At 40.8% G+C, this 122,840-nt stretch overlaps 1 protein-coding gene across 8 annotated transcripts; it reads right to left on the bottom strand.

The window, feature by feature from the left end:
- Positions 1-15,776: 15,776 nt before the first annotated feature.
- On the bottom strand, positions 15,777-122,022 carry MBNL2 (muscleblind like splicing regulator 2). Of its 8 annotated transcripts, XM_041478244.1 has the most exons (9): positions 121,897-122,022; positions 83,762-84,602; positions 49,416-49,580; positions 46,242-46,442; positions 44,828-45,091; positions 39,207-39,260; positions 38,374-38,527; positions 33,601-33,695; positions 15,777-18,729 (listed from the first exon to the last, which is right to left on the bottom strand). In XM_041478244.1, the coding sequence occupies exons 2-9, from the start codon at positions 83,933-83,935 to the stop codon at positions 18,715-18,717; spliced, it is 1,122 nt and encodes a 373-aa protein (XP_041334178.1). In that variant the 5' UTR covers positions 83,936-84,602; positions 121,897-122,022; the 3' UTR covers positions 15,777-18,714. The 8 variants fall into 8 exon arrangements, with proteins under 8 accessions (XP_041334178.1, XP_041334173.1, XP_041334180.1 ...); XM_041478239.1 differs by lacking the exon at positions 33,601-33,695; XM_041478246.1 differs by lacking the exon at positions 39,207-39,260.
- Positions 122,023-122,840: the final 818 nt, after the last annotated feature.

Below are 122,840 nucleotides of genomic sequence, written 5' to 3'. Positions count from 1 at the left end.
TATTTATTTTCCCTTCTTTTTTTTCTCAGTCATAATTGGCTAGAATTATTTGATACAGGGAGTAAAGACTTTGTTTCCATTGGAGGGTCGAAGGTCAGCCAGAGCCCTTGGTCTGCTGTTCAGATGCTTTCTGAAAATGCTTTCTGGCTGTCGGAAATGAGCCCTGTCCTGGTGCTGTGTTTCTTGTTGTGCTGTTCTTCCCACTGCATTGTCATATCTTCATCTGAAGTATAGTCCAAGGTGTCGGCCTGTTTTCCAGGCGAGGCTGGTTCTGCTTCCTTTTTGGCTTGTTTTCATGTTTCCAAACCAAGCAGTGGCAGACATATTAAGAGCTTTTTGGAGCACATTTGTCCCTATCCAAGTCTTTCAGTTAAATGCTTGCCAACTGCAGCATTTTAAGCTTTGCAGTGTTTTGCTTGGGTATTCTGTTTGGCTGTTCTTCTGTGTGTTCTTGATTCTTTTTTTTTTTAATTGCAAAGCTTCAAAACAATTTTTTCTTAGTAGGATGGCGATAGCTTTGGTGCATCGAGGAGAAAGAAGATTATCTGCCAGCTTCTTGCAGTTCCCATGTCCAAAGCTTTTGAAGTAAACTGGAAACCACACTCAAATGAGTGATTTAAATATATCAGTACCAAAGAGGTAGACAATTTTTTACAGGACTGTCAGAATTCATTTGTAAATAATGCAGAGCCTGGTCATAACTGAGTAATAGTTTCGACAAATGACCTAATTTCTGTTGGTGACTTGAGACCTTCAAGTATTAGAAATGAGCCTACAAGAATGTGTTATATCGCAAAATACAAGACACTGTACAGATTAATAACTATTGTACAGATTAAATAACTGTAACAAATTAACAGTAGCAGAGTAATTAACTGTAACTAATGTACAGATTAATAACTATTTGTAGTGTGAATCCAGGAACCCTCCAGCAGAATAATGGGAGAATACCTGGATTTATTAGTCAACAATGAAAGCAGGCTTCCAGTTTAATGTGGTCGTGAAAAAACTGACTGTGACAGTGGTGTGCACACAGCCAAGCTTCTGGGTGACTGGTGAGACATTACTGTGTCCAGTTCTGATAAATCACATCCAGGAAAGAGGAGTTTGTGCAGAAGTACTTCCGGGAGGGTTACTGGAGATGAAAACAAAGCTTATCTACAAGAGTGCAGTGGGAATATTTGTTTGATTAACCTAGGAAAAGCAAATGCAAGGGAGAGTTATGAGTAACCAGTAAGGCAGGGTGGAGTCAGGCTCAAGCGAAAAGGCATTTAACCTAATGAGCAGCACTGATGGAAGAACACTGATCTAAACTGATTATAGAACACGGATCTAAACTGTCTCAGTGCAGTGAGTGAGGGCTTTGTCTTCTATGAAGAACAGTGAAAATGGACTTACTTAACAGGCTTTAAAATGTGTTGTGCATCAGAATAGGAAGATTATATGTAATTATACAAAACAGATTTAAGTGATCGATGTTGGAGGGAGGAGTTTTGGGCCTCCCTGACTTATCCTGAGACCAGAGCAACCTCCTGATGTTCAGCAGAAAAAAAGCTGTCAACTGCTGGTTCATGATGGGGAGGGTGGGAAGGCCACAGTTGAGAAAGAGGTAATAGAAATGCTCCCACTAAGGACATTTACACCACATGTTCAGTCTCTTAGATTTGATGGGCAGCAAAATGTAATTTTACTTAATAGTGTATGCAGGGGCCTAAGAAATGTAGAAACTGGAAATACAGAAGGATAGTGTATGTAGAGTATGGAGGATGTAGAAGAAAATTATAGGATGGTCAACAGGAGGAGGTGCTGGATGCTGTGACTGTTCCCAGGGATCTCACCGTAGCTGTTTTGAGGCTGAACACCTTGTCATTGTCCAGTGCTGTTTTTCTGAACTTCATTTTTGATTGTAATTCATCTGACAAGAGCAACAACACTGAAAATTCAGCTAATAAGTGCTGGAGGCTCAGCCCTGAAAACAAATATAATATCAGTTATGTGGAGTTATTTATAGTGAGGTGGAGAACATGGGGTCATTTAGGTACTGCCAGTCTGTTTTTATTGCATGTTGCTTATACTTCTGTTCTTCTTTACTGAAGAACGGGAGAAAAAAAAAAAAGGTAGTAAATTGCAGGGAAAGAGAAACTTCCTGCCATAAAAGATTGAATTGGGCAAGGCTTGCCAGGCAAATATCTCAGCCCACAGCATGCTTTCCCAGCGTGACTTCCTTTGTAGCCTCTCACAGGAGACTCGAGATTCATCTAGTCCCCCTGTGCTGTACAGCTGGGCTTTTGCCGGCTTCCTAGGATTTAGAAACTTCAGTTTTATTGCTCACTTCTCAAGTCTTTTTATGTCTTGTATCGAGCTGTCTTATTTCAAGCTTCAGTGGCCTGCGGCTTACCGCACTGTTTTATGGTAGCCTGGAGTTTCTCAATAAATATTGAATTTTTATCTTGCGCAGCAATCAACATACTGGTTTGTGATTTTTTTGCTAGTATTGTAGCCTCTGATTATGCATTAGGGTTTGTATTTAAAAGAGGAAAATGGCACTAATACCTATTTCCATTTTAAAGCCAGGGTTTGCCAATTCTTCACTATTAACAGTATCAGTTGCAAGGTGTACAATGTAGCAGCGTGACAAAGATGGGGGAATCCGTAGTTCCCTTCCTCTGAGAGCTGGTGATGGTCTTCTAACCCTGAAGCACAAGAAAATGTGTGATAAAGCTGTCTGTGCTACAGACTATTCTGGTGTACATTTGTTTTCCATGGTCAGGTGTTCTTTTAAGTGTTTATTAGTAGAAGAACATGATTTCCTGTCCTTGCTTACCATAATGTCTTTACATTCAGGCTGTCAATGCAGTTCCATCATCACATAGATTTCTCCTAATTGTGTGTCATTGCTGTATTTAGGAAGTGTTGAAGATTAAGATTTTGCTTCATCTTTAATATTTCTTCCTAGATAAATTGTCTTGTTAGTAGTGTCCATAAAGTTGTTAGCAAATTGGGGATGCAACTAGTTGCAGTGAAAGGTGGCTGACTTGGCTTACCCTGTCATTAGCATTTTAACACCTTACCAGGTTGTCAGACTAGTAATTTCCCTTTCACACCAGCAGTAAAGTTGTCCCATTCTTTTACCAAGAGCAAAATTATAAATGTTTGACACCTTTGTTCATGCTTTCTAGGTGAGAGCAGGAACTGTCCTTACCTGCAAAGGTGAAGGAGGCTGGACCTCCTCCATCATGTCTGGCAGCAGTTGGGTGGCAGCTCAGGTCACCCAAGAGCCCATCAGTGACAGCCAGATGATCGGAAATGTTCTTTGGGCAACTCTTTTCTGCCCAGTTTTAATTGCTTATAGCCTTCACTTAAACACATTTAGAGTCAGAAAGCTAAAATCTGAAGTGGTCTCTTGTACTTCCCGTAATCCACAGGGGTGAAAGCAGACCCTGGAAGCTGGATCTGTTAGGTCCCCAACTCTGCCCAACCCCACACTGCCTTTCTCCCTCTGACACCTGTGCTGGGCCATTTCAGCTCACTGAATTTGTAGAAAGTGAGCCCTGACTTTAAATAGAAATTGTTTTATAATTCCCAGCTGCTAGAGGCTCAGCCATGAAAGAAGAACAGAGTTAACTCTGTTAAACTCTCACAGTGTTGAGTTAACATCCTCAACTTAAAACAGTTTAACCCCCCCACCTATTGATTCCCAAGAGACTGTTTTGTGTTGTGAGGGAAAACAAATGAGATTACATTCCAGCAGAACGAGATTCAATTAATGTGTTTTCCCTTACAACTAGAGAGGACAACCAGGGTGAACACAATTACTGTGGCTCCACCAATAGATACTCATTAAATTGCTGTACCTGCCACTTTCAATTGTGTGATCCAGTCCCCAGGGTTTGGGTTCTTCTGGTTTTTAACAGTTTGAAAGAGATGGAGACAATAGGAGTAGACATACCAAAGTCTTCTTTCAGTCATAATTTAATTTTCTAACCAGAAAGGAGCATTAAGGTAGTTTCAGTCCCATGGGTTTATTTCAAAATTCGATAGGTCCAGAGATCCCCACAGCTTTCTCATTATTGATCTTTCCTAACACTTCTGGTTAACTGCTAAAAGAAGGGGATCACTTGTTGAGGGGTAGGAATGATGATTTTTAAACTGTTTTATGCAGTCAGTTGGCCATCCCTGTCATGTATTAAGGTCATTGTGTTTAATTGAAGATGGTGGTTAAATTAAAAAAGAGTAATTGCTCCTGGCACCTCTTTTTACTAATAGTGAAAATTTGATAAACCATTCCCCCAAAGTGCCTGGAAATCAAAGTGAAAATAGTATGAATTAGCTTGTGACCTGATTTTTACTGTTTTCAGTGGTTTTGGTGGACTTTTCCTGATGTATTATGGCATTTCACAACAAAGTTTTCCTTGCTTCCCATAAAGCAAATTAGAAATCTGGATGGTGCAATTAACTTGAATTAAAACTTCCACTGCATATTTAAGTTTTGTAAGAAATAGTCATCACTAATGAAGTGAAGTGAAATAAGTGTTGTTCAGATGTAAAACAGGGGAAGTCAGTTTCAAGATATAAAAAACACAGCAAAATAAACAAAAACCAGGTAATTTATTATTCTATTTGACTGTCATTCTTTCTCCTTATGATGTTTAAAAATAAATCAATTTAATCACCAGACTTAAGAGAAAGTTAGAAATGATAGTCTGTTTTTATTAAGATACAAAAGTTTTGCAATATCTGTCATCAGTCAACATATTTTTTCCTGAGTCAGACTTAAAAAAGTCCTTCTTTATAATAATCATTGTATAAGCATCAGGGATATTATACTTGTAGACATCAATAAATATTACAGTCACAATAATATTTGCTTGTTATGTGGTTATTTTTTGCAAAATATTCAGAACTGAAATGATAAGATGTCTTAAATGCTCTGAGTTATACTGTAAATTAAAATAAGATTTCCAATATACTTTTCACAGAAAAGGGGGAAGCATTTAATCTCGATTTCACATAATCCAGTTATAACTTAGATAAGTTCAATTCAGTACATGAACTAAAACCGAGTAGGTCGTTTTGGTGCATATCCAAAGGGATGGGTTTGTTCTGAACGTTCAGATTTACATCATCTGTCCTGGTGGAGTTGGTTGCTGTGCCAAGCATTGCAGTCACAGTGGCAAAGGCCTGGGGAGGGTCCCTGGGGAGAGGCAGGTTTTAAGGGCAGACATGGAGATGTAGGTTTAAAGTGGGACAGCCCCTGGAAAAGAGCCAGCTGCCACTTTGCCAGCAGGTGCTGACCCTGTCTGTGCACACAAGGAGGTGGACAAATGTGCAGTAACTTGTCTCTTTCTACATGAAGGTCTGGAGTTTCTACTTGTAGGAGCTTGTGAAGCCCAACCTCTTAATTAGTGGAACAGGAAATTTTAACTGAGTGCTTCAGGATCATGTGGTTTTTATATGATCTTTATCAACACAGGAGCTTCTAACTGCTGGCCTTCAGAGATAAACATTAAGGGCCTGAAAATAATTGCCTTCCAACACTGACTATTGGGTTTGCCTTTTGGTCTTCAGTTATTGTTGCTTCTTTTTGCTGCTTTGTGATAGATTGTTTGGATTTTTTAACAAAAACCAGGAATCTCATGTTTTTGATGCCAGTAGCTGATGCTTTAAGACAACCCAATATAATATATTTATGATAAAGTCATTCTGAGGCTAAAGAAAAGATTAATGCAAGGAAATACTAAAAGGAGCTGAGTTTGTGAGGTTTACAAAGCTCTCATACTCTTCTTTAGGTCTCCATGCTGTATGTGAATGCAACACTGTGACTACTGTTTTCAAGCAGCCTTTCAGAGGTGTGTTATAGTGGGAGGTCTGTGCAAGCAGGACATCTGCATATCCGACTTTAGGAACCACAGCTCATTTGCTGGAGTTGAAAAATACCAAGAATTAGCTCCAGCCCCTCGTGGCATTTTGTCTTGGGCCTTCAGTGAGAGCTGAGACAATTACAGGTAGATGCTTGCAAAATGATTTGGGAGCAACCCACAAGACACCAAACAAATCCATAAAGTTAGATTTTTCCAGAATTATTTTGGGACTTTCATATAGATCTGGTCCCACTGCACAGAGATGAACTTTCTCAGGATAGCTTTTCTGGGACAGATTCCAACAATATTTCCTTGTGGGTTTGGGATGAACATACTGGGCATATTAGATGACTGAGGAAAATGCTAGAACTACTCTGTGACAAACTTCTCAGGGTGGTTAGTGTCTAGTCATGCCTCCTCTGGAAAAAAAAGCATCATTAGGTGATGTATTTTTATCAGGTAAAATGATGGTTTTCTTTATGTGGAGGGAGACATGAGCAAAATTAGTGGTCGCTGTGGCCCTGTAATGTTCTCTTAAACCATACAAATCAGCCACCACCTGTCTAGTTAAGGACTAGCTTTTCATAAAATACTCTTATAAGCAAAATTTTAAAATTATGAAGAGGGTGCTGGAAAAATTGGTGTCGTGTTTTAAAAAGTGATAATTCAATTTGCATATGTTGTCTAAGTACCTGTGTGTGCGTAGTTAAGAAGACATAAAGGAGATTTAAAAAAAGAATTCTTTGCTGCAGTGTTTTCCATGGACATGAAATCCTTCAGCCAGTGTCTCCGCTACTATAAATTGGCATAAACTCCAATATCTTAAAGCTGTGTTAGTTTATGTGACCCAAAATGACCTCTGGGATTTGTGGGACCACTGTGTAAATACCAGACCTGCCAGGATCAAAATAAATATCCCCTTTGGTACAGTCCTGGCTCCCTGCTTACATCTTACTCCTTGATTTAAGCAACATGGCGTGAAGCAGAGCAGGGGTAAGGGAGCCTTCAGCAGCTCTGCACCTATCCCCAGCAAAACCCCTACCAGGCTGTTGCCATTTTCATCTTGCAGATGGAAACTGATGAAGAGAGAAGCTGTCTCCTTACTGTGGGCTAAAAATGCACTTTGTTTTTGGTGGAGGAAAGAGGCAGTGGCAGAGCTTTCCAGTACTAAGTAAGGGGCAAACCCTTCTGAGGAACATCTGACATGACAAGAAAGCTTTGTTCCTCCCAGCCCCTCACTTTCCTGTGGAGTGACACAGAAGGAGGTGGAGCAATGCTCTTGCAGGGCTGCAGCTCTGCCCTTGTGCCCACACAGATGCTTCCTTTGTGTCGGGACAAAACAAATTAGATGGTCTCCACCTGTGCAACGTGCCCCTCTGCAGGGGTGGGTGGACACTCAGGGATGGAGCTGGGCAGGCTAAATTGCTAGGAATGTAAATGCCTGAAGAACAGGCCTTTAAAATTGTTTTCTTTTCCCTCTGAGACAGAAAAGGCAGTGATTAAAGACATTGGCACTTTTTGCCAATCCGAGCTTTATCCAGTGGAAAAATGCAGCAGTCTGGGAGGTGCCAGGGATGCTCCTGGCAGGAGCAGCAGAGCGCAGAGCCATTCTTCCCTGCAGCGGGTTTGCTGCACTAGCAGGCATAGCTGCAGGCTGCTATCATCATAAACCTCCAGCTATTTTCATTTCACCAAAACAAATGCAAAGTTTGCCTCTAAACAGATATAAAATGCTCTAAAAGAGTCTTGGGCTTTTTCTGACATGGGGAAGATGCAGTGTCCCATGCCTGTGTGGGTACAGGTGTGTGGAAAGACACCAGGAAAGGCTGAGGAGCACTTGCTGGGAGGCTGGGTTGAAGCTGAGAGAACAGCTGCATGTGAGCCTGTGTCACCAGCATTGAACTAGTGGGATGGCTGCAGGGTCGAGGGCCTCAGCACACAGATCCAGCCAGCTCTCCCTTCTGAAGGAGAAGGAGCTTTGGCAGCCCCTTGGCTGAGCAGGGACCATCAGTGGCCAAGGGACGCCCAAGGGCAGAAACAGGCAGGTGTGTTGCAGGCAAGCTTTGTCTCATCTCAGCTGCCTCTGAGATCTGCAGGTGCACTGTGGAGCTAATCAGCCTCCCAAAACCCCAGACTTCTTAATTTTACTGATTTAAAAATAGCCTCAGGCTCTCTAAGGGGCTGCAGCTGAGGAGACTCCCTTGTAACCCAGCTGGCTGAACGGGCCCTGTAAAACTCACCCGCTCCCTCAGGTCCTCCACAGGGATGGTTTTTTCCAAGTGTGGTAGAAAAAGACATTTTTACATTTCTGTCTTTGCATGTGCTCCAGTTCCTCCGTGTTTTGACAGAAGGAAACATGGCGCAAGGGGCTGGCTACAGGGGATGCCAGTGCTGGCCTACAGCAGAGGTTTGGCAGAAGAAATCCCAACAAGGAGAAGCCAACAGGACTTACTGTAGAGGCCACAGACTTTTCTTTCTCATACTTACTAACTTCTCAGAGAGGTCCTGCTACTTCTGATGCCATAGGTTAGGGGACTTTGGGTTTTATTTATTTACATTGATGCCATTTTTCATGTGCAGGAGCAGGATAACTGGTGAGGTTGTTTGGATTCTGACAAAGGATGTGTTGAAGGAATTAAGACACATTCCCCAGGCTGTGCCTCTGAATCCTCTCCTTTGGGCCTTCCCATTCAGCTCTACTAGAAGGCTGTAGGGTGGTCCTGTGGTAAATCTAGTAATCTGCTGGACAAAGCACCAGGCGCCTGAGAAGACCTTCTGTGTCTTGTTGACAGCCAATCTAATTATCCCTGCAGTGATTGCCACAGACAGACACTCATTTTGGGATCCTGAAAGAAAAACATTGTTTAAAAGGATGAGGTACTTCCAGTTCTGTGAGACAGGGTGCTTTTCACTGCTGAGCAGCTACCCACAGCTCCTGCAGAGCATGAGCAGTGTCCATAGATCCACACATTAGCTTCTCCTAACACCCTGCTCAAGTAACCCAGCCTGAGTCTATTCCCTTCAGCTGTGCATCCAGCTCCAGTAATAAGTGTTTAATCCCAGTGAAGCCCAGCTGCTGCAGGTCTTGCTTCTGAGGGACCTCCCCACAAACTCTGGATGTTTCAATGGGTATCAGCCCCTGTGAATGGGAGCTGCTGACACCATGATGCTGCAGCATGCATTTCTAGATAAAACTCACCTTGGGACATTGCTGAGCAAAATAAATCCAAGTTCTACAAATGTCACATCTTATCACGGCCATTTTCTTTATTAGTTTTATTGCAAATTGGCTTCAGTCTATTGACTCCTAGAGCATGAAGCCACATCCAGCTAAGTCTTAGATGCTGAAAACTAAAGGAGATGCAGCTGTTTCTCTCTGGAGCATTCATGAGGTAATAATAGTAACAATAAGGGGAAGGAAAATAGAGCAGTTTCATTGTGATATTTTTTAGAAAGTAAGGATTCCATTGAATATAAAATGGCCATTGATTTTAGGCACTTTGATGGACTAATGTTTGGTTTTCATAGAGTCATTTTCTGAGAAGAGCAGAAAAAGCTGTGTCAAGAGGGAACAACCCTCACTTTGTATAGAGAGGTGCTGCTGAGTAGAAGTGCTGAAGTCCTTTATTTAAATAGGAATAATTATATTGCACAGGAAACTTGGATTTGAAAGCAGTTCCTCTGATACATTCCTCTTCAAGAGTAATTATCTGCTGCATTCACCAAAGCCCAAAGGCTGATCTCATATCACACTGGATCATCCGGATTATGGCTAAAATTAAAACAAAGGGAGAGGAAACTAATAAGAAATGATGTAAAACTCCCAAATGCCCGGTCTAAAAGGAAGTCCTTTCCATCAAGATGGAAGGTGGAATGCCTTTTAGAGTGAACATCTGATGTAGATGGAGCAGATAAGCAAATAAGATAATAATTATGCTGCACTTGGCTTCCACCAACTGATGTCCCCTCACTGCTTTGGACCTTCTGCTTTTCATGGGGTTTCCATCATACCCAAGGAGCTCTCATCAAAACCTTTCCTGTCAACAGCATTCACTGGGAAAGACTGGAAGACTTCTCTGGCCAAATAATAGTAAGCAGAGAGTTGCTTCTGCTGCTGAGGTGGAGACTCATTTGCAATCAGCCTGCTTCATTTGTCTTCTTCCTGACCATAGAATGTTGGGCAGAACAGATGAGACATTGCCTTCATGGAAGTCAGATCCTCTCTAGGAAGGCTTACACCACCTTACCTTCCATGCAAAACAAATCTGTAATTAAATGATGCTTTAAATGCTCAGACTGTTGTGGTTTCCTTCTTTAGTTATGAAAATGAAGTTCATTTGGTCAATTCCACTGGAACTGACTCACAAAGGCTTCCATAATCTTGCAAGGCGCTTTTCTGTATGGTCAAGAACAGCATGGCCCTTAATTTGGATGCAAGGATCTCCTAAGGAAGGCAGCAGAATCAGGTGGGTGGAGATAAAAGTCTCTGTGCATCAATTAAGACAGGATTGGCTAATGCTCCCCCTGAAGTAGGAAAAGGACATTTTCCCCCTGAAGTTTCTCTAAACAGTAAAGGATTCACATTAATGTGCATGTGTAGTGGTGGAAAGTGGTAGAAAGGTGTTTGATTACTGTAGAACAGATCACTTAAATCATCTCCTCATCCTTCAGGCAGTGTGCTCAATCTGTGGGGGCAAGATGAATCAGTTCATTGCACCCATTACAGTCCTGCAGTGGTGCAAGGGCCACAGCGTGCTGCCTGGCCACATGGTGCTGTAAAAGCCTACATCATCTCTAGAGTCTAGAGAAGGAAGAAAAGGGGAACTAGATGGTTTGAAAAAAACAACCACCCTCAGACAAAAATAAAGGCACGGAAGCCAGCAGGTGGCATGGAGTTCCCATGGTGCATGTATGCTTAGAAGACAAGCTCGGGTGAAAGCCAGAGCAAGAAGGAGCTGGAGGCAGGATTTGGAATGAACAGCACCCTGCTGTTTGCCCCATCTTGATGCAGGAGGGGTCACACTAGGCACTTCTGTAGGCAGCAGGGCTGGGAAGGCTTCAGAAGAAGCAATTCTGCCTAGAAGTTCAATGTTGTTACCCTCTGGCAAAGCCTCAGTCACTCTCCATTTGCTTATACAAGAACCCTGGGGCTGAATGCAAAAGGCCTGAATTTTTGTGTGGTAAAAGCACATTTCTGTTCTACCTGCACACAGAAAAGGATGCTCAGGAAGAATCTGTTGCCACTGTTCAGGCAATCCATACTGTGCTACGTCTGGCAAATAGAGTGGCTGTAAGTAAGAAAGTGCCAAGCTGGCTGACAATTGGATTTAATTTGGCTTAATTTGCTTTATAGGCTCTCTGTATAGAGTCATAGAATGGTTTCGGATGGGAGGGACCTTTCAATGTCATCTAGGCCAACCCCCTGCCATGGGCAGCTTGTTATCAACTCAGCCAAGTTGCTCAGAGTGTCATCCAACCTGGCCTTGAATGTTTCCAGGGATAGGGCATCCACAACTTCTCTGGGCAACCTGTTTGAGTTTTTTGTCACCCTCATTGTAAAAACCAGAATTCTGTCTTATATCTAATCTAAATCTACCCTCTTTTAGTTTAAAACCATTATCCCTTGCCCCATCACAACAGGCCCTACTAAAAAGTCTGTCCCCATCTTTCTTACGGGCCTCCCTTAGGTACTGGAAGGTACCTAAGGTCTAAGGTCTCCCTGGTCTCCCTGGAGCTTTCTCTTCTCCAATTAATCACCCCAGCTTTTTCAGCCTGCCTTCATAGGAGAGGTGCCCCAGCCCTCTGACCATCTTCGTGGCCTCCCCTGGACTGACTCCAACACGTCCACATCATCCCAGAACAAGCAATCTAACAAGTTGGTGAGAAAAACACCAAAGTTCCCATACATACCTGCAACTCCAGACAAAACTGGACTTGAAGAAGTCCAGCCTCTCCCATGATCTAATTAAAAGGAAATAAAATGAGAAGTCCCTTGCCATAGCAGGAGTTGCCAGCATGCTTCTATTGCTGCCCAGAAGCACTTACCATGAATTCTGAGATAACAGCAGAAGAACAGGCAGTACCGTCAGCCCAGGGACTTCCTCCAGTGCTCCTGCAAAGTTCACACTCGTGGGGGAGTGCATTGGTTTTCTATTAGAAGAGTTCAACCTCATTTATTTCCTCGGGAATGGGTATAAAGTAGCCACTTTTAAGGTCAACAGAAAAGGAAAACACTTTCTATCCCATTCTGTAGTTAGAAAGTCCACTGAAACTGGCTTAAGGCTCACCACTTTTTTCCATTTGAGTTCTCTTTCACTTGGAGTTGCTTATGTAGCTTTTCTTTTGAGCCCCTCTCACTCGAGGAAGGACACAAAACAGGACTCTTGCCTTTCATAATCATTCATCTTAAACCTAGAAATGAATGTGTGTAGGCTTTACCAGCGCCTGTCCTAAGACAGCTTGTTATCAAGACTTAGAGAAATTAAAGCAACACAACTCATTTGGTTAGAGTGGGGTACAGTCATTTCACATGTTAAACAGAGCAATTTATTTGCATACAGGGACAGTCCGTCCCATTGCAACTGCACTCAGCCTATGTTGTACTGATAACATCACACCTTCATTGGCGTAACTAACTGAATAAAGTCCATGTGGAAGTTAAGCCTGAAGAAATCATATCACATCATAAAGGGTTACTGTGTGTTGTGACTCCTCCCTACAACATGGTAAGACATAAGAACTGCTTGAATTCCTCTTGTAAATTTTCACAAGTTTCTCAAGAATTTTGTGAACTGCTCTAGATTTACATCTGTGAGTGCAGGAACACGTTAGGTGACATGAAAAGAATTTCTAGGTATCATAGTAGGAGAGAAAAAGCTTAAATATGCAAGCTGAACATCCTCCAAATACCTACAGAGAAGATCAGGATTTTTAACTATCAGACAATTTCAGTCAATCTCATGATTTTGTGATTTCTTGTGCATGACCATTGTCCTTTGTGAAAACAGGCAGGATTCATTGACTAAATTCATCTAAGGTGTTGTACAGTATCTGAGACACCTGCATGGGGCTGGCAGACTTAAGTTAACATACTCACCCAGACCTGTGCTGCTCCATAGCAGCAGCTTTAGGCCAAGTGGGTACTCTGCAGTGTCCCATTTGAAACTCCACAGATGCAGACAGAAAGCTGGATCCCACTCCAACAGTTTTCCAAGAGTGAACCAAGAGTGAAAAACTTGCTCACACAGTCCTGAGCTGTGCCGTAAGCTACCAACTTTAGCATCTCTGGATGTGCTCCACTGGCATCCAGTGCAGTGGCTACAACCATAACCCAAGGAAGTAAAAGCACTTTTCCTTCTCGCTCTGTGTGAGAAGGAGAGGCAGTCATGGCAAATACAAACACAGCTCCGGTGTAGCACAGGCAGCACCTGCATGGCCATCCCTGGGGGCTGTTCCTACAAGGTGAACCTCACACCACTGTGGTCACCCTCGCCACCTCCACATCCTGGCATCTCTTTGGTCTGGTGGCCCTCTGAGGAGCCACAAAGGCCACACCTTGACTCTTTTGTGACAATTAAGGCTAAGGAAGACAGTCACCAGAATTTGTTTTCCTTAAAGGTAGTATCCAAATCCAGCCCTTTGAAGATGAGAGGAGCAGGGCGTCTTTCCTGTAGTGATTTTCCTAAGTCATAAAGCCAAGTGTCTTCCTCACATTGCAAGAAGCCTTGATGGAAATAATGCAACTGCAACCCAGCACTGAGTAAGTTGTTCCCACCAATACCTTCCTTTCCCATTTTTTAGTATTGCATTTTTTCCCCTGGTATAGCAGAAGGTATTTTAATGTAATTAAATATGTAATTTATTTTCTACAATTTCTATGGTTTTTATAATTACAGAATTAGAAGAATAACACTTTAGAATGCATTTCCATAATTTATCCATTCACATATAATCAAACTATCTATTGCATACCTTTATGCTCGAATACATTACATACCAGCAATAATGCAACAGCTGAGGTGATTTTGCTCTCACATACATCCACTCCAGCAATAAATATCATCTTGACCCATGTAAAATAGCCTCCAGAACTGTCAATTATACGACATTAAAAAGGCAGGCTACTGGACAAAGGGCTTGGCTAGAGAACTGATTGCAGGCATAAAGAGCATGGTATGCTCAGATGACCGTACGATCAGATGCCAAGGAAGGTGTTCAGCAATTCCAGGTGAGGTATTTTTTTTGGTCCCATGAATTCATTCAATAAATGTCAGTAGCAGGACATGCAATGCCTGCACTGTTGAGAACCTTGCTCATGAGTCCTTTTATCTATTGTCACCCGCAGTACAGAAATGTTGGGTTGTTCCTGGGCTCTCTTCTGGAGTGAAACAACTCTTTCAGAAAGAAAACCCAGTTGCTGTTTCAGTAACTTGCACAAGAGTCACTCTCAAAGTGCATCATGAACAAGGTTCAACCAGTTTTGGCTTCCTTTGCTGTATACAAACATGCAAAACTATCCTAGCAGTCTCTGATCCCTCAAATGTCACATCCCCTTTTGTTTCATGCTTTTAATTCCAGTGGATTGCGAGAACACCCCAGTGCCCAGATTACTTCAGACTTTTGAACTGACAACCAAGCAAAACAGAGAATAAGTCTCTGTTGCTACCTCATGTGGGGCCAGGGGAGGTGCATGGTCAAGCTCAGGGGGGAAAACCAAAGGTTTCTAAAGATTTCTCTTCTTGAGAAATAACTTGCTCCATTTTGGAAAGTCTGATGTTATCTGAAGGGAGGACGCTCTGCATGTGGACACGTACAGACACTGTGGGTGTGCTGTGGCCCCTGAAATCTCACAGCTTCCATGAGCACTTCTCCAATGCCAAGAAAGTGTCAAATTTGACAAGAAACAAAGCAGCTTTTAGACAAGAAAAGTGACACGTGTTGACCCTTCTTGGCAGTTGACAACTGTCCAGGGTGAGGTTTAACATCAGAAAGTGTCAACAGACGGGCTTCCCGCTCCTGAGTCATTAGGAGCTGAATTTTAATAATTTGCTGCTTCTGCTCTACAATGCCCTTGCAGCTCTCTAATGCTCCAGTCCTTCCCTGCCCCTGCAAGTCATCCTATTTCTCCTCTCCATCCCACATACTCATTCTCAGCAGGCTTCTGGCTCAGTACGCCTGTGATACATCCAAATGGATTGGTTGACCTGGTGGTTTTCCACATCACTTGTGACTTTGGGCTCCTTTCAAACCAGCCCTGTGCTGATGAAGTGTAGACAGCTTTATGACACAAACTCTTCTTGATTCTGCAGGAATTGTATTTTCTTTCTTTAGTAGCATTTAAAAAAAATAAAACAGAGAAGGCAGTGTGAAGTAACCACAGAGCTGCCAGCCAGAGTGTTTAATTTAATCCCTCCTCTGTCACTAGTTTGCCATGCAATCCCTGCCTGTGGGCACACAACTCCTCTGTGATAGTGCTCTCTCCAGAGAAACTAGCAGATAACATGGATTATTTGTTGGTGAAACACTCTTCAAGACGCAGGAAAGAAAAGAAGACGCAAAGCATGTGCCACCAAAAATTCCCTCAATGGTCAGGCAATTGTGAGGCACACCCCCGGGATAAGCAGTGCCTGCCTGCACCCTGGCATGCGCGGTGGGCGGGAGGGGCTCGGGATGGCCCTTGGAGGCTGGAGCCCTGTGGCGCAGCATCCTCAGCAGGAGAAGGGCATGGGCTTCCTCACACAGCATCTGCATGTCCTGCACCTGGGGACTGCACTTAAGGATTTGTTGCCTGAATAAGCAATTAAGGAAAAAATAAAATTTAAAAAATACACAGCTTTTAAAGATCCCTATTTTTTGTTACCCCAGGCCCCTCTTTCCCGGAGCGCGCCACAAGAAAGGATCGCCCTGACTCCGCTCTCATTTTAAAATGCTTCTTTTTATTTCAGTGGTTGTACATTGGGTGAATGAATTTAACGTCACAACAGAAATAGAATGGCTATTTAACAGACCACTAGTAATTATATATGCTGGAAAAAGAGTGAATGGAGGGGTTTCTTTTAACTGTTACTGAAATATTCATTGTACTTGTCGTCAATTATGCTGGATGAGAGAGGCAAACAAAAAGGTATTTTGGTGAGGTGCTGTATCCTTTGAAGAAAATAAGCACTGAGACATCTCAAGTCACTTGAAACCATGTCCCAGCTACAGTATTCACTGTCTCCGTGTTGGCCCATCTCATGGTTCTTTTAGGGGGTTACATTTCTTGTTGTATTTTTTTTTTAATTAAACAAAGCATTTAAAATTTAATCATTTTCATTAGACTTTTTTTTAAAATATAAACAAAGTTTTGGCAAATAATATTTATACAGAAAAATAGTTTTAGATCTTCCCAAATTTTGAAATAGTCTATAAAATTACTTTATAAATAAATAAAATGCAGAATCTGTTGTACACGTATTTGCACATCTCTGTAATTGCCTCCTTACTGTTAGCATAGGTTTGTACTTGTACAGTTTCAGGAATATTACAAAGTCATAAAGTCGGAAAGTGGATCTCTTATTAAAAATACATTTTCTCTTTTTGTCTGTCAGTTTATCTGAATGAAAGACCTGATGTATCTGAAGCTTCGTCATCCATGGGCAAAAAATAGTAATATTGGATTAATTGTAAAAAACATAGAATAACAGTAATTTTGAAACATAAAAAGTTCACACAAAATGATGTCTTGAAGAGTTATCTACATAAAATATTTAAACATGGATAATTTACCATTTAGTATTATACAATAAACTACCCAAATGCCTAAATTAACTATTATAAAAAAATAAAAACAACTTTGACAGATATAGGCAAGTTGCAGTGTCAACTACCTAGTTATAATGACTGAGAAAGTCTACAAATATTAGTGTTTTAATAGTATATAATGGTGATACCTTAACTGCTAAAGTAACAAGTTAAGATACATTATTTTCCCACAAATTAAACTAACGCAACGTTACAAGCACTATGTTAATTTTACAACCAAATTGTGATTATTTTTTTTCTTTCGGATGATCAAATCTCCAGCTTTATATATAAATAGATAGTAATTAGACATCGGACAAACAAGATTTAGCCTGGAAAATAATTTCCTAGACAAATAATAATATGGTTAGTGCCTTCAGTCGTTCAGAACAGGCAGTGCTGCCAAAGTTTAAAATAGTTTACAATCAATCTGAAGAGGTTAAGTTAAAATACTGCAATCACTAGTAATGTCCACATAGAAAACTTATGCTGCAAACAATTATACATAATATCCACTTATAACAGCTGTCTTGTTTTTTTAAACAATAATTTAAAAACTATGTCATTTATGTGATACATGTGCAACATATAAAATGTGAAATATGAAATATTTGGTACAATAGTGCTTGAAACAAATCTCAAATCAAACAAATGAAATTTTAATTATACATATATAATTACCTTGTAAATCAACAAAGTATTTAAAAAAGTAAACAACATTAAAATCTGCTTCATCCATATATATGTATGTATGTATATATAACATGTATATAATTGTATTAAAGATATTTTCATACTTTTGTGACATAAAATATGTTTTTAAAGGAAAACAATTAAAAGAACTATTTTTCTCCACTCTAATCTGGTTACAATCTTATAATCCAATTTAAAAAAATGCAAATACAGTAATGATTTATTAAACTGAATCTCATTCTACATTCTTAGTGTTCAGTTAATACACTAGATTAAAGTCACCTATGAAGTCTCAGTGACTCAACTGAATTTTAATTAAATTAGAGTATCATACAATCTCTTCATCTACAGCCTTTCTTTTTTTTTGCCTTTTCTTTTGTTAGTTTGGTCTTGGTTTTTTTGTTCTGTTTGATTTTACACTTCTAGAAATTACTTCTTAACAGCTTGGATCTTTTTGGTAACCTGACTATGAGTTTCAAAGATTATTCACGTCCGATGAGATTTGACTGTTGGCATCAGGCTCACTTTCATCAAGTCTGATGTGACAAAATTTAGGCACTTCTGCAAAGTCTATTTTAAAAACATTATAAATATACTCGTAAAATAATATTCTCAAGACTTTGTTCTTTTGGGGATTGAAAGGGGTATGAAGTTCATACTGTGCAAAATTTTAAAAATTTTCTTCTGCTATTCTGCTATGATTCAAATGCAACTTCTCCATACAAGTCAAACACCAACCATGTGCATCTAAAGACTTTGTGCTTTACTTTGGACTTCTGGCTAGAAATATCAGATTGGCAGGATGATGTGCAGGACACCGGGCTGCGTTTCACCTCCTTTGTCTTGGAATCAACTCACCAAGGGAGCAAAACCAAGATTTTTTTTTAACTGAGAAGAAAACCCCGAATCATAGTTTGGGTGAGAATTAAACCTGCAACTGGGGAAAGTTTTTAGTCAATGCAATTCAATTATTGCTGAGCTCGAAAGATTCATAAACACAAAATCTCACGAGACTAACTGATCTGGACCATTTTCGTTAGGTGTAGTTATGGAGAAACGACAGTATTTGCAATAATTAAACTATGCTTAGAAAATCTTTAAAACTAAATGTTATCCTTTATGTCTTGAAACATCACAGCTGGTATCAGGTAGTTAACTATTTTAGGTTGGAGTATAGTAAGCATACCATATTTAATATTCATATATGACATAGCAGCACTAGCTTTTTTGAGTTTTTGATTTGTCCATAAGAACAAATTCTTGACTTAGCATGCAGTTTGTGGCAACTCTAGAGAGGAGGAGACGGGGTAGTATGTACAGTAGCCGTGCTTGGCCGTCCGCAGGGAGGCTTCGTGACACTCCGTTCCGCTCCTGCCGGCTATTTCAGGATTATCTGTTGAGAGAAAGGGAAAGCGTGATCGCGCTTTTAGGTGACGCGGGGACAGCAGTGCGCCCAGCCGGCCCGCGCTGGCCTAGCTGAGCTCAGGCACAGCTCACACAGGACAGCATCCCGTGGGGGACAGTGCCCCGCGTGGGAAAACGTCCCCTGTGGGACAGCGTCCTGTGTGGGACAGTACCCCAGGTTGGACAATATGGGACAGCATCCTGTGTGGGACAGCGTCCCGTGTCCTCAGGCTGCCTTTTGGCGTTTGTGTCTCACACACCTGGTTGTCACCCCCTGCACACACGTGCATGAGAACACGCAGAGGGGGTACTTTATGTCTCAAAATACTGCAGGGCAGTGCTGAATCCAGGGCCTGGCCATAAGCAGGGTGTGCACCCTCAGCGCCCTGCCTGTCAGTGGAGGTGGAAGCCCTGCACCCCCCGGAGGAGCTCAAAGTGCATCTGTGCCCGGGGCGATTCTCCAGCTCCCACTGTGCTCCCAGAAAGTCAGGAATGACCAGGGGACACAGTGGAGGCAGGGCTCCTTGCCACTAACAAGGAGAAAGATGTACTGGGCTGGGTGTTTTCACTAAGCAAAAGTGTCTTTTCAATGCATTTCTAGCAGCTGCTTATTCCCTAAAAAAATTAACTGCAGATCAGTGAACTTGAGAGGTTTCATCACATTTCCTTATGGCAAGGATTCCAGAGGGATTACCATAGTGGTACCTCTGTGCACCTAACTAGTCACTAACCTTGCTGCTTTACCTTCATGCTGTCTCAAATGGAGGGTGAAACAATCATTTTACAGGTGTATTTTACTTGTGCTTCCAATATTGCGAAGGTTAAATGCACAGTGTGCTCAGCAACCAACTCCACCTGCTCACAGTATTGGAAAATGGTTCAGATTTCCATCACCTGCCTGAAATGGCTGTCAGTGAAAGTAATATCAAAAGGCAGAGGTGTGATATTTACTCATGCCATTGCTATCCTGTGCTCCAGACTTAAGCACGAGTCAAGGAATTAAGTGTATTGCCTGCTCTTCTTGTTTCATTTGGCTCTTGGCATATTTTTAAGCTGTATTTGCAGGTGGTATGCAAGGCAGTCACGACAGTACTTGGACCTACTTGTGTATTATGAAGCTAGACCACTTCTTAATGCAATATTTCTATTAAAAGAGGGGGAAAAAAAGGTGTTTGGAAAGCAACTTAAGCAACATACTACCTCTGACATACACACCACCGAAACAAAACACACTCAGCTCTGCACGGCAGGTGCTCGTCCCCGTCCCCTGCCCATCACCCCCACTGCTCCTCACAGCTGCACTGCCTCACTCTCTGTGCACAAGCACATCTCCCTGACCCCAACGACCTTGCCAGCGAGCCAAAAAGCCATCTTTGATTGCCATCAGCTCTGGAAATCTGGTGACATGTGAGGCCCTGTTGTAATGACACTGTACAAACACCTGCTGCTCCAAAGGACTTAACATCTAAATACATCATGCACACAACAAGGACATATATTTTTAATGAACTTCCACCCATTGTGAGTTTGTTAGCTTATCGCCTATCTTCTGTTTCCTTTTGAAATAACAAAGAAATACCTTTGCTCAAATAATAAAGCCCTGTCTGTGATAACCCTGGTCCAGCTCCAGCACGGTGATTTGACAATACGTATTAAGAACACAGCCATGCTGAAAATAAGAAATGACCAAGATTTTCAGCACTGGTATTTTTAGCATGTTACAACCCAACATTAATGTAATTAATAAAGCAGCTTTAGCTACACTGGGTTAGCCATAATCACACAAGTGTATTTAAAGGATCCTAAAGTCTCACTTAATGGTACATAACCTGAAACTTACTCAGTAAAATCCCATAACTTCAGACACTGCAGCTGACTACATCATCTGCCAACTTTTGAGGGGATAAACTTGCATTTCCTATAGCTTTTTTCCCCTCAAGTACAGAGAGACAGTAACTGCCCCTTGTGCCCCACTTTGGAAAAACAGTCCCACAAGACTGGTGCTCACAGTTCCCCCAAAATGTGTGACAGAGAAGGCAGAGGGCCTAATCTCAGGCTGTTTCTCAGGAAAATGGTCGGACAATTCCTGGCACTGTGATTAACGCAAGTGCCACTCATCCTGCTGTGTGCCAGGCAGGACAGAGGGGTCCTGGGCAATGTGAAAGAGCAGAGACCCCTTCTCTTCCCTGCCCTGGTGAGTGGCAAAGCCCAAGGTAAGGACTTCACTGCTGTGTCCCTATTCCTGCCTTTTCTCTCCTCCTGTTAAAACTCAGGAAAACAGCGAAGACAACGTGAACACTTTCCTTTTCTGTGCAAGCTGTCCTGTTTATGGGTTGCAGGTGCCAGAGGAGCAGCTGGAGCTCTCGCTGCCATGCCTCTCCTGCTGCCAGTGGCTGTGGAGCTGGCTTGCTCCCACCACAGCATCCTCGACGTGCCGCCCCTTGTACAAGGGCCGTAACTAGGGCATGTTGCACCCAGCTATTTCGAGCACACGTAGGAGTCCTCCTAGGAAAAAACCCTCAAGTCTCTCTTTCAGAACAAGCTTCTCCAGTGCAGAGTTGCAGAACTGAGGAGCTACATTTCTTTTTTAACCTTAGCCACAAAGTATAAAACGTCTCCAGTAGTCTTTAATTACATGTTCACACCCTATTTCTCAAAAGATATCACAACTCTGCCACAGCTACATACACAGGCATCAGCTTCTGCACTGTTTTTTTTTTTTTTTTGCTGTGTCTGACAGAGAAACATAAAATGCTAAACTACTTTACATGGAAAACACACTGTGAACCTCTCCTGTTTAATCTACAAATGAAGTAATAAACTGTGATGGAGGCAGAGGTTATCTAAGTCTGCATCGCTGCTAATTGCTCCATCACTTGCATGCTGAAAAAGGAGAAGCTGTACTGCAGAAAGAACATCCCTGCAAACACTTTCTACAGAGTCTGCACTCCCTTGCTACTTGTAAATAGGTCCAGCCACCTTCATGTTCACCACTCTTTGAAGAATTACATCTCAAATGCACATATATATGACTTGTCATATTTTCTCTGATACTATTATAATATTATATTTCACAGCAACAGGATGCAAGGTCATGACACTTTTACCATAGTATATATAAGAAAAAACCCCAAAAAACAAGATTATACAAAGACAGGTCAAGCATGGGAATGCATTTTCTCATGCTCCGAATGGTTAAGATCCACAGGTGTGGATGCAGACATGCCAGAAAACACACCTTCTGCTCCTGCAGTAAAAGATCTAATAAGAAGACTATTTCCAGCATAAGCAAAATGGCCTGGCACTTAAGAGTCTTGAGTAGTTCCTCACAGAAGATTTAATAACAGAAAAGGGCATTTTTTGAGGTAATCACAGACAAAGGTACCCTCTCCGTCATCTTCTTTCTTGGTACCTTTTTGAAGTGGCAGAAAGCTGTCTACCCTTTAGATTAAAATCATTCACACTGTGCCAATGATAGTTAACAGACCTCACTGAAACTAGTAACACAACGAGTGAACATAAATTTCTGCAAACTACTTTCTAAATTCGCTTCTCAAATTTTTCCAGCTCTTTAGAGGTGACATTTTCAGCTCCTAAATGTCAAGACTTTCTTTCCTACCAGAGCATGCCTCTTTTAGACCTTTACCTTTAGGACATCTGAGTGATCATAGCGGTGATTAAGCTCCTTGTGCAACACAGAACATCCTGAATTCAGGGTTGCTCATAAGGTACAATTCTGCAGTGTCATCCAGGGGACTGACAACCAAGAGAGATATTACTGCCAATGGTTTCAGCTTCTCACCAACTACCAGCGCAGATAAATAGATTTGGGAGTTCCACAGACCCAGCAAAGGTGGCTGTGATCAGTCATTGCCTCAAGACTCAAAAAGTAAAATTGAAAGTCTTTTTAAATTAAAGCAGAAATTCAATTTTTGTGAACTCTTTTCTGACACCCAGGTTACTGCTTTAACTTGATACAGTGACCAAATTACAGAGAATCATGACTAAGTTCTAGGAATTACAAGAACACTGTTTGGCTTGAGATTTTCTGTTTTGAAGCTACAATTCACAAAGCTTCTTTATAGTCTTTGACTTGAATTCATTTTCCAGTTCCAGATTTATTATACAATGATGAATACAGAAAATTTACCATTCTGCATGAATTCAGTGTACATGAACTCTTGTTCAACTAAAGACCTGTCACAGTGGATCAGCTGGAAAACATGACTTTGCATCTACCACTGACATGTTCCTTTTTCAGAAGTTTTGAAATTATTACTCCAAAATACAGTGTGCTTTATAAACTCTAAGATATTTTAATAAGATGCTCAGATTTTATTTGATCTCTGCATTGGAAAGCATTTACCCCTCCAAAAATTAACTCAGACATAGCAAACATTCTGGTCTGCTCAGCCTTCCATTTTGAAAGCAATGTAGTAACAGGAGTTTCTTGTAAACAGATTTATCTCAGAGCACTTCAGACACGAATGCCTCAGCCGGTCACCCATTTTACATCTTCTAGGCTACCTCAGGCAACTTATTTTAGCTTGAGACAGATTATCAACTCATGATGCTTTTTTGCCCTCGACCAAATGAAAGTCTGTGGTGAACAGTTTGCACCAAGGTATTTAACTTTTGAACACCTGTGTCAGGATAGATGAACCCTTCCACAGTGACATTTTCTGTTTGCATGTTTTTCACATGAGTAGCAGACTGGTCAGATATATCTGGGGTATACATTAAAAATGACAGATATTTTCAGACAGCCGGCTCATATCAGGCTGTCTCATAACTTCTCCCTCTTTCTAAAAATAAAAGTAACACCAAGTATTTCTTCCTTATGACAAGGAACCCAAGACTATTTATATTTCCCCATGCCTTTGGGAAATGCCTCCATGTCTTTATTTTTCATTTTCTCTTAGAATGTTCTCTTGTGGTATGTGCCTTGTTCCTTTTCTTCAAAATAAACAACTTTTTTTATTTTTCTTTAATTAGTAGTGGAAGAAGATGAGCAAATGTTCACTTACTGAAAGTAATCTCTATTATATCAGTTATGCCTGGTCTTAATTTGATTTTTACATAGCCTTACAGATGGACTTTTTCACCTCCTTTCCCCCACAAATTCTGCAGCAGCACCTCCATGGAGCACCATCCCAAACACTCTACTTGTCTGCACCAGGGCTCCCACCAACTGTCCCGTGGGATAGGTTTTGCCCCTGTCTTGACCACTGACAGCCGAGCCAGCTCCAACTCCTGCTGGCATTAAATGCAGCCTGGACTTTTTCCTTTGCTACTCCTTCTCCCCTGAAACCTCGTTCTCATTTCCAGAATATTATCATTTAGTGGATATGTGCTTTGTTTTATTCACTAACCATGGTCCTCTCTTCAGTCCAGGGCTGAAGGAGGATTTTCTCTTATTGCTTTCCCATTAATCCAGTTCAGCCCCAATATATTTGTCTACTTTGGTCATCAATAAGCTGACCTCTGATTTGACACTGCAAGTGAGATGTCTGGGCCCCAGATGCTGCCTGCCCATACAGGGTCTATTATGGGGGCATCAGGTGTTTCCTGAGGGCTGGAGGTCCTTTTTCCTTGCCTTTCTCATAGCACATTCCCTCACACGGTAATTCTGGTGCCCTGTGCCATCCTCTCTTTTCTCAGTGTGCCCAGTTCTGCCTGTCCCATATGTTGACAGTATGCCTCTGGAAATGGCTGAGGGTCAGATGTCCACGCTGAAGTGAGCACATCTGCTTGCACATTTTCATTCCATCAGACACAAGCTGTTGGAGTGTCTGATCAGAGTGTCATAAAGCTGACAAAGACCTTGTCTGAATCCAGCTCTTCATGATGAGCTAAAAAAAAAGTTCAAGGCAATTATGGGATCCCAAAGGGTTCAAAGGTTCAGCAGCACCATTTTTCTCACTTAATTGTCACAAAGTCTTGAGAAAAGAGACCAAAGCCACTTGTGCTGCCAACTCCTTAGCTTGCTTATGAGCTTCAATAGGTATTTACTCAAGTAATAATGTACAATATTTAAGTTCAACTTAATAAGTATTTACTCACTCTGGAGAACCAGAGGATTAGTTAGTTTAGAAATGAAAGCAATCTGGCTTTATTTATTCTTCTTTAAAGTAATAAATAATGCAGTGCTAAAAATTGATCATAATATACACTAATATATTCTACCAAAATCTATTTTTAACTCATTGCAGAGGCAGCAGATAGACTACACAGAAGTCAGAAAACCACTGCTGTGGTATTTTAGGAGCACCCATACAGTGACTGTTTTGGATAGCCACTCAATTTTACCTCCCAGCAGGTCTGAGCTACTGCAATAATCTGTATTTTTCACTTCCTACTTTTAGGTAACTTTCCTCCTCTTCTTGAATTTTAAAAACTACCAGAATAGGCTTGTACAGAGAAACTGAGAGCACAAATGAGTGAAAGCCAAGCACAAGTTGTGCATTATCCGTGGAAGTGCCCCTATTTCTCTTGCAGGGGTGTTACCTCCCCACCCTGATATCCTTGCTTAGCCTTTTTTTTTTAACAAAACCTGCTTTGCATTTTCCTTTTAGACACCAAGTATGCCCACATCATGCAACTTGAGGCTGCCAATACACATACAGCATCCTTTTTAGGTGAAGGCACCACTGCAAACAGAGCACAGCTGGCACATCTGCAGACTCCTCAGCAGTTACCACCACTCTGAAACCCCTCCTTTCCCAAGACCTGGCACTCCAGTTCAGACTCCCTTCAAAGCAGGAGACAACATCCAGAACTAAACCTGAACACAGAAAAGGACCAAATTTATGTTCATCAAGGTTACTCATAAGACCTTGAGTCAGTTTTATAAAACTCACTATACTCATAACTTCTTTGAGGAAATCTTAACCTTCCTGACTTTTGACTACTTATCACTTCCTTAATTTTCTTCTTATCTGATTACTCTCACATAAACAGTCCTGCATACTAATGTGTGCCATGGCAGGTAATATTGCACCAAAAATGAAGGCAAGTTAGCAAATTTTTGCACCCAGGTGAAAGTCACAACAGATGCAATCAACAAAAGTAAATATATAGATATTTCCAGTGCAGCCTACTGCACACTCAATGCCAAAGACTGGCATTTCTAGTAGGCAATAAATCATACACCAAGATAAAAATATGATCTTTGTTTAATTCAAGGGAAAGTACTTGGAGCACCTAGAGATGTCCAGATGCAATTATTTTAAAGGACAGGATCCCAGACAAGGACATCTGGAGCTCCACAGCGCTCTGTGTTGTTAAAATTTTATGATGGAAAAACCTGGACTCACATGGAGCTGTGTGTATAAACCATGAAACAAACTTATTTTCCCCCAAATGCCTACAAAATTAGAGGACCTCAGAAATAATTTCCTATGTTTAAATATATGCCCCAAAAGACTTTTACTCCACTGTCAAAGCATCAGTTGTTGAATAATTGAAAGCAAGAACATAAAAAGAAGCTATCATATCAAACATCAACACTTCTTTAAATTTCTATAACAGGAAAGGGAAATCTGTTTTGATTTTTGTTATATAAAAGAATGAAGCCTTTGCTTACTGCTGATGTTGTGTGACACTGCCATCTAGCAGGATACCAGAGGAATTCAGGTTTTAGTCCTATACAGGGGAGAGGGGTATGATGGGAGAATTTCTAAAAAAACCCCAAAACAGAGCAGAGATTTTTCCATTTCTTCCCCACTGGCTTCTTGCATGTGAACATGCAATCTAAAGTTCCATATACAAGCCTGCTGGAACTTTTTATCATCTACAAAAAAACAACATGCAATGTTAAGAGGCCAAAAAATTATTAAAACAAAGACTCATTAAAGTCTTCGCATGAAGCTAAAACAGAGTTCCAATATATTTTCCAGGGTAATCTTTTAGTTTTGCTTCTCTGGTGCCTTAGAAAATAGTTTTGCCACTTATTTTGTACCATGAGTTGTTTCAAGGCAGTTCAAAGGATGTTTTCTTGACACTGTTTAAGATTTGTTGTGGGCTTTAATATTGGAAACTCTCACTTCTTGAGTCTGTGAGTCCCAGCTACTTACCTGTGTCAGACATAATAACTTGAGTGAGATGAGGCTTGTGATTCTTGTGTGTCTAGCGTGAAAGAAGCAGCAAGCAGTTTAAGTTTCCCCTTCCTACTGTGACAAGCTACTGCTATTTAAATACCTTCTCTAGAGAAATTATTCTTCATGATCAAGGGTCACTTAGGTTTGATTTTCCAGCCTGGTGCAGGTACAAAGCAAGATGGTCAGTCCTCAGGTGGGCTCGCTAAATGCCCAATGCTGTTCTCCTCTGAGATGGCTCCCTGAAAGTATTCCCTCTGATAATGTGTCTGAGGATGGAACTTGTTCCTCTGTCTCCTTTTCTGGACTTTTCCAAGTCAGATTCAAATCACTCTTTCTGTTGTTGGAATGCAATTTTCTATAGAAGCATTTAACTTGGAACTTTATGGAACTTTCAGTCAGAAAAAAAACCAAAACTAAACTAAAATTATTTAGATACTCATTATTTAGATACTCATTATTCCCAGAAGAAGTGCTTTCCTACCTGTTCCCTCATTCCCTCAGAAACTGCAATTAAAGGTTTTCTATTAATTTCTATGAATTTTGCATAGGCTCTTATTTGTAATGTTCTTGTATGCTGGCACTAAGGATGTAAATAACATTTGTTTCCACTTCCCACCCTCTTTCTCAAAAGCTTACTTTTACACAACAACAAAAAAGTCCATTTCATACTACTTACCAGATTTTTCAATTCATTTTCTCAGCATATTGCTACTTTTCTCCCTGTTTACAAGTACAGCAGGTTTCCATGAGGAAGAAAGGGAACGTGAGACAGTAAAAGCCTTGTCAGCAGCCTTGTCTGCCCTGCCAGACAGCCTCCTGGGGTTACAGAGGAATGGACAGGAAGCCCTGCTGGGGGACACCAAGGAATATTTGCACGAGGGAGCAACTGGCACATCTGCTTTGTGCAGAAGGGGAGATCACCTCGAGTCAGTGCCCCCTCAGATCTTCTGGTCTGAGAAGAATCTGCCTCCCTTGGGAGTGGTGCTGCCTTTGTGGGCACCTGGGAAAGGAGAGGAGCTCTGTTGCTGCATGCCCCAGCTCTGCTCCTTCCTGACAAAGCCATCACACATGATGTCCCAAATCCCAAAAGCTTGGCATGTTTGTATTTTACACTATGTTAACTAGTTTTTGAATTCTGGGGCAAATATTTTAATTGTCCTTTTGTTTGTGATACTCAAACATAACTATTTTTATTTTTGCTTCATTGTATTCTAACAGATTTTGACAGAACTGAAGGCTACTGAATGATTTCATAATTAATATCTGCATAATTGCCACCTAATTCATTGCAAATGCTGATGCATAATTTAAAGCAGCTGTGCCAGATAATCACAAGCCTTAGCATGAGACAGCCTGTTGATCTTATATTTCTTTTTAGACACAGGCTCTAAGTATTTAGTTTTTCTTTTGGATATATTCTTTACTATTTCCTTCTTGATAAAAGGTCATATAACCAGTAGAATAATGTCACGAAATAACATCTTTAAGCAGCATTCTCTATTATGCTATTTTTATACAATCAGTCTCTGCCCATTTTCATTGGTACAAAAAGTAAAGCCATGTACTGTCATGAACTGAGGTGATATGAGCAAGACTCACATAGCTTGGAATTTGGTATCTGTCCTCTGATAACTAGGAACTATGGAAACACATACTGAACCTGAGGACACAGATTAGGACACAGAAATGCTGGTGTCTTAACCCCCTGCCACACTCACTGAGGTGACCCAACCCAGTCAGTAAGCCAACACAGCCTGGAGATCCCTTCACGTGGTCACCAGCTGCAGGCTTGGGTCGTGTGCTCACCAGGGGTTTACTACCACTTGGGCTAAGGGCTAATGTCTCTTGCTTGTCATCCTGCTGCCAGTTCAGAAGCAGGTGTGCAAATTTGTCTGTAGGTCCTGTATTGCATCTGCCAAGCTTGTGAAAATGTCTTGGGTAACGCAGAAGTCCAAGGTTATCTTAGGACAATCTCAAACGTCACCAGACACATGTTTAGGCAACTGAACCGAGCCCTGTGAGACTTCTGAAGGACAAGCCAGGCTACTCTCCAGATTTCACCTGACTGGGCTGATAAACTTCACAGTCTACAATGGCTACTGAAACTTGTATCTTGCATGTAGACACCCATATTTTGACACCAGCACTTAAGTGTCTTAATTTTGGGCTGAGTTCTAACCTTGCAGGACTCACCAAGATAAATATATATATAAATGGAACAGTAATGAGGCTTTCTAATTTAGACATTTAAAGCCCCCACAAGGAGGTGCTTGCCATTATTTAAAACTGAACTTCAGCCCCAAAAGTCAGAATAACATGTCTCTCAAATAATGTCAGGATAAACCATCCTCTATTAAATTACCTTTGGTGAGCAGGGTGGAGGAAGTCACATTTGTCTGCATTTCCATTAACAGGAACATCCTTATCTCCAAATAGGCTCTATCTAATCTTTCTCCAAGTTTCTAATCCTGTATTTTCTCATAAAGTAAACAGCAAAACAAGAAGAGAAAAAAACCTCCCAACATAATTTTCCTTAAGATCTATGACTTTTATATAATCCTGAAATTGTAGCACTGTACATTCTTAGCCTAAAAAACCAGTCAGTAAATATTGCTCTTTCTCTCTACAACCAACTGAAAGGAGGTGGTACCAAGGTGGGGATTGGTCTCTTCTCCCAAGTAACAAGTGATAGGATGAGAGAAAATTGCCTCAAGTTGTATCGGGGAGGTATAGATTGGATATTAGGAAACAATTCTTCATGGAAAGGGTGTCAAGCACTGAAACAGTGCCCAAAGCAGTCACCATCCCCAGAGTTTTTTTTTTTTAATCCTGGCAGTCCTGGGTTAACACTTGGACTCGAAGATCTTAGAGGTTTTTCCAACCTAAATGATTCTGTGATTCTACCAGTGAGTGAAGCTCAGCAGGTAAGAGTTTCTGGGCTTGCTTGAGTATTGCTAGTCCACTGGCTGAAGGAATAACAAGAGCTTTGTTAAAGATCTCTGAAGTATATATTTACACACAAAGACTGTATTAATATTTTAAGCAGGACATCTTGCATACCTCTGTCCACATGCATGCACTAGAGGGAGCTAGGACCAAACTCTCTGTATTCACATCCTAATGCTGCTTCTCACCATCATTTCACATGGTTTCAAACTTTGCTCCGAGAAAATGCTGTCAGCATCCCCAAACAACCGAACTGAAAGTTCATCAAGCATCTGCTGCTGAAGTGGGGTTAAGCAGCTGAGGCTTCAAGCCCCTCCTGGCAGGAATGGCTGGAGCAATTGTGAAGAGCAGAAGAAGAAAAAAGGGAAGAGCTTATAACCTCTGACCAGTCATGCTCCTGGACATGTACCTTTCCAACTACCTTTCACTGGAAAGTTGAAGTCTCCTCCCCTCCATTCCCTCTCACCACAGCCTGGCAGCTACAGTAAGTGGGGCATTTTGCTGCATCCTGCTTACATTACATTGCACCAAAGCAATTCTCTTCCCCTCTGAAGTACACTGCAAGAAAATTATTTTTAAAACCTAAACTTTGTAAGTCAGGAAAAGCAAGAGATGCCAAATTTCCATATATTCTTAACTGGTGTCATCCTGAATAGATGTTCACAGTACAGCCTTTAAATCTACACAATCTTCTCATGTGTCCCGTGCCATACACTGAACACACAATGGCCAGAGGTGCTGGCCAAGCATGACAGTGTGTGCCAATGCAGGTGTATTTTGAGCTCTTACTCATGTTATTTTCTGAAAGAAAGGATATACAGAAGACATGAGACATAGTGACTTTTTTTTTTTTCAAAATAGAAACTGACAGCACATACTAAATAATTTACTGGACCCAGTGGAGTTATCATGTTTTATTAGCCATCAGCTGAGACTCCATAACTATTGGGATGTTGACTTTTCCCTTCCACTTGTGCTTCAAAGACACTGGGATCATCACACATTCCCAGGAAGACCCACAATCTTTCCCCAGGTCAGAATACTAAACCAAATGATATTAAAATAAATTATTAAGCCCTGCTGAAACTTTCTTTTCATGCCCGGAATTGTGAGGAGAAGCCGTAGGAGCTGAAATGGGACAAGCTGAAAGTTGCAGGTTGTAAAAAAAGTATGGTAGAGACACTGGAAAGAGGAAACTGTACCTTACAGAATTGTAAAGCAGCATGGCACAGGCTAGAAAAGGAAATTGTATCTGGTTGGGAATAAAAAAGTCTTTTTCTGAAATACTCAGGAGAGTTTAAACACATACAAGAGGACACAAAGAATGCTATGACTACAAACAAAGTCAGGCTAATTACCATGTTAATAAACCTGCTCCTGCTATGTTTCTTGGGTTATAGAAATACTGAGAATTAGAGCCACAGAGTACCGTGGGGCTTTCCTAGCATTGTAGCTTTGTCTTCAATCTTAGGATGTTGTAAATAAACAGAAAACTTGGAGTTTTGTCTCTTATAAAGAAGAACTAAATACTACTGCTTTCCCTGCTATGAAATACATGTTTTTTTAACAGTAGCTTTTAAAGACTTAAAATGGCTAAAACAAAGACAGGAGAGAGAAAAAAAGAAGACCGTGATGGCACATGCTACAGAAACCAACAAGCTCCTGAGGTGGGACTCATCTCCTCCACGTGCAGTGGTGTAGAGCTTTGGTAGCACACCTACATTCATTCTACAGGCAAGGGACAGCGGCAAGACCCTCCAGGGCAATCTTCCCTGTCCTAACACAGAAAAGCAGATCATCTAGATGCCAAACTATGGCTGAAGTAAAACAAGTGAAAACCCATTCTCCTGTTAAACCATCCATTAATTTCAGCATGGAATTGTATGTACACACACACACACACACATATGCAACTAGATAAATACAGATACTTTCTACAGTTCCTGTTAAATTTAAAATGCTATAATCCTACAATGCAAACAAAATCTGTACTGGGAAAGAAGGGGCTCTGCCTGCCATCCTGATAGATGAGGAAGAGCATTAAGGCACACATTTGCCTTCTCAGTGGCACTAGTTACTTGCATGAAAGTGTTCCCATTAACTTAAAAAAATACTGCTTACTGATCCTTTTGTAGGCATCCATGTATTTATTCTTCCTTCAGCCCCAGTCAGCCCCTCTGACACTCAGGAGTGCAGGTGGTGGAGCTGCCCCAGCTGCATTCCTGTGCTGGAGAGGGTCCCTGGCTCAACTTCTCCCCAAACCATCCCACTTTCTCTTAGGCCCTTAGCATCTTCAAGTCCCTCTGTCACCACTTTGAGATCACAAAACTACACTGGATACCACCAAACAATTTTCTGGTGTAGACACTGTTCTGGGAAGGACTGTGTAATGCACCACTTGCCTGCTGCACTTTCATCCTTAACCCAAGCATTTTTCACAAGCTACCTCTCAGAAAAGTATGCACAAAACAACAATCCTCTTTTGATGAAAATGCCTGAAGCAAAAACATCACCATGTTGGCAAACGAACCTTAAAAAACCCAAAGAAAATGGACTGGTTTGTATTTCTTTAAGAAAGTAGGATGTATTTCAGAGGTAGTATATTTTGCCTAAATTATTAAAAATAAACTCTTGCAGCAAGTTCTATTTTTCCATGAGATACCTCAATAGTTTGGGGAATGCCAGTAAAAAAAATAAACCTGTTAGTATATCATTATTAAGCAAAACATTTTCACAGATTTCTTTCTAAGTCCTTGGCAAGTGGAGGGGAAGGAACCAACAGGACAGCATTTCTACTGGGTCTGCAACAGCTTGTCAATCTGACCAGGAGCAACACAAGGAAAGATTATGGGGACATAGCCCTTTGCTTTCTTCTGGTGAGCAAATCTGCTTGTTTGCTTTTCCATCTGACCTCTAAGAACCTGAGGGGAACACATCTCAGGTGGAAGTGCCTGAGCATGGTTCCAGAGCAAGAGAAAAGCCAGAGTGACCCAACTGCTGTGCAAACTCCTCTCTCGGCACATCTGGGTGGGAACCACCCCAACAGAGGAGTCAAAGCTACACACCCCGGGCTGCAATAGATGTGTCTTCCCTGGGAATTAGGCCCTACAGGAGGAGGGGAAACCCAGCCAAATTGAAAACTACTTAACTAAACTGCAGAAGAAGAGGAGAAAGTATAATCTTACTTAGCCTACCTCAGACAATAATCCTTGGGATTCTTTCTATCAACATTCTTTCTTAGGGAAATATAATTCCCAGGTTAAAGATACACTTTCAAATATAAAGCAGGCATAGTCATAAATATCTTCATTGCTGTTTTGATCACTAGTATTTACAGAAAACATTCAATTTTTTTTCCAGCTGCCTTGTCCTGCTTGTGATTTTTTGACAGCTTCCATGCTTACAAATTAGACTTCATGGAGAAGGTTACATTAACACACCTGAATGTTTGAAACCTGTGATGATCCTCCTTCTGAACTTAGGAGTTAATAATAGACTTTTGTAAGTAGTCCAGTGCTACGGTGATTCTAACTCCAGCTGGGTTAATTACACAATAATTAGGTACAAACATCGCAACACAAAACACAGCTACATCATTATTTGCAACAAATGTTAACTCTAAATAAGTGCAACCTGTCCCACAAACACTTGCTATAAACGACTTAAAAATAAAAGTAAAATTTGATGGGGTAAACACAGAAATAAAAAAAAAAATTCTCTGTGAGAATTTTTTTTGTTAAAAAAAATAAAATAAAAATCTCAGCACTCATTTAGAGTTCAGGATCTTGTGAAAGAAAGCTTTAAAAGGAGCAAACCTGATTTGCTGTGGCTGTTGCGGCGAAGGGAACACTTGTTGCAGGAGTTGTTGCTGCAGAGACAGTGGCGGCCGTAGCGTTGTGCATCATGGGTACTTTCAGGAGGGGAACCATGGAAGCAATGAACAGGAGGGTGCAGCATTATGGTAAGAGAAGTGGTATTTTTGGCATGGTGAATATCAAGAGCGGCAAGCCATCGTCATGGGTTAAACCGGCAGATGGCATGCAATCACAGTGCAAAGCGAGAAAGCGTGGCGGAGAAATAAAAAAAAAGGGAAAATAGCTTATTACAAGTACAATTAAAGGAAGGTTGTCAACACAATCGGCGATTCCCAGAAAAAAAAGAGTAAGGACCACTGAAAATGCAAGTGCTGGCTCTAAGAAGAAGATTACTTGTGCAAATGAGGCCTTTACCAAAACAGCCCGTTACCTGCAGATTGTTACATGCGTGATTTGTTTTACCCCAGTACAGCTATAATGCACTTCAAAATAAAATCCTACTAAAAAAACCCCAGTGGTTTATACTGGGAAGAAAATTGTTAAATGTTCATCTTAATTTTTAAACACAATTAAAAATGAATTATTTTCATGTATCTTCATTTTGAAGTAAGCTAGACACTCGCTGTCTTTCTTTATAATCCAATATATGCGGTTTTTCCTACTAGCACTGCATAACTGTTTGACTTTATCAGAGTTAAATTACCATCTGCTTGAGGCAAAAATCAGGAGAGGGATGATAATAATTATCCTGATATATATTCTACTTTGTTTGATCTAAAAAGGCAAGATCGATTTTGTGAAAGACACTGCTTTTGCTCATTTTAAGAATGAATTTTAATCAGCATCTTCATAGGGGAATTATTAATTTGATGCTTTAAAGGCTTGATATTTTAACTGTTTATGTGAGTAGGCCGAAAACCCAGAAATAAAATCACTGGACAGGGCAATAGAAGAAAGATTACTTTTCTGTCTCAGAGGCTGTGGCATTGGACTTCCACTCTGCATGCCAAAAATGTTAATTTCAGGTTGCAAATATATTTAAAGAAGGAGTGAGATTCTGATCACAAGTTTCAACAGAACCTCTGTGCATCAAAGTAGGCATTTCTGGGAAACGCTGATAAAACTTTCTAACACACAGCAAAGGAGAAATAGGCACACCACTATGAAACTTTAAAACACTGATGAAATTTGCTGGCTTTTTCCAGTATTTTATGATTTTATAGTACTAGACAATATAAAATATAAAGAGAAATAAAACTTTGAAAACTGAAAAGCAGACTGGAATTCATGGTATTATGCTTTTGCAGTGTAGTTGTTATAGCAGGTGATATCATGTCTAAACTGCAGCTTTAATGTACAAATCTAAACACTCTGCAAAGTCAACCAGAAGGACAAGCGAACCTTTAATTCTAGTCAGTGGCTAAATCTCGCCTAGAATTTTTGAAACAAGTGAATATACATCATATACAGTATAAAAAAAAAGAGATCAATAAAGAAATTTGGAACCTACCAATACTGGTAGCGGGTGTCATGCACAAAACTGACCCTGCGTGTCATGCAATGATAGGTGAAAAAAGTGGATAAAGGGAAGAAACAGGTTAGCTGTTTAGAGTTAACATTCAAAGTGAGATTCAAGCATAACCACAGAGAAGTAAGTTAGTTAAATGAAACTGTAAGGTCATTCACAGTTTTGCTTAAACACAAAGAGGTGTTTGTGTTCTTACTAAACTCCTGTATATACTGTGTGGGTTTTGGCATGTTTCTGTACGTATACAAGATACTTCATAAACTTTTTTACTTATTAATGTTATCCTTTCACTTAGTGCTTTTGCAGCAACAGGTTTTTCTTTATAAAAACATCTGTGGTTAAAGACCAGAGTATTTGGGACTTTTAGAACTCATTGCATAATTCAGACAGCTCAATGTTGTGCAATCAACATTCACCAATTTTTTGACACGTGGCAGGAAAAGAAAGTGGAATTAAGACAATATTCTACTGCAGGGGCTTTTCCAAATTCGTGTTTGACATTAACGCACCCATTCTTAACACAAAGAAAACAGTACTTTGACAAGTCCCAAGCTAAGCACCTCAAAGCATGTAACATTCCAGCAGAAGGCTCCCAGCGCACCTCAGAGATGCTGTGGGATGACTGCTCACCTGCCATACAGCCAGTTTACCTTTGGTGCCTAGCCCACCTTTAACCTTTCTGGAAAGGCCAAATGAAAGAAAGAGATCAGCCTATTTCCAGTACAGTGCATACAGCGAGCTGGTGAAGGCAAGCAGGCAAGGAGACTAGTGCAAGGTAGGTGCATATTTGACACAGAGTCGAATATGCTTCCTTTATTCCCGCTGAATTACTACTGCAGCCCCGTACGGGACCGTCGCAGGACTTGTGTCACTATGAATGACCTTACCCAAGAACAGTCCCCAGAGAATACACAAAGTTCCTCCTCTAGAGGCTACAGAAACACTAACAAACAGCAATGAGAAGAGAGAAAAGATCTGCTGTTTTTAAGATCGTTCACCGAACAATAAGGAGGTGACAAAGCAATCAAACTGATGTAAAACAAACAAAGTGCAGAACTTCGGAGGTAAGCCATGCTAAGTCAAGCCCCACACTTTTTATTAGGGGAGCCAGTGGTTAATAAAGCAGAGAAGTTATATAAAACAATTAAGTTTTATATATAATCCAGCAGCAAAACTTGTCTTAAAATTTAACACACACGCACACACACACAAGGAACACATTTGAAAATGATACCAGTTTAGAAAATATCACATAATCATTTAAAATCCAACAGATAATGTCATGCATCGCTCCTCAGACGTGGGTTGCATGACAGTCGTTACACCCACCAAATCCAACCTTCCCAGGAAATGTGGGAATATCACGTGTATCATCTTTAAAGGAAAGCTCATGACAGCCATTCCTATAGAGGGTGTTCCCCTTTCCGGAACTCCTCCCATACCCCACTCCTCTCTTTAATGTCCTTCCTTGGAGCTGATTGTGTTTGAAAAGAGCAGGAGGTTCATCACTTTAAGAAAGGTTAGGGGCTTAGGGGCTTGGGCTCCATCTGGCATTTTATACCTCTGTTTCTTCTTTCTTTTCATGCACTTGTGTTGGGACTTGACAACAACCTGGCCCTTAAGGTTTGGTTTCAAGATCCACCCTTCCTACCACCAGAAATTGGTCAGCTAAAACTAGAATTACAACAATTAGCTGCAAAGAGGGACGGACAATAAAAAGTACAGAAAGTGAGGTACTCAAGGAAGCATGAACATTCCAAAAGTCTGGAAAATATCCAAATGCTTTCTCACTGAAAAAGGTTTACTGTATTTTCCATAATTAATTTGAAGTCCTTGTCAATTGCAAATAAGAGCAGTAAGCCCTGAAGGGGAGTGCTTAAGAAGGAAAAATACCTATCATGCTACAAATTCTCATAGTTTCAATGTAAAATAAATTTGTGGACATTTCTGTATGTTCTTCAAGCACAGGGCAGTCTTCCATTCATGTCCAAATAGGTGGTCTCACCATTTATTTATTTCTTTTCAAACACTCCCACAAATGTCAGTGTGTTTTCTGCCACACATATTCTGGTGCACCAATGTGCTAAAAATAAGGCTATGCTATTACTTGCTATTACAAATACGGGGGCAGGCTCCAAGGTTGTTACTGAGGCCTTATAGAAAAATTCCATGAAGTCAAAGCCATCTGTGTTTGTTTTTTATCTTTAAAAACATATGGGAATGCTGATAGATTGGGAAATCATCATGTGTTGCCTTTCATTCCTTGTTTAACCGACATTATTTCTATAAACTAAAATAACATTGCTGAAATGTCAAGCACATTTGCAAACACATAGTTTTAAACTATTCTGAAGTTCACACTCGAGAACAACCTGACACAAAAATACGTAACTTGTTAATTATGAATGAAATCACAGAATTCCTTAGGAGGGAAATTCTCCTTTGGGAAGTTGGAGTGGGGGTGACTGACACAATTTAGAGGGTAGTGTTTTCGCTGCTTACAAGAGCACCCAGCACACCCCTTCTCTTGCCCTGCTACCAGCCAGGGTGCAGGTCAAGCCATCTCTGAATGCTCTGATTTTCACATAACTCTGAGCACTGAAATGCAAGTTACATTCACTCATCTTCAGATCATGCCTATGAAGAATTGTAACGCCAGCTATGAGCCACACATGCTAGGAAAATTATTTTGCTAGGAAAAGTTCTGGTGGTGCTCCAAAACCACAAAAATGCATCTGATGCCTGAAAACCCTTAAGTGCAGCTGCAGGGAGCGATGTTTTTTGCCAGTGCTTCCACGCAGGTATTGACTGGAAGTTTATGGCTGGTGTTCCCCTTCTCAGGGTGCTTGTGTGGGGCTGGGGAAATCCCCACAGCTGCAAGACAGCAGCTGAGGGAGTAGGAGGATGCTGTGGCATCTCTGAAGCACAATGCTTTTCCCAGTTTTTTTGTTAGTGGAAACAGATACGAGTCACAATCCAGCCAATTCACAGTAGGCAAAAAGGGGCAAACTCTGGAGAATGGTGAACAAGGCTAGGAATGTGCAAAAAAGCAGATTAATGGCATGTTGAAATTTCTGCTTGAATTCTTGTCCTTTGCAAGAGGAATTAAAATAATGTGCAATCATCTGTGCAGGCTTCACCTCAAGTGGGGAAGGGAGCATAATAAAACCTCCTGTTAAGTGCAACTGCCTGACACAGAGGCTACCTCAGGGACACTAAACTGGTTCAATATGGACACAACATACCTGTCGGGATGAACGCTGCATGTTGCTGCAACTGAGCATTGGCAAGAGCCTGTTGATAGTGCAAGACACTGGGATTGAAAACGGCACTGGCACCATTGCTTTTTTCAAGTGCTTGTCTCTTTGGTAAAGGGTGAAGAACACCAGGAGGAAAGGCCTGTAAATAAGAAAGTTAGTTAAAATGGCTCAATTTTTAAGACCTTTTCCGTAAGATATACATAAATACAAAAACTTAGTATTTTTTAAAGCAGCTAAGGATGCCTCGCCATGCATATTAACTCAAAGCACAGCAATGTAAAATGAGTGAAATTTTGTTATTGGTAGCAAAAGCATGGTACTATTCACCTAGAACTGTAGCAGCACAACTACTGAAAAGAAACGTTTGCTTTAAAGCAACGAAAATGGCATTGCCTTTAAGTAGGTTTTCAAATATTACAGGGAGAAAAAACCACTTGTGTTTCATTGCCAAGTATTTTCTTTTATTTTTAAATTTAAATATAATTTCCTATTATTATACAGATTAATGGATTACGTTATGCATTTTCAATTACAAAAGCAGTTTTATCTCAATTCAACTTTTCATGAGATATTTAAAAAAGATGAAACTGTGTTAGGAACCAAACTAAATCATCTGCGGTCTATTACGTATGAGAATGAGATGGATAAATAGAGCTTCCGGTAAATTAATGAGTATGTGAAATCATTTCCGGTTGATGTTTGAAAAGTAAAGCGATACAAATTTCATTAGTTGCTTCTCTGAAGGAAAAAAAAAAAAATTATAATAAAATAAAATAAAAAAAGCTACATGCAAAGCAAAAGGTGAAAGGTCAAAGTACCAGGTCTACAGTTGCTTCGAGAGGTCGCTTCATTGCTTTGGCAGTCGACTGAGTCTTTTAATAACAGGCAGCGAGCACATGATGGCAGTGGGCCAATGGGAGTCAAGCGAATTAACATACAGGTAAACAGCAAGCAGAGGTGCGTCATGGGAACGGCATTGCATTTGTGGATAGGTGAGAAGGAAAAAAATATTCTGAATGCAATATACAACATACAAAACACTAGGCATGCACAACAACAAAAATGTCTTCTAAAGAAATGAATATTACACTTTGAATTAGTACCGAAGCAAAAATGCATCTACTATACCTTAGTTAAAAGCATATAAGAGAGTAAAATATAGATGTTTGAAATTCAGGAAAGTTGAGTAAAACAGCAGCTTGCAGACACTATTAAGCATCATATAAACACTTCACAGAGATGCAGAAAGTTTTAAGGATACACCTATTGGAATTCCTGATAAGTCAGTTCGGTCACATTTTGAAGTGGGAAAATTGATTTTGGAGGTTACATTTTCAAACACAAAACACTAGTGCAAGTTGTAATGCATTACAAATGCTATTAATATCAGTGCTTACAAGGTGATTGTCTTTTAATTTAGAGAAGTGAATCATTCAGTGGTGAAAATGAGAGAGATTCTCATTCACCAATAAAAAACACAGTACATAGGATGTCCAGTTACACTAACTTATCATTAATTCCTTTTCTTTTCTCCTACAGCTGGGTCATTTTTGTAGATTTTTTTTTATCTTGTAACTTACCACATTACATTGAGAGGGAAAAAGGTCTTTCAGAATTGAAAACATACTTTCTAAATTTTGCTATAACCTTTAGTACTAGCTTCAGGAGCAGGGAGTAAAATTGGGCTCCCAGTTCACAAGCCAACATATGAGTTATGGTACTAGTCCAGCATTTATTAATTTTTCAAAAGAAAGTATTTAGGCATAGTACATAGGCATATACATTTATGTATTCTTTCATAGTAAATTCAAACTTATAGCTGATATGACAGCATTCTGTAAAAATGTTCTCGTATAAAATATTACTTTTAAGTTTTATAGTGTAAATAATTCTTCCAAACCTTTAGAAAGGAAATAAAAATTTACTTTGAAATCAAAATTTTTACTTTTGTTTTTTAAACACAGGCTGATACTTAGCTCTTTTTAGAATATGCAGATTATGTCTACCTTGAAATCAGTATGTGGAAATAGGGAACAAAAGTCAAGGTGCAGGAAGAGAACAAGGTACAAAATGCCTGCAAACACCTTGTGGTGTTGATAAGGTGCCAACAGGGTATTCTGCAGGACAGTCCTCATTTTACTTATTCCTTGTAGCTGTCTCTGTAGCATGAGTCTTGTCAATGCCCTCCTCATCTCTTCTTTAGCACTTTTCTGGATTACATACCCTGATCTACAGGATCTGCTCATCTCTCTGGGCCCAAGACCCAGACACAAGAAGAAACACCTAGTCTGAAGTGGGGATCTGGACAGACTTCTGTCTAAGCGGGACACTGTGCAGGTACCACTGCAGAGGACATCACTCCACTGCCTGGGGCACAGCCTCCGAGCTACTCTGCCTCCACCACAGAGGGAAGTCTACACAGAGGTGATGCAGCGCAACTGAATTCAGCATTATGCGGTGATGAAGTCCACAAGTTCCAACCAACATCGCTAAGAGTAAAGTGTTTTCAGTTAATTACCTTTATTATCCAAACACAGATCTTATCTAATCTCACTTGATAACTTATCTCTCTGTTTATTATTGCCTTTCTCCAATTTTTCTCCATGCTCTTCTTAACATCACCTTCCTACTTTGAAGCATTCTTCTGGCTTTCCCCTCATATTCCCCAGCAAGTTCAGTTTTAGTCTTCCCAACCTGAAGGCTTGGTCTGTTCTAAACATACTCATCAACCTTGCTTCCATGTAGTCTCCCTTTCTTTTCAGGCTTTCAGACTGCTCATTTTTCTCTCCAATGTTAATATTTTCTTTTATTTCATCCTGATAGTAAAACCTCCTTTGCCTCTTTCTGTTCCATCAGATTATCTCCTCAACATTTGATCTACATAACTAACAACCAACAAATCAATAGCTACAGCATGGAGAGGGAAAGGATACAAAAAGGAAATAAAGATAATATTCAAAGTTACCAAACATCCAAGGCATAGTATTTGCCTGCCATATGGCACATTGGTATGCTATAATGTCTCCTGGAATACAAACAAGATCCACACAGCAGTGGCCTCCATGAATGTGCAAGGAGCTCCTGACTAAACTCAAATGAAAGAAGGAAAGCCCACAAGAGGTGGGAGCAGGGACAGATGGCTCAGGAGAAACAGGGACACAGCCTGAACATGGAGGGATACGTTAGGAGAGTCAAAGATCACTTGGAGTTGAATCTGGCAAGGGATGTGAAATACAACCAGAAGGGCTTCTGAGCAACAAAAGTAAGACTAGAGAAAGTGTGTTTCCACTGCTCAATGGGGCAGGCAGCCTGGTGACACAGGACATGGAGGAGGCTGAGGTTCAGAAAATCCTTTCCATCACAGTCTTTACTGCCAAGACTGGCCTTCAGGCCAGTGGGAAAGTCTGAAGTGAAAAAGATTTTCCCTTGGGGGAGGATGATCAGGTTAGGGAACACTTAAACAAGTTGTATGTACACAAACCCAACTAACAGAATGCACCCTGGATGTTGAGGGAGGTGGCCAATGTCACTGCAAGGTTATCTTACTTATCTTTGAAAGGTCCCCATGACTGAGGGATATTCCCAAAGACTGAAAGAAAGTAAACGACACTCCTATCTTCAAAAAGGGTAGGAAGGGAGGTGTGAGGACTGGCAGGTTGGTCAGCCTCACCTCAATCCCTGGGAAAGCAATTGAGCAAATCCTCCTGAAAACCATCTGCAAACCCATGAAAGCCAAGACAATGATGGGAAATAGTCAGCATAGATTTATGACAGGGAAATTGTGCTTAACCAGCCTGACATCCTTCTATGATGAGACTGGCAGGGTGCTGAAGGGAGAGCAACGGATGTTGTTTCTCTTGATTTCAGAAAGGATTTCAACACCGTTTCATCCTCACAGACAGATTTATTTATTGTGGGCTAAATGGGAAACAGGGAGGTGGACTGACAATTGTCTCACATGCCAGGCTCAAAGGGATGTGACCAGCAACACAGAGCCCAGCTGGAGGCCAGTCACCAGTGGCGTGAAACTTGGAGGAGTGGTTGATATACAAGATAGACGCGCTACAGCTCAGAGGGCCTAGGAAGTCTGGAGAAATGGGCACAGAGGAACTTCACAAAGTCCAACAAATATCAAGACCTGTACCTGGGGAGGAACACCACGAGGCACCAGTACATGCTGGGGGCCACAAAGGCTTGGCAGAAAGATCCTGGTGGACACCAAACCAGCAATGTGCCCTCAAAAGTAAAGGCAGCTAATGGAATGCTGGGCTACACTGGGAAGAGTATCATCAACAGGTGAAGGGAGGTGATTCTTCCCCTCTACTCAGCCTTGGTGAGGCCACATATGGAGCCCTCTGTCCAGGTCTGGGCACCCCATTAAAAGAAAGATACAGGCATACTAGAAAACACTCCCATAAAGGACATAAAAGATGATCAAGGGACTGGATTCAGCCTAGAGAAGATACAGGGGAATCTCATCAGTATATACAAATACCTGATTTCAGGGTAAAGATGGAGCCAGTGGTGCCCAGGGACAGGAGAAGAGGCAATGGAAACAAATTTAAATAAATGAAATTCCATTTAAATGTAAGATTAAAACAAAAAAAAAAACCCCAAAACATTTCTTTTTACTGGAAGTATGGAGCAGGTTTTCAAGTTATGGAGTTTTTATCCTTAGAGATATTAGTAAACCAAACAGGCACATCCTGGGCAATCTCCTCTAGCTTCCCTGCTTAAGCAGGGGAAATGGGCTGGAATATTTTGTGCACATTTCTCTGCAAAATGTTACCCTGAATTACAGGTCCCTGTTGCCTTCTCCTGTGACATTAGACTGATAACATTTCAATTCTGTGTTTCTAAAGATGCTTCATCTTGCTTTGAGGCTAATGCAACTCTAATTAAGCCTTATTTAAAACCCCAGGATATATATCTGCAACCATTACCGAAGCGCAAAAAAAATTAATCCCATCATCTCTCTCCTTTCTTGTTTAGTATAGTGCCTAGAAATATTACATTCTCTAAATTAACAATAAATATTGCACAACAGAAGCTAATCAGAATAAAAACCCAATCTTCTCTGCTTTAATTTCCAGATGGTATTCAATTTCTGCAAGCACAGGAAACTTTAACTAAAAATCATCCAATTTGAAACAAAGGCTGTGATACTATTCGAGAAAGAATATTGAAACTTAAGAAATAGTCTTCTGCATGATGGTTTACTTTCTTGCATAACTTACCCTTTGTCCCTCAAAAAAGTCTGGTCTTTTCTAATTTGTTAAATACAATAGCTTGGGGTAGTTATGTACTGTACTGTATTGTGTTTCTTGTAGGCCTTTAAACCAGAGAATAACTGCATTGTCTATAACTATTGTATGCACTGCCCACAAGTCCACAAACCACATCTGCTTAATTATTCGTCCACTGCCAGCAATGAGGACAATGATTCTTTGATTTGCTGCCAGCAGTTTTGTCTCTCAAGTCAGATCCTGGGTGTTCAATTTATTTATTTTATTAATACCACTGCAAACTCATCAACTTTCCTGGTAGCAACTGTAAGAGGAATCCAATCCTGGTGAAGGGGTGGGCTGTCTTGTCTGAACAGTTTTAAGTAAGAGGTCAAAATATCTGAAAATAAAAGCCCTCACTCTCTTTTCTTCTGACTGTAGCCACAATGTTTCTTTCCTAATGATTCCCATTACAGTTCACTACTGTAAAACCTCATGATTCAAGCAACTGGCCCATAATAGCAGGAGAGGCAAGAAGTCTCTAGGCATGAAATGTGTCTAACCTAAGTTCAAAAAGATACAGGCAACACTTTTTAGACATTGGTGCTAGTTGTAGATCTACAGAGGGCAGCTCTTTCTCATCCTGAGGCAGGCACTAATGGTACATCAGATGAGTGTCCTGGTTTTTCTACTCTACCAGCTCAGTGAGACCAAGGTGGCCGGCTGGTTGTCTTGTTTTTAAGGCAGACTGTGCTGATCTCAATACAGGTTTCTGTTCTACTACTGATCTCTGAAGCAAACACTCTCTCTTTGCTTTTCTTCCAAATTTCCACATGTATATCTGCCATCAAAGAGCTAAAACAGCATATGTGTCTCTGTTTTCCTGGGAACACTGAAGCTTATCAGTTTTGTTTCTGTTTGGAAATACGAGGGGCAAATTTACATATAATTAAGGCAGAGAACAGAAGTGGTATAGAGTGTCATTTGCTTCACTGTCTTGAATAGAAATACAGCATTAAAACAAGGGCATAAAGAAAAGAAAGTGCTTCCTCCCATCAAGCAATAGTAATAATTTTATAAATTCTTATCTTTCACCAAAATAAAAAAAAAATTAAAAAAAAGAGGCAAAAGAGAAAAGAAAGTATAAGCAAACAGCATTAAATTGAAGCAAAATAGGCATAAAAAAAAAGGCAGCCATACATGCCAGCACTTACCATCACAGTCGCAGCTGCCGCAGCTGCCTGGGCTGCCACTGCAGCCTGGTTGGCTTGGTGTTGCGCCGCTTTGATTTTGGCCTGCAAATGTGCAGGAGGGTGAAAATACTTGCATTTCTCCCTCATGCAACGACCTTTTATGTAATCCATACACACGGTTACGGTGTTGTCATTTGTGTCAATCATTGTGCTGTCTGCCGGATGCGCAAAGCGGCAATCAGTCTCTCCACGCGCACAGTTCCCCCGCTGGAACTCCCTGCACACCTACGCGCAAAACAACACACGTTGCAGGGGCACAGCTCGGTGCTGCGTGAAAGGGCAGGGAGTGTCCCACACCCCCAAAAGACAGACCTGCCCCCTTCCCCTGTTAGTTCAAGTTTTACAGCATCTTCAATTTAATAAACCCTTCATCTTTTGGTGGGTATGGGGAATGCACCTATTTTATCCTTATGTTCTTGGCTCCTCGGGTAGCTCTGGTACTGTGGCTAAATAACAGAAGCCTTTCCTTTTCCCTGTTTAAACAGCAGCTGGGAAGGATACTTACTTACGTAACTGCTCCTGCAAAACTAGCTGGGAATCACAAAATATTTTGTCTCTTTCTTACTACACTTTGTATTCTTGCAGGTAGACTGGTAGGGAAGGAGTTCCTCTTGCTGCAACCCAGGGAAAATACACATCAGATGCACTGCATTTTTTATGGAGTCTACAAACAAAATTGAGAGCCTACTTAAAAATAATTTTCAAAAATGGGCAGAATGAACACACTGATTTTCCTGAGAAGAAATGTGCTCTAGACACCGGTGCTTAGACTTTTGGGAAAGGACATTCATTTCTGCTAGATCCATCTGGCCTCCTTGTGTACTTAGATCACAGATTCCACTGAGTCCAGCCACAAAATGATCCAGCAACTGGGGGAGGCTCTGCACATAGCTGGAGAGCTTGTCCCTTCAAACTGCTGCACGGTTGGTAATATTCCACATCTCCATTGGCAGCTCAGGGCTGAAGGGCTACACCATTCCCCTAATATCAACCCATAAAGCTATAAAATTCCCTTGTTATCAGTGCAGAAAAACCAAGACAATTATTACAGAAATAAAAAATGTGCTTGACAGATGTTTCATCAAGGGATGCCTTTACAGGCACGTACACCTGAGTTTTTTTGAGATGATGAACTTTACAAAAAAAGGAAAACTCATGTTGATGTCTGTGTATTAAATATAAGCAAGAACTACCTTAAAAATAACAGCGTTTAATTACCACTGGCTGCAAGTGCAGAAATCCTGCCTGGTTACAAGTTTTTTATCTGTACCAACTACATTTAAGCTTTGCTTCTAAAACAACAGTTATGCCCTCCAAGATGTCTCACACAGCCTAACAGGGAATGTGTTTCTAGTCACAGTGGTGTCTACAGTACCTCCAGTTTATCAGTCCTGAGGAGTTTCTGGGTAGCAGTTGAACTGGGGACTGAAACCGGTGGACTTCCAGGGACAATGACAGGCGGCGTGGGTAGGATCTCAGTCGGGACTAAGCCAACTCCTGGTGTTACTGGCGTTAGGTAAGGAGCAAAGCTAATAGCCGTGTTCGTTCCTATTGTGGGACCCACCGGAAATGTGGGCTGAAAAAGGAAAACACACACCAAGATGAAATAAAAAGCCTCTTAATCAATAGCTTACTAATTGTCCTTTGCTTGCTGTTCTTTCTGGCGCTGATTCATTTTCTTAATGAAAAAAACTTTAAACAGCTGGCAAAATACACAGTATCCTCTCTTCTTTTAATCACATAACACATTCCAGCAGCACACGAAGAACCACCTTTGTAACTCTATTATTTGGAAAAGAGTCTGCAGATGCAAAGGAAGTCCTACTTTGAACCTGAATCTGCGTGGAAGTCCAGCTTACACTGCAGGCTTATTTACACACCTAAATGTAGAAATAACATAGGCTTTATTGCTTTTTCTCAATACCTGTTTTCCTTGGGAAAACAGACTGTTTTTCAAAGTATTCAGATTTCATATCTGAAGTGTTATTAACTATATTAAAGCCATATTTCTAATAAGAGTACATATAATGAGCTCTTTGGCATGTAGCTTCCAGTATGTTTGCACACCGTATTTTGCCACCTCCTGCAATTACATGTTACTGTGTCTGATACACTGAAAAAACTCAACTTCACAAACATTTGTGTGCTCAGCTGTCACCAGTGGCAAGCAGAATAAATATTATAATCTCAGCTGGACATAATATTTAGAAAGGGATTATTCAAGCTCATATTAGTTCATCATATGAAAAACTTTGATTGGAGGGAATGATACAGGTCTAAAAATTTTGTTTTATTTCTTCCTACAGTGAGTCAGTGAAGTCATGACCAGAAGAAAGAGCATTTGTGTGATGCTACAACAGCCGTGATGAGGCAGAATAGTGGGTTTGTTAACACCAGCTCTACAGGGGGTGGAGGCAGAACATCACCATGGCCAGCTCATGCTCAGAACTGCAGAGTGCTTTAGTTCTGCAGAGATGAGTACCACAGAGAGTGAAACTATAATTATAAATGAGGAAAAACTACGTGGAAAAACGGGACACATCTCCGATCAGCTTTGTCAGAAATTAGGTTCCCAAATAAGCCAGCAGCTAGAAACGCAACAATTCAACACTAAGACTTCAAAACACATTAACAAAGGAGAAGTGTCTTTCTCATTAAAGTGGCCTGCATGACACAAAGTATGTAGAAAATACGCAAGACAAAAAGCAGAAGCTAGAAGGCAGTTTTTTCTTTTTTGTTTGTGTTTAATTTTCTCGGGTTTTTTTGTCTTTGGAACCAATTACTAAATTATAAATGGATGTGACTTAGCACCAATAAGATGCTCTGCGTATGTAGATTAACCAGGATAACCAAGTATACAGAAATGGCATCTAACAGCCCTTAAGAGTTAAAAATGTATTATGCTGTGTTGTAACCAGTGATCAAATCTGCTTGATATCAAGCAACCCAGTTTATATGTCAGACATGAGCTAAATTCTGAAGAGCATAATAATGAACATTTATATGAAACAATGGTTTGACTATGTTGAAAACAATATGTGCTATGTGAAATACAAATAACAGCTTTGCGTCAGATATAATTTTAAGAATAAATCCACTCATCAAATTACTTCTATGAAATTTTCTTTTGCTTTTTATCCATTTGGTCAAGGCTGAGTCATCTTAATCTGGCCATTTGTGTGAGACAGACCTGGCATTTTTATCATAGCAATCAGTACAGAAGACATTATGTCAATGAAATTGTAAAGTTCAAATGATGAAATGGATGAGAAGAAAAAAGTATAATTTTGCCACTTCAATTTTTCTCATAATATTAAGTGGTGGAATCTATTACTTCATCAAAACTTTTTCTGGTGAAAACTCAAGCAGTAAATCCCCAGGAATTATCAAGACACATTAGGAGCCCAACATCACCAGATACAATTTGATGAACATGTACCAGAAATTCAGGGAGTCCTGACAACGTCCAATCCACCTGACAGTAGATGCTTTGAGTATAAAAACGCATTACTGAAAAAGGCATCTGAGGTGAGCTTCCTGTGACCAAATGCAGATGTCTTCTTCTGAGATACCTACACTTGACTTCTGTGGTAGCCCATGGAAAGACAAAGGCACTTTGAAAACTAAATCATCTAATCCAAATGCTGATGTCTGGAATAAGCCAAGCCAATAGCAATTAGGATTGTCTATGTCTTTTGGTAAACTATAAATGGACGTTGGAAACTCACTGCAGAAGTTGATGCCAACACTCCAGATGCTTCAAGTTAGAGAAAAAAATCCTACTCTAGTGGGATGCCTTATACTAGGAATTTAGATTGAAAAAACATCATCAGCAGCCATGTGTGAAAAGTTTAATTCAGATTACTTGCCAAACCATGCTTTGGAATTTTGCTACACTGAGAACCCCAACCGCAGGACTGCCCAGATCACTTCAGTGCATATCCAAAGATGCTGCTCAGGCATGCCAGACTCTAGTTCTATATCACCTCCTGGATGTGAGGTGTCTCAGGCACTGTAAGAATCATCTTGAGACAAAATACTGAGTTTGTGAAGTGCATGCACCACCAATTCTCTGTCTTATCCTCAGACATTTCAGACTTCAACAGAGTAAGAAAATGCTAATCATTAACCTTTGTTCCTGGTTCTGGGATTAAATAATATTTAAAGACATTCAGACCCATAGACTCCTGAGAAACTGTTTTCCTACTCAAATTACTTACTAGCAAATTATTGTTATTATACAAATTTTCACCTCCAGAAGAATTATAGATAAAAATCTTACAAACATGACATGAAATGCATTAAGGGGGCAAAAAAAGAGGAAAAAAATGCAAATTATTATGGCATTAAAGAAAAATAAATCAAGTCTACAGCAACACTCCGTTACATCTTGAAATGCAAATATAAATGAGCATATCTCCAGCATCTTGACCATTCCTTAAGTAAACAGACAGGGACTATTTTTATTGATACTATTTAGAGAACTTTTGCAGGTCAATAGAGTCTTCAACTTTACTTACCATTAAGACCACCAGAGAAATATACTTACCACTGGCTGTAGTGGTGTCCCTGGAAACATGAACTGCATTTGCTGGGCGAGCATTGCTGCTGCAGTTTTTTGCTGGATTAAGTTGTTCCTGCCATTGATTTCCAGTTGAGTTTTTAAATGTGTTGGTGGATGAAGGTACTTGCAGTTCTCCCTTGTACAACGACCCTGGAAAAAGAAGTCACACTAATCAGCTGGCTGCTTTTGATGATAGTTCAGTGCCTTCGAGCAAAATATTACATCATAAACTAAGCAAGAACTAATGAAACACAGGGTGTTTCCTGGGAACTATGTAGAGGGCTGAAAAGAGCTGATGGCCTTGAGCTCTGCCTCAGCCCACCACCTCTGATTGATCATTAAGGCTATTAGCCACAGAAAAAAAAAAGAGAAAGGCTGTGAATCAGCATTTTCATTGTTAAGTACACATCGCTGCTGTACAATTAATAATCTCAGAACTGTCCAGACTGCCTGAACTGCCTCTCATGACATCCTCGCTAGAGTACCTGCTGTTACCGTAATATAAAAGCTTTTTATTACATGACATCACACGATGAATAACAAATTGAAACCTTCTTTAAGAGAGATGCAGCTTTTAAGTACATCATATTAAAAATAATTGTGTGATTATGGCAGGGAGGATTTAAAGTTGCCACTCGCTGCTAGTGTTCTCTCATACATTCACCCTTATTCCAGTTCACTGCCTTCCAGCCTCCTGTTTTTATTACATCAGCACAACTTTGAACTATTTCCATTCAAGTATAAAAGGAGCAAAGTGGTACTTTTACAGCCTAAATTTAGAAGCAGTGCATGGATCTAAATCTGAAGGTACACAGCAAAAGGACAGCTCCAATCAACATGAAAGGAGGAGTTTTTAGACAGTTATGAGATAATAAGAGACTATAAAAATATAGGTGGGCTGTCATCTTGAGGTGGCTTGGGTTAGAGGAGATGGATGTACAAGCTGACCACAAACACAGGTAGAGCGGCGTAGGACGCACTGACATATTTTCCCCCAGAAAGGGAAATTGTAGGGTGCACCAGGAGGTTGTGCAGCTGCAGGGCAGGACCTGCTGAGATCAGAGGCTCCTTGATGACACGGCTCACAAACAATCACAGAGTTTTAAGAGCTGCAACTAGAGGGCCTAAAGCATTGGTCAAACTGCATTGGATACACTCAACTTGTCTAAGTTGTTTCCAAATTGAGAGGCTTTTAAGAAGTGCTTTTTAAACTTCCCTTTCACTGGTATTAGGGCTTTACTGTTTGCAGACAAGCAGGAATATCCTTCTATAGTCAAGAAAGCATCCAGATACCTATGCAGGAATATCACACAGTACAGACATACACTGACTCTGCGTATGCACACACATACACACTGCTACAAAACTTTCAACAGGCTTCAAATGTCCCAAAACCAGTGTTACTGTTATACTTTTGACTTAGACACCAAAACAGTGTGGATTCTGCCTCTAATTTTCTACAAGGATGTCATAACTCACTGCTAAGGGGTGAGTTAAACATGTTCAGGAAGCTTCTCCTGTGTTGAGGCTGATGTTAATGCAAACAGCTACTTCCACACTATTAAACTATTGAGAACAGCCCTTTTCTGAACTGCCCCTGGCTGCTGCTGGGAGTATACTAAACAGGAGAAGCCAGAAAATGCAAGAAAGCTAAAAATTTAAGAACCAGCAATGGTCTCAACACTCAGGAGCAATGGTCTCAGTGCTGTTTTAACCTCTTAGTACAGTTACAGTCATTTTCAGGATATTAGACCTTCCTTCTGTTGAGAGAATCATTAATGCCCCCTGATTTAATGAATTACACAAAAGAAACATTACTTTGTCAGCTGGCATGAGCAGAACCAGAAATAGCTGTGATTTGATGGATACAAAAGAAAGCTGGCTCTTTCACTTGGGGAGAATGTGGCCTTTACCATCATAATACTAAACTGGAGCAGATTCAGCACAGACAATGATCATACGCTTTTTTGTTGGCTGATGAGGCCAACTGATTTAGACATTTTTAATTGATATATATTTTACCTTAGCCTATTTTGTGTATCAACGGCTCCTACAGCAAATCTAAAAATTAAGAAAACAAAATCAAACTACTGAATCTGATGGAAATATCGACCTATGGACTCAAAAAGTTTCCTTAAACAAGGATGAGAGCAACTCTCATGCACAGTGGCTTCTGAAGTACCTTAAACCTGAAGAGTGCCTTCAGCCAGACCTCCAGTCTTACACCTCTGAAAGCACACAGCCACTGTATACCATCACTTCAAGCTCTGCAAAGCAACCCACAGTGCACAAAAGATTGGTTATTTCTGAAAACTTTCAAAATAATCCAACCATACAGAAATGTACTGTCGTCTCTGAAGTTATTCATGTCTATGCATCGTTTACCAGTTTTTCGAGCTCCTGGTTAGCAATGAACATATGTACTATAAAAGAGCTGTGTGGTCCTGCCACGCAGCTATAGAAAGCCCTCTAGACAGACCAAGCCTTGTTGAAATTAAATGACCCAAAATAAACTACAGTGGAATGAGCACTGAAAATAGTGAGTAAATTAATCTGCCCTCACTACCAAAATTAAATAAATTCTGAGACTGGCTTTTTTATTTTTTAAACCTACAATGGTAGCAGGAAAACATCTAGAGGAATTTTTCATTCCTTTTTTCCATATGATCCAGTTTCCAGCTACTAATCACTGCACACACAAAAATTCAAACCTGTAGTATCATTTCAGTCAAATGAAATTATACTGACCCTGAAATTTTTTGTTTATTAAAAAGTCAAATATGAAGTCCAACTCACATGACAGCACATATCAACCAAAAAGCAGAACAGGCAACTATACACAACATGCAGGGGTATTCAATGCTGGGTCACCATCAATGAGTCCACTCTGTACAAAACTACTATGCTACAAGGCCTCATCATCACAAATGCAGAGCCAAAATCAGGTACTTTAACTTTCAGGCACATCAGTATCAAGCTTCTGGAGCAACGCTTACTTCATCTTAAAACCACAGCAGTTTAGGAGCTGTTCCACAGACACTGAGTCCCTCTGGCACAGGACAGCACAAACTCAGCAGCATAAGGCAGGCGGCAGGGGAAATAATTGCTTCTTACAACTTTTAACCTGTTCCCAGATATGAGTCAGAGTCCTGAAACCGAGGGCACAGACAGGTTGGTTTGAAACTGGGTCCCTAGAAACTCCTGTCACCCATGAAGTGAAGGTTATCAACAAGCACATCATAAGCCATTGTGCACTTTCCATGGGTGTTCATGCAAAAAAATCACTTTCAATGAGCTGTTTCCTTGTCTGCAATGGATAGGAACAACGAACAGACATCAGATTACATTCCCAGCAGTCTGCTACTCCCCTCAACCTGGAAGGATGGTACCTAACTCTGACCTTTTATTTCTTTGCCTTTGTCCTCTACAGTTGTCCAGACAACTGCCCAGCACCTCATTTCAGGGAGGTAATGGAAAGTTTTAACAGAAAAACTACTTTTCTACTGCTAATTATCCAGACTAGAACACGTTGTGGCTCGCGTCATGCTGTCCTACAGGTTTCATTCTAGCAAAGCATAGAGGGAATGGGTGCATCAAGGAGCTGGGAACTCAAAGGACTTCAGTGCCCAACACCAGGGCACAGCAAAGAGAGACTCCACTTCTACAGAGGAAATGGTCTGGGGAGCTGCTGCCTGACCGGCTTAATTTCAAAAACACATCCCTTAACAAGCCATGTCACACCATTGGCTTTTTTTTTTTTAAATCAATAGATTTTCCCATTAAGAACAATAGGTAGTTTGTCTAAGATCAATGCCATGAGACAGCCCACAGACAAGAGTATATTAAAAAGCTAGTTATGTGCTTAGAATTTTACATTTAAAACAAGCAAAATGAGGTGAACATAGAAGTAACACCCCATAACTTTGCATGTTAACACATGCAAAGGATCTACATAAGGATCCATTTCCTGTCTTTGAATATTTAATAAATTCACAACTTCTTTCAGTATTTTACTCTTGCTATAATAGTAACAATAACAATAATTAATTCAAGCTTGGGAATTGCTTCTGTAAAATTATGAGTTAGCTTTTACTTATTAAAATTAACTCTCATAAAAGTTATATGTTTAAACAGAAAAAAAAAAAAAGGCAAAACAATGTTTCTTCTATCTCTTAAGGCAAGAATCAACTAAGGCTTCCAGAAGAAAAATTATTTTGCTCAGGTATGGAATTTCAGGCAATTTATTGATACTATTAGTGGGAGATAACAGAGCATGACTTCCCCTACTCACAGCACACTGTTAAAAAATAGTTTATTCAATGAGAAGCAGAAAGTAGGAGGCCTGTTCCTTGGAGGTGTCTGTCCCTTGTTCCAAACCTCACTCCCAAGGGTGCTTCCAGCTCTCCCTACTCAACTCTCTGTAAACTCCCAGCTTCCTACTGTACCCCACCTCCCTCCTTCCTTCTCCCCAGAGCAGCCTCCCACCTCTCCTAACTATAGCCCAGGAAAGAACTCACAGGATAATTATAACTGGCTGGAGCCGCGCATGTCCCGAGGAGCCGGCCAAGACGCGCACACTGCTGGCAGACCATGCTCGGGAGCGGCTTAGTGCCTGCTCCTGCCTTTTCCTTAATAGGGTAAAACTTTGGATCTGCCTTCTATCCAGACACCGGTTTTTGCATAACCAGTAAGAACTTTGAGATATGTCTTTGAGATGTCTGCTTCTAGCTGCTTTGCTTGAAATTGGCTACATTGTTCAGAAGTTATTAGGGTGAGAGGATGACGCTGGCAAAAATATGGACAGTGCATTTATGCAAAACCTGTTTCCCTAAGAAAACAAGCTAAACCTAAAATGCAGATGAAATTATATGAACTCTCAAGATTGAATTGCAGTCTAATGAGAAAAGAAGAAAAGTATACGACTTCCAAGACATAAATGGTTTTAGAAGGCATCTGAGCAACTTGTTCTACAAGGGAAAAGAAGATTTTCTGGTTTCCAGAGAGACACTATGAGATCTAAACATTTACTGGAGTAAGAAAAGACATACACAAATTTTTAAAAAGTAATAATCACCTAATGCCACAACTATTCCTCCCACTTGAAAAAAAAACAACAACTTTTGCAATTTTCTGCATGCCTTGCACATGCCTGTAAAGATCAGAACACGTTTTAAAACAGTAATGCCTTTGCAGCTGTGGGCATGCTGCTTAGCTAAACATTGCCTACTGAAGGTATTACACCCTGCTAAAACCCCAGCAGAGTGGGAGCTAGCACAGGCCACTGTCCAGGGTGGCGGCAGCACACGGCAAGAATAGCCACAAAGACGGCAGTGTCAGCAGCTGGGGCGGTACATAAGGCATAAACTCTTCTTTGGAAGAGTTTCTGCCAACAGCAAAAACTGTTTTTTCTCCTTTGGGATTCCTCCTCAGCAGCCTCTCAGCAAATTCTGTTTGGGAACATGTGTGGCCTCACTCAATCAATTAAAAAATTTCAGTATTACATAAACCAGGAACTTTTAAATTGTGATAATCCTGTGCCCCCTGAGGCTAAAAATAGACCCAGTCAATAGGAGGGCAGGTATTTTGAGATACTTAACCTTCTGCTCCTATGCATAGACAGCCACAACTAACTCTACCAGCCCAAAACATCCAGTTCAGAAGTTATTTTTCAAATGCAGAAATACAAAAAAGGAAAAAAAAAACCCCAGAACACTAAAGAAAACACTGAGAGGATGATTCCTCTGTTCTATAGGATTTGAATACAGGCATTTCACTACATATTTTAGTACATTAGAGTTCAATCATTCAAGCACATTTAACAGCCATGGAAAACCCTCAGACTCCAGTTTTGACTGAATTAAAAAGCACTTCCATCTAACACCACAACCCATGAATTCAATTTTCCTATGCAGGTCAATCTGCTTCCTAACTTCACTCAGGAACTGAAAAACCAGACACCACAGCTCCATTAAAGTATTCCCTTTGCACTTGCTGTGAATATGCACAACCTCACACAATCTGTACAACTACACATGCTCACAGAGTTATGCATATGTCCAAGGACTTAGGGGATTTAGTTAAGCCTTAAGAATGACTAGTCAGAGATTTTAAAAAATGTAACATAGCATTTTCTTTCTTCCTTAAGGCATACAAAAAATTTTCAATTTTTTTTTTCATTTTGCATAATTTCACATTAGAGTATATTGCCTTGCAAACATGTATGCTTATGAAAACACATTTTTTAGCCTAAGCAGAATTTTATATAATTTCATAGAAATAAATGGAGATCAGAATAAGATCTCTTATCTTGAAAATGGGGCACACTTGAACTATTTGTGAAATTGAAAAATAATTCAGAAGTGCCGAACTGTACTACTAATAGAAATATTAAGCTTTTGATGGCGAGTTCAAATACCTCAGACTTTACAATTTGCCATACATCTTATAAACACAAAGACCTAAAGGGAAAAATGTATTTCAAAACAACACAAGCATCTTTTATATTACACTTGAAATGGTTCAGCTCTGGGATCGGTTTTCCTAGGGAAAAAAACAAAAAACAAACCAGACAAAGCTACCAACAAAACAACTTAAAAACAACTTTAAAACATTGCTGAGAACTTAGTTCTGTATTTATAAAGCCACCTTGCAAGTCCACCCACCAAAGTTAGTGAGTGTGCATACATATTTATATGCACCTACACACTTCCGTTTCAAGAAAAAGTAGAAGGCAAATTCACTTTCCTACTTTAAGGTAGAAAAGAAAGAAAGAAAGAAAAAAATTCTCAGGTGACTTCAGTCTGATTCAGTTTCCAACAAGCTAAGAAAACCCATTAGCTACTCTTTTAATGACTTCAATTTTTTGTAAAAAAATGAAAACTGGTAAAATAAAAATGATCATTTTATTCATAAAAGTAGAGAACAAGAACTGCCTGTAACTGACAGAAAAAATAGAAAAAATATTGAACAGAAATGGAAGCCTTACAAAAAGATGGAATGTCTAAATGATGTAAGAGTCTTAACACTAAAGACTTAATAGGAGATATTTATTTAAATGGAAAAAGACAAAATGTTCTACTGAAGAGCACATTTGCAATGCACAAAGAGCTCTGAGTCTCTCAAGATGCTCTTTCAAACAAATGTTGAGCATAGCTATAGAGAATGGTTTAATAATTTGCCTTGCAATATCAAGGGAAGTGTACTCAATATTAAATTGCTCAGAAGACAAAGAAGTCAGGCAGATATAGCAGACACCAAATAAAAAAACAACCACTTATGAAATTCTAAGTTGTTTTACAAACATCCTCAAGATTATTCTAACAAAGAAGAAGAAATCTCAGACAAAGACACAACAGTTTAATATCAATTTATTTTATTTCTGTCTTTACTGCCTTGAAAATAATTTGAGAATAATAGGGCAATAGAGATTATTTCCTTCCAAATTATGTAGCTCTTTTTGTTTTTCTTTTCCCATTCCTCCCCCTTCACTGGCACTCAAAATCAACCAGTTATTTTCATCTTAGCATCAAGTTTGGCTACCAGCATTGATCAGCAGTACATCACAAGCAACTGTGGACAATCCTTGAAATAAATCTTCACTCTAATGCACACAGACAGCTTCCACGGAATGAGAGGCAGCAAACAGGTAGTATAAGGGAAAAATCCAACAGGATAAACATAAAGAAAGTGGAGGGAAACATAATCTTATTTAGATAAAATTCCTCAGATGTCTGATTTCTATTCCATGGGTAGTGAGAGTCTTCACATGGCACGAAGCTGCCTTGTGCAGGTCTCCAACACAGCTCCCCTATGGGAGGACTGGATGCAGCCTGCCATGGGACTCAAGATGGGTTTCAAAAGCAGAGCAGTGATTTAAGCCCTCCAACTCTGCCCAGCCAGAGAAGTCAACATATTCACTGATTCCTGCATTATAGAAGAAAATGCATTATAGAAAAAAATGTCTAAAACCTTTATAGAGTCTCAGAAGAGAGTATTACACATACTTAACTGTTAGCTGGGCAGCTTTAACACATCTGCTCATCTCAAGGATTGCATGTTTTTGTGGAAGACAGAGGAGAAATGTGTAAATTGTGGGCTGGACCACACAGTAAGTCAAGGTGACACAAATTTTTGCTGGTAAACAACTTACTACACCATTAAATTTAACTTGACTGAACTGTAAAAGAAGATAAGAGCTTGATAAGAGGCAATTTTTCTTCAATTTTTCTCAATATCTCAAGAGCAGACAAAAGTAGCCATTGCAGAATTAATAACAGCAAAGAGAGGTAAGTTGTTTGGCTGCAGGGCAGGTGGCAAGAGAAAAAGCAACAGTGGTGTAGCAGAGCAGCAGAACACCGAACAAGAAGATGGGTACAGCTCAGCACTACTTCCTGACATACTCCTTTCCCCACCTCCTTTCCAATTCTCATAAAAACCTCCAAGCAGACATATGCTGACTTTAATGCACACTTGCTCATATGAACAGGACCGAGATTAAATTCCCTTGCTTTGGAAACACCACTTTGCAGTGATAAGGTAGGCAAGGGTAACTGCAGAACTGACAGTCAAGCCCTGAGACACCTTATTTCTCTCTCAGGGGCCCGTTAAAGGAAAGGCACCATGGCTCAGCACACAGACTTCACCCTCCAATGTCCATAGCACATATCCTCCACCATATCCAGGTTAGAAAAGAAATAATGAGTAATGGAGAGAGGTCTTTGCTGATGAGATGCCCAAAAGCCAAAAGATGAACAACACAGCCAGGACCAGGCAATAGCTCCCTCAGCAACACTCCAGGAAACTTAATGCACCTCAGGAAAAGCCATAAAACCAGTTATGTGGCATCAAAAAGGAGCAGAAGATATGCCTTGGCATTGAGGAGCCTGGTTGACTGGATCAGAAAGAAAGTGGGAGTAGAGTGCTATGAAAGTGACTACACTGACTTCCTACAGCAATTCACCTGGCCAAGGGAGTCTTGAGAAGGTGCTTCATTTGAGAGTTGCAGTGAATTAGATGCGACCTGGAAAAGGCCCATTATTTGGAATAGCGTCACCATATGGAGAAGGTCATCAGCATGATGTTCCAAGTCCGGGACATACGGGATCCACTGGTGTACTACAGAAAAGGGCAGACTTAACATACACCAGAAGGAAGTGACTGCCTTGGTCACCAGCATGCCACAGCCCCAGCTCTCAAGCAGGATGGCCAGCAGCCCTGAACTGCTAGCAGGTGACCTGATACGTCATTGGCGAGCCCCTGCGCTGCTCCTTGGGAATATGTTTTCACTCTGGCTAGGCCATCCTGCACCTCTCCATTTGCTGGGGCTCCCAGTCCAGCTGGGGCTTCCTGGGACTCTTCCCTGTTTCACAGCCAATCATTTTGTAAACAAATGGAAAAAGCAAGGGCCAAGTTAAATACACCGATGGCCAAGGACACCTTACATAACTGCAGAGGTGAAAAGTACAGAGTCTTGTCCCTCTGCAGAGGAGGAGTGTTTACCCACTCCCAGTGGCAGCGCTGGCACTGCAGCTGCGTTATTAATAAATCATCGGCCTTGCTTCTAGGACCAGCCAGAAAGGGCTGGAGTCTGACACCAGCTCTCAACTGATTGGAAAGTTCCTGCGAACAAACAGAAATTAAAGAAACAAACACCTAAAAATGAATATATATGCATTTTTGAGGAAGAATCACACATAAAATCCTCCTTAATTTTTATAACTGTTGAGAAGCAGCAAACAAATTATTGACATTAAAAGACACCATCTCTCTCTGGGGTTGCCTACAGAGAGAATCAAGTACACCTGATCTGAAAAGCCAAAGGGAAATAGGGCACCTTTCCTCACCTTTTCTATACCCAGTTCATGCTTCCCCTCTTCTGGGAATTGGTTTCTTAACATCAGTGAAACATTTTAGTTTCCGTTTTTCTGGCAGTCTGACACGCCTTGAATTTCCCTCCTCAGGGAATGGGGAAAACAGCACTACTAGCAAGAGGGGCAGTGAGACCCCTTCTCTGAAGAAGCAGGACACAAGAGTTAGCAGTGAGAAATACCCAGAGAATCAACAAACTAAATCAGTATTAAAAAAAAAAAAAAGGGGAGAAAGAACAATGGTAAAAGGTCCATAAACTCAAGCAAGAGGAAAGAATGAAGCCTTGGCATTCCAGTAAGCTAAACCTCCCCTCCACCCCCTTTTCTTTTTGCTGAAAGATTATCTATCCCCCTCCACCAGGTATTAGGAAGCTTCCAGAAGATCTAGCAAAAATAGCAAGAAATATAATGCAGTTACATTTATCTGAAATGGTAGCTTATGGAATTAGGCAGCTAAATCATGGTTATGAGAAAAGATAAGACACATTAGGATATCTTATTACTTTCCCTGAATACTATATTCATTCCAGTACTAGAATATGGGATTGTGGTCTCGAGAGTGCTTATACCTTCTCAATACTGTGTTGAAGGAGCAGATAATTATTCTCTTCCTTAAGACAGATTCAGCACTGACTAAATGAAATTCTAGGTTAATTTCAAATTAAAATAATGCCTCTAGGTTTTCCAAGGCATATATCCGTGACTTTGGCAGGAACACACACACTAGACTCCCTAGCATTTATTATATGGCAGTGACATTGGAGTACCGTGACAATCTCTGTGGTACCTGTCTTCATCAGTAAAAGCAGCGATATCAACCTCAATTACATGACTACATCTACTATTTCGCACAGCCTTTTCCACACCGCAAATAGGCAGTCAAATGGTATTTCTTTTAACCCTGGCAGTCAGTGCTCAATACTCCAACACGTGTTCACTTTCCTCCTGGCCTGAATGCAAGCTACTCACTCTCTTTTGGGCATATGCATAGGGCTGGCTCTACGGGATCACATTAGGAACGGCTCCGTTAAAATTATTAATGGATTTCTCGGTCTTCTTGTGATACTAGACAGCATTACTTCCACTCTGTGCAGAATAAACTGAGATCAAATATGGTTAAAGAGTTTAGAAATGCCTGCAGTTTTTGGCTGCAGGTGTCTGTCCTCCTTTCACTTTGCTGTTGCATCCACGTGGCACATGCAAATGCCTCACTAGACACCTACTGCCCTTGGGATTTGGGAATCCACCCACCTCACGGCTAGCAGCTAAGATGCCAGCTTCAGCGACCCACTCACTGGTTTCCAGAGGAAGAGGTAAACACCTGACCAAGAGTCCATCTCCTGCCAACTCTGCCACTGCCTGCCTCTCTTGCTGCACCAGCACCCTTTGGGCAGAGACCTGACCCCTCCATATGGCATCTCACAGTGAGGCACAGGGAAATACAGGGCTGGAAGAGAGCACACGCTAATGTTGCCTGGACAGCACATCTCCAATACATTTTTCTTAACCCTTGGCTCCTATCCAGTTCACCTGACCAAACCCCCACCTTGCCCCCTCTCTCTCCATTTCCTCACCTTCAGCCTCTTCTCTGCTCCTGGCACTAGCACCTGACACCACACGGAGCTGTGTCACTGGTCTGAAAACAGCTGAGTGTATGTGGAACCTGCCTGCCTGCACATAGCCTCTGCTAGGTGTGCATGGATGATGAGGTTTCACACTTACAAAATGACCAAATTTGGGTGAAATTTCACAAAAATAGAAGGTGAATTACTGATATCAGAGCAACAGTTGTGGTGCTGGATCTCAAGGCTCAGCTATAAACAATGAGAAATCAAGTTTATTATTGAGCCAGCTTAAAAAAAAAAAGTGGAAAGAAAACAAAGGTATTTACCTTTCAACTGTTTTTCAAAGATGGTTGAAGCGTTTCACTAAAACTTTAAATAAACACTCTGAGTCAGTAATTGAAACGTTTCAGCCCAGATAATTTCATTTTGAGAGACTTAGAAACCACAGAAAAGGAGGATATTATTTGGAAAGTGGTGGGGAAGATTAAATCCAGGTGATGATGATGGCACACTGTTTATTGGTAATAAAACACTAATGTGTGCCTCATCAACATGCCTGACCAAAGGCTAATGATCACAGCAACCCCAAGCATTTACAGAGCAATAAAAGTATTTAAGCACAATGGCAGTAAGCAAAACATTCATGTTAAAAATAAAATCTGATGGACCATTCATCCAGAAATACTTTAATACAAGTTGCTATATGTTCAAAGCTGATGCACTCCACTGACAGAATAAAGAGTTACCAAACAGCACTTAGGAGAATATAATGCTATAAGCACATCAACATCATTTCTAGGCAAACACTTTGTTCTACTTCAAATTGCATTGAGAGGAATCATGTACTAGTGTATCAAGACTTTCCAGTGTCACAGCAAGGTCCCAATGATTTATACAGAAAGAAAAAGAGTAATGACTTGAATTGACCCATTTGACTTGACATGACTTGAACAAGGACTACTTTAATTTGTTTTCTTCAGCATTTTGAAGATGATTTAACATCTTTAACTCTTAGCAGGGAAAAGAAGTTCATCAAGTATTAACAGGCTATCACAACATCTAGTGTGACATGCGCAAACTCACTTGCAGAAAGGAACCACTTTTGTTTACTTGTTCTTCCTTTCCCCTAAAGTTTCTACGGGAGACAAGCAGGCTCCACTGCAACAGCGACCAACTGACAATTTTCAGTGTTCTGTCTCCTGGAAGCCTTCACAGGTTTGGCACCATGCTCCTCTGTTTCTCAGGAGAAACTCAGGGTCTGAAATACTGTTCTGCAAACAGGAACCGAAGTACAACATAATTTATGACTTTCCTTTGTGGGTAAAGTGTTTTCACTGCCCACATCTTATCTGAGCAGGAGTCACAAGACAGAGATTCCCATCAAACCACTTTTTGTCAAATGCTTCCTTTTGTTCGGATGCTGGGAGGGAAGAGGCAGGATGCGGTCAGGAGCCAACAGCACAGCCAAGGCTTCCGTCACTGCTTTTTATGCCAAAGTGACAACAACAACCAAGTGAGAAGCTCTAAGTGAAGATTATACCACCCTCTCCCTCTCTGCTCCCAGGCAGGAACAGAGACCAGAAGTGCTGAGAACTTTTCTCTCTGGAGCAGGAAGGAAAAGACCACAACCACCAAGACCTCAAAACTGCATGCAGATTTTCAGAAGGTACTCGGCTCATCACCTGGCCTGGCAGCGTGGCTGAACAATGTTTTCATTGCTCCCAGGAGACTCATTCATCACAGTTATTTTAGAGGACTTTGGTTTAAATATTCTTTATAAATGTCACAAGGCTGAAGAATACATTAAACTAAAACTCTACAAACCAAAACAAAGTTTATGGAAGAAAAAAATGTATAATGATCTCATGCTTTCCACAAGAGTGGCTCTTTCACAGCCAGAAACCCTTCAGTATTTCTTTCTATTTTCTATTTGTCTGATGAGCACATCATAAAGTGATTACAATAATTGTGGCATGTCAGATTCAACCTAAAGGATATACAGGTTAGAATGTAATATGGTTAGAAATGTTACTCATAATTGAAACCATCTTGATTCAGATTTTTCAAAAAGCTTTTGTAATTGCAGACAGTCTGGAAAAGAAGTATTTAAATGGCCAATTCAGTGGGTTTTCCCCATCCTGCTGCTTTTCAGCAAAGAAAAATTGTGATGGATGGGTACCATTCATCAGGAGAAATAGTCAAAATATGAGATCACTAACTAGCAGCTAGACAGGGTTTAGTCAACTCCCTTGTTTAATCACTGGGGATTCAGTGTCTGGATGGAGAGAGGGTGGGAGGGAGTTTAGAGGATTCTTCAATTTAATGGTAAAATATTTTTAAAAATTTAAAATATTATAACCATTTAAACCAGGCTGTAGTAGCCTATTTCCAGCAGGGCAGAGAGAGGGACTCTCTCAATCACAGTGACAGCATGAAAGTTGGCATATGTGGCAATAAAAGCTATTTTGGCATGTTAGCAAGATAAAGACTAGAGTTAGGTCTTCTTTGTCAAGTGCAATCTAAAATCATGCCCAAAAGATACACTCCCTGATACAAGCTATCATTTATCTCCCACCACTCATTCACAGGGCAGCTTATAGAATATTAGTCTTCAGGCTATTAAATCCTTATGCTGTACTACTTAGCAAATAAATAAAACAATAAAAGCCAAAGGAAGTTGTCAAATGTGTTTTCACATCTTCAGGCCGGTCTTGGGGGCTGCTCTGTGGGGCAAGAGGACACCAAAAAACACAGTATGGGAACTCATTAGGGATCCTCTAGGTGACCTGTGAGACAGACAGAGTATCTTCCTGTGAGGGCAAAGCTCTGACCCGAGGCACTGCTGCATCGAATGTGAGCACACAGGTAAAAGACGGAGGAGGCTGGGAGGACTGCACTCATTTCCCTCCATTGGTAGGCAAGCCAAACACTACAGAATCCATGGATTATATATACAGGCAGACCAATCACATACAAACAGCTTTATAAAAGTACCTCTACTTCTCTAAAAATATGGCTTCTGACACAGAGATTGCTTTGGAAATGAGTTAAACATGAAGGCACCCCGAGCACATCATTATTAGCTTCACAATTATAGAGTTTCCTTTCGTTTTAGTTTTTTAGAACCTTTAAAGCAGACTGATTAGAAGTATCTTGCCTTCCTACAAAACATATTGTGGAATATAGTAAATAATCTCAGTCTTCCTTGGCAACTTCACAACAAAGGAATAAACTGCGAGTGGGGGAAAAGTCTTTTAATTAATTTAAAATCAACACTAAGATTACAGAAGTGCTGTTAACATTTTTTCAAGGAAATTGTCTCCTTCAGTACTTATCAACAGGATTTTAATTTATTTTATTTTACCATCCCGCACTGAAAACCCAGTGTTTCATCAGCAAGTATGTATCTGAATTCTTCTCATCAATGGTAGTTTCAGCCTTAAAGTTATACTGAATAGAAAATACCAAATCAGCTTTAAAAGTCAACTGTGCTTTAAGAAGAAGAAACACAGTGAATTTAAAGGTGAGAAGGCCTCAGTAGAAGATTCATCACATCTACAGCTACCCACCATACTGTAGACCATGCCTTATTCGTTTTCCCATGCTATAATCCTGAGAACAATGAAAGAGCGACAGTAAAGAATGGAGATGCATGCCTGAAGGACTCCCTTGGCTGGAAATGAAGTGTTCAGTTTTAACTAGTTAAAGAACATTTCATTAGCATAGCATAGAAACCAAAGAAAAGGTAAGAGCTATGAAAAACCTTTTGAAACATCAAACAGAAATGAAACAAGCTTTATAAATAGAGTTGCCTGCAAGCAAACAATTTCTGGAATGTACTGGGGAAGCAAGGGAGAATCCCACAACAAAGGAGATTGCAAAAGCCAACCCAGTTTAACAAGTGGAATTACCAGTTTGGAGACTGCAGGGAAACAATGCAAAACCACCAGCAAGTCTGATACAAAGAACTATTCTCAGCATTTAATAAAAAAACACCAACATAAAGGCCAATGGCTAGGCAATTAAACATGGCTATTTGGAAATGCAAAGCCTTACACAGACTTGGTTAACGACTCATGGAGTACTAGAATTAATGAGGAACTGCAGGTTTCTTGATGTAAAGCTGAACAATTTCAGACACATCTGATCACAGTTGGAAAATGTTAAGCTATTTGAGTACCAGACAACAATTTATATATTATCAAACAGCTGTCTGCCAATTTATCATCTACTTCTTGCAGACACAAGAGATGATAACCTGTAAAGATCTCAAAACCATGATTCTAACACTTTAAATCTACCTTTTACATGTGTTGTTAAAAACAAAGTCACACATACACACTAGACCCTAGATGTACGATGACGCATTTTCCGGATCTCTTACTGCAGCTAAGACAGTAACGACAACCCTACTCTGATGGAAACGTGGTGGTTGCCACTGCTCTCCAACGCCCTTAAAACCCCCACAAACCCCCTAAGGCTGTAGAAGAGTACAGGTAATTGAGATTTGCCAGTCTCAAAGCGAGAGACTACAACATTTCTCCGTGCCCATGCATGGCCCAAACAGGCACTGTGGCTCATGGATCCAAGCAGCAAGCTGGGGAAGTCCCTCAGCTGTTTGACACCACACAAATACTCAACGTCCCCAGCTCCCACTGCCTCTTCCCACAAGACAGCAGGATTATCCAGGACAGCCCTGAGTAGCCATGCTGAGAGGTGTGGGATTGTTGGTGCTTGCTACAAACCAATGCCCATCTCTGAGGAACCAGAAGAAAAGCCAGCAACCCAACCCAACCCAACCTGCCTTACCTTAGCAGTGGCAGTTCCCACAAAACATTAGGTGAGCCAGCCTGGACTTGTGTGTTCAAATAATTAGCTACATAAGCACCTATTTAATGGACTTCAGATAAACATCGTCTTACATTCGGAAAGGTAATTTATATACAAAACAAACTGCATCCAGTCTTGTCTTTTGATCATGTTCATGAACAGATCAGAGACTAACACTGATATCCCTACATCTCTTTAGCTGCCATATAATTAGGAAAAAAAAATTCCTAATCCAGAAGTTTAATTTTTTTCTTTGTTTAAACCTAAAATAAAAAGACATGTAGGCGTTCCTTAAAATGAAAGTGCTTCAAGGACAGTGGAGTCAGATAAAAATATATTGCCTGTTGGCTACTGCACCATCATCAGAGAAGTGAAAATTGCTATTCCAAGTACTACAGCCAGGAAGTATTTAGGACAGCTATTCATCCAACTTTAAGTAACTCCTGAGCAACAAGTCTACAAAGCCCAGTATCTGTAAATGCTCTGACAATTTATAACATAAAGAAAGGATAAAGGTTTGAAAAATTTCTAGCTCCTTTTAAGAATATAAAAAAGAACATAAAGGTAGAAGGTGAATGCATCATGCAATAAAACTTCAGTTAAGTAAAAAACACTAACCTTCTTCAAAATAATTAAATCAGATGATGATGTACTTCATTACAAAATACATTAATGATGATAAAATGGGTAAAAGTACAGTGAAAGTAAATTGGAAGTCTTGCTTTGTTGTCTAAATGTAGAAATTAGTTGAAAATTCTGGGAACACGAATCCTAATCCTAATAAAACTTTCATATTTGCATATGGCCAAATAAGCAGATAAAATTAATGCCCAGGAATCCTTTCAGATTTGTCTCTCATACTCTCATTGTACGATCATTTTCCTTAGTCCAGCATCTTTAACAACAGCCACATTTGGGTTCAATGCAGCATACCACAAATGCATCGGTGAGTTCAGTAGTACATAAAGTTGGAACAGCAAAAAAATGAACATCATAAGGCAATTGAGTTCACATTTCTGTCTGCTTCTTAAAAAAAACCAACCAACCAACAACAACATAACCACTAACTTCTTATTACATTTAAGTATCAAAACTAATGTTAAAACAGAAATTAGTGTGAAAGGATCTAGCTGTCGGCCCTTATAGTTTTGCTAAGCTGACTATTTAATAAAATATTTACCACCGACACTTTTGATATGGTATTAGGGAATTTGGACACCTCCTCTCACCCAGTTTTCTCCTATTCTCCTTCCTGAGCAGTGGCAACAACAACTACCAGGACTGGGGCAGATTTTTTTCCCTTCTGGCACGCTATTTCCCTGAGGAGTGCAAGCTGGGGTAGCTGCCCTCTTTCTCTGCTGTTGTGGTCTCCAGCTCTTCTCAAACATCCAGATTTTTTGTGAGTCACTCCCTTTGTTACAACACATGCTCGTTGCCTCTGCACTCGACAGAAGGTTACAATTAGGAACACTTCTGTAATTACTTAGATGAGCTGTTGTACACCTCTGAATTTGTCTTCATATTCTCAAGAGCAAACCACAGACTCTGCTACTCAAGAGCCACTGCAGCTGCATACAAGTAAATAAACAGAAATTTTTTTAAAAATGCTTCAGCATTTAAGAAAATAAAACAGCTGTACTGTGTTAGAACCAAGGTCCATCTAGCCCAGTATCCTGTTTCCAAAAGCAGTCAGCAGCAGATGCCTAGGGAGTAGTATAAGAACAAGGAAACTATTTTATGATATATATTGAAAATATTTTTCACATATTCTTGATGGAAAACAGAGATGGAATTTTGACAGAAGAGGGGAAAAAAAGCAAAAGAAAACAGGGAGTCCAACACACACACCCTCTGCAAAAGCATGAAACATTCCTTTCAAAATAAAAAGAGAATTGAGAGGAAGATAAATCTTACAGATTTCCTTCTTTTTTTCTTTTTGTTTTTTAAAGAAGCCCTCAGGAGCAAGAAAAAACAGCAACTTACTTGCTATTCAAAATAACAGTGTAAGTACACACTGATGCACAACACTGGCCAGCTAATTTTGAAGAACCCTTGACTATCAGTGTCAATGGCTTCTCTCTTGTGAAAGGGCCCTCATGGAAACCTACTCGTAGGGATTCACACCATGAAATCCCAGATGAGAGCTCCCAAACAATTAAAATTAATGGATTTATAAATACAGTTTCAAAAAGTATATACCTCAGTCAGAGGGAAAACCTGCTCCACTTAATTCCCTGGATCAGACTAGAACCATTGAGGCACTAAACTGGAAACAGGCAAACCAGGCTGCACTCAAAAAAGTACACGAAGTGTGGGGACAGTGATGTGCCCCATGAAATCAACTGGAGGTTTACAGTTAGTTTAGTTGAATACAGCATCAGTTGCAGAAGTCATCCATGGGGACATAGGCTGGAGGGGTTAAGAAATCAGAGATGTAGAAACCAACTACTTTGATTACACTCTGAATCCATGATTACACTCCAGATCCATGGTTTCTAGATCTGAGTTTTTCAGAAGCTCCAGCTAAGCTAATGAAATGTGGTGATGACTCTTGCTTATTTGGGAATGGGAAGACAGAAGCATCAGGGTATGACAGAGGATGATGAACTTGAAATTCAGAGAGCAAGAATCAGCATGAAAGAACAGAGCATTTCTAGGATGTGACATGAGCCCCACCCATAAGTGCAGACACAGACTGGAAGGTGTGCAGCTATAACCTGGAGAGGGAGCTGGCCATGGCAGAAGAGAACATCATGGATGCTTTGATCAGCTACTGCCTGATGGTGGAGACAGAGGTGTGACACACCATGGAAAAGGCAGTCACAGCCCCAGGGATGTATCAAATGGTATGATACATGACTGCTGGGGCAAGGCAGCAAGCTTCTTCCTCTCCTGTGGTGACTCTACTTGCAGTGCCACACATGCCTCTGGTCACCAATGTCCAAATCAGCTGGGTTAGACCTGAAGCAGGCATGGGAGAGGGCTGCCAAGATGACTCAGGGAAAGGAAAGCCTGTCTTACAAACAGAGAAACAGAGCGTGGTGGGGTTTTTGACTGAGTTAAACACAGGTTGAGGAGAGGCATGTACTAAACATTTCATGTGTATATCTGTATGTATGTACATGAGCTATGCATTCATGGACTCCTAGGTGCATAATAAGTTGTGTCAGAAATGCAGCTTTTTCCAGATATTTTAAAATACTCTTATTTTTTTAACAAGTGAGTGCTGACAGGCACGCTCTGTGTTTCCAAGATGATCTATAAATATTACCCAAAGAAAAACTTGTAAATACCAAAGTTTTTCTGTTTTTTCCTCAGCTATTTTAGCATGTCTAATAGAAAGGTTTGACTCTCCTTACTAACCTTGAACGGCTTAGTAATTTTTCCTACTTCTGAAAGAAAAAGAGAGGGTAAGCAAAAAAGAAACAACCAAAAAAACCCATCAGTTGCATCCCTTTCACAAAAGGGAAAACAAAGGGGCAGAGTTGTTAAACAATTTGCTTCAAATAACAAAGACCATCATGTCAAAAACCATCACTCAAAAAACCGTCTTCCAATACCCAAGGTTATCTATGACGCAAGTGCTTATTATGACTTGTAGACTGAAGCCTGACTATTTCACCTCAAAACAGGCAGATTCAGGTGTCTTATAGGGATGGCATGTTGAAATACAAGATGGATATCTTCTGATTTACTACTCACAAATTTTTAGATTAATATGAAAGAAAGCCAGTCTGCCAATTATAACTAAGATTTACAAAAACTGTAAATGTTATACAGATTTTCAAGAGGTTTGTGCTGCATCGTTAGACAAATGGAGCCTTAAACAGAGAACAGAAAAAAGTATCACCTTTAGGAAATTGTAACTACATAAAATTGAAGCACATCCTCTCCACATTCTTTAGGGAAGGTAAAGCATGCTAAAGTTGCTGTATTTATACTGATAAATTATGGCTATCTATTTAAACTAGGGTTTTAATTAGACACAGTGTGCACATAAGAAATGCAAAATTAAAAAAAAAATCAAACTAAATTTTAATAACGATCCTGCAGATACCGTATCAGAAATTAGCCTTCCATTTGGATCACTTGAGGGCTTTTTTTTTTTTTTTCATTTTCTTTGTCTATAGTTGCACAGTAATTTTTTTCCATATGATAATGTTGCTCTCCAAGCCAGTCTGAATGAAACAGCCAAACCTGAGGACATGCATTACCATCTAAACATCCTCATAACAACCCCAGTATTCCCATGCTCTCTGCACCTGCTGGGTTTTTTATCATGCCAGGAAACAATGAGTTTAGAGAGAAGGTTGCCTCATGTCGCATGCAACAGCAGCACATCTGTCCACAGCTTTCCCCTTTCTCTGTGCCCGCAGTATTCTGTGGAATTTCACTGAAAAACCCAGTGAAAAACACAGTTTTGCAAACCGTGCTGTCCTCTCTGTGGCCTTCTGCTGGTATGCACAGAGATCCAGAGCACCAGAGTCTACTGCTAGGCCCTGCTACCTCACCAGTGCCAACCTCTTTTCCTTTGGACTGCTCTAATCACATCTCATTTCAAACCATAAAGCTGCTTGAGATCCCAAGGACACTGGACACAACAGAACCTGTTAGGTATAAGCAGTTAATTAACTTCTGTTGAACTGAACCAAAAATCAATTTGCTACCATTTCTTTATGGCATCCAAAGATGCTACACATTTATTAACTTACTGCACTACTTTTTTATTTGATATTTCCACATCTGTATTAATAAGTTGACCCACTAAATAGAATTTGGCCATGTATACAGATATATTATGAATTAATTAACCTTCAGTTGCTACTTAATTAGCCAATGATAACATTTCTCATTTCACATTAAAAACTTGCTGGCTACTTTCACACCCCTGATTCTCACATGCATTGCTGAGATGCACAGCTGCTTTATAGCAAATCAAAGCACACCAAGATACAGCTGACACAAATCACAGTGGATCTTTTTGCAACATCCAGGACTGAAAGGCAAATAACTAATTAGAAAGAACAGCCTTATTTAATTACCTAATAATAAACTCCCTTGCTCGTTAAACACATTGCATATATTGTAACAGCTGGCATACTGAAGAATCTGATAAGGGAAAACCTGCTTATAGTACTGCTGGTAAGTTAGGGAAATCTGGATAAATGGGATTTTTTTATAGTAGTACTCATTTAAAACACCATCTACAGGTCCAACAGTAGAGGACTTAAACTATACGGCAACAATATCAAGGCTGGGTGAAGAAAGTAAGAGTAACCATCTCTTAGGCCAGCCCTGAGTGATGCAGAAGACCAGCTTACTGCTGCAGGATACAGGAACAACCCTAGAGGGCTGCTGCCCCAAAACCAAAATGAGATGCTATGAGCTTAGGACAAAACAGCATATGGTTCTTACATAAAGCACAGTCACCTTTATTTCCAGGACAGTATTCCTTTTTCTCCTTCAAGTGGCTGTCTAAAGAAAAAATGCCTCAAGAAACCTAGCAGCAGGGATGGTAACTGCAAACCTCCTCCTTCCAGATGAGCACTCCCCACAGACTCTAGAGTGTTGAATCTTCTCTCGCTCTCTCTTACTGCCTGCAGAATTTCTGTGGTGCTGTCTATACAACAGGCAGCTTCACTGAGGGGTGTCACCTTCCCCACCTATCATCCAGCAACCTTTCACTGCCTTGCACACCCATAAGACCTAAATCTGCATTCCTAGTGGAAATTTCCTTCTCCCTGAAGAAAAAGAAGTCATGGTAAGTATACCAACGACTCAGTAAGATAAATTTACTGTTTGAAAAGACTGAATATGGAAAATATAATGAAAACTAGGCTCAAGAAGCAAGCAGAGGCTAAAGGTAAGGGAGAATGGCTGTAGGCAGTCCTTTGCCACATGTCTCCCCAACACCATTACTATCATTAAATGGCTAGTGCTGCAAACATCATCAAATGAAGGCGGAGCTTTACACGTTTGATTGCAAATCCCAAACCCCAGCTTCTTTGTGGTTAACTGAGTTTTAAGGATTTTCCCCTTGTCTGTGTGCTCTAAGAACCTCTTCCATGTGGAAGGGCTCATGGGTCTCTCTCTTTCTCCACTCTAGTATTAGGCTACCTGTTTTCAAAAAAAAAACTTGCAGGAACCTTACTATCCTTGAGAGTATGATCTCTGTCAAATTTGGCTGAAACTGGCCAGTGGGTTTACAAGTTAGCAGGGGAGGAGGGAGAGAGAAGCAGACTGACTGTGTAAGCCTCATTTCCTCAAGAATCCAGGCTAAAAACAATTATAGCCAGAAGGTTCAATTAAAGAAGGAGACTCATAGACATTTGCTGCACTTCAAACACAAACTGGTTCATGCATACTAATCAGTTAACACAGCCCTCACTGAAGGAACCAGAGTTTTGCAGCAAATTAATATTTATATTGATTTAAACCAAGAACTGTGGCAGGATGGAATTTCAACACCATCAACATGTTCAGCATGAAGCACACAATCACCCTCACATTCCTTCATGCTAACACTAATTTACTCACATGATAAGATGCTCACAGTAACTCCACAGCAATATCCACACACCTCCAACTCCACACATGCAAATCCCATGCCTGCATTTTTAGTGATGCTGACACATATGGTATGACCAGCGCTTTGAAGCACAATGTGAGGCAAAAGGCATGCAGGGAACAGCCTGCATTTTCATGACATCCATTATTATCCACTAGTTTAGGAAAATTACCATTAAGATACTGTTGGAAAAGGAAATATCCTTCTCTCTTTTGTATCTGAAATCAACAAACTACATGCATATTTGATAGCACTTGACAGATGTTCATGTGTTCACATCTGCAAATGAAGTAAGGGAGAATTATACTTCAGAGGAACAAGACTTCCTTGTTGTAAATTTCATGCACATTCTGGTTAATTTCTAGCTTTAAAATTTTCATAAAGCAGTAGTAATGATTGGTATTTAATTTAGATTTGCAAAAGGTTGTCCATCTTTTTATTTTTAACAGGCTGAGTTCATTGCCATAACATTCCTAGAGAGGTTTTCTTTTTCATAGATTTACTTTTCTCATAGGTAGCAAAAAATGAGCCCAGTTACATGGGTCACAACCAATTCAAACCAATGAATTTACATTAGTTGTTCATGCTACTAATGGTGAATTCTAAATTATCAGTTAGTTCATCCCCTTCCTGGTCTCCACAAGGGCATTCTTCTGCTAAAGAAGACAGGTTTTTCTGAGTCTGGCCTATATCCCAGCTTTTTTTTTAGCCACATTATCACTATGGCAAATGCACTGTCCACCTTTTTACCCAAAGCAGTTCACACCAGAGTTTCCAGTTAGTAAAAGAGCTAACACTGCCTCTCAAGAAGGGCTTCACTCCGTTACTACGGAGAAGTCAGCAGGACCACTTGGAGCACCCAGGGATATCCTGGACTGTTGCATGGTGCCAACAAAGGCAACACACTTCTCTGACACACCACTGAAAAGCCATCAAGACTATCCAGGGCATCTCAAACAGAATCAGATGCCTCTGACTGGGCAGCTCAATCAAGCCCAAAGACTCACATCCTATCCCCAGCAAATAAATATAAATTAATTTTAAAGGGATGGCCTAATCTAGCAAATGATCCTTGAAATAACCCCCAATCATGATACATCTCCTGACCTTCACATTTTATATCTAGCTTAAAAAATTGGCTTTTGTTGTGTGTTTTACTCAGTTGGGGCTGAAGGCTAGGGGCCTGTTTGATAACAGCCAGTGGGGCTTGGTTCAATGTCTGACATGCTGGATTTTATTTTTTGGCTCACTGTGAACCAACAGAGAAGGTCCCAGCAGCTCAGCTGGCTTTGAATCACAGCTGGGCAGTTCTTATGGCCACTGCACATCTGTACAGAGGTAAGCTCCTCTCCTGACAACATCTAAGATGGTAAACAAAGCCATTCAGTCAGAGGCAAAGCTTCACTGTGGAATGTTCAGGGCCCAAACTGAATTTAAAACTAGAGTAAATAAACTGGGGTTTTACAAAGTTTAAAAGTTGCCTGGCCTAGTGGACATGCAGGCGAGGTGGCAGCAGCACACCTGGCGGGCTGCTAGGCCAGGCCATCCCTGCAGCTGCCATGACACTGCACATTGTACATCTCCTCTCACTCAAGCCAAGGAGTCCTGCGAGGAGCAAGGGCTGAGAACTTCAAGAGACAGGGAAGATCTACAGTGCAGTGACTGCACCAGGTCACCTGTCAGTCAGGAGCATGGCATCAGTGCCGGGCTGAGGAGCAGTGTGTGAGCCTGCAGGGTGACAGCAGCCCAAGGGAGCAGGACACCTCCCTTGGGCCCCTAGCCAGCAAGTACACACCAGGGTTTGCACCACAGCTGCTACACCCCTCATATGCTTTTCATACACAGTATTCCACTGATTCTCTACTTCTTTGTCTTTACTACTTGATGATCTGATCTTTCCAAACATTAGGGCTTTCTGACTCTTGAGGCACTGCTCACATCCCCTTGTTACACAACTCATTACAAAGCAGATGAGAAGACAGTTTATTTTCACCATTATTAATTTATTCTTTATTGTGGTCAAGACCTTCCAGGAATCTAATAGTGGGTGGCACACCATGCCCACAGCCACAAGAAAAAAATCAAGGTCACAGAAAAGGGACACTCCTAATTGCCTTTTGCATTTCAGTTGTGGGACTTATACCTCACAGCAGGCTTTCAGTGGTGTTCCAAAATCTCTAAAACCAGAACAGTTTTCCTTTTATTGCGATACTTTTCAAATGAAGTTCATCTCCTCAGAAAAAGGTGCCAGTTCTCATATGAGGAGATAAGTTGGGAGAGGGCACAGCTGTCAAACAGACTTGCAAATAAACTCCCCAATTCTTCTTGTATTGATTTTTTAGATTTTAAATATCTTTCCAATGCTGGGGATGAATTGGACCAATAGGAATACAGGTCTTGTTTCTGCTAGGCTTTTCCATCAGACAAGCACAACCTTGTCTTTTGTATTTTATGATGCAGTCAAAGTATAACAGCTTGGGAAGAAGAGCTGACGCCCGAGCTGAGCGAAAGCTACGTACACAAGGCCAAGGGAAAAAAAAAAGCACCTGGAATGAAAGAGGAGCCACCTGCCAGAAAAATAAAGGAGTAGGTGGGGAGACCTGGAGAGAGCAAGCCTGTGGGAACAGTGAGTGACCTGAGTTAATAGGGAGCGTGGGGGAGGAGTGGGCAGTGAGCAATTGCTCTTGTGTTCAAAATCCTAGTGATGGGATGAGTCAGAGACTCTGATTGAATTTTGCCTTCACTACACCCACAAACTGGTTATTATAAGGCTTAGGGGAGCATGGATCTGTGCAGCAACAAAATCTACACAGTGAATTGATGGGTATATGAAACACCCCGGAGTGCCTGAAAATCTGAAGCACATCTGGCAAACACCATGCCCTTTCATACAAGGTTTCCTGCGGCCATAACTAATCTGCCTTGCTGCTCTTCTTCGCCTAATAAGATTTAGACTGATAACCGAGTGGCAGCTGCATCTGATGTGAAGGGGTATGGCACAGCACCTGGAAATGTTCTTTGCAAGTCTGTTCTGGAAGCAGGAAGCTGGAAGAGTTAGCTCAGCCCAACAAGACCAGTGCCCAGGAACTACTGCATACTCCTTTGGTCCTTCAGGATAATACACTTCATTAACGACAGACTTGTACTACCTCCCTCAGTGACTGTTCTTTAACTGCTTTTGCTTTCAACCATTTCTGCTTCTCATGCTCATCCTTGTCCCCAGGCCAGGTGACCTGCTCAGCCAGCTCCAACACACTGAAACCAGCAGTGGAAAGAGCACTGGCAACAGCTCCTCATTCATATCTGGAAACTGCACTGGTAACACCTCCTTGTTCACATCTGGAAACTGCACTGGTAACACGCCCTTGTTCTCATCAGATGGCCCTAACAGGCCAGAGGATGACAGGCTGTTGTGACACATCTGCTGGTGAAAAGCGGCCACTCTGACCACTGAGAGCCTTTGCTGCTGAACCACACCACTGGGAAGAGGGGCTGCCTGTGACTTCAGGGGGAAGGAAGGCCGGGGTAGCTCAGTACCCAACTGCATTCTCCTTTGGAAGTGGAACTTATAACAAGGTGTGCAGTTTTAAAATCTGGCAGCTCAGGTAGTGACAGGTGATAGCAGTGACAGCCAGGACAGCTTCGTGTTCTTGGTGCTGCTGCTGAGAAAGACAAAACAGGGCCTTGAAGGAGACACACAGCTTTTGTACTAGGCTATGTAATGAACTTCAACTGGTTCAACTTCTCTGCTCTTCACAGCCTCGGTCCGAAGGCAGAGATATGGGCAGCAGGTTAAAACTTGCTCCTCTGAGCAGACTTGATGGCTAGTGGCCCTCTACCACAGAGGCCAGCCCTTGGCTTAGCTCTAGCAGTTCACCAGGGCTCCTGCAGGTTAAGCACCACAGGTGGCTGGGATGAGCTGTGATCTTCTGAGATAAATCAAAAATGTTTCTCTCAGCAGAGAGACAAACACTAGCAAGGAACATAATGCCCTCTGCAGTGATCAACAGACTTTTTAAAAAATAAGATTAAAAAAAACTTAAACAGCTAAACATCATGTTATACAAGAGCTAAAGGCTTATTGCAGTTTCTCTCTTTACCAATTTAAGTCAAGCTCATGAATTTTTAAGTGTGTCAGCCCAGCAGTTCAGCTACTTGGTTTTCAATTTTACCTTCCTTTTAACCCTTTGAAGCCAGAAGAGCTGACATGGAAACAGCTGCATGAATAGATATGAGGGAGACAAACAGGAAAAAGGAAGTACTAAAGGAACTTGTGCCTGCTGAGGACTACAGGAGAACATAAGAAAGTTTTTATCAGTAAACAAACAAGAACAGGTGATTAAACAAACAAGGAATACTGAGAGTCCCTAAGCTCAGAGATAAAGAAGAGGTCTTCAAAAAAATCTTATCCGTTTTTAAACCCCTTTTACCTCAATTTATGCAAGATAGTGCTACCCAAATGTGTAGTTCCAACTTATATTTAATGCAGGTCTTCCCTTTTCTTTGGATCAACTCAAGTTGCATGGCTGCATGACCACCTGAACAGAGATAAAAATGGGGAGCTAGCTGTGATAGGCCTGGATGTAACCACCTCTTTTTAGCAGCTGCTCACAGTTGCATGGATTTGGTATAAGATGAAATACAGTCTCAGGAAATAGAATGGCATAATTCCACGCAGCACTTTAGTCTGAGTGCAAAAATTGCCATAGCCTGAAAAAGCAGAGCCTGTGGGAATCGTACCTGTCCTGAGAACAGCATTTTCACAAAGCATATTTAAAACCTTGACTCATAAGGCTTCCTTTGAACTCACCAGGGAGAAACATGCCCCTTCCAGAGTGAAGTCAGTGGAAATAAACCCACCCAGTTTCATCCTTAGGACAATTCAGAGGAGAATCTCTTCTGTTTTCCAGTACAAGAACTGGGGGCATCCATGAGATGGGGAGGTTTGAAAAGAACAACAGAAGTTGGTTTCCAGGCTGTACATAATGAAGTTGTGGAGGAGGTTGCTGTGTGTGCTGAATGTGAGCATGGTTAAAGAGCAGGAAAAATCCAGTGGAAAGATGGTGACTGAGAGCTATTAGGTACAAGTATACCATATCTGGCTTTCAATGTCCCTTGGAAGCACATCCCTAGGAGCCAGCAGAGCACTCCAGGAAGCCACAGCATGTTTACACACCACCTCCAAGACACCCACTACAGCCATTACTGGGTCACTGGGCTAAATGGGGCTTTGATCAGCCCCAGGGTGGCTACTGATATTCTGAACACAGAGGGAGCCCACAGAGTTAATTCAGTCCGAATTAACTCCACTAGTTAACTATCTAAAACTGGCCTTGATTGGCACTTTCTCTTCAAGCCCACACTTTGCAGCAACTCAGACACATGAAAGCTTCTGCCAGGTAGTGCTCTCAGACTACCTAGAGATTATTGGACATTTTACAAGAAAAAACAGAGGTGAGTGAAAAAGGAAACTGTTCTGCAGGAAGAATGAGACCTGGATTCTGTATCCTCCATCTGAAAAGTTACACCCTGCAAGTTCCACATCCCCAGAGCCCACAACTACTGAAAAGGGCAGCCTATTCCCTAACATCCTGCTGAAACTGGGTCACTGTGAAGCAAAGCAGGCAAAATTCATGGGCCCAAGAGGTATGAGCCACTCTATCGCCCAAGAGGAATTACTTTGCCCATTTCAGTCATTCTTTCCCACCAGCTGTGGGCACAGACCTTGAACTCACCTTGTCTTTGAACTCTGTCACATCACATAACCAAGTGATGGACAAAAATTCAGCCAGCTAGGACACTAAAAACACTCATTTAAATGCTTTCTAGTATAGACAAAACTAGCTAATTCCCTTTCCAAGCTCACCTATAGTGTGTTCAGAATGCTTCACCTGCCAAGTGTGAGCAGGTACCGCTTATTTCAAATTGTGAAACGATCCTGAGTCCCTGACATTTGTAAAATATCCAGAGACCCACAAAAGAATTACAGGAAGACAAATGACTACCTACTGCCTCCCAACTCTAAGATCATTCTGGTACAAACACCCTGCTCACTGTACAAAGCCTTTTCCCCACTTTTTCTGAATAAAGCTGAGGCCATCTTAAGAAGATTATTTTCAGTTCCAGATCTTTTAACATAGTGGATGTCCTAAAATTTCTTTTCTTTTGTTTTCCCAGCAACCTTTTAACTTGGTAAACAAGCTTGTGCACAGCTTTCAGTTACTTTTTATTCTGTGGTGCCAAATGAGACCAGACAGACATATTCTTAAAAAGCTTTCAGGAAAATGCAGATGATCAGTTCACAACAGTCTGCTGGCTCAATAAATAGAAGAGTTTGAAGGGTTTAGGCACTAATGAAAAACTGAAAAAGTTATCAGGAGCCCCAAAGAAGCTTCTGCTTCCTTGTTACCACCATAAAACTTGCAACAGCAGTATCTTCACAATACCATCTCTGTTACCTGTATTAACTTAGACAACATATCCTTCTAGTAGCTGACCTGCAGGGTATAAATCTGACTCAAGAAATGACACCAGGACTGAAAATTCAGACTTGCCTGCAAACATAAGAGTTAACTCTAAGCTAAATGCACGATTGTATTTTCTTATCTGCCAAACTTTCCCCTTTTCCCCCTCCTAAACATCACCATTTGTTTTAATGTGGTTTTTAAAAAATTATTCCAATTCTAATACAGCCAAGTGTTGCATGTTCTTGTCCTCACACATTATGTTATAGATTAGTACTCATTTGAAAGGATTTTGTTCTTTACTACAAACAGGACAAGAAAGTCTTGAAAACAGACTTGCTTATAGTGTCCAACTTGGAGGGATCTAAATGTGATATATTAAATGTTATACATGCACGTTATTCAATTCTAAATTAAGCTACTTCAACCCAGGGAGAAGTATAAAATCATAAATGAAGCAGTTTCTGAAATTCAATCTTTTGTGTTAGACAGGTCACTTCACAGACCCTTCCAAAGGCATCCAAAGGGAAGCCTGTAAGGGCTCCAAAAAGGTTTCAGGATGGTTATGGCAGCAGACAAGGCTCTGGCAGTGCTTCCTCAGCCCCCTTTATCTTCCCACCCTCCATCAGGGCTCAGGGCCCTGCCAGGAAAGGTCCCCTTCATCCACCTCAAGCACAGTGAACCAGATTAGCCCAGAGACACTTTCATCCTCACATTAAGCTCATCAAGGTCACTTGCCCAATACAGTTTTGGGTGAGTTTATGTGGCCACACCGGTGACCCAGTCATGTGGGGCTTCTCCTGGCTGGAGCCTCATTGCTGACAGCAACGTTGTGGCCACCTAATCTGTCCAACTGGTACGTCCACCGTCCGTGGGGTGCACAGGGATGATCCACCCGCATTCTCCTAAAATCCCACAAACGCCCTGTTCAGAACAGAGCAGACTCTGTCCTTCACCAAAGAGGGAGAAACAAATGCTGAGCTGCCTCTCAGAAGCACATACAGCAGAACCTGGCTTGAAACCAGCAGGTTTCTGGCCTGAATCTGACCCAGGCTCATTAGTCTTTAGCTATTTCTGTCTAGCCTGGAGCATCTCACAGATGAAGGATATTCAGAGCCCAGACAGTCTTCCACAGTGAGTATTTTGGCTCCTCAAAGCTGTAATCAGTCCAATGGGTTGATGTTGCAACTTTTGCTGGGTTTAAAGTCAAGTATTGCAAGAAGAGGTATTGGGAGCCAAAAATGCCTTCTCAGTTAAAAGTAAACAAGGTACATTAAATTTTGTTGACCTTTTACTTGGCACCACTGGAACTACAAATATACTTCTTTAATACAGGAAAATTTGGATTATAATGCAATTACATTACTCCAGAAGGCCAGCCTAAGGCCACAGCACTGTCACTGGCAGAAGAGATCCAGTGCTCTGCTGGTGCCACATAGCCCTTTTCTCTTCTGCAGCAACTACAGCAACAACTTATGTTTCCAACCTGCTACACTGCATAATCACAAAGAGAGCAGTGGGAGCACAAAGGAGGGCACGGTGTGACTTAGAGGCAAGTGTCCCTTGCTGGGATTACATCCTTTGGTCCCAAAGCCAGCTTTTGCTAGCTGAGAAAAATCCTAAAACTACGGGAAAGTCTGTGTGAAGGTGCACCTGGTCCCACAGCCACAGGATAGTTGCAGTTGAAAAGGTCCTCTGGATGGTCTGACCCCTGCTCCAGCAGGGTCATCTAGACACAACTGCCCAAGGACTATATCTTAGACAGTTTCTGAGGATCTTCAAGGGTGGAGACTCCACAACTCTCTGGGCAACCTGTGCCAGTGCTTACAGTGAAAAGGTGTTCCCTGATGTTCAGAGGTGCTCTTGTGCTTCAGGTTGTGCCCGTTGCCTCCAGCCCTGTCACTGGGCAGCACTGAGCAGAGCCTGGCTCTGTCCTCTTTGCACCCTCCCTGCAGGTGTCTATACACATTGATGGGATCCCCCTGAGCCTTCTCCAGGCTGAACAGTGCCAGCGCTGTGAGACTTTCCTTATGAGAAGGATGCTTCAGTCTCTTCATCATCTTTGTGACCTTCCACTGGACTCTCTCCTGCAGCTTCATACTGGTGCTCTGGTAGTCTGATCCAGCTGGCAGATACTGATAGCATGCTCCCTTGTCTGCCCTGGAAATCTGGAAAGAAGATGGCATGCAGGGGAGCATATGTCCCTCTCCAGAACAGGGACTCTTTTGATCAATCAGTGTGTAAAGGAAAGTCTGTCTCAGAGTTCTGTATCCTGTGTTTGACTGACTTCTAAGGGAGCAGCTGTAACTGCCAGGCACCACCTAAATGTAACATAACTCCAGCACAGACTTAAAAAAAAATAAAATTGTCTTTTCTGGGTAGAAAGATGTTTATCCAGAGACTCAGCATAATTTATTTTTACAGCAGATATACCAAACCAAGACAGTTAAAAGGCTAAGTCTCCAGAGCTCTAGATGCTATGTAAATAAATGCTAAATAATTGCCTGCATTAAACTGTGGTTCAATGCTCAGCAAGGAAAATAGCTCTTGTTTTTCTTAAATTAAATTCTGATTTTATCTATAATTCTAGACTATTTTGCTTGTTCATTTACATGAAAAGTCATCCCACTTGTTAAGTGCCAAAGCCTTACTCTGAAACTGTATGATTAACACCAGTACTTCCAAAAGCTACATACCAAATAGTTTTATGTGACTAACCTAAAGTCCCTCAGCCAGCAATATAAGCAAACTGGCCTAACCAGGCACACACATTCTTGCTGTGGAAATGTCAATTTACAATCACTCTTCTGAATAACTGAGATAATGCCTGTAAGAACACCAGAGAGCACAGCCCAGAGCCCTGCACTCTCAATGGTCCCAAACAGCTTCCTGTGCACAGCAGGATCAGGTAACACATAGAAATGCACAGCTCCAACTCATGAACAGAGCCAAGGAGCTGCAGTTGAAGGCACTATCATCCCACTACTGGATTTCCCTCAACCTGTAGCAGAGTTGGTGGGAAGAAACCTGTGCCTCCACCTCTGCTGCTTCAGGCCACAATCTGAATTCTTGCTATAATCCCATCTTTCCCAGCAATTTAACCCATTAGACTCAACTAGAGATGTAAGATGGAAGGCACTGGCGCATGCTCTCTTGTGCATGAGAGAGGGTGATGATGGGCAGGGGGACAGAGCAGCACCACTACAGCCACCAGAGCTGGGCTGGAGTGGGCTGGCACTTCAGGACAGATGTCCTTCCACACCAGGTGAAAACACAGCTACTTCCTTTAACTACATTTTTTTACAGGGTTTTGGATTTCTCTCCACTGAGCAATGATGCCGGTTGTCAGTAAATTATCCCCTGTGATCCCTCAGGACTTCTCTTCATGGTATTATTAGCTTAGTCTGTGACTCCAGTTTTATTTGCAGACAATAACCATCCCTGAACAAAAGTCTCCAGCTTGAGTAGCTGGCAACTCCACCGTGAGTGCCCGGTAGCAGCAGGGAGAGCGACGCTGTCCTCAGGCATCAAGGACAGGTGCATCACTGCTTTGGCCAGCACGATGCAGCAGCAGCACCTCCTTCACTGCAGAGCCACTGTCCTGCCAGCCCAGGGGTGACCGAGTCCTGCTGCTTATCTCCAGCCTCCCAGCCACAGACCTGAGACTTTACAGCACATAAAAATAGTACATAAGACTCCCTTCCACTGAGCTGCTTATTTTTTGTAAAATCAGAGTACTGCCCACTTGCTGCAGACACTAGTCTGCTTGTTAAAAAAAAAAATATCCCATTGGCAGACAACCAATATACAAGAACATCTACAAAGAAGCTGTTACAGTTTATCATGCAGTAATCCATGGATTAAGGTCATTAATAGCCCTCTATGACACACTGCCATGACTCCAAAGGTGCTCTTCCAGCTTACAGGACAGATCCACAGAACATAACCCCCTCATAAACATTTTCTCTGAGATACTGTCTTCTAAATCTTCAAAAGTAAATAAAAAATGAGAAAAAACAGAAGGCAGATGCCTAACACAATATCTTGCATTGCATAAAAAAAAGTGATAATGGAAATAAACCACATTGAGTTTTCTTATCTTTCAGACTGATGTTTTCACAGTAAAAGAGTTGTTGGTAACTGAAATTTTGATCCTCAGAGCTAAAATAGCAAGCCAAGACTTTCTCCCATGCCCAGAAGATAAAGCCATAAGTAAAACTTTCAAAATAAAATCTGAAATTCTCAATTCTACCCTTCAATTATTTACATGAAATAAGCTTTCTCCTTCTGTTGATATGAGAACACAAATATATCATCATGGAAAACACTGTGTACTCCTCAAATCCCAGGGGGTCATTAATCTTCTTTTATGCAGTACATGAACCGTTTTCACAGAACTTTTAAAAACAGTTTTCTAAAGCATGCCTGATGTCATTAGGAAGTCTGAAGAAGCTGATGCCCTAACAATATAATTGCTAAATATCCTCCAAAGAAGAGAATCCCTTTGCTCCTCCTAAACTTATGCTCATATCTGCACTACCCATACATGTAATTACCAATGCTATTAATTTACCTGAGTCCCCAATACCAAGAGTAAACAACCTCTGTGTCAAATCTGAACTAGTGCATAGACTTTTCTCACTTATGTTGATCCAAATGAAAAAATCTGCACTCTTTCCATATGATTTGTTTCTTTAGGACTCTGGGAATGGCATGGTATTGTGTCACTGAGTATTTTCATTTACCAGGAAACAATTATAATTCATAAAATGTACTCAGGAGAATACAATTGTTCTACCAGCTGCAACCAATTCTGTATCCCACAGTCACATGCAATTTTTGTAAACAACATAGTGACATTTAAAAGAAAAACCAAAACCTTAGAAAGAAACTTAAAAGCTTCAGTAAACAAACATTATGATAAACAACATTTGTTTCAATATACATCTCACCAGGAACGAATCACTCATCATTTCCTATTTTACTTTCACTACGATGTAGTAGCATTTTCACTACACATGCAGTTTCTTTTTCTTACCTTTAAGGAATCAAAGCAGGCAATAACTCTTCCATTTTCAACCTGGCAGCTTTTAGGGGGGTGTGCAAATTTGCATTCTTCATCAGAGCGTGAACAAGTTCCCCTCTGAAACTGCCTGCACACTTCTAATGTCAGCCATTTTGTGTCTCTTACGGGAGCAACATTCAAAGCCATGATGAGAAGCTGATTTTGAACTTGTAAGTTGCTGTCAGGCGAATTATGCTGAAGAAATTTCCAAAACTAATGACAAAGGAAAAGGGCAGGGGGAGGGGGGAGGGAGGAAGTCAGAAAAAAATAACTTCAATTCTAATGGAAAAGAAAGTAAAAAAAACAAACAGTGGGGGACGATTAACGACGTCCAACACACACAAAGCAGAACAAGCAGAGAAAGTTTATCAGCAAGCAGTCACTCATCAATCATTAAGTCCCACTCGTAGACTTTTGGCTGGGAAAACACATGCTCAGTCGCATTTCTGTCTGTAAAACACGTGGGTTTGTTGATTGTAATCACGGATGCAATGGTTTTAAGCCAAGGTCCATCAATGCAATGGCACTCCTTGATAGAAAAGCAGTCCTCTGATGGGTGCTTGCCGGTATTGATTACACGAGAAAAGCAGTGCAGTCATTTGTTCATGTCCCAGGAATAATAATAATAATAATAATCCTTTTTCTGCTTTCAGTTTCCCATCAACTAATTGGCAAATGGAGACAGCTGAGGTATCTTCTGCCAGGTGTAGGTGAAGGCAATGTCTGGCTGGCAAAGACGGGATTTTGAGAACACGGGCGTAGCAGTCCTCACTCGTAAAAGTGACTTGGCAAAGGCACTTTTTAAGCCACTGACCTGACAAAACAAATACAGCATCAGTTCATGTGCAACTCATTCAAATCAACATTATGAAACCTACAGTCCCTTTTTTATCAGATATTATAAACATACAGCCAAAGTTCACTCTTTAAAAAAAAAAATCATCCTCCTTTGTGAAATTACATGTGATAGGGAATAACCAGTTGAAACACATACTGCAGTAATATTCCAGGCAGCAATCCAAAAGTTTGGAATGATTTAAATAGATGAATGTGGCAGACACAATAATTAGGCACGCTAGTTGTGAAACAATTCAATCAAATGTGCTTAGTCTCCAAAACTGTATACAAGAACCCTTTTCCATTAATTTATCACTTGGCCCTTTAGACTGTGTTACTACATTATAAATTGTTAGTCATTACTTGTTCTTTCTTAGAAACCAGGATGGTAGTGTTCTGCTCAGATTTTTGCATCTCCCTCTATTTCTCAACAAAAAAACCCCCCAAAAATATCATTCCAAAATTATAGGAAATAACACCCTCCAAATGCAGACAATATAGCTAGTTTTCCCATTAACCTAGATGCTGTTCCATAAGGGCTTCATTAAGGGCTTAACCACCAAGTCACCGTGCTCCAATGAGTCCTTTCTAATATGAAGCAGTCTTTATCTAAATATTCTTTTGATTTAATTAGCCTTTGTGTACCTCTGCAAGTACATCCTTCAACATCAAAACATCAGATTCCAATATGGCACTTAAGCTGTTTGGGGACTATAAAATACATAGGATATTTTACAGAAAAACAGATCTGGAAATCAAAGGATTAGATATTACTAAAAATTTTAACCACTAACTATATTTTCTACATATACAGTGAAACCATGGACTTGATGTTTCCTTCTATTCAGCTTCAAAGGAACACAACTTTACTTTGCAAATACCAGCCAGAAACAGTTGATGGATTATTTTTGTGTAAGAAAAAAGAAAAGGGGGAGAACTGGAATAAGTGAGATTTTAAAATACGTCAATAAAAATAGTTCTAAAAAACCTCAGCTTTTCCATGTCAGAACAATTACCATTCTGTGCTTGGATTCACTGGTCTTAACTAAAGTCAGTATTGTTAGTTAAGTAAGAATTACTCATACCCAGTTTCAGGACCAGATCCCAGTTCTGACTTCTAGGTCTTCATATCAAAAGGCTTTTCTACCACTTAGCAATGCTACCAGAAGGGGTTTTACTATGTGACCAATACTTCCACCAAAAGTTCCTACTGCTAGCACGAATAAAGGCAATGCAATGCTAATTGCTCAAAAATTCAGTTTCAAGTCCAGTGTGCAATAAGACGGGTCTAGATGACACTTAGCTTTACTTGGTCATGAAGAACAACAAGGTGGAAGAGAACCAGTACATTTTGAAATAATTCTATGCAATTATAGTACAGCACATAAATTACCAACTCCTCAAATTAAATATTCCATCAATGTTGTCTGACAGCATCAACGAAGAATGAGATTAAGCTAAAAGCATACAAAGAGGTGAGAAAATACTCATAACTGATGAAAAGGAAAGAGAGGAGGAAATACAAGAAGAGCCTCTCCACAAGGGCTTGTTGAGCTGATAGCTTGTTGGGCTGATGATTTAGCTGGCTAAATGTAAAAGAGGAAATACTCTCCCTAGAGCCACACATTCCAATTCAGAAATGTCAGTAACGGTTTTCAGTAATAGATGTAGGAGACAGACGGAAATTTTGGGAAAAGGGTAAATGTTATACTGCACACTGCTAAAAGTCACAAGTAGTAATACTCTGCAGGGCTGCACACCATAAAATTGACAAAGTTGTTTCTCAAGTAGTAGGTGTTAAGACTGAAAAAAACCAGACACAGCACGTGGCAGCAAAGCAAACAGCACACAGCATAGAAATGGCAGTAACCACGGTTTTTAAAAAAGAAGTGCACAGCAGAATCACATACAAGATTTGTGAGACTACAGCAAGAATTCACACCAAAAAGCACTTGGGGCTGGAGGATAGATGAGTGAAACACTGTATCATCCTATTTCTTACCCTCATGCTACAGGAAGATTTTCTAAAGAAAGGGAAGCATGAAAAGTTTGCCTCAAAAATCCACATCTTGTCAAACATAACAATGCCATGTGGTTTCTCAAGAGTCATCAAATGCCTCAGGAGTTTCTGCTGGTAGAAACTCAGGAGATGGAACTGAGTCCTTTCTGAAGGAGGCCATGCCTTCAGCGGAAGGCAAGTTCAAACATGGTGAAGATAGAATAATTTGGAGTGCTTCATCCCTACCACTTAACTGGCCTATGTGTTTACAACCACATGCTAGGCAGCTGTCGTACCTCCTCTGCCCATCACCTGCACCAGGAGGATGAAGGAAAAGATGCCACCTTGAAAACCTGAATGTGAGGGATGCAAAACGAGGAGGAGGGAGAGAAAAGACAAAGCAGAGAATAAAATTATTCTTCTTGGAGAAGCCAAGAAAAGTAGAATTCAACATATGAGGAAAGTGCTCAAGAGAAGGAAAAAATGGGAGAGGAAGGTAGGAAAAGGAAATGGCTGGTTATGAAACAGAAAGGGAGAGACTTCATAGGAAATGGAAGAAAGATGGAGAAAGGTTATGAACACTGGAAGAGAGAGGGACAAGAGGAAATTTTAGAAGGAAAGCAGAAGAGACTGTGGTTACAGGGAAAAAACTCCAGCAGTCTGAGTAAACAGGGAAGTAAATAAGGGAAATGAATGGAATTTATATAAGAAAATATAGCAACAATAACAACAATAATCTTCAATAAAATGCCTGCCAGGTTACACACCATTATTAACATCATCGTTTACCCTGACCTTGCGTGTTGCAAAACCCACCCATCTGGAGAAAACCAGTGGCTTCAGCAAATGCAAACTCTGCTCCTCTTCCTGCTACTTCTAATTGTGTCCCAACATATCAGTCAAAGTTAGCTGTCCTGCCAAAACCAATGGTACCTCACCAGCATAAAGCCCTCAGCACCAAGTGTCCCTTATCCTGGCAAAAGATTTTGTTTGCTTGATGGTTTTGTTTAGTTGTTTTGTTGTTATTATCATTAATGATCCCAACTCAAGACAACACTCCCCACTATAGCCAAATAAACTATCAAAACTTACAAACAAACAACTGAGCTGCAAAATATTCTTACCGAAGATGAAGTACTCAACATAAGAACAAATTCTTTCTGTCTTTTTACAACTATTATTGTTTATTTTCACTCTCTCACACAGTTGAATCAATGGAATTGATCAAGAATGCACACTTACAAATACAGCTTTTTGTAGGTTACGTGAAATTAAATTCAAGGACGTATTTGTAAAGGTTATTTAGCTTTGGATCCCTTTTAGGATAAGCATCACTTCCCTTTCACAGAAAGCTAGCAAGGCATAGCAGTAGAAGGCCTTTGTCATGGTTAAGGAAAAAAATCCTATAAATTATTAAACAAGACAAAGCACACAGACACTAGAAGCCCACAGAAAAAGTTCTCAGAGAAATACAGGGCAAACAGCCTCATCTTTGGGAATTGCAAGTGAATACAAAGCCCTGCCCTATTATGAACCAGTTAGATCTTTCAGCTGGAAAATAGGAGCTCTTGCTATCTACAAAATATGAGGTGCTTTGGTACAGCAGTTTTACTTATCAGCCAGATTATGTGGCAATGGATTATGCAGTATCTGTCTAATGGTGAAGCTGAGACTTTCTGGATATGATGTATTCATGCTTCAGTAGATAACATGTAGTAATGAGCAAAGACCTCATCTTCAAAAGTCATCTCTGCAGGTGATGACTTCCAGTAAAGGAGCACAGTCTTCTAGATGGTCTCACCACAGACCTCTAGACGAACCACTAAGTCCACTCAAAAGGTGTTAAAACAGTTTTACACTTTTTGAGGTTTAAACACTCTGTATTATTCATCACATCAAAATCTTCAGTAAGAGATGTCAACACTGGGGCTCAATTTGTTGCTCCTACTGTCAAAATTTATCAACATGATCCATATATGTCTTCAATAAATATAGCAGAAACTCAAGAATTAAAAATTTAGAAAATCCTCAGATATGCTTAAAGGGGACTGTGCAGTTTGAAGTATATAAGCTCTTCTTTCCCAGACAGAAGAGATGTACTAAATATACTTAGCCAAGTACAAGTTTGATAATTTGTATTATTATACAAGTTTAATAATTAGTAAACAATGCTCTGTTTTAAAAACAAGGAAACAAAAAACCAAAACCAAAACACTTCCCAAACCCTAGAGATTCAGTATGCTGTAAAAGCAAGGTGAGCCTTCTCTAGGTCACTGCCAGGGAGAAACATGTTGACTTACAGACTGCTGCCCAAATTCAGCTAAACACATGAACTCAGGTGGGAAAAAACTCACCTTCAGGACCTATCTACAGCCACCACAAGTGACCTACTGGATACTCCAATGCCAATACAATGTATTGAGAACTTAGTTTTCAAACCCAGCATACATATACTGCCACTCTTCAGAGACAAACTGTTTTCTCAGCCAAATGTGAGATCTTTTTCAGGAAGACCAAGGTCAACTCTCTAACCCCAGGGAAACGATACTGTACAATTTTAAGCCTTTGGCCCAAAGCAGGTTGCTTCTACAACTTTTATCCATTTACACATAAACAAAAACTCAAGTTGCTTTCTCCCAGAAAATCATGTTCATAGTCTTAAATTTCAGAAACTTTTTAGCAGAAAAACAATAACAATGACCCTGCAGGAGACACCAGACCCAAAGAATTTCATGTCAAAATTTTGAAGTCTGGCTGGAAGCTGGGAGCAGCAGAAAATAGGGTCTCTACCCTTAGACAGGGTTAACCATAAGCATCACTAGCTTCACATCCCACAGCACAAGTTCACGAACCAGCAGTATCTTGACCACATACTACTTTAACTCAGATTCTCATGATGCTCCTTTTTGTTCAGGAAATAAACTGATCTCTAAGAAAAGAAAAAAAAACAAAAAAACCAAACAGTTTAGCCACTTTTTCAGCCTGGACTTACTAGTTTTGAATCAAAGATTTTCCCTGGGTGAGATGATGTAGGACAAAACACAACCATCTCCAGATGCCTCAGGAAATCCAAAAACACAGACTAACCAATATGCCTACTCCACAGATGCATCTTCAGACTACTGACAAGAATTGTGTTCCTTCAAAAAGCTGCTGCTTCTTCAGCAGTTGACCTATTTGCAAAGGAAACTGGCTTTGCATTTCACTATGTTTACAGACAAAACCCAGTGGAAAGATTCCCTGCATAAGTTTAACTCATAGGAACGCTTCTGTAACCAGATCAAGTTACATATCCTGAACATTCACAATGGAAACACAGGTATTCAAAGACTGACAGCTACTGAATCCTCACCTTTATTCCAGGAAAAGGCATTCAAATCCCACTAAGTCATACCTCTTGTTTGCAGCTGCACAGTGGACTCCACTTTCAAATCATTCAGGGCACAGACATATGCTTAGAAGACACTGGCAGGTACTTTAGTCCAAAAGACGGCGGAACTTTGCTTCCATTTTTCAACTAAACCTCATATATGCTCTTAAATGTCCTTTTCCCCCCATTGTTTGTGCTTTAAATAGCATTCAAGGCCTCCAAACCAAAGATAAGCTGCCCACTAAAAGGACAGTCACAACCCCACAAGCTCACTCCACTGTTGCTTTAAATGCAAACTACTTGCCATTTCCTCGACCCCCCTGTGTAGTTCTCCCTTGAGCTCCCCCAAACTCCCTGCTGAGGAAAGCAAGACTGCGGCTTAATCCCAGGCTGGATCCATTCTGATCTGCCTCACCAGGTGCAGAGTAACACAGCAGCATGATGTCCCCTGCCTTGCAGGTGCCAACTCAACAGAGACGTGGCCACCTGCTCACCTCCCACTCCAGCGGAGGAGGGAGCAGAGCAGGCAGGACAGCGCACCCCACCTGCAGCAGCTCTGGCTCCTCTTTGCAAGCACCTTTAGCTACAGTGCTGTATCCCACAGGACATGCTCCCTGTCCCTGGAAAGCAAGGCTGGCTCTCAGGCACCACACGCTAATTTAAACCTATTCCCCACTAACCAATACAAAGAGGATCCTACATCAAAAGATGCCAACATGAATTAAAAAAAAAAACAAACTAATTTTACAGGCAAATAATGTGACAGACAGCATGCTTGTTAATCACACTTGAATAAACTACATCTTAAAGAAAGAACATGCAGGAGATTCTCCTGTGGTGGACAGGCTTTTCTCATCCCATCAGCTTTCCAAACTAGGGAAAGAGGACCAGAAGTGATGCATGAGTACAGAGGTATCATTCTTCAGTGAGTACCGTGCCAGCTTTGTGTTCTTCTCTTTAAAACAATTTCTTATATTCATATTTTTTTATATGTACCCTTATACTAGATATCTACTAAGACTGGATAATGCACAGTAACATAAAAGGACAGCATCAAAACTAGAATCAAGCTTTTGGCTCTCCTCTGAACTATTGTGGAGTCACAAAAAGTAATAATCCCTAAATTCAAGAAACAAGAGAGAATAGGACAGGTTTTCCTGAAACATCATCCATTCTTTGATGGCAAATATGAATGGGAAATCTTTCTGTCACCATAACATTTTTAAGAAGAGCCATTCAACTACAGCAGAGCATGATGAATGCATTTTCTTCTACGAATCTCAAACAAAACTTACAAACATTTCTTTAATCACTTTCAGGGGGTTTTTTTCCCACTTTAAGATGTTAAGCAGCTCCCATGTGAAACTGAGGAAACCAGTATTGCTCAAATGAGGAAGAAGCCAGAATTGCCATATCTGGGAAGCAGCCCACTTATTTGATCAGGTGGCTGATAGCCAAAAATTCTAAAATTCTAACCCTGGATCTTGTATTAATTCAACATGAAGCAGCTGAAGTCAGAAGTGTCAGGACTTACAAAAAAAGACATTATTTATTTTATTTGCTTGACTTGGAGGTAACTATTGCAACATCTCTTTATTTGTTATACCACCAGCAATGAACACTTATGAACTGTAATTCAGATGAACACTTTACACAGAGACGATCCTAACTATTTTAGTTAAGCTGACTGAAGTCCAGGCCAGGGACAGAGTAGAAAATACCAGTCTGCTTTATTTAAACTGAGCATGACCTTCAAATCAGTTTTGCTAAATGAGCCATATTTTCCTTGTCATGATCACTAATGTGCCAGGTTCAGGCTTTTTAGTATGTCCCCCACTATTTACAGCATGGCAATGAGCTTCTTGTTAAAACCTGCCACTTCCCTTTGAAGCTGGCTTTACAGTATAATAACACTAATGTCCTTTGTCCCTGGGGAAGTAGGTGAGGAGGAAGGTGTACCACTGACTGTGAAACAACCCACACAGCCTGGGACCTTTTCAGCAACCCACTGTACTACTTTGCTAATGGACCGTGAAATATTTCTGCTGAACTTTAGGTCACTGGATGACTACAGCCCACAAGAGTATTTTCAAAAACCAAAGTGCTTCGAAGTCATGTTGGAAAAACTAATGCTTATTATGCTTCAGTTAAAATGCAATTGCAAAAAAGAGTTTTCTTCTAGCAAACTACTTCTGTTTTTATTCTACTCCTCCTCTCTTGGTTTGTACCTTCTCACAGTTTTTAACTTAAACATTTTCTAAGTCCAAATTAACCTGATTTTATCCTCTATGTGTATGAATCTCATACAGAATATTGTGTTCCCACCTTGACAAGAGGGCAAAAGCAATTTCTGTTTCTGTGCCTCGGCAAGCAGAGTTAATCATCCCCGGCAGCAATGACGTTACCACTTGGCCTCTTGTGGACACAAATGTTTTGCTTTTGGCAGAGTGCAACATGTAACAGCTATTAATCAAACCCAATTCCCCAGGAAAGGGTACCTCAGTGCATTAGGAGCTTCCACTCACACCCAGCTGCAGACATGCATTGTATTTATGTTTTTTTAGGACTGTGAAATATTTATAGAAAAGTATGCTTATGTACTGTGAAATTTTTACAGACTGGCATGGAGGGAACGTGTGATCAAATGACTGTTCTCACCTGCCAAAGGACCGATAACATGCTGTTACACAGGAGCACAATCTAAAAGAGCTCAGGCTGTTGTAAATTTTCTATTTTCTCTAGTCCAGTTTTGCTCTAAGCCAACAAGGCAGAACTCTTGCTGAGTATTTGTTTATGTGACAAACAGCATCCCTTTGCATTGAAAGAACAGGATAAGTCTGAATAAACCAAGGACTGTATGTAAATTAATGACATGTTGAATTCACAAGCTGCAGATGTTTTAAGACAGCCAACAGCATTATTAATAATATACTCCAGCAAATTACCCAGCTCTGGGAAGTTGCATGGCACATCCAAACCAAGGTCCTAAGGCAAGAGCAGCAAGAACACCACCTAATGCTATTAATTCCGACTGCTTCTTAAGTGCTTAACCCCTTCGCTGAACAGATTTCCTACACTAAATTCAAGCAGCATCACTGTTCTGAGATAAAATACCTGCATTCCTGTGCCATTTCCTCCACCTTTTACCTGAGTACAGAATAACAATACACAAAAGGATGACCCTAGCAGATGATCCAAAGAGTCCATCTTGCCCAAAATGCAGCCTGCAACTACAACTTATACTAGATGTCTTCAGAAGAGTGCAGAACCAGGGCAGGCAGAGCATGATAATTTCCATGAGTTTTCTCCCAACAACCTGTAACCGATGTCTTTGAATTTAATAGGTCTTGCTGAATTTTTTTTTTCCACGGATTTCCTCAATCCCTTTTTCAAATGCTGCTCTGTCAGAAATGTCCTTTATAATGTGCATGAAAAGCAGGATACCAAGAAGAAGCCTGACTGGCTCTCACAATTGTTGACAAAAGTACAGACTCTCGGGAGAGAAGCATGGATATGGAAGGAAACACTTGTGGACTTCTTTGGAGATTCACAAAAATTTGAAAACCACATTTGGAGCTGGAGATGACTGATTACAAAAGCCTTCAAGAGAATCCATGTTGTTTCACCAGTACTCCTGAATGTGTTAAACTAAAAGCTCTAGGAAAAGTGGAGCTTGGAGAAAAAGACTTTTAAAACTTACCACAAGAGGAAGAAGCATCAAGACCCCTTCCTCTGCACCCCAAGCTGTATCACTTAGGAACATTCCCAGAAGAAGGGATCTTAGTAACCCAACAGAGAAGGAAGAAAACATGAGAGCCTGTCTAAAGGAGCCTAAGCAAAGCACTCTTGCATTCCACCAGAACCAAAGCATTTCATAAGCATCTCAAACATATTTTGGAAGAAGGAACTTATCACAATGGCAAAGTGCTTCTGGCAGGGAAAAGAGAAACCACAGTAGTGTCTTTAGTGCTCAGAGAGTTGCCCAAGCAAACCTTCACCAGAGTCCATTTTATCACAAGGATTCAATTCCCCTTTCGCTCCACTAGTAGTGTACACATAATACACAACACTGGCTTTATTTACTTCCAAAACTAAAGAAATTCTCAAGAAGAAGAACATATTCAAGTGCTTTACTGCTTAAATATCTCACAGGACACAATGCAAAGCCTGATTAGGTGCCTATGCCAGAATACTTCTATATCTATATATATAATACTACATATCTTACAGCAGTTAAAGACAGAACAGCAATCTAACTTTAAAGTCACCTATAGAATAGTACATAGTTAAATTAATAATCTTCAATTATGATTTTTTTTTTAAATATTTTTAAATAGTGTTTTTATACTAACATTCAGACAGCAGCTGAAATCTCCCATCAAAAGCCATTTTTTTCAAAGACCCTTCCCAGTTAAGAAAAATCCAGAAATGGTGGGTTTAGCATGGCCTTGAAGAAAAAAAGGTAGTATTTAACAGGTTGGTCTCTATTGGTCTCCTCTGCAGCTAGGTTGCCTTTTTGTGTTGTAAACAGAGATGGCTTTCTGCTGATTATCTTTGGTCCTCCAAGGTGAATAAAGAAAATATTTAATCATGTTCCATGTGATGATGACAGTAAGAAACTTCATTTTCAAAATTCATGCATTTGTCCACAAGAAAAAACAAACAACAAAAAACCCTACACAAAACCAACACATAAAACTTCAAAGGCTACCTGTGTTGCATTTGACAATACATAATGCAAGCTCTTTCTTTCTGGAATAAAATAAATTTGCATTTAGTGAACCACTATTTAGTTGTCAAATAGCTATCACAAGTTTAGGAAGAAAATGCTTTTCTCCTAAATCTGTTTTTGCAACTGGTGACAGAAAAGAAGAGACGAGCTTTTCTCATATGACTTGCAACTTCTGGTGAATGTCTGTTTTCCTGGAAGTCTTGAATACTTCTATTTAGTCCTGGGGCAAATAATGGAGCTACAACTGGAAGGAGTGCACAATAACCATCTGCAGACATTGCCTACCAAGTAAACTTTTTTTTTTCCTCTAAGCTCCAGGATGACGAATTTTGGGTTTGATGCACAGTACTGCTACTGACCTTCCTTTTTGCTTGAGCACCAATTAAGAAGCACTGACCCAATAAAAATGGGTCATATCGATCTGTTGTTTTGATTTGTGTAACATGTCTCCCTCAGTGCAAAATGCTCACCACCCGTTGCCACTTGAAGAAAGTTACTTTTCAACTCAGTTTCATTTTAGAGCGTAACTTCTTTTCTGTTCCTTTTTTCTTTTTTTTTTTTTAATTTATAAATAACAGGATATAAAGTACTTAAACACAGAAAGGCTACACAGAAATCAACTCAGAAAGTTTATTGGCCTACAGTAAGGACACTGGATGAGTTCACACTCATTTTTTTATCATGTGTATAGTTCATTTGTCTGCAACAGTAAGTGGAGATAAACTACATTCAGGTTTCTGTCAGGGAAAAAAATCCCAAACCACAACAAAAATCTCCAGCCAGTACCTTTCAAAAGCAACTTCAATATATGGAGTCTTGGTTTTAATTTCTCTTAGCTTAAAAGTTGAAAAGGGAATGGATTTAGGCAGCCATACAGGTTAGGCAGTGTTAGCCTATGTCTCAGAGCTAGGCATGTCCCTACCTTAAATCAAAAGTTTTCTCAATATTCAAATTACAGCTTCTATTTTAACTCTGCTATTTATTGTGAAGAGAGCAGTAGGAAAAAAACACTGAAAAATCAAGTGCTTTCATGCTTTGACACAATGAATTGCAATGTTTTGCAGTGAAAACTGAACACATCTCCTATAAATGGTTTGACAGAGCTCTCTTCCAGACTTTTTTCTACTATCTCTCCTTATTGGTAACTGCAGAGATTTCCCTGTCCTGCTGGCAATGGCAGAACAGGTAAGCACAGCCTGGCATTTCTGAAAGACAATGTCAAAATTTCTGTGTTACAAAGTGAATAAATAGCAAAAAAGAAAAAATAAATTTGATTTGGTCAAATAAATAACATCATCAACACCCCTCAGAGATTAAAAAAAACACTTATATAAGCATAAGAAGTGGACTGTTTCTGTTATGCTTACACATATTTCTATTCCAGAAACAAGTTTTCAAAAATTACTTAAATGTGTTTTGAATGTGCCTCATTTCAGTGCAATATTTGCTTAGCTCGTAAATAAGAGATTTTATAACTTCTAACCTTCAGCCTGTACATGCTCTAGTCCCAGACAACTGGTAAGAATTCCCTCCATTTCATACAGCATTTCCAGGATAAAACAGGTGAGACATAAAATCAAACCAGACCAGAAAAACCCCCCGCCAAAAAAAAAAAAAAAAAAAAGAAAGAAAAAAGAACAACCTCACTCTCAGTCAAAGTTATGTCCTCTAGTAATCCTCTACAACTTTATGGGATGCAAAGTTTGCACTACCAATATTTGGCTTTCACAGAGATAACCACTTTATAGCAATGCATAGGTTCTAGAAATCCTGAAAACCTATTTGAATGGTTCTTCTCCACATTTATCCTTCTGCCCACCACCTGAAAGAACAGAAACCAGAACAGAAACTTTATAGCAAGTGAATAGGACTGTCCACTATAAAAAAAAACCAAAAAAAAAAAAACCAAAAAAAAAAAAACCAAAACCCAAAAATACAAAAGATCCCAATAAAAAAAACCCAAAATAACCAACCAAACAAAAACCCCAAAAAACCCAAAACCAAAAAAAGAATCCACAAACAAACAAACAAAAACCCATAAAAAATATTAAAAAAAAACAACGAAAAACCAAACCAAATCAAAACCTCCCCCCAAACCCACCAGCCCCTGCCAAAACCCCCACCCCCCCAAAATTATACTCTGAAAAGACAGAAAAGAGAGGGACAACAAAGATGCAGTGGCATTCTAGCTCTATGCTTTCTTACAACAAAAGTTCACTCAATTTACATATTGGGGGAGTGGTCAATTTAATTCCTATGGTTCTGTAAAGTTGAATGGAAATCCACAATTTAAGGTCCCATATTTTTTCACCACATGAACAAAGCCCATCAGGAAAACAATTAAAGAATAATCCTGCATGATGTATCCTAAATTTCCTAACTGCAAAACTGGAGTCAAAATAGCCACACAAATGAAAAAAAAAATTCGAAATCAGAAAAGTAGAAACCTGTCCACAAATTTTAATGTCCTGTTTCAAGAAAATAATTTTTACCTTCCAGTGAAGCACTTCAAACATTACAATCATCACATATACCTTTCCCCTAAGTGAAAAGTATGCCGATGTTGTGGTGATTGGAGACCCAGATGGGTTATCTTCACCCAAGGTGATAGCCCAGGTGGTTATCTTCACCAAAGCAAAATATTACTAGTAAGTCTGTTTTAATTTCATTTCTCTTTAAGAAAAAAAAAAAAAAAACCCACAAAAAAACCATCACCATCTTATACTGATTCCTATTACAACAATCTTCAAGTTAAAGAAGAGAAGCTACTGCAGCACAGTTATCTCTTGCCCATTTCACTGGAAATCTGAAAACATTAACTGCATTTCATAAAACCTTATCACCTACAAGTATGTTTACAAGTAACTGTCAGTTTTCATTCAGAAGTACAATACTGACAATGGTAGGGAAGAGCTAGAAATTACAAATCTTAAAGGCTCAAAATTAAGCAAAATGAAAGCAATTAATCATCTCATCTTTGTAACCTGATGATTTTTGTGCAACCCAGGTATAGTGATGATTTAGGCCTCATGGATGTTGAAGAAATTTAATTTAAAAGAGCAGCTAAGAGTGCTAAGCATTTGCAGACAGTATGAAGACTAAAGTCAGAGCAGAAGTTCACAACAAAGTGACAAGATTAAATATCATGTTCTACTTCTAATAATATACTGTAATTTTCATAATTAGATTTGCCAAGAGAGTTTCCTTCTCTGTTTCATAACAATAGCCATAACCACTAAGACAGTTTGCAGTTAACATAAAATTTTTGCGAAGTCATACCTGAAGCCAACTGTGAGGAGTTACAAAAGGATCTCATGATAATGAGTTCACTGGGTGATAAAATGACATCAGTTTTAACATAAAGATAGGCACTGTAATGCAGATGAGGGGAAAAACAGACAAATAATGAATAGTAAACACTCAACAGTAGGTTTCAAGAAGACACTGCTACAGAGGAAAGATCATGTCGACATTAGAAGCAATTCCATGAAGACTTCTGCAAAACATTCAGCAGCTGATGGAGTATAAAACAAGCAGAACATTTGGCACTATCAAAGGAAAACAAAAAAGAATTACACTAGTGTGTACAGACATGGAGTATGTAACTCTGGAATGATAAAAGAGTGAGAGAACAGTAACAGCACGATCAGCACTGCAGAAAGGCTTACATGTACAAAGAGGCAACAGCAAGGCTTTTGACAACAGAAGGAATATGAAATTCATACAGACTGATGATGAGGATCACCACATTTTGACTAGGAGGCAGGGAGAATTCAGTCATTTACCAGTGAGGAAGCCATGGAAAAGACAGCTGTTTTTGCACACAACAAACAGCACAAGGGTGTAGTTAAATGGCAGATGATGCGTTGAAAGTCAAAAATACCAATAAGTTAAAAAATAACTTTTCAATTAAAAATCAGATTATTTAAATAGTCATCAGACTCAACAATGGCTACTACGTTTGAGAAGGAAAGACCTCCTCAAAAAGCTTCTCACCCCTGGCAGCTCAAGCCACGCACCAGTCAAGGCACTGCCATCTTCTGCCTTCTTCATTTTTGGAAGGCAGCTCCATACAAGCGACCTAGTTCTGCAACCAAGACTGGCTACAAATCCATAGGGACACACTGATCCTCAAGCCCCGCTGCAAGAAACTTAACATTTTCATCCCCTAACAAACAAATGTATTTCAGAGATGACTGACTCATCCCACCTAGCTTTGAGCACTTAAATGAGCCATTGGTGACCAAAAAGCACTATCTCCTTCACCCTCCTTGTGCCAAAGGGCACCTGGGGCCACCACGAAGCCACCAACCTGACTGGACAGATACATGCCCACAAGGACCAGCAGATGGATTGTGCCACTGGCTCTGAACTCCAGAGGAAAGATTTACCAACTTAAGACAGCAAACAAACCCAAGCACAAACATATTTGCTCTCAGGCCTTACTCTCTCGCCTTTCAGTTGTGTTCTCCTCCTCAAGAAACTGGGCAAAGAAGCTGGGACAGAACCAGAGTGAAAAAGCAGAGAGGTGAGAGAGACTGTATCCCTCCTGCCCTACAGCAGTGTCCAACCAATTCTAGCTCCATAGATGACGTCCAGGATACAGATTCAGCTACAGGTATCACTGTCCAGATCCTCCCACTGAGAGGGATGTTGTGCCTTCTTTCCACTTAGGACCTTTTACACCAAGGATTAAGCTGAAGGCTTGCTCCCTGCTGGCATTTCGACTTCAAAGAGCTGCTACTGTGGATACTAAAGCCTTTGAAAGTGGCCTTGCTGCACAGTCCTGAGCATTAAATGAGGTCTTTAAAAAAAAGGAGGGGGGGGGGGAAGTGGAAAGTGCACTGGCTTTATAAACACATCAGTGGGGCTACTTTCAAAGCCTTTCATGCCATCTACAATGTGACAGAGAAAATCTTAGAGTTTTTAGCCACCACCCCAACTTCCTTAAAATTATGGCAATAAAGTAATCCACCCCCAAAGTGTTTCCCAGCATTAGCAGCAGGGAACTAAAATACACGAGGATATTGTAAAAAAAAACAAAAACAAAAAAAACACACAAAGCAAAAAAGTTTTTAAAGACAAGCACTAGACTCCAGGACAGCGGCGCGCCGTGCTGCCAGAGCATGTTCAGCATGCCAATAAGGACTGCAGCACTGCAATCCCCAGCACCAGCAGCCCACGCACCGGCGTCCTCCTCTGCAAAAGCCTCATGCCAGCCAGCTGGAGGAGGTGCCCCAGGACACACCACTTTTTGGCTACGGGGTGAGGAGATGAAGGTGAGAAAGCTGGCATTGGTCTCCTCACGGCAGAGAGACGCTGTAGCAGGGAATGCTGTGCCACAGGTGAACACAGCCATCAGAGAAATCCCACATGTGTTATCACAGCCTTTTAAGTAAATAAGAGTGAGGCAGTGCTAAAGTCCTGAATCATTAACTGGGTGCAGAGGTATGCTCCTGCCAGCGGTGAGCCTGCCTGTCCTGCCAGGGGCACTGCCAGAGGGGTCTGCTGACAAACCAAGGCAGCTCTAGGCTTGAAATATGCATACAGCTGCTGATAACAGCACTGCAGATAGTCTGAAAAGTGGAAGCAAATACCCAAAAAATATTTAAATGGACTAAAATAGGGCTTTGCCAGTCCTACAAGGCAGCCACTTTACCCACCTCAGCGTTAGCAGGAGTGTCCCACAGAGAGCTGCCAAAGGAGACTGTGAAGGCACAAACCTGTCATGCTGAAACCCAGCATTGAAACATCATCCTTCTGAACAACGGAAAAAAATGGAAAACTTGTCACTTGGAAATTGTAGGTTAATTTCAGACTAATTTCAAAACACTGCCTTTGACACCTATAAAGTACATAAGTCATGACAGATTCAGAAAACTAGGGGCTGGGGGACTGCGCCATTTAACATGCCTAAAGTATACATAACAGAGCAGTAGGGGAAAAAAAAAACCCCAAAATAATAACATAAAATTCCTCAGAAACCCAAGGTAAAAAGTATTCAGTCTGGATAGGAATGAACATTACAGGGTTAAAAAACCACAAATTTATTTGCCAGGCCTCTTAAAAGCGATCATACACAAAAACCGTACTGAAAAGCTGCCTTCAGAATTCCCACGGAAAAAAAAGAAAAAAGGCATTTCTAACCAAATCCTAGCTTTCTCCTTCATAAAAGTACCACAGGTAAACCTTCCTGCATTTTTCCTTACTTGTACTCTCTAATCCTGACTACTGTCAGAGGTGCTGTATTCCCTGCAGGAGAGAAGACTTGCAGGAGAGACAGCTCATGAACCTCCAGACTGACCTTGTCTCTATTTATGAGCTCAGCAATGTATGATACCCAGATCTTCCCAAAACACTTCCCAAAATGTTGATCATCCACTCAGAAACTGATGAAAAAAATAATTATCTAAAATAGAAAAAATTAATACACTCTGATATGAACCATCTGCTCCTATTTTGTGATCCACTTCTTTATGCAATAACTGTATCACTTAATCCCTCCCACTGTCTTTATTAGCTATTGTTTTTGTAGTATAAAAATCACAAAGATGAAAAAGTATATTTTTATGAGCGTGTGCATATTATGTGTGTATGTATTCGTGGACATATATCTAGGTATGAAAAAGAAGGGAGGGGAAAAAAAAAGGGAAAAAAAGAAAATAACTAATAAAAAGAGTGTGAACCTCTGTGTTTATCAATTTGTTTACAGCCGAGCTCTTCTAGCTGGCAAAGTTTCAGGTATCACAAGCCCACCGGGTCTTTTGCCAGACTTACGACTCCAGGAATCCTACAAGTCTTCTGCAGAAGCAGCAAACTGCACACTGGCAGTTCTCAACAGCTTTAGTAATCATCAGTAGCACAAAGAGTCCCCTACATAATTAGTATTTCTTTGTGTTAGTTATAAGGATTTTGCATATAATCCCCTGTTAGGTATGCTCTTCGATCTTCACAGCCCCAGACTTTTCCTTTTTTAGCACGCCTGAAATACGGAACTAAGAACTTGACGTTGCCAGCATTATCGGGGAGAGAGCTCGGTGTGTTAACGGCCCGGTTACAAAAGAACAATAAAAAATTGTGGTGATTAAGAAGTTGGAAGATTCTAGAAAGCGGATGCATACCTTCCTTCTCCTTGTGCACTCTCTACTCCAAATACAGCCAAAAAGTTTGGTTTTGAAAGAAGACTATTTAAAAAGAAGAAGACTCTATATATCAATAACCAACAACTGTCGCTGCATTTGCTAATAATGTATAAGGAGATTAGTTTAATTAGTCAAACAGTTAATACTGCTATTATTTGAACTAGTTTTCAGCACTGACACTCTCTTGAAATGAGTTTTATTTTCCTCAGGCTATAATTTCAGCCTGTTTACAGACCAGTTACATAGCATTGGTGCACGTTAGTTAACCACAATACATTGTACTAAACACATCAAATTAGCTTCACAATCAAAGGTTTTAAAAAGACAATACGTACTAACCAACTTTTTAAAAAGTGATTTAGTTATCTTTTGCTAAAATTTTGCAACAGCCATGTTCATAAAAAGAGGGAAAAAATAATTTGACTTAAAAAAACCTGTTTCTTCCCTGGAAGAGAAAAAACAATCCTCAAAGTCAGAAATTCCTAGCACAGTATCACTAATAGCTATCATGTGAAATTTAAATATTAGCAATGTGTTAAAACTGTATGCAAAATAATTCATTTCAATTAAACACTCTATTTTTCATCTCTCAGTATTATAAAAATGGAATATTTTACAGAGCTTTTACAAATAAACACAGTACAGATTACTTCTGACATATTTCTGAGCAACAGAGAAGATAATGCATTCACAGCTGAGGTGATACCTGAGTGCCGGAAATCCCATGCAACATTAAGAGCCATTTTTCTTGCTCAGAAAAAAAAAAATGGTAGCAGATAATTATCTCACATTTCCGTAAAATGTACACTTACAAATTAAGAAGTTGATTTGCCTTTACAAACGCTCTGTTGTTAAGCACTATACTTCAGGACCTCTAACTCATTATAAAAAATTCTATCTTAGGAAAATAGAGTAATTATAAACAAAGTAATTATTCCTTGAAAATAGACAGACTGCAGTCAGGTTACCACACTAATAGCTCTGATGAAATGCACAGAGCGATTAAGCAGAAAAGATATTACTAAATTAAATAGGCATCAGAATCTGGTCTGAAATACTTTTAATACCAAATAAATGTAAATACAGAATATTTACTGCCACCTCTACTCTGTAAGCTGAAGGTTCATTTACCTAATCATACAAAGTAGCAGTATATATATGCACCTTGACCAGGAAATATTTTTTTTAATCCTTTTGTCATTTGACTGTCTGTCAGTAGTTTGATACAAACTACTTGACTAAGTGATGAATGCAAATTTTCACTTTGGTAGTCAGGCATAACAAGATAACTCCAGATACTGTGATCTACAAGGTACGGAAATCAGACACTGAAATTTTCTGAAAGTAAGAGAATGTCTCAAAACAGGAAACTGAAAAGTTTTCTCTGAGACCTGTGCATGAAAACAGTTTTATTTGCAAAAACTAAATATTTGTCTCACATTTTACAAAGAAATCTCTTTATCAAGATTATTTTACTTGCTTCTAATGATCAGTCTTTGCCTCACATGCTTAACACAGTCTGCATACAAACAACACATTAAAGCATCAATAGTGATAGAGAGTTAAACATATATATCCATATCCTATGGATTTGTAATAATAATGCTCTTGTTTCATTTTTTAGCAGATCTTGAAATTCTCAAAAGACACAAGGTTGTTTCGACTTAGAAGACTGTAGCCTTCAAAAATAACTAGTTCATGAACTGAGTATGTGTCAACAACGCAGCCACAGGTCACCAGCAAGTACTTGGCCAGGGAGCAGGGAAGTCGTATCAACCTTCCCTGAGTAGAGTCAGCTGTGAGGAGTTGGGAGGTGACATTTTGGGAGTTCTGAGTACATGTCCTGTACTTCTCCTTGAAAAACAGGAGGGGCGATGGACAGTAGGTCTATGGACAGCTGGGCTAGAAGGGCCTACTTGCCACAATACTGTTAAAACTTGTGTAACTCAATCCCAGGATAAAGGAAATCTTGAAACTTTTCCCCTAAAATTACATCACTGAAAGGTTTTTTTAGGCAGCAAAGGGTTCTTCTACCTGATTTCTCTTTAAGAAATTGATCTTTAGTCTTTCTCAGTACATACACTTATTTTTTCCTATCAACATCCTAGCTGAACACAAGTATGCACTGTACATGGCTATTATAAAATAAATAAGAATGCAACATTTTCTTGTTTTACCAACGGGTAAATCTTAGGCGGAAAAAAATTTTAAAACCCAACTATAGTATATACTGTACATATAAATGATGCTGCTGTAACACAACTGAAGTCAGTATATTAATTTGGGTCACTAACTAGGTGATATCCTGAAAGGTACTGAGCACCATCAATACATATGGCAGTGTGAGAAAGTTGAAAAGGCTTCAGCATATAACAGGATGAAGTAATATTCTCAGAGCCCTCCTGCAACATGATGGTAAAGTGTGCTTTCTATCTAATAAATGATAAAAACAACTGAAAACTACTCTATTCTTCCAGAATTTTACAGACTTCTGCTCTCTCTAGAGTATTTAACATAAATCTTCTTCATTCCTTACTGAGGCTCCTCCTCTGGAAGAAAGTTGATGTGCCCTAGCACAGTGAAATCATTGCTCTAAAAGCCAGCCTGCTCATTAAATTATTCTGCTAGCTGTGTGTTCTCTCATTAAAAATGTATAAAGATCAGATAATTGCAGCACATATTATTAACCTTGTTTTCCTTGTTTTCATGTACAGGTTCTGTTTTGCTGCCTAGACAAAGACCTGGAAAGGGCAGTTTTCTACAGTAAACTACAACAAGCTAAACTACAATATGAAAAATTTCCCCGGATTTCATTGAAGAGCACAAGGAATCACAGTGCAGCCAAAAAACCCCATACTTTCATAGCAGGGTAAAATACTCTAATCTTGTTGTATACTCCTTCAAATCTAAAACAGGTAGTCTTGGCTTCAGCTAAAGCTTCTGATAGGGAATTATTTAGATCAGCCAGTCTAATTCACCTAAATCTTCGAACATAGCTGCTATAAACTTCACAGATTTCAAGGTTGACTCCTTCTCCTTCTTAAAGCCAGGCTGCACTTCCAGACAACAACCCAGCTAAAAATCCAATTAGGGTAGCAGCACTTCTGAAACACACTGACCTATTTCTTTTTTTACTTGTTTTAATATGCATATATTCATGTTCTACTTCTGAAGAGAGCTATTTACACTGGAAATTAATACCCTTTGAAAACAAGTTACCATAAAATCCACCTATTTCACCCAAACAGAATCCATTCACGAGAGAAACAGTGTTTCCCCGACTCCCCCAAGCAACACATACAGTATGCAGTATACTGCAGCAAACTCTTGAAACATTCGATAAAAGACAACGATCCTCCTACCTTGTTTAGCCCTGTCTATTCGACACATTCCCAACGTGAACAGGAACATCTGATACAAACAAACAGCCACATCTTCCCCATCGCATCATGGTAACTAATCCTCACACCAAACGATGAGCAGCCTGTAATGTTTTGGGTTTTTTTCTCAGAAAGCCTTGTGACTTATCGGGGGATTTTTCCTCAGATGATGAAGCAGACACAGCCTAAACTCTGTTGCTGAAAGACTGCAGCCCTTCCTTCTCACAGAGCCCTCCCAGCATATGGCAGCCAATCACACCCAGCTTCGTCAGCCCTACTGCTCTTAAACTGATCCTAACGGGATGATTGACACGGCAACACAGCACTTCTAATGTGTAAAAACAATGCATCCATACCAATGAACCAGGAATTTCCCTCGCACAGGGAAGGAGTTTTACTGGTGAGGCAAAGCGATAGCTCCATGAAATAACATACACAGCAAAAGCAAACAACTCCCTTTCCCCTCACTGCAACAGCAGCTTCAGCATTTCTTGCACAAGGATATTCAAAGCTTTTGCCATTCGTAAACATGTGCACAAACAACATTTCTGAAACTGCAAAACTGCAGTGGTGCTGTTTTGTTTGTAAAGGTGAGACATGCACCATAATAAATCAAACCATCTGTCTTTTATTTTAACATGCAGCCAAAACATGCTCTGATTCAGGCAGTAATATTCTCATTTTAATACTGCATAATCTTATGTGCAGTGTCTGCATTTAACAGCAATACACCCATAACATCTTTTTGATTATTTCAGACTGGTTGTTAGGGACTGCAGGTATGGGATGCTTCTCAATGAAAACGCAATCTATATGATGGTGTTTTAATTCATATCCATGGCAGACAAATCCCATCAGCAGCATCTAAACTGAAATCCATGCAATTAGCTTGCAACTGATGTTCATTTGTGTCAGGGTTGTGGCATAAGGACTATGATACCAGTTGCCATTTTCAAGTCAAGCTGTGGGCAGCTCGACGCTCTTGGTACACGAGGTCTGCTGTCAACCAGTTTTACAATAAATTTTTCTAAAGTTTTAAAACATGAGAAAAAAGCAGCCAAGGATTATTAAACAAGAGTTGCAATTAAGAAAAATACAAAAAGGAGCTTAAGCTGAAAGTCAGCCTTTATCCAAAAAGGGATAAAGATTGCAGTGCAACAGTACTTTAGGCAGCAGTTTAGGCAATTCAAGCCATTACACAAAAAAATGTGTAAAATGTGTATAAAATGCCACTAAAAGTTTAGAAATATGAATAGACAAGAGGAAAACAAAGCTCTCATTCACTGGCAGCTCTGTCCCAAGGCCCCATTGTTTCCTGTGGACTATTTTGCATATTATAAACACAGCTTCCCAAAAATCCATTATTCCTCTATCCAGCAAGCAGCAACTCTCCTTTGGGCTTCACCATCTCCCACACAATTTGTGAAAACCCTCCTCTTCCAGGCATGGCTGAAATGTGTTCCTGCCAAGAAGGTTCCTGCCAGGCAGCCCTTACTTGCTGTTCAATCACCCCCTCCATTCTTCTCTATTCTGCCCTGTATCAAAAAAAGAAAAACCAATCCAAAACAACCCTCCTCAAAAAAAAAACAAAAAAACAAATGGCTGATTCTGGTGGGTTCAAGAGACCCTGGGACTCTGGGGACAAGGGTGGTAACTCCACCCATTATTAAGATGGCTTGGTGCATCTCGTCAGGATTTTCCACATTCTTTTGACTCTGCCAAACTTGAGCTGCCCTTGTTAAAAATTTTCCATGCTGGACATCTGCTGCAGGATTTATTGACTTTTCTGCCAAAACCCAGTTTGCCTATTTCTGAGATAACCTAGACAAAAAACATGTTGCTCTGCCATCCTTGTAACTCACTGAGAAACTCTGGCTCCTCTGCCCACGTTGGGGCAGCTTTGAAATTTGGCAAAGTGCTGATCCCTTGCTTTTTTGATGTTGTTTTTCAGGGTGTATTTTTAATATATTGAGGGGTATTTTTAATATATTGAGGGGTTTTATATGTTTTGCTATGCATATGAAAATATTTTCCTATTTGACAAAGCTTTAAAACCTGCTAATATTCAGCTGACTCACAGCATCTTTTTAATTTTTGTTTCTGATCCCTACAGTGCAAATCTCGGAAAGTGCTCTGCAGTAAGCGTCTGATTCCTTCAGCCATCCGTCCATATGTGGCTGGAAAGGCACCAGCCCCACAGTGCGACTGAGCATGTAATGGGCTCAAGTTACAGGAGATTAGCAGGATTTCCCCTGTAACTGCTGCTCCCATCTGCCAGAGACCAGACATTGGAGCTGACAGCAGGAAGACAACCTCGCCTGTTGCTCTCGTGACCCTTCGGCTGGTGCCCCACGGACGTGCGCGAGACAAGCCCTTCGGAGCACTGCACAGGGGATTGTCAGAAAGGTCAGCTGGGCCAAAACATACCACGAGGCTGGGCAGAAAAGGGAGAGAGTGATGAGAGGGAAAGGGAGGAATAGATGCAAGAGCCAGAGCCTGGCCGGTCTAGTGGAGCAGGTTACAGCACAGAGGAAGATGGTGCCCCTGCCAGACAAGGGAGAGAAAGCAGCACAGGCAGCACCAGCCAGCAGGAGCTGGCCGACCTCTCCACAGACCCACGTTCATCCGTACCACAGCCCCACCAAGAGCTTCTGTGGCCCATTACTTTGCTCCAAAAGAGGGAGGAAACTTGAAAGCTCCCACGACCCTTCCCACTAACACAACCCCTGAAAAGGCACGGGTTCAGCACTGACTGCACAACCCAGTTTCTTGTGCCGCTGCTTCACAGTGCACACACTGGTCTTCAGCCACTGCAGAGCTTTAACTGCAGTAAAATGGGGCTGGGATGCTTCCAGACAGCATTCCTAGGACTCCCAAACCACAAACACAAAACTAGCAGCCACACACCCATCCAGATCCTCATGTTGGTTATTATGTTATAGATTCTCCCATGACAAAGGATCAGAAGACCCTTGACTCAGGGAGCACTGAAAATACATCACATCCCATGTATGAACCCTTTAGCTAAGACCCATCAAAAAACTCAAGAGCAAATATATGCTCTTTCTCAAAAATGGCACCTGAGTAGTACCATAGTAAGGCACGACTTCATGGACTGCAAAACCTTTCTTGTGTGAAAAAAAAAAAAAAAAAAAAAAAAAAAAAGAATGTTAAAAATAATTGCTCTGTACATTGAGGAGTGAGTAGTTCTCAAATGGAGATGTACCCATGTACCCATTAATTTTTCACATCAGTTACAAAGAAAAAAGCCAGAAATTCAGTTTTCAGTCTTATTTATACAACTATATTATGTATTTAATTGCAAAACAATATCATCTTAGAGAAGCTGAGAAACTCACATGTCAAACTCAACAAAGAATAACAAAGGTAAATTCCCAACTCAAAAAATGCCATCTGCCTGATATGCTCCTGTAATTAATGAATCAACGGAAAAATGCGTCGATCAGTGACTATTAGACACAATTTTCTGAATGGTCTTGATACAACTTTTGGAGAAAAGTGAACTATTTTGGAAGTAATAAAGAGGAGGAGAAGTGAAAAATGCAGAACCCACGCAGTTATTTTTCCTTCCTTACTCTTGAATCACAGCAATTAGGTCTAATTCCAGAAACAACAAAACTTGTCAATTTAAAGAGAGTTTTGCAAGAAGGGTGGAACATATGGAACACTAGCACCAAAGTCACCAAGCAATTTATGTGATATTCAGTTGCAGCTGACTGATGATTTTGAGCTGTGCCTAGAAGACCTATGGCAACCGTGATGTTTTGGTAGGTTTGCCAATGACAAAAAGAACTGTAAAACTATTTCCTGTGTCAGTAATAGACTCTTCCCTTAGTAACTTCCCACAACTGTTACTACGAGCAAAATTCAGCTTTGGTAGCTATGGTCTGAATGACAGCATAAAGAAAAGTCAAAGCAGCTGCCAAGATTTTAAAACTAGGCACTCATGCATAATACCACCAATGCCAGCTTTTGTAAAATACCTCAATCTCTATATTGGGGCTGAAGGGATGGTGGAAATCATTATTAAGTTAAAAATTTAGAGAGTAATATCAAAATTCCAAATTACTAACTGGGAACAGGTTCTGAAAGGATGGGTCTAATTTTTTCTTTTAAAAATAGGCTTATCACAAGAAGTTTAACTCCGGCTTTTCAATTGTTTTAACTTCCTACCTCCCAGACATCCCAACATCTCCCTAACCTAGGAAAACTGGAGATTGTGCACAGAAAGGAAAACAGACTATTCTATTTTCATCATATATATGCTGAGAGAAATATAAAATGGAAATGCTCCACAGAAGCAAGCACATATTCATGTTACATGTTAGGAATCAATCTTACCAAAATTAAGGTGGCTCCTGGAGGCTTTCCAAATGCTCTCTCTCCTTCCGCTGCTTGCACAAGGAGTTTAAGCCATGTCTAAATTGTGAGATCCAAACACATGGGTTCAGGCACACATCCAGTCTGCATCCTGACTTTATTTTAGGATGACACCAATTCCCCATCGGGATGAAAATTAAGTACATGTGCACAATTCCTTTAGGGGGTGGTTCCAGTTGGGAAGGGTGATGAAGGCATCAGCCAGAGAAGAACTGCAGTTCACTCCAACCAAGATGTTGTAGCTGAATGTTTGAGACACATACACCAGCTGCCATGGAGAGCTGAGCTGCCTCAGGATTGTAGCCTTATGCACTTAGCTTGAAATACATTTGACCAAATATAAACAACCACATTTCACTGAGTCACTCTACTCCCCCTCTCTCTTTATAGTCACTGAAGAGAAATAGGCATTTGTGGGCTGTGATTCATCCTATCCCAAAGTAGCTATTCTAAGAGATTCCATCATATCCTAAAAGCATCTGTGTTTCTGTATTGGTTACCTGAGATGGTCACCCTTAGGCTTCTTCTATCATGTCCTTCATTAAACATGTAGGAGATGAAATCTTACTACAGAAGAAGCCTTATTACGAACATAAATATTTAGGTGTTTCAGTTACATACACTGGATGAGATTTTCAAATTCAATTCAAATAACTAAAGACATTAGCACAGAGCTAAAGGACACCTGTATTTTGACAATGTACAGTTACAGCTTTGGTGTAAATCCTCAGCTTGCCATAAGCATGTTCCAGCTATGTTGCTATATAAGCTACATAAGCTTGTTCTCTAAGCTATGCTGAACATGTTCCAGGTTTTTTTTTCCCTGACTGAACAGCAATCTTTGCACGCACTCATGCTTTCCTCCTCTGAACAACTGATGGACATCAAATTAACCTAAGAAGAGTTGAACCGGGATTCTCCTCGTGATTTTCTTTTACGCTTTGGAAGGGGACATTTTTGGGGAGACAGAAGGTTGGTAAAATAACCATTATCTTCCTGACTCTATAAGGCAGATACTATATACTGGCAAAATAATAAGCTCAGAAAAATAAATTGGCAAACCACCTACACTGCCTTACTCTTAGAACACTGACTTATGCAAAAGTTTTTTCAGGAAAGTGATTCTGTTTTTCTTCATGACAGCTGAATAAAAAGCCGTTTTCAGTTTGCTCATCTGAAACACCAAATCATAGAAGTATTAAAATGTTAAAACTGAAATTTTAATCATCCAAACCCAGAGAGATATCTAGTTTCTTCTAGGTGGCCTAGGGAATTTCTGTTGGCCTTCAGCGGCCATCGCTGGAAGGACTGGGTTACTGGTATGTCTTATATTTGCCAGTCCCACACAGATGTCCCAGATATAAAATTGTCTAGTGCCATTTTAGATACCATATATTTAGATACCTGTACCCATCCAAAAATGCAACCATTTCCTCAGAAATATTCCTATCAGAACAGATCTTCCCAAATCTTCCAGCAGAATGTAAAAGGGTTATATACAAAACAGAAACCCTTTATCATCGGCTGCTGAACCCTGTCCAGAATATGTTTTATGAATCACAAGGAATCACAGTGTAAAAGTATGAGCACTATTTAAGCCAGAAACATATATCATAAATTCAAGATAAATCTCTCTCTGCTAACTGACTTCACGGCCCCCTAATTTGTACAATACATGCCACAGCCAGGGACTTACCTGATGGAAGCCTCCTGAGCCTTTGACTTCAGCTGAAATAAACACCAAATTCTTAAGCCTTCATAAAAATGTATTGGAAATCCATGTAGTTAGGAAGAATGCTTCCCAAATGTGTCAAATTAAGAAGAAAGTGAGTGTTGTACCTTTAAGTTTTTAATACTCAATTGGAAAAAGCGCAAATGTGTAATCCAGCACTACCCACTAATGCATAAATCATCTTTAGTGAGACCCCAAGTATTGGGAAGTTCTTCCATAGCTGATAAAAACATGCTCCTTCCTCCTCAGACCCCTCCATGACTAATTTCCTCCATACCCATTGTTCTGCCTCAGATTTGGAGCAGTTCCTATTCAAACCCACAACAGGAGGAAACCATTTGATAAATCACCTTTTCATAAAACCTACTAACCTCAGCCACAAAATCACGTGGGCATTGGAAAACCCCCTTGTGTTTCAAGGAATGTAGTGGAGGATGCATACACTAAACTTCTGCCCCTTATCTTGGGGATTTCCAACATACTGAGAAGACACAGGAGCAAGAGTTGTCCTCCAAGAAGCTTGTAAATGACTAAAATTAGTACTTCATGTAACTACATGAGAGATGTATTCCAACTAAGTTTTCTACATGCAAACCCAGTATTTTTTAAATCTATAAAGATTTGGTTATCAGCCTCAAATGTATTTGAAATCCTGCATATAATTCAAGCAATGGCTCCAAATAATACATCTTTAAATGAGTGATGTAATGAGAACTCTCTAATTATCCTTTAAATCAAAAGCTCTATTTTATTAATCCATTATAAACCCAAAGGGAAAAAATGCTACTGAAACTGAGCTACATTTTGAATTTTCCCATCTTCAATTAGCACAAAAATAATTCAACTTGCTCTTTCTAATTCATTAAAATTATGCAATTATTTTTGCACACAACTGCAATACAGGTGTAAAACAACCTAATTTAAGAGGTGATGCTGCCTCCCATTTCTCTACAAACTGCCTCTTAACAGCCTGAGTCTGTAGGGTAGATGCTCAGGGGCATGCAGCAAAATCAGCAAGCAATCTCCAGTGTAAGCAGAGAAAATAGGCTCCAGGAAACTTCACAGAAAATGAAAGCCAATTGGATAATTTTTGTTTTTTAAAATCAGTAAGAGCAGCTTTCAATCCCTCACCCTTTTACAGCAATTAATAACCCACACATGTAAGAGCAGAGGACTCTATATAATTAAAAAAGCATTTCTTTGGCAAGAAGAGAGGGCCTGGAGTATGTAAGTGCAGGGTTTTATTTCTTTCTGTGAAGTATGGATGACAGGTAGGAGAAAGCTATGCCAAGTGAACTGTTGGCAAGCAACTAGTCTTTTGGTTAACAGGCAGCTCTGTTTTGTGAAGTCTATGAGCTTGTGTTCACTTAGGCAAGCTTTTCTTTAAACATTAGATTTAGATGCATTCAGTCATGAGTTTTGCACCAAATTTTCATTTGCACCTCAAAAGAGGTTTCTTTGTTTCAGCTTGTTTTCTGATTACTGTGAAGTGTCAGGAACACTTTGTTGTATAATGCTTTTAAACATTACATGTGGATCTTTGCCTAATTACTCTGCCACAAAATACTATACACATGAACATGAACCTTCAGTTTTCCCAAATGTCATGTAGCAGAAACCAAGAAATAAGTAACTGTAAACACAAAGAGAAACAAGAATTGTTTTCACATAGAAAAAAAATAAGCAAACAAGTATGAGTAATGCAGGGCAAGAAACAAGGTCCTCTAGCAGAAGCACTGTGTGGGATAAAATGGCATCCAACAGCATGACCTCTGAAAACAGCATGTTTCAAGTAGCACGTGTCAATATTTAATCCCACCACCCGAAAAATGAAGTAAATTACAGAAAAAAATGCCTCAAAAATCTAAATGCATACAGGACTTCATTCACCAGAGATCCAAAGATGGAATGGAGAGTTTATTTGTAAGGAAATGTCTATAACAGGATAGCAGCATCCAGCTTTCTAACACAGCTACTTCACCCATTCTGTATTTTTCTCCAACTCTCCTTTTCGTCTTGCTCTCAAAAAAAAAAGTGTTATAATTTGACAAGACCATTCATTTGGCTGTTCCCCTTTATATCAGTTCTAATAATGATAAAATACAACCACTAACATATTAGTAGAGCCACAATAAGATTAGAATATATCCTCTCTGCTATCTTTGGCTTAAAGGTAGTACTACTAAGGAAAGGGGAATGCAGGGCAAAAGTACAAGATGAAGATTGCACAGGTCTTTTACTGTGGAGTGTATAGTCTTATAAACTTAAGATTTTAAACTAAATTTCACTGCCCTTTCGGGAACCTCATCCCCCAAAGCTATCTTCAGCAGACCCACGAGAAGAGGTTTGCCTGTTAGGGCAGAATTGTATTAACCATCAAAGAGTTCTGTCCCTTCCTTCAGGGACAGGTAAGAACAAAAGAAACCTGTTGACAAAAATATTCTGCTGGTCCTCAGGCCATAAATACAAACAACAATACTAATCTAGGTATAGTACACCGAAACATTACTGTATGAACTAAAAAAGCAGCTGTATCGAGGACATGAAAGTAAGTTTACCACCAAACAACCCACTGTAGCTGGTCAGCTCAGTCCAAAATTGTTTAAAAAATTATTCATTTGAGAAGGAAGGTGGAGGGGAATTTTCCTAGAAACTTGGATTGTGAAGAAACCTAAGGGGCGTTTTTACCTAGTCCAGCTTCTGCCTCAAAAGAAAACTATCATCAAGAGCAGACTGGGTCTGCATGGCTTTGCCTTGATGAATCCAGAGAAGCTCAGAGGGCAGATACTTGCTCCTCTGGGTGACCTGCTGGTGTGCTGCACCAGTCTCCTAGTAACAAGATGTTTCCAACATCCAGCCTGAATCTCCAAAGAAACAATTGGTTGTCACTCTCCCTTGGTGTCACCTGGCACTACTAAGTACAGTTTGGCCCTACTATTTTCATAACCATTCTCCAACAGCTGTAACAGCTACTGGACTGTGCCTTGCCTACTTTTTGTCCAAGCAAACAAGCCCAGCTCCCTCAACCTAGACCCCTACTCATAAAAGTAACTTTTCAATGGAACTAGACATGGCAATGAAACTTCATCTGACCTAGAAGTATCGCCTTGACAAAAGCCATGACCATGTGCTCAATTAACACTGGATGAACTAGAAAGACTTCTGCTTTTCTCTTCCCTTTATTACTGGCTACATATACAAGGGACGACTACTCAGATGTTTTGCTTTTGCTTCTTTTGATTCCTCTTTGTACTGCTGACAGAAGGGATATGTTAAAATCTCTGCAACCTGTACGGAAATGTCCACAGAATTTCAGACCATTCTATTTCAGTACTCTCAGACATTTTGCATATTGAATGCACTTCTATTTTACAAAGGTATCTAAAATCAAGCCACCTAACAATAAAAAATGAAGTTACCAGTGCTTATTTTCTATAGGAGTTCTTTATGGGTCCTTTAAAAACCCCCAAATTTTATCCAGCTGTTTCCAATTATGGCCATCTCTAAAGATTTTTTTTTTTGAGACAATGTAACTTCAAGAGTACTGGCAACTAAAAAAAAAAAGGGGGGGGGGGGAAGTCAATCAAAAAATCTAACCTTTATGGATATCCATTCATTCTGCTCCCTTTTCAGTCTATTATGCAGAAATCGACAAATAACTAAGAACCCGCTGACAAAATCTTGCTGGAGTAAGCAAAGTGGACCTACAGCAGTTTCAATTATTCTTCCTGTTTAGAAAATTCGTTATCTCAATCCTAAAAGCCTTCTGCACAGTTCTGCACTAATGACATTTTCCCCCACCCCAGTATGTTTCCAGCAGCAGACTCCACCAGGGACTCAGCAGCAGTGGGGACCAGCTCTAGCAGATTAGGAACTGCTCATACCACATAAGGAGAAACACTTCAGTCATCTTTGAAATTTGTAAAGAATGGTGTAAGCTTTCCAAAAAGCAAGTACAGTGCTGTAGCAATCCTGTCAGCCCCAGGGCCATCTCCACAATTCAGATGACCAAACTCTTCTGCTGCTTTGTGAGGGAGGAGTATTGAGATCCACCCAGCTCTGGCCTCCAGTTATTGCCACACCATTAGTCAAGTGGCCCCTTTACAGCCCAGGAAGTGAACAGATTTTTCTTCTCCCTTCCTTTAACTCCTAACAGCAAGGACAGGTTATTTTAAAATAAAAAATGACTGCCTGAAACCACCAACACCATCTTCTGATGGAATGTGCCTTAATCTTAACATTACTCTGCCCTCATCCTTCCTGTCCACACTCACCACAGCTCCCATAGGAGGTATATCCAGGTCTAACCATTCCCAGGATTCAACAGCTTGTGCCTCCAAGACAAATCACATGTCTCTCTTGTGGGACCCAGCAATTCGAATGACATGGCACACTTCTTCTGCCAAGGTATAAACTGGACTGGGTTTTCCATGGAATCAGAGGGAAAGAACCAGAGAAATCAGATACTTTCTGGTAGCTTCAAGTAGCAGAAGAAATACACTCCACTACGAACAGGAAGCAAAGAGCACAAAGCATTATGAAATTAAGTGAATGAATTGAGTAATGCAAGACCTACCTCTAACTGCCAACAGGCAACACACAATCCCGAGAGTGAAATACATGACATGCATTGCATCACCCAAAGCTCTCTCTAGATGAGATATAAATCCCATGTCTTTTTTCCCTGCTCCTCACAATACAGCGTCCAAGACAAGCAGACACCAAGAAGCACTTTGTTCACCTGTTCTGCAAATGTGAAATGTAAGGTGCTTATATTAAAGCATCTTTATTAGATTTCATTAACCTGAAAAGCCAAAGCTAAAATTTATTCACTCAAAGATTACAATAAAGAAACAGCTTTAGGAAGGCTAGCATTAATATCATGCAATGGAAGGTAGCAGAATGTCCCAGAATTACAAAGCTTGAGAATTTCAGCAGATATTTTGACACAAGGTTGAACATGATAAAATCCCCAAACCTTATCTTAAAAAACCTTATTGGCTTTTTTAAGAAAAGCCAATTCCTCATAGTCTTCTTGGCACCTTCACAGATCACACCTGGAACAACCTGCAAAGCTGATCATATTTTTGACCTAACACTTAACAGAGAAGTTGAACGTTATGGATATCACAACACTACGCAGTTATGGAAAGAGCATTGCCTCATTCAGGAAGTGAAAGTACGACCAGCTTCCCAGGAACCAGAGAAAGCCTAAGCAGAGTAAGGACTGAGAAACTCCAAAATCTTGCAGATCTCATCAACAGCAGCAGGGCAAGGGCCTGAGGGCTCAGAGACCCACACATCAGCAACAATCAAAACCACAGCCAACTCCTGACAAACACTGCTCCAGTAACATACCCAAAAAATCACCTTGATGTTATCTATCAGTATCTCACCACAGACACAGGACAGAAACTCGAATGAAGAAATGACCAACAAATGCTGAATAATCAAAGCCTATGCTAAGGCTTTCTATGCTCAAGGCCTATGACATCCATACAGACATACTGAACAGCATGGAAATACTCCCATTTGTGCACACTTGGAAAGCCCTCTCAGGAAACAAAGCCGTGCCTCGCCCATATCCACCAACAGCCAGCTCACACAGCTCAAGCCAACCACATTTAGACATCACCTCATCTTAAAACAGGGTGTCTTTTTTTCTCTGAGACCTGCAAATTCAACCAGCCTGAAATCATTAACAAAATACTTGGAAGCCTTCTTCCCCCTTGAAAATGTAACAGTCCTACTACTGCTGACTGTTCTGAGCAACCACTGGTTAGTGCCAAATCTCCCGTTCATGAAAAAGATAAGCAGCAAAACCAACTATTGGCCCACTTCAGTAAGCCAAATGGTACAGACCAGGGACATCAAACTAGAGAAAGGGCATGGATCTTTCCATATTTCAAATTACCTCTTTTCAGAGGAGGTATGGGATGATATAAACTCAGCCTCACAGATCTCCTTTTTGATACCATCAGCCATGAAATATTTGCCTCTCACCAGGGGGGATACCTCAAAAGGGTCCACAAAAATATAGTTTGGGTCCTTCCTAGATAAACTAGGGGCAATGGAGAAAAGCCAGCAGTAGAAAGGTGCTTCCACATTACCTCTTCCTTCCCCTGTAGAGACCTACAAAGCTCAGTTTCCTATACACTACTGTTTAACATCAGCGTCAAACCACCAGGTGAATTAGCCAGCAACAGTCTCAAATTCTGCCAACGTGAAAACACAACAGATCTATTCAACATTCAGCACAAACAACTGCAGCACCATCCAAGCAAGGAGGAATAGCTGAAGTTAAACCTAAACCTGGAATTCAGTGGAGAACAGAGGAAAGCCCTGTCAAGAGTGCAGCCACAGACAGACCCTAGGTTTGTTGCTTTAAGATACATGATCCCAGCTGGTCATAGGTCAGAAGTATTTCTGGACTTTACACTGACATTATACTTCCATACTGAAACACTACTCAATAACAGCATTGCTGTCTCAGCTCTATCTAGGCAAAGAGTCATCTGTGTCCCCATGGGCAGCCCATGAAGCCTTCCAATCTAGGAAATCCGATTACTCCAGAATGCGTTATGTCCTTCCTTAGGAACACAGTGTGATACCATCATCCTCCCATCTTCCAGGCTGCATCCTCACAGAGCTCAAACATCTACCCGCTATCTTACAGCTCTCTAGACCCCAGCCCTGGGCAGCAGCAGCAGGGCTACCTTGGGCTCTGCAGTGCTGCATTCACAGAGGAATAGCCCCTGACAGTCACCACTGCCATCAGTCACCCAACCTGTGCTCAACACGGTGGCATGCAGCTGCAAGGCATGATAAACTGTTGAATTCTTCAGCACTTCAAGATTTTTGAAGAGGTCTACTCTTTCTTCATACCTGTAGTTGATTGAGCCATGTATTTTTATTCTGAAGCTAGTTGAGTGTTTTGATACTGTGTTTCTCTAAAGCCCTAAGCCAAACGATTGTGTCAAATGCAGTTACCAAAAATAATCCAACCACAATGATCAAGACAGCAAAATGCACAGGGAAAGAAAGCATCAGCAGTAGAAAAGAAAGAGATTGTTTTTGTTTTTCAAGGTTTATTCATGAGAAATGAGTAACTTGAAACTGAAAAGCATTTTTGATTAACACTCTGCCTTGACTTTCATTTCGATGACATTTTAATGAACACTTTCTAAGTAGCTCTACTTGCAAATGAACGTGGGAGAATATTGAAGAAAGGTAATGGGAGGGGAAAAGAATAATCCATCAGTCATTTTATTTCTTAGGTGCCTCTGAGAAAATAAATAATAATTCATCAGGGGAAAAGTGATCCAGCAAAGATTCGACTGTTAAAAGACATCTAGAAAGGAATATTAAGTAGAATGGAAGAGTCTGAATTATGATAGAGGGTTATAAAGAAAGATACAGTGTGATCTGGAAGCCAATTAGGTGACTTTGTAATTCTTCAAAGATGAAGGCAGTGTGTTCACATCTGTCCTGAGTACTTCAGCCACAGAGAGCTAACAATAAACTGTCAGAAAAAAATTTATAGAAGAGCAGTAAATGTGATTGTAGGACTGGCTGGAGCCATGAGAAGTGAGATTTCTACCCTGGTAATTGACAGCATGAAAATACCTTCTTTGATAACAAGTTTAATGTGATTCATAGTTCTTTATTTCTATTTTTATTTCCAAATTCAACAAAATTCAGAAACGTTCTAGTAGAACTATAGTAAGACCTGTGAGGGCCTATTAAAAGGGGAGTGAGGAGTGAAGGCAATATAAACAAGAAAATGGTTTATTCACCTAGCACGGCATGACTTTCAGTGAGAACATGCCAAATCTAAATAAATTAGGCTATATAATTCTACTTGGCAGCATAAGGAGTAAAATAATCACGTAGTGTTGCTGAGATTCCAAGAGTTACCCAGAGGATGCAAAAAATCTAACACCATCAGGCAGCAATGGGAATACCAATTTAATACACTTTTTCTTTCTTCCTGCCATAAATCAGGACAAAAAGTTAACAGAACTTTTTCCAGTGCCTTGTAACCAAGCTTTTAACCCAAGGAAAAGCAAAACTAAGAAGGTTCCCCAAACAGCAGTCACATGCCATTGGTGGCAGGATTCATATACTACTTTGCTATGGCTGGTATTATGTTTAAGAAACCCTAGGAGAAAGAGCATTTAGTACTGCACAGTACAATTCTAGAGACTGCAACCAGCAGAGAAACTGCAGAGCATCTGGAGTATAAGAGATGAAAATTTCACCCACCAAGTGTTAGCGGCAAGTAGACTTTATTTTTAATCTTCTTATGACAACTGTTATTCTATAAAAGCCAAATTTAAGAAAATGATGCTCAGATGAAGATTTCAGCATCACAATCCCAAACACACCAATTCCAAAGATTAGAGATCTTGGCAGGGCTGCTGTTGACTAAACTCAGGCCATTTCTTCAGAGAGAGGGCCATAAATAACAGAGGAGGTAAGTTTCAGAGGAGAAGATATGTTCAAGTGACCCATGTTACATCATCCACCCACCTACGTGAACAATGCAGATAGGTACCACTCCTGTGGTGATGGCAGGGATACCACAACAAAACAGCCCATCTCTTCAGCTGCAGGAAACAGGCACCGTCCCGCAGCTTACCTTGCATGGACAGACAGACCCCCACACTGTACAAATCACCAGGGTGGCCCACTGCTATTCCAAATTTCACTGACACGGAGATAAGCAATAGCATATGCTTGCAACTATGGCAAATGCTGAAGACTGGCATGCCCAGGCTGACAGCTCCAGCCTGTGGCAGAAGTTCTGTTGCCATGATCTCCAATGAGCCACACTGGAGCTGGCACCCCACCACCACCTTATCACCGGAGAGAGAAAGTGCAGGGCTGGCTCTACCCAGGGGTTCATGCATCCTCTAAAAGCTTGAGGTTTACAGTGCACAAAAGGGCCTTGTCCACAGTGGGAAAAACTACATCCCTTCCAGCAGCAGTATCAACTGTACTCGACCAATGCAAATAGTATCAGTGCCAAATACAAGCTACAAATTGACATAATTGATGCCGAACCAACTATTTTTTTAACTTGAAATATACTCAGAAACTGTATGAAAGACGCTTTCCACTAGTCCTTGAGAGTAACTTTAGAGCATTTCCCAGAAGAGTTGAAATATGTATCTGGCCCTAAAGCTTACCGCAGGTACCTTTTTCATTTGCACAGCGTGGTACGTGCGCACACGAAGGGAAAATAGAGGACAGATGGCTAAATCTATGCATATTTACCAAGGTACGAATACCACGTTAAAATCATAAGCACTAGGCCAAGTCACATGTTTAAAATTAATTACACTTCCGCTACTACCTACAAGTCCACACTGCTTTAAAAATCTACAAGTCTGAACAAGATACGTCAGTGTGACACGATCACTTAAGTATATTAATCCCACATGGATATCCTCTGCAGCTGAATTAAAGGCACACAAGTTATTCCTTGCTACTGCTCAAATACATATTCAGCCACATTACTGCTGTCTGTTTCCCTCCCAGCAGAAATGTAAATATGCCCAAAAGAAACAGAAAACAAAACATCTGGAAACAGAAGCCTATAGGCAACGTTCTCATAGTTCAAAAAATACGTGTGCATATTCTGTGCACATGCAGACAGCTACATATGTACTTACAAGGAATAAGTAGGGTATCCACACAAAACCAGGAGTAAGAAAAACATTTAATTTCTGACAGTTTCTCCCCCTCTACCACACTCACCTTCACGGGTGGCAGTCCCGTGTCGTGTCCCCCCCACGAACCTGCCCAGCGCTATTCCCCGCTGGCTGCAGCGAGCCCCCGGCGCAGGGATGAAGCGGGCGGGCATGGAGCGGGGAGGGAGGATTTGGAGGAAGCCGCTGGGGCGGCCACGGCCCCACGGGGCCCTTTCCCTTTCCCTTCCAGAAGTAACACAAAGTTATGACTCCCGCTCGCCGCTCTCCCCGCTCGCACGCCGTGCCAAATGCTGAGTTAACAAAACCATAAATCACTGCTGAACCAGACGCGACGGGCCGGCAGCAGCGCCCGCCGCCTCTCGCCCCGTCCCACGCCGCGGCGGCTTCCCTAGGGAAGCGAAGGGGAGGCGAGCGGCGGGGGCAGCGGGCACCCGAACGGGCGCGAGGCTCGGGGCGCCTTCCCGCGCCCTTGGCGGCGGCAGCGGGAGGGACCGCGGGTCCAGGTGCGGCGGGACGGGTGGCAAAGCGGCGGCAGCTCCCCGCGCAGGGAGGCGCCGCGGGCCGCCGCGGCCGCCAGGCTCCCCCGGGGCCGGCGGCAGCGCTGTCACGACTCCTCCCCGGGGCGCGGGCAAGCCCAAGTCCCGCCGCCGCCGCGCCCCCGCCGCGTCCCCGCGCGGCCCGGCCCCGCGGCGAGAGGACACGGGCTGTCCCCGCGCCGTGGCCCCGCAGCCGCCCCGGAGCGGGGGTGGGCTGGCGGCGGCGCGGGGAGGACTGGCGGCGGCGCGGGCGGCTGCCTTACCTCGGAGCGGAGCGCGGAGCGGGGGTACACCCGCTTCTCCCAGCCGGGCGGAGGCGGCTCCGCACAGCGGCGGCTTGTCACCTCTCCCGCCGCGACCGCGACGGCGGCGGCTCCTCGCGTAGGGGCGGTCCGGCCCCTCCCTGCCGGGGCCGAGCGCCGCTCGCACCGCCCCGGGGCCGGGGAAGGGGCCGCGGCAGCGCGGGGGCCGGGGCTCCGGCGGGGGTGCGGGCCGGGCCGCGGTGCTTTGCCTGGAGCCCGGCCCGCCTCCGGGACGGGCCGGAGCGTTTCCTCCGCAGAACAACGGGGGCAGCGGCAGGCGGGCGGTGCTGCAGAGCAGCCAAAATCCTGGGTTTGCGTCGTGTTGTTCGGCTTCCTTTTGACTGCTGGAGCTATGGCGTGTCACCGGTTACCGTGGACGGTTTTCTAGAGGAAACAAACGCGTGGCTTGGCTTCCAGGGCTTATTCTTCCCGCATTTTGACCCGAATTCGTGAGCAGTTTCTGTTCCTGTGAAGTGTCGTTCACAGGAAAAATGGGCTCTCCTTTCCTCGCCCGCAGCAGCCAGCGCAGGGCCCCGGTACCCCTCTGCCCCCGTTCTCCCACAGGCCGCTGTCCCTGGAACAAAGGTTGGCGTCTTTCCCTAAAAAATATGGAATATTCCCCATCCAGAAAGAGGGGCAGCTGCAGAGATTCCCGGTTTGCCTCCAGCCCATCAAACTGTGCTTGTGCTCCTGCGCCAGGTGAAGCTGAAGGTGCGGTGGTTCAGCGGAGCTGTCGGAGCATTGCCCGCTCCGGCCGGGCGTCCCCAGCGACCCCTGGCCCCCAGCGAACCCCTGCCCTGAGTGCTGGCAGGGCTGCAGCCTCCTCTGGCAAACCCCACAACTCATTTCCAGACACCTCAGGTCTCTGAACAGGGTCTCCAGAAAGCCAGGCAACATCCAGGGGT

This window comes from Pyrgilauda ruficollis, unplaced genomic scaffold, assembly GCF_017590135.1.
Source record: "Pyrgilauda ruficollis isolate IOZ18807 unplaced genomic scaffold, ASM1759013v1 scaffold44, whole genome shotgun sequence".
Lineage (NCBI taxonomy): Eukaryota > Metazoa > Chordata > Aves > Passeriformes > Passeridae > Pyrgilauda > Pyrgilauda ruficollis.
The sequence above is the reverse complement of the archived record's forward strand: the minus strand, read 5'-3'. Positions and strand labels throughout refer to the sequence as shown.

What these genes read in the sequence shown, in the direction of transcription:
- MBNL2 (XM_041478239.1), bottom strand. Translation starts at nt 83,935, where the DNA reads ATGGCTTTGAATGTTGCTCCCGTAAGAGACACAAAATGGCTGACATTA. An exon ending in GGACACCACTACAGCCAGTG is followed by an intron (nt 46,443 to 49,415) that starts GTAAGTATATTT and finishes TTCCTTTTTCAG; the next exon opens with CCCACATTTCCGGTGGGTCC. An exon ending in CGGCAGCTGCGACTGTGATG is followed by an intron (nt 39,261 to 44,827) that starts GTAAGTGCTGGC and finishes TGTTATTAAAAG; the next exon opens with ACTCAGTCGACTGCCAAAGC.